The sequence below is a fragment of the Stegodyphus dumicola genome, chromosome 3 (assembly GCF_044657685.1).
Source record: "Stegodyphus dumicola isolate Sdum_Otavi_A_Nest chromosome 3, ASM4465768v1".
Lineage (NCBI taxonomy): Eukaryota > Metazoa > Arthropoda > Arachnida > Araneae > Eresidae > Stegodyphus > Stegodyphus dumicola.
In genome coordinates this window covers 116,148,460-116,278,025 of record NC_140770.1, presented here as the reverse complement: position 1 = coordinate 116,278,025, position 129,566 = coordinate 116,148,460, and the positions used below count along the sequence as shown (strand labels likewise).

The following is a 129,566-nucleotide window of genomic DNA, read 5'->3' as shown; positions in this document are numbered from 1 at the left end:
GAAATGTGAATTGTATTTGGTTTTAAATATAAATTTACTTAAAAATTAATTTTTTAAATGATTAGAAAAGTTTCCATGATCCCAGTTTTAATCAAAACTAGAACTGATCATAAGTATATTTTAAAATTCATCTTATAAAATGGTATGTAAGGGAAGCCAGGTAATTTAAATACAGGGTGTTTATAAAGTCCCGGACCCATTTTGCTGTTTAATAACTCATAAAATAATAAAGACAGATTAAAATTAATAACATAAATGGTTAGATAGACTTAAAAAGTTTCATGACCTTTGTCAATGAACTTCCATGTGTGCCCCCTTCGTCGCATGGAGAATATCAAGTCGATATTCAATTTCGCGCCATATACCGGCAAGCATGTCGCCATCCACAGAGTCTATTGCGGTTGTAATTCTGGCTTTTAGGTCATCAATGTTTGACACTCTCCTCCTGTAAATGTTGTCCTTTAAAAATCTCCAAAGGAAAAAGTCCAGCGGCGTTATATCAGGTGATCTGGGTGGCCAAGGAATTGGACCTCCTCGCCCAATCCATCTTCTTGTAAAATGGTCATTCAAAGAACTACGAACGATGGTACCCCAATGAGGTGGTGCACCATCTTGTTGCAAAAAGACATGTGGCTGAAGCTCTTCTAGTATGTCTAAGTAAACACCTAATGAGACCATCTTTTCTGTAAAAAAGAAAGGCCCAATGACTCCGTCGTGCATTAGTCCACACCACACATTAACCTTTGGGGAATCCCTTTGTGCCTCACGGTATTCATGGAGGTTTTCGGATCCCCATATGTACACATTATTTGAAAAATGCAATTAATAAGCAGGCGATATTAAAAAAAGTACAGATATTTAGACTGTAAAATGAAATTATCTGAGATTAACCACTCACGCAGATGATATTTACAAACGTAAAGATATTCAAACCTGAAAAGGAAAATATATAAGTTATTCCATCAATAAATGCCATAAGTTTGTTTATATCTTCATTATTTTATGAGTTATTAAACAAAATGGGTCCAGGACTTTATAAACACCCTGTACTTCATTGAAAGTATATTAGTTTGTATATAATATCACTACAGATAATGTGATTCTGATAGTGATAATAGATGCTATAAGAGTAAAATTTCTGTCTTTTGCTATGCACAAGAATTGGAAATTCATGTGAACAGAATTATGTTATCATGTTATAGAATTTTAAGATGGCTTTTGAAGATGAGGGAATATTAATTTTTATATATTTTTCTTTTATCTTGGAAGAATTTTTGCTCTTTATATAGGTAATTGTTGTTATCTGAATATTACTTAATATTGGTAAAATCATATTTTTGTAGAAACTGTATTTAATTTTTAACACAAAACATCCTTTAGTGATATTTTTTGGTACTTATTCCATCAGCTGTGGAACAATTGCTAAGCAGTACAATTTAGAACCTGTTATGTTAAGTGTGACCTAACAACATAATGTCTACTTTTGTTTGATGCAACTCCGATGAATTATTCTTCAAAAATTGTTTTATTTTTGTAAATAAGGCTATAAATAAACTGTTATTGCTGTATTTTTTCCTTAAATTTTGAATATATATACATATATAAATTTGGTATCTGCTTTTTACAAAAGATAAAGGAGTGAATTATTATCATCATTTTAAGTAAATATAAATAACTTTTGGGATTCTGCCATCAGCAAATGTGTGTTAATGGACATATTAAGATCAGTTACAAAGGCTCTACAAAACAACAATAAATTGCAACAGTTACTTGAAGTTTGTGCTAAGAACATTCTAAACAGAGCTTTCAATGAAATTAGAAAGTCTAACAAATTGGTAGAAATTAGTAAAAGCCTTTTTTACAAAGTATGTTGAATACTGATATTTATTAAACAAAGTTGAGTCACTTCCATCAGAATTTCACAGGAATGAATAGCGCAATTTTCTGGGGTTTCTGCGAACTTGCATTGTTAACAGGATAATACATAAGCAGCTGTTTTTTTATGCTTTGATTTTTATTTGGAATTACAGACTTTAGTAATTTATAATTATGTGATCTGGATATCAGTTTGAAGTTTCATAGATTACCATATGTATTATTTGAGAATCATTTAATACTTATGTATTATTGCAACCATCTTAATAGAAGTTGCCAGATTTTCAGATTGTGCCAAACTCTGGCAATCATATGTATAACCATTCTTCAGGTAATGTGCTCATAACAATCTTTAAGAAACGTCTCCATTTTTGTATGTGTTCTTTTTGTTGTATTCCAACAGTTTTTATATCATGAAATTTTTTTGCCTAAAAATCAACTTTAAAATATCACTTGTAGAATTTGCCGGCATTGGAAGAAACTGTGGTAAAATTTCTGTAGGAACACAGCATTTTACCACAAAATTGCTAAGCAGAGCATTCATGATATATGTTTGGTTAATAGCTGATGTGCACTGTCGAGTTTGTGCAATTCTCTGATGTTTTTTTAAGCAAAAACACATTGGTGTGCATACAGGAAGAAGAGCTGCACAAAAAATATTATAATGGGTTTGATCAAAAATATTTTATTTTAAAAGTCTATCATATAGTTTGTTTTTAATTATTAAAATTGTATTTAAAATTTGTGAAAATGTTTTCTTTGGATGTGTTGATAATGTTTTTATTGATAATTTGATGTGTTGATAATCTTACTATAAATATTATACTATAAATATTATTACTATAAATATTTCAAAATATGTTTGTTCTCTTTCTTATTTGATAAAATAAGCATTTTCATAATTTTTTTCTGAATAAATTTCATAAATATGAAATAATAATTTTTCTTTGTGTGTTTTCCCTTGAACAGAAGATTGTTTGAAGCTGCAATTTATTACATCCAAGAGCAGTTTCAAAACAACTGCAGGGCTCTTAAGTTTTATTGTTTTCTTGCTTTGTTTACATGTAAACAAATTGTGATAAATGTTTCTGTATGTGTGTGTATAAATATATATGTATATGCATAATGTATACATGATTTAAAGAAAAATGAATGCAGCAATTTTGTAAGCTTTCATGATTTGTGAAATTTTTTCATCTTATCCAAGTTTTAAAGCTTGGAAATAATATTTATTAAATATATTTTGTTTTAATTATGCTTATGATTGATAACAAAATTCTTATAAAGAAAAAAATATATATATTATTTTAAATATATTTTCTAAGCTGTAAAGATAGAAAATATGGTTTTATATTATCGAAATAAAAGTGAAATTTTGTAGAAGTCCATTACTAAAATTTCTTGTGATAATTTGAAATTTCTTTATGAAAATTTTATTATAATTCATTTTATATATGTTTAATGTAATAAGGATGACCTGGCCCATGTGTAAAATATCTCATGTATTGGTAGCTGTTTTGGCAGTATGAGTTTGTTTTTGGTTGTGCGATTTTTTCTATGATAAATCTTTATTACAGCTTTCCTTTAAAAAATAACATAATAAATTATTTATGTACTATATTTAATTTGTAAATCTAATGTAATAGTATGATTTATTATTAACAAATAGAATGCGATTATAAATGTTTTATATCTGCATAAGTTTATTAATTATGTCTGTTTATTCATTTTCATATAATTTGCATTCTAGATAACTGTTAGCTAATTCTCTATTATTCGGCTATTCTGTTTTGTATAAAATCATTCTATATCTGTTTGTGTTCATTACCATTATTGTAATAAAGGATACTAACAATTTTTGTTCTGTTTATTCTAGTCATGGTACAGTCAAAAGTCGTTAATCCGGACTCATCGGGACTTCGGCGATTCCGTATTATAGATCATCAGTTTAAATCTCGTAAGATGGCATGCAGAAATTCTAAAATTAAAAATATGAAACCGTAATTTATGAAATAAAGAACAATTATGATCTAAAGGGTATCAATATTTGCAAAAAGAAAAAGCTTAATATTTATTTGTTTACTTTATTAAACATTTCTTTCAATCTAAGTTGTTTAAGTTTTGCTTCATTTCATGTGATAATACTTTCTCTTTAATTCTATTAAACAGACATAATTTCTTGTTCAGTTACAAAGTTCCGCTGTTCAAGTCCTATAATTGTTGTGTCGAGAACACCGACTAATTTGTCAATCGAAATTTTTTCGTTTTCACTAACCTCTGTCACTTTCTTCGCTATCGGAAGCGAATTATAATGACGAGGAACTTGTTTTAAATCATATCAAAGACAGAGCACATCGAGATGAAATACTAATTTGGTAAGGAATTATAAGCCAAATAAAATAAAAACATCTGCCCTGAATATAAGGATAGTGCTGATAGATCAACTTCCAATTCATTACGCGCCCGCTGTGGCGTTCTCCCCGCCGAGCAGCGTGAAATTGATAAACAGATTTCGGATTTCAAAACATACTTTCGCTTTAGATCCTTTACATATTAACAAAAATATATCGGAAATTCTATTTGATATAATCGAAAGTTTAAGCTTTTATAAAATTGCTCTTACAGTCTGCAAAAAATAATAAGCCGGATCCAATTCGAAAATTAAGGAACAACGCAATCATCAACATTAACTGAAATAGATAATTAGATAATTTTAGCTTATACGTCCATTATACATAAAACGCGCACGCGAAAAGGTATTCTGCACTTGCGCACACTCATGCACAGTCGTAAAAGGTCTTACGCGCATGCGTAAACGCCTATGCGCATGTGTCAACGCGGTGCATGCGCAGAAAGTTTTTAGTTTTGAGGTCCGGATTATAGATCATTTCGAATTATGGGTGTCCAAATTAACGACTTTTGACTGTATTTAATAAATATAATTTTCTCTGGTTTGATACTAGAGAAATATTTCTTTGAAGATATATGTTGCCTTTTGATGTACATCTTAATAGCAACATAAAATTATATAAATATTATATAATAATGGTAAGTGAAGCATAATTAATTAATCCTTTTAGATACTAAAGACTTATTAAAGAATTAACTTATTAAACTTATGTTATTAATAACTTATTAAAGAAATGAGACAAATTTTGATAAATATATGTATATTTTCTTCAGAATTTATTTTGTTATTTATAATATTTCATTTTGTATTGTATTTGAAATGGAATAATTTAAAGGGAAATATATATTTATATAAACACATAAAGTAAGAAATTTAGAACTAATATTTCACAAAAATCAAAATTTGAAATTCATAATTAATATATTTCCAGAACCTTATGTGCGAAAATACTAGGCATGTTTATATTTTGTTTTCAAAAGTATTGTTTTGTAAATATATATTGTTTCACAAGAATAGTTTAGTTAAATTAAATTCAAATAATTCTCTTGCATCATTGCTGCAAGGAATGAAATTTGAATTTAATAAATATTCTTATAAAGTTAATATCAGTTTAAAACTTAATAAAGAAATTTTAATTGTAAAAATTAAAACTCAAATTAATTATTGTTGCGAACTAATTTGCAATATTATTTAAATTCTAAGAGCATATGTAAATTAAGTGCACTTATCTAAAAGCATGAAAAAATATATAATATTCCAAAAAATTAATTTAAAAAATTTGTTTAAGGAAGTTTTAAGACTAAATTAAATTGCATAAGTGAATAATTGTTGAGCAGGCAGGAGACAGACTAATTGAAGTGTTAGATTTGGGAGCAACTTCCCCTTGATAAGTGTTTCGTCCAATTCGTGTTTCATTATCCATATAGGCAAGGGTAAAAGTAATATTTTCTCTTAAATTTTAGTTCTTAAAACTTAACATCAGAAGTTGTATTATTATTATGATTGAGTTATAGATATTATTATCTATATCATTTTGTAGATATTTTCATTTCTTTTTTAATTTTTACTTCTAATCCTCTAGTATACAGAAAGTTTGTTGTAAGTGAACTAAGATTTTGTACCTTTCATAGCATTTAAATCTATGAAGCCTGTGTGACTATGTGTAGATACTTATCGTCCAATAAATATCACTGTCATCGTACCTAATTAGAAAATTTTTTAAATTCCTGGAAACATAGAATTTGGAATGGAAGTTTCTAAATCATAAATAATTTAAATTTTATATTAATAATTTTCTCATATTATACAATTATATTCAAAGCTTCTTAGGTGTTGAAGAATAAAAATTGCTTCTACTTATTTATTAATTAAACTTTCGCAATACTTTTAAGAAATGTCTTAAAATTATTATAAACTGAACTTACACGGATTAATTAAAGCAAGCATTATTTGAAGTATATTTAAAGTAGCCCAGGAGGAAACCCAAAAATCATATTGCCTGTCAAGACACAGGACAAATAGTTTGATATTTAACACCGTAAATGTTTTATAGAAATCTTCAGGTGTTTAAAAAGCAGCATTTTGGAAGAAAAGTCGGAAAATGTGGGAACTATTCAAAAAAAAAAAAAAAAAAAGTCATGGAGAGGGAAAAAGACATTTTTGTGTTACGCTCACTGGAGAAGACACTGGACAGAAATTTATGATATAAGTGGGCTCTTGCTTCATGAAAGACTGAAATGTGGAATGGTATCTATACCGCTGTTTCTGAAGCACTTATAATTGGTAAAAGAGCAGTAGAGTAAATTACTTTTGTTGAAAATCTTTTCGTTCGTTTTCCTTCAGCTTACTGCAGCACATTTCTCTCACATATGTGAAATGGATTTTCAGAATTATATGTTATGGAAAATAATAATGTCTAAACGTAAAATAAATGATTATTTCGAATGTGTCGAAAAGCCATAGTAAGAAGTATTATTCATGCGAATTTAGCTCTTGCAAATGAAGATTATGGTTCAAAGATAAGATCATGCAGGAGACGACAAATTATATTTCTTCCTTTTTAAAAAAAAATCGAAATTGAGGGCAGAAGAAAGCAGTTTTGCTAAAACTTTGTTAAGCTGCTGGTCCATTCAACAAGGTATAGAATTTTCACACACACACACACACACACAAAAAAAAAAAAAAAAAAAAAAAAAAAGACATTGATTTTTAAAAATAAAAAATTAGGTTGTCGATGGTGTTTATCAATGACACACTTGAGTGCTAGGAGACTGACAAGGTTTAAATTTTCCAGTTGACAACAGCTGGAACAGTGTTGACATTAAACCAAGTGGCTATTCGAAATTAAACAGCAGAAATCAGTAAGGAAAATAAAATTGTAAATGTAGACAATCCGTAACTCATAAATTAGCAGAAAAAGTAAAAAATACCAAAGAGATGAAATCGGCACGAGAACTACAGGACATCGATTCAACAAGGTGACCAAGTACAGTTATGGAATTCGATTCGGCGAAAAGGACGTTTTTTTAAACTTAAGTCATATTTAAGATAGGCTTTCCGTAATATACGTAAGTTAATGACATACATATAATTATAAAATATAAATTTAGCCATGACTAGTTATGGTTTACGTTCAAGGAAAAATCGCCAATCGTTTAAGAAAACAGGAGGACATTTGACCACAAGAAGAGTGCGTACAGCTGCCAAATTTACTTATTACAGTTTCAAAAGATGTGAAGAAAGAGAGTTTTTTTGTTCTGGGAAGCATTCGAGCTCAAACTGTTTTTCTGTTCCAAAGATGAATTTAGCTGAGAAGCAGAATATTTTAAGAGATAAACAGTGTTACTTCACGTGCCTGGGCGTCCAGTTCGTAAGTGACAAGTGTTTGAGAAATATGTAATATGGGGTAACGTGCCAGTTACGTGTGAAAATCTAGATGCTGGAAATACGGAATCGGATAACAGCGAAGGAAAATGTGCAAATTTTGAAATCAGCATGTCTAACATCACTTATAGCCGAAAGGCGTTCCTTCAGACCATGAAAATAAAAGTAGTATCAACTAGCACGGAAGTCCTTGTTACAGCAATTCTAGATTGAAGGCCCCAAAGAATATATATTTTAAAGCATCTGGCGGAAGAAATGAGACATGGTTTAGTGACAAAAGAAACTCTTTATTTGATAGCTTAATTCTAGTTAGGGTGTACACACAGGTTATAGAATCAGATTGAGCTTCCCACAAAATAATATAGCTTGTAACATGGAAGTTTTGGACCAGTTCTCTGTATGTGATAATATTACACCTTTTATTAATTTAAAAGTCAAGCAACAAAAATCAGCGTGATATTTGCATATTTTCATAGAATCCTGTGAAAATTTGCAAATACCGCACTGATTTTTGTTGTTTGACTTCTAAATTAATATTTTTTCGGCGTGTTATTCTTACCTATATTATACATTTTAATTCAGGTTCACGGATCAAAAAGCTTCAAAAAATGAAGATATCATTGACAAATGTGGGTAATGTGTCATAAGCTATTTAAGTACTCCTTGGAGCTGACGTAATAGGAAAATTTATAAAGGTCAGCGTAAAATATTGACCAGTGGACTATGGTTACCATGTAAACTTTACTTAATCCACATCAGGATTTCACTTTTACTTTGTTGTAAGTTTTCCTATTACATATCTGTTAAGAGAGATATCTTTAACCAATGCTATTCTGGTAACTTCCCTTCTAGTAAGAGAACTGAATATTTCTGAAATGGGGAAACTGGATTTCTTAGGGATAGAATATCCTTCAGAACAGAAAACTAAAGGCTTTTATGAGGCCTCAATGAAATTCTTTTTAAGGACTGTCAAAGTTGATGAAGATGAATGTTTTTCGTTTGTCTACCAAGCCTTGAGTTCATTTACCCTTCGCAAACAATTTTAATTTGGCACTAAAGGAATTACAAGTGAAAACTCGTAAGCTTAAAGTTGAGAAGTTATATGAAGAGTATGGAGAATTCTTTAAAAAATGAGAGCTAGAAAGTATCATAGAAGAGGTTCCTAAAGTAGAAAGGAAGTCATCCGGTCACTATTTGGCCTATCAAATATGTGGTGAAAGAGAACAGTACGACTAAAATCAAACCTCTGCTTTAATGCTTCTTGTAAACAAAAATCAACTCCCAGTCTCAAATGATTGTGTTGAAAAGGGATTGAATTTTATAGGATTAATTCCTTCTATAATAACAAGATTTCACTTGTATAAATTTGGTATAACAGCTGATATACGCAAAGCGTTTTTACAAATAAGTCTGAAAAAAGATAACAGATTTCCTACAATTTCTATGATACGATGAACATTTCTCAAACATAACCGTCATCTTAGAGTTGTCTTTGGAGTTTTTCTTGCTTGGGTCATCTGATACCATTTAGAGAGAAAACTAGATGAAGCCGTGTAAGAAAAAGAAAAATATTCTGAAGATATTATCCGAAACTGATATTCAGCTTGTGTATGAAGATTGTTTGACAAGAGTCAACTGAATCAAAGTTGAAGCAATTTGTTAAAGTTGCAAGTGAAATTATGGTTGAAAGAAAATATTATTTACGAGGTTGGAAGTACAAACCCGTCTGGATCTACAGAAGTCAACAAACATCCTAAGAATGATGTGGGGCAGACAATGTAACAATTTTTTTCATAAACGTCCCTGATGTGAAAGAAGCAAAGAACGTAATAATCACAAAAAGAAATGTTTTAACACGAAGGGGATAACTGGTCGAGTGCTACTTCGTCCGAAACTCTGGCTACAAATTTGTGGAAATCTAAAATTGATTGAGATGAAGTCAATATAGAAACACGTCAAGATTTCCTAAAATGGCTAAATGAGCTTGAATATTTGCAGCATATAAAGGTGCAAAGATGGTTCCAGTGTGATAAAGGACTTTCGCACATTTCGTTACGTTTTTCAGTGTTGCGAGCAAATTTGTTGATTCAATGGTAGTCTTTCTGAAGTTGGTAATGAAAGCGCTGCTTGCGTACAACTGATACGGAGTAAACGTAGAGTTGCTTCTTGTGGTAAAAAGGAAACAACGATTGCTAGGTTGCAACTTCTTGGTGTTACTGTTTCTGTTCGTCTCTCCTCTGAGGTTCTGAAAGAGTTTCCAACAGGCAACGCTTATTTCTGGACTGACTCTACCACAGAATTAGCTGGCCTAAAAATAGAAGATTCATGGGATGAATTTGTTTAAAACTGTGCTACAGAAATTATGAACCTGACCCCTGTCCAAGTATGGATAAACGTGCCTGGATCTTTGAATCCGGGTACGCTGTAGATCTACCTCCTCGTGGTGCACCTGTTATAAAGTGTTACCTGCTAGCTAAAAGATCTACAACTGGCATTATGTCTCCTCCTCCTCGGAATGATACTCTTCGAGTGTTACGATGTCCCAATCCAAGCGCGCGGAGCTTTTGCAGATTCTGTGTGAATAGGATATTGATGTCTTTACTATCATGGAAGCTAATTTGACTATCGAAAACTTAAAATAATATCTTTTTAGAGGATATTCTCTTCACGTACTTACAAAATTTAGAAAAGTTGCCAGTGGTATACTGATTGGTCTCAAGAAAGATTTAACAGCTGATTTTCGTATCATAAAAGAGATGGATGTTGATGGGGATAGTAGTGAAGTCGTACATTTGGATGTCTGGAAACGTGGAGCTCATTTTAAAATTCCAGCTATTACAGCCCTCCTTGTAACCCTCCTGACTTTTTCTATGTTAATCACTTAACATTCCATTTTTTAGGAGACTTTAATGCTCATTCTCCCATGTGGGGATATTCTGACACAAATGAAGCTAGAAGGAGTGTCCAGGACCTCTTGAGCTCGACTACATTCGAACTAATATACGATAAAATGGATCCCTATACTTATAGTGGTAAAAGTGCAATCCTAGATCTGTTGATGGTCACTGCTGACCTTTACAATCTCACAAAGCGTAGCGTCTTGAAGGATCCTGGATCAAGACACAGACAGGTGCTTACAGAAGTTAAAATATCCAAAGCGGATCGGAGACCCCTTTCGCCATCAAAGGTCTCTTGGAATTTTAAGAAAGCGAATTGGCCTCTTTACTGAATTGATGGAACATGGCCTTAATCATGATAAACTTTACTTTAAATCCTAATAGAGTTAGTAGAATTATGAAGGACACAATGATATCTTGTGCTAAAAAGTCGATCCCTAGAGGAAGGCAAAAGAAATATAAATACTTCTGGACAGATGAACTGACCTCTTTGAAAGCTAAGAGAGACAGGCTTAGAAGAAAGGCAAAGTTGGCCTCCCGACCCTGCGATGTTCAGGCTTGGAGAAAACAATCTGCTTACTTTAGAAAGGCTCTTATTGTCAGCAAACGATCATCATTTAATTAATTAATTTCAAAAATAGATTGCCAAACTGATAGTAAAAGAACGTTTAAATTTGTAGGCAACCTAATGAAGGATCGTGCTGGCTCGCCTAAACAAACCTTCATACTAATTCAGAAGTCAAACAACAAAAATCATAGTTAAAGATAAACAACTTTCTTCGGATTCTTCTGTAGCGAATGTTTTTGCACAGCCTTTCTGTAGAGCTAATAACAAAAACACTTACATAAAAATACATTCGTCCAGAATTAAGCAAAAAACTACATTCCTGCAATCGGAATTTGAATCTTCTACTAATTCAGTTTTTGAGGCCCCCGTTACTCGAGACGAACTGACCTATGCTTTCCATGTGGAAAATCATCTGGTGGAGATAGAATCCATTCTGAGTTTCTCCACCATCTTAGTCCTAAAGCATTTGAGACTGTTTGGATCTTTTCCAATCTAATTTGGAACACTGGTATTATACCAGCTGAATAGCGAACTACTATCATTATTCTCATACATAAAAAAGACAAAGGTCGGGATAGGCTCCGTAACTATAGACCAGTATCGCTTACCAGTATTATGGGGAAGACTACGGAGAAAATAATTATGAGAAGACTTAATTATTACTTAGAAACTTGCAGATTTCTTGCCGAGGAGCAGGCGGTGTTTAGAAGTTCCAGATCTACTAACATGTTGCCCTTCTGAGTCAATGTGTCAAGGACGCCCTGGATAATAGACGGGTCCTGAACGCAGTTTTTATTGACCTCAAGTCTGCTTACGACAAAGTATAGCGGGAGTGCCTCCTACTGAAACTGTCGGGGCTAGGCATTAGAGCAAATCATTTTAACTGGCACGAGAGATTTCTGGCATCAAGTGCCTCTTATTCGCTGATGTTTTGGTTTTCTGGAAAGTTTCTAAAAAAGAAAGTGCAGTGAGAAACATAGAGACTGAACTCTCTGCTGCCAAGAATGCTTTGGAAGTTTGATGTGATACTAATAATATGGAGGTGAACTTAAATAAATCATGCTGCCTGACTTTCTCACTTATGCACCAATCTTTGGATCTTCAGTTGACGTATAAGTGTACCCAAATCCCCTTCTGAGATAAATTTAAATATTTGGGTGTGACGTTTGACCGCAAATTAACATGGAAGCCACATGTAGAGGACTTGTCCAACCGTGCTACAGACTCAATGTCCTTAAACGCCTTGCTGGGGCAGAGTGGGGTTGCACTAGTCAAACCTTGCTCCAAACTTATCATTCGTTTATCCTCCCCTTCTGACTTACTGCTGTGAAACCCTTGTAGGGGCCGTGGAAAGTGTACTCTATAGTACATTTTCCACGGCCACAACAAGCGGCCCTAGAAAAAATCCAAAATCAGTGCTTACGTATTGTTTCTGTAGCCGTGAAGACCGCCCCGACTGATGCCATGTGCATGTGAACTGGTGATAAACCCTTAAGAAACGTAATTCAAGAGACGGCCTTAATTCTCTGGGAAAAGATCATAAGAGTTCCTGGATGTCTTTCACTCTGAAATGAAATCAATCAAGATCTGGCTAGAAATCTAAAGACCCAGATGGGCTTTCTACGGAGAGTTTTTCAATTAAAAAATTCACTTGGTTTAATGAATGAACTAGAATTACTTCTTCCACTACAAAATCCAATAAATTTGAAATCTTTCTGGATTAATCTTGACCTGGGTCAAAAAGTAAACGGATCCCTTTATTTTGAGAGCCCTTGCTTTCGAAGTATTAAACATTTTTTACCCTGAGCCAGAGTGGCTTTGGATCTTTACTGATGGATCCCTCCTGTCTGATGGCCCTAATGCAGGTGCCGGACTTTTCTCCAAAATTTTCTTTTTCTACATCCCTGTGGACAGAGGTTTTGCGTTTGACGGTGAAATTACTGTGTATCAGCTCTGTTGTCTATCGTTTCAGATAAAATTCCCACATCACAGTACATATTGGATTGTAGACACTATCTACTTGGCTTCACTTGAGAAAACTATAGTCCTCCAGTGGGCTCCTGCCCACTGTGGGATGTCAGGTAACGAGAAAGCCGACTTCTTGGCAAAAAGGGTGCTTTAATCATGCAGAATATTTCTCGTCCTTTGCCTTTCCATACTGTTAGGGATCTTATTAAAAGATCTTTCAAAGTACGTGCTCAGGAAGATTTCTATCATCGTGTTACTCCTAAGTCTTGGAAGAATGCTATCTCGAATTTGTGTAATGGCCCAAGGCATAGAGCGGTCGTTGAATTCCGCCTTGCCACCGAACATGACTGCCTACAATATCATCTTCATAGATTCAACATTGTTCCTTCTCCGATATGCACTCTGTGCAGCTCTGGAGAGGTGATGGATGCCGCACATTTACCCCACTGTCCTGCTCTGCGCAAGACTTTTCTCGCCTAACGTTACTGGGAAGCAAGAGATATGTTAGATTAATGGACTCTGTTACAGCTGTTTTTTTTTCATTGTGTTGCTGTATTCTATGTTCTTTGTTCTTGCTTTTTGCTGTAACTGTTCATAATCTGTCATTGGAAATAAAAAAAAGGATCTTTGAATTCTGCGGACCTTCCAAACAGAGGTCGTTTAGGGCAGCAGTTATGAAATTCGAAATGGTGGGAGGATTCCAGCTGGTTTCACTTCTTGAATGGCCAGTTAACGACGTAGAATTAAATGTCAGAAGAAGTTATTAAAGAGAAAAGAAGTCATTTGTGTCCTCCACGGTAAATATTCAAGTAACAGAAATTTGGAGATCATTCTCTCACATATAGTAGAATATACACATATAGTAGTGGCAAGGATTCAAAGTTTTCTCCATAACATTTCACATGGAAACAAGTTAGAAGGTAACTTAAGCAAGGTAACGTAAGAATTCAAACAAGTTCTGGTGCAGTTAAAGATTTTTCAAAATGAAAAGTTTCTAATTAAAATGCAAGCATTTATAGATGAAGAAGATCTTTTGAAAATAAGAATCAAATTTGTAAACTTTGTTTTTTATTTTTTAAGTTATGTAATTTTATAGGATTTAAGTTTTGCATTCAGAAATCTGAAAATTCTACTTGTTCTAAAATTAGAATTGCAAAGTTCAGTTTATAAATTTCACTTTGCAAGGTGGGAGTATGTTACAGATTGTAAAAACTGATATTAGTATTTGAACTTAACTAGTATTTTATCTATGATTTTTCAACTTCTGTTTTTGTTTTACTTTTTCTTGTTGTCTCTTGAGTAATTTTGTCATGTTTCCCTGAGGAGTTTTCTTTAGTTTGAATAACGAATTATTCTAATTTTTGTTATCTTTCCTGAACTCCTCAATTTCCCCTCGCATTTCCTCGACAGGATGCAAATTAAGATGAAGAAGAGTATTTAAATAGGCGAAAAGAGAAAGTTATTCAGAACGTGATTTCGCTAGCCTAGCGCACGTTGCTAGTCTGTCCTTTCTGCTGTTACTCTGAGTTGCTGATACGCCATCTGGACGCTTAGTTAAAATCCATCGCCGGTGTAGGTTGCTGAGTCAACCTGTTAATCTTAAGCAGTCTAACACTCTCTTTACCATTTAAATTTATTGTTAAATTATTCTTAAGTTACCACCGCAAGTAGTCGGTGTTATTGTGAGCACGAAGTACGTTAATTTTTTTTGTTTTTTTTTGTTAAAGAGTTTAATCAAATAAAAAGAGAAATTTAAACCCTTTCCCCTGTGAGCTCTTTCTTCACGCTGTGCGAGAAGTCGCATGGCTTAGTAATAGATCGTATCTTTGAATTGTTAGCAAAAAGAGTGTGACCCCTTTCCATGAAAGGATGAGCATCACCTTTGCTTTGATTGAGCACAAAAAATATTTTGGGGCGTATTTTTAATTTCTGTCTTACAATACCTAATTGACCACAAACTGAGTTCTATAAAACTTAATCTAATATTAATAATTTTAAAACGAATTAAAAATTATTTTCAGTTTTTTTACTTATGGGCATATCAATATTAAATATTTTCTTATGATTACAGTACGAAGCAGATTAAAGTGCGATTGATAAGTAAAATGTACAGATGTTCTCAGTAACGGAAGCTGATGTTTATCACAACCGTTGCAAGGTCGGTGAGAGTTAAAAGAGTCGCTTATTGACTTATGCAGACTTTTTTTTTTTTTTTGGTTAACATATCTTTTTACTGATTAAGCAGTGAAATATATTTTAAATGTTTGCTTTATATTCTGTTTTTTCTTATTCTGTTTTTCTTTCTTTTTTTCTTTCTTCCTTTTTTTCAATCCCCCCTTCCCGATAATGAATTCATGGCATTTACTTTCGAAATGTTTCCAATTCAGTGTCTTTTCCTCTGCACAGCCATTTTTACTCCTTTTTACTCCAGCGTTATGGCAAGGTAAGTTAAAAGTACTTTCTAAATATATTTTATTTTGCTTGCACACTAACAGAAAAAGAGTTAGTTATGTACATGAATGCTGTATTTACACCTCCCTTTGTTATTACAGTACAAGTCTAAAGAAATAATTATTTGACTTATTGTTAAGTATAACAAAAGGCTTCAAATCTTTATTGTAAATTTTTCTGTGGTCAGGTAAACGTAAATTACAAAATACAGTATTATTTATTTTATGTAGGTAAAACATTTGAAGTAAGACTTTTCAATTAACACACGAAAGCTGACATAAATGTGTATATCATCACTTTGCAAACAGGACCATAAAAATTATACACAAAACAAAAGGTTTAAAATGTTTTTGTAAATTATTCAGTTGTTAGGTTATAGATTCTCATTCTTTTGCGAAGCATACACTAAAGACGAGTTTACACTTCTCCAAGTGACTTTCGACGAAGCCCTCGTAACGGCGTGTCCCACCGAGTGAACGGACCTGTAATCCGATGGATTATTTACACCAATAATAACGGGGATGACAATTCGCCTCCGTTTGTTTGCAAAATGGATTGCACACTGCTCGGAGTTACTGCCGAGATAGATTTTTAACTTGTTCAAAGTAGAAACGGAATCACTGAGTCATCTTCCCTACGTTTCTATTCGGACGAAGTGAGCGTTTACATTGTCAAAGAAGTCGTAGCGAGAGGCTCGCTCGGAGAGGTGTAAGCTGGTCTTGAGTCTAGACTCTGAAAGACCTAAGTGAATTATCGCTATATCTAGGTACATTACAGAGGCGTAAAGAGAGTAGCGAAGACCCTTATAGTAAGAACTAAAATAATTGAACAGAAGGCAATTCTTGTGCTTACAAAACCAGCCAGCCTTTATGACGTAACTCAAAAATACGGAATTTCAAATTAAATTACGTCTTATTTTAGCCTAAGAATACATAGAATTACCCACAAGTTGATCTAATCTACTCTGGCGCGAGAAGCTCTATTGGCAACGCCTATTTATGAAGGAATAAAAAATTTGCATTAAGACTTTCAATTGACACATTCAGTCATCTCATTTACGGCCAGCCTAAATCTGTATTATTGGTATTGTAGCATCATAAGATAAAGATGAAATAGTTATGCTCCAAATAATCATATGACAAGCAAATATTTTTAAGATAAATTTCTTTACGAACATATGAAAAATTATGAGATCCGAAAGGCCAGAAAGCTGGTTAGCAGATGCTAATTATCTGATTTTTGCAAAAAAAAGATTTTGGTTTCAAATAGGTGATACTGTTGCATATAGCACAATATATATAAAGATTAATTCACAAGTCAAACAACAAAAATCAGCGTTATATTTACAAAATATAACGCTGATTTTTGTTGTTTGACTTGTGAATTAGTATTTATTCGGCGTGTTATTGTGTCTTAATTATATATAAAGATGCTTGGTGGGGTAGTTACAGGCGCCAGCTGCTAAGCCTATTTTCGAACTGGAGATGGCATGAATGTTTACAAATATACGTAGTGTCTTTGCGATATTGTGGCGCTTAAAAGTCAGTCGAACCAAAAGTCTCCTAAAGAGGTTAGTAGTAGGAAAGAGGATCACAAGATCGTTGGATTCTTTTCTTTAAGGTATCTCGATCAAAAGAGGTACGAGACTCGGCAAAGTCATACTGTTACCTCTATAAAGGTGAACATGGCTTTGGTTAACGACAAGCGTTCTCTTCTTAGCCATGATTGTTTTGGTAACCTGATTGCAGTAGATAGCTGGATATCGGAAAAACAAATAGCAAAAAATAACACACATAAAGATTTGTAATATATTTCTGTATTTATATATTATTTTGTTTTGTTTCCGTACACTAATTTTTATTACGCGTGCATTTCTTCCGTTAGACTACATAACAGAAAATATCGGGCTGTTCACAAGGCAGACTATTATAAAATCATTTTAATTTCCACTGTTGCTTGGTAACAATTACATGTTTTTTTTTCTTTTTTTTTTTCAAAATTCTTGTATCTTTATTTGTAAGTAATAAAATGCATTCCCCCATGAACTTTCGTGATTACACTGTTAGTACATAAATCTAGCGCTTGACATGAGAAAGAGTACTGTTAATTACAAATTAATGTCTCACAAACGTGCTCAGGCATGTTTAATTTATGTAAATAATGTCAAAAACTTTAAATATCTACAAATGAATCTACAGGACATAGTTGAAGTATATTGTTGCGTGCGTACGGGTTCGTTTGAATTGAATGCACAAGTCCGATGCAAAATGGACAAAATTTTATTATTATCACAATAAAAATGCTTAAATTCTCTCAGATATTCTTTCAGTATTACAATATCTCACATTAGTTATCTTTCAACTACTCAAAAGTTCAACAAAAGTTAATTCAAAACAGCTAAAAGAAAGCTAATCTGCGAATTCGCTACAATCAACAAGAGCAGTTTTCTAAACAAACTCTTAAAACAACAACAAGCTAACTAAAATCACTGACTAACTGAATTGAAATCGAAATCGAAATCGAGTCAATGGCTAGGCGGCAATTAGTAGCCAAGCACTACTTTAACCGTCTCTGTTGGTAAATTGCGCTAAGGCGTTGGTACTTAAGTTTTTAATTAAGGCGATTTACGCCGCGCCAACTAGGCGAAACTTGTCAAATTTTGTGAAATGTAGGTGGAGTGGAGGGAGATGATTGGCAGGAGCCTGTCACGTGGGTGGTCACCCACCCAAGATCAGACTCCGAGCAAAGCAGCTTACGCGTGCAATGAGAAATATTGGATATATTAATAATTATCAAGTTTTGAAACAGGATATCCAGATTGGAATAATTAAACTAATATCGCGATCTAAAATGAAGACAAATGGCACAACTAAGTGCAACAGATTCGCTAAGCAAAATATTCAAATTCATCCTTGCTGTACAACACAGATTGGACAGTGGTAGTCACGCGGGGGTCACTCTCCCGTGAACTGTCCACAGCCAGTGCATCTTGAAATAGTAGATATCACAATTTAGTGAAGTTTTGGTCTGAGAAATTAAACACTAAAGTTCTTGTACAGCACTGAGGCACATGAGTTACTGAAACTATACACTATGTACATATAGGAACGGCGGTATTTGAGCGAAGTAGCAAATGGTGAAAAACATTTTACACTAGCAATAAATAATCAGAGCTTTGAAGATCCAGGTACACGGATCATGTCCATAAGTCTATAAAGTTTCAAAGACACTGGTAAAATGACACAATGAAGATAAAATAAAGATAATAGTACTATGTACAGTATATACACATTTCACCATTTGCTGTTATGGAAGATGCCTCTTGGGCGCTTTGCTGCAATTTCTATAGTAGGATCATAATTTATCAGATCACGGATATGTTCATATTGAGAAAGTTCTATTTTAGCATAGAAATTGTGGCTCGTCGTGAGAATTTGATCAGCTATGGGTCTTTAGTTCTTTATGTATCTACAGGTTACGTACGAACCATGGGGAGTCAACAATTTGTCTGAGTATTTTGTTCTGAAAGACCTGTAGTTTAACTGAATTGAGAGGTTTTCGTCCGTTTTATAAGATTTTTAAATCGCGAGCGAGAACTTTCAAGAATTTTCTCGAAATCAAAAAGAGATATTTATTTATTTAAATGTTAAATGCACGCGCTCTTGTATTTTTAATTTTCCGGCTTAGCTTTCCTTTAATATTCATCACGCGCTACATTGCGTGAGGAATAAAACAATTTTATTTATAATTCTACTAACATTAACTAATTAAATACCAAATTCGTAACACTGCCCCCCTTCCCAAGGACTGCACGTCCCGGGCAGTACAATCCCTGGACTGGAAGCCAAACTTATAACTGATGCATAAATACAATAAACAACATGAACACTAAATGCAATAATTAACTTAATCAAAGGCTAACTACAAGTCAGATATTACACATTTAGAAACAAAAAGGACCATAGTCTTACACTATTTACAATTATTTACACTACATACTATGGCCATAGTAATGAGCTAACCTAACCTGTCGTAAAGAACGACTTTAGGTTCAGAGTTCGAAGACTTACGGATCCGAACTACGACGTCATTCAGTCTGTTTAGGACTGTGTGCGAACCATCCCAAGGTGACTGTAATTTAAGCCTGACTCCTTTTCGTCGAATCAGGTTCCACAACCACACCTCGTCTCCTTCGTTGAATATGTGTCCAGTAGACCTCGTGTCGTATCTCGTCTTCACTTTCTCCGTCGCCAAGTTGACTCGCTTTCGTGCAGAACGGTGCATCACTTCAAACCGGGACTGGACATCTTGGATGTGTTCCTCAGGCGATGAAGGCGCATCCGTAGAGTGACCAAACAAGTGGTCACAAGGCAGACGAAAGTCTCGACCGAAGAGCATCCGGGATGGAGAATAGCTAGTAGTCTTGCGTTTCTTTTCGTCCCTAGCAGGATTTCGGCAGCTTCTCGAACTGGTTCTTTCGGACAAAGCGTCGGCATTTCTAGGTGAGGATCCCTTTTGAGGATGGGATAGTCATGTCTTCAGATCCTGAAAGCAGTATATTGTTTTTGAAGTCTAAGGAAAAATTGTATTTCCTTAAAATGTCCAGTCAGAGTATGCGTGGATCTGTAATATCCACCACATATGCCGTGTGATTGTAGGCGGCACTTCAAACGCGATATTCAGGTTTAACTTCCCAGCTATGTCGATCTTGTCACCAGACGCAGTCTGAAGGGTAACACAGGATGGCTTCCAAATAAGTTTATCTTGAAACTGTTCGGCTAAATCTTTCCTAATGATGGTAACATTAGTTCCTGTGTCAATGATCATATTGCAAGGAACTCCATCGATATGCCCATTGATGGACAGTCCGTTACTGTCCACTCACCGTAGAAATCTTGAGTGCTTTAAAACAAGGTTATTCATTATTTGGCAACCTCCGTTCCTTCATATGGTCATTAATTTGTTTCCTGCGTCGTTGCTCAGAAATGGTCTCAATTTTCGTACCCTGGGGTGTTCTGCAATTCTTTTGTACGTGGCCTTCAGCTCCACAATTCCAGCACTTTACTTTCTTGTCAATCCTTTTCCGTCCCATAACATTTAATTGTCTGTTTAACCCGCCTCTCTTATTTTCCGTGCTCTGGGGTGTTCTGCAGTTCCTTCGTATGTGGCCTTCAACACCACATTTCCAACACCTTAGAGCCACTTTGTTCTCCTTACTATTCCGTATCAAAGCGTTGATTTCTCTGGCTAAATCATCTAAACGAGCCATCAATTGATCCACTGGCTCGTGGAGGCGCACAGCTCTGACTGGGTAGCGATCTCTAGGAGTTGCTTGCTGAGCTGCCTCGAATTTCATAGCGTACACTAGAGCACTTTTCAAATCTTTAACATCCGCTATTCGAAGAGCTTTATGTATTTCAGGATCCCGGATGCCGTCAGTGAAGTATCGCAGGGACAGGATTTCCCTTGTTTCTGTCGGGCACTCCGAAAAGGCGAGATGGGATAGCCTTTCAACATCTGTGGCGAGTTCCTGGAGTGTTTCGATGGGCTTCTGTTGACGGGATTTTAGTTGAAGCCTGCTGTAGTCTTTCAAACACTTTTCCCCAAAGCGCAGCTCCAAAGCGCCGGATAGAGCTTCAAAATCTAGTCTCTGATTTTCGGGAAGCGTCTGCAGGATATCCGCTGCGTCTGCTCTCAGAGAAGCGGCGAGATGACAGGCCTTAGCTTGGGAATCCCATCCATTCGCATCCGCAACTATAGAAAATTACGTCCTATACACTTGCCAGGAGGTCTTCCCATCATATGTAGATAGTTTCCGAGAGGGACGAGCAGGCAGTGGTAAAAATTTAAAACCATCCGAATTGCTCCCTGCCGTCGCTACGAATTTCTTTAAAGTATCCAGTTCTTTCGCAACGGCTGAAACCCTATCATCAATTTGTTGTTGCAGAAACTCTTTCTTCTACATGTTTTTTTACAGAGGAAACTCTTTCTTCTATTTCTTCTTTCACCGAAGAAACTCTTTCTTCAATTTGATCTTTTACCGAAGAAACATTTTCTTCAATTTGTCCAACTTTATTTTCAACTGCGTCAATTCTGCCTTCCATAACCTCGAATTTGTTTTCTATTACTAGTAATTTCTCTTTTTATTTCGTCATGATCTGCTTCAATCTTCTCTTGAACAGTCTTCATTTCTACTTTAACGGATTCCTGGCCCAATTTCATCTGTTCCTGTCCCACTTTCCTTCCTTCCTTAACGGAGTTGACGGCCGTTCCATCTTTTCTTGGAAAGCAGTAAATGCAGTCATCATTTGCCTGAATTGTTCTTCCATCGCTCTCGTAATTGGCATTTAAAACCCCGCTCCTGACACCAAAAATTGTTGCGTGCGTACGGGTTCGTTTGAATTGAATGCACAAGTCCGACGAAAAATGGACAAAATTTTATTATTATCACAATAAAAATGCTTAAACTGTCTCAGATATTCTTTCAGTATTACAATATCTCACAGTAGTTATCTTTCAACTACTCAAAAGTTCAACAAAAGTGAATTCAAAACAGCTAAAAGAAAGCTAATCCGCGAATTCGCTATAATCAACAAGAGCAGTTTTCTAAACAAACTCTTAAAAACAACAACAAGCTAACTAAAATCACTGACTAACTGGATTGAGAAGTTTTCCTCCTTTTTATAAGATTTTTAAATCGTGCGCGAGAACTTTCAGGAACTTTCTCGAAATAAAAAAGAGATATTTATTTATTTAAATGTTAAATGCACTCGCTCTTGTGTTTTTAATTTTCCGGCTTAGCTTTCTCTTAATATTCATCACGCGCTGCATTCCGTGAGCAATAAAAAAAATTTATTTATAATTTTATTAACATTAACTGATTAAATAACAAATCCGTAAATATATGTTTGCATTGTCTTCCTTTCATACTAAATAATACCTTTTTAGAATATAAAAACGAAAGGATCTTATGCATTTCTCTTTGTCAACAAACTGTTCTCGTATTTAGAATCTTTATTTTTAACAGACAGAACTTTACTGCAAACAATAACACCAATCCCATGGCTATTATTTTTAAAATTTAGTTATTTAATTTTGAATCTCTATTGTTTCATATTTCTTTTAAATTTTAGAAATTATGACACCGCTTAAGCCTAATTCTAAATTGCTCATCAATTCATCAATCTAAATTGTTCAATCGTTAAATACGCTTGCCATTACCCAACCATTCACATCGCAACTCTATAGTTGCACACTCTGAGTTGTAGTCAATTGGGATATGCCACGAGACTGCGGTAAATCTGAGAACAATTCTTTAAGGTATATATGTTACCTGTCTTTTTAGACGAGTTGTTGAATATAGTAGTTAGAAAAAATAAAGAGCTAAGGAGTTCATCCTAGCAAAGATCACAACCGTCTACCCTATTTCGTAAAATAGTCTGTCTGCATATTTTTTTTTTGTCATGATCACACTATTCCTATTCAGATCTGATTTCGCAAAGTACTTGGAGCGCGTATGTGTGTGGTCATGACCGCAATCAGGTAATACATTTGTTAGAACACTTTGCATTTCACTATCTTGTCAGTAGATGGCTGCACCAGTCCACCACACTGGATTTGAACTTAGCATTTCAGTGGCCTGGTCATAGCTCAGAAATTGGTAAAAAATCAATTTTAATTATGAAAGAAAAGTGTAATAATTATTTGTCATTGCTAATAACTGTAATAATGTGTATTCAATTTTTTAAAATTAAGTGTGTGAATTTTCAGAACATTTTTGCTGTGTTATTGTTTTTAAATTTTCATATGTAACTGTAACATTGACTAAAGAGTTTTGTTGACCATGTGGTTGTTCGTTCACCATGTGTTGGAGTTGGATGTGCTGAAGGTGGAAGTCTGTAGTTTTTTTTTCTGTATAAATTTTTAGTGCTGTTCATGATTATGAATAAGAGTTCCCAATCAGTTTAATTTTCAATGAGTTGAACTAATATCTGGTGACCCGTGTTTTATTAGGAATGCTAATGTTTAACTTAAAATTGCAAACATGCCATTGGACAGTGAATCTGCATCTACTTCAAAACTTGAAGCTAGTAAAGTGAGTGTTAAGATACCGCCATTTTGAGTAGAGAAACCTGCAATGTGGTTTTTCACCGTAGAGGCACAGTTTAAAATCAGTGGAATTACTTCCGAAGACACAAGATTTAATTACCTGGTTGCACAACTTGAACCCAAATTTATAGAAAACATTTGGGACAACATTCGAGACGACACGCCAAACAAATATTCAGCCGCTAAAGAAAGACTTCTGAGAACTTATAAAGAAAGTGAAAACAAATGCATCAAGCGATTGCTAACTGGACTAGAATTGGGAGACCTAAAGCCCAGCCAACTACTCCGAAAAATGCGTGCCCTTGGAGATGCTGATGATGTGTCTGATAAAGTTCTGAGGACTTTATGGATGGAGAAACTGCCAGACCAAGTAAAAAACATTTTAATTGTTAGGGATGAAGGTACTGATAAGTTGGCCACAATGGCCGACAAAATTCTTGAGATGAATCCCCGGATAGAGCTTGCGAGTGTGGTCCAAGAAGCTGGCGCATATGTTATGTTGCTAAAAAAATTTCTTCACTTGAGCAAAAGATTGCTACTCTGAGTGTTCAACACACGAGAGACAGACAACGAAGTCGAAGCCATCAAAGAAATAGGAGTCGCAGCAGATCCCGCAAGCGTTTTGACCCAGATGGAAATACTGTTTTTTTCCATTTCAAATTTGGGAAAAAATGCTACCCTGATAAATGCAAACCTCCCTGCAGTTGGAAGCAGCCGGAAAACTGCAACTAGCAGTAGAATCAGCGGCAAGCCCTGCTGCTATTGGAAACATTAATTGCCGCAAATTTCGCCTTTTTATCAAAGACAGAAAAACAGGAATCAAATTTCTGATTGACAGCGGAGCAGATATCAGCTTGATTCCAGCTGATACAAAATCTAAAAGTACTTGCACTTCATACAAGCTATACGCAGCTAACGGAACTGAAATTCCAACGTTTGGAAGTAAGGTGTTTACCGTGGACCTAGGACTACGTCGCCCATTCCAATGGCCATTCGTTGTAGCAAAAGTAAACAGAGGCATTTTAGGTGCCGATTTTCTGAATCAGTTTCACTTACTGCTTGACATTCGCCAGAGGAAATTAATTGATGGTGTGACAAATATGTTTGTACATAGCGATGTAATGTCAGTAACTGAAAATACTGCGATTAGCACAGTGTGCAATTCTGTAAAATTCTCTGAGCTGTTGCGAAAGTACCCTGGTATTACGAAGCCCAATTTATTGAACACCAAAGTGAAAAATAAGGCCCAGCACTATACTGCTACAAAAGGACAGCCAGTTTACTCTCGTGCTCGGCAGCTTGATGCTAAGAACTGAATTTGGCAAAGCAAGAGTTTCAGTTCATGTTAGACAATGGTATAATCAGGCCATCTAAATTACAGTGGGCTAGTCCTCTGCATCTGGTTACAAAGAAAGATGGAACTTTAAGACCTTGTGGTGATTGTAGACGTCTGAATGAGCAGACTATTCCGGACAGATACCCTATTCCTAGGATTGAGGATTTTCATTTAATCTTGAGTGGGAAAACAATTTTCTCAAAATTAGACCTATTCAAAGCATACTATCAAATACCCATAGCTGAGGAGGATAAACCAAAAACAGCCATTATTACACCATTTGGAATGTACGAGTTTAACGTTATGAGTTTTGGTCTCCGAAATGCCCCCTCAACCTTTCAAAGATTTGTACACGAGGTATTTCGAGGGCTTGATTTCTGTTTTCCTTATCTTGATGATGTTTTAATCGCCTCGTCATCTGAGGATGAGCATAAAACACATCTGAGATTAATTTTCGAAAGGCTTGATAAATATGGCCTATGCATAAATGTGTCAAAGTCTGTATTTGGAGTTAAAGAAATTGAATTTTTGGGGTATCTCATTACGCCTTCTGGTTCGCAACCTCTGCCAAACAAAGTTAAAGCTATTCTTGATTATGAACTGCCATCCACTCTTCATGGCTTAAGAACATTTTCAGGCATGGTAAATTTTTATAGGAGGTACTTGAAAAATGCAGCGCAGACCCAGGCCATGCTAGATGGAGGAGAAAGAAGCTTAAGGGAGCAAAGAAAAAAGATAAAAGTAAAGTACCTTGGACTGAAGAAAGCATAAAGCAATTTGAGAAGATGCAGCGCATTATAAGAGGTACTTGAAAGATGCACCGCAGACCCAGGCCATGCTACATGAAATGCTTAAGGGAGCAAAGAAAAAAGATAAAAGTAAAGTACCTTGGACTGAAGAAAGCATAAAGCATTTTGAGAAGTGCAAAACTGACTTGGTTAATACTGCCCTCTTAAGTTATCAAAAGTCTGAATGTCCATTATCTCTGTGCACTGATGCCTCAGATTGGGCAATTGGTTCAGTTTTGCAACAGTATGAAGATGGTAACTGGAAACCAGTTGCATTTTATTCAAAGAAGCTAAATGGGGCTCAAAGAAAATAGAGTACATATGATCGTGAATTGCTTGGAATATATCTCTCTGTGAAGCAATTTAAATACATGTTGGAAGGACGAGATTTTCAAATTTTCACTGATCATAAACCACTGATTTTTGCATTCAAGCAAAAGAATGATAAAGCTTCATCTAGGCAGCTGCGTCAGTTACAGTACATCTTCCAGTTTACTACAAATATACAGCACATTAGTGGAAAGGACAATATTCTAGCAGATACTCTCTCCAGAATTGAAGAGATATCTGTAATTGATTATGAAGAAATTGCAAAGGCACAACAGAATGACCCTGAGTTGAAAGAATTAAATGCAAGTAACACCTCATTAATTTTCAAGGAATATGTACTATAATCTAAAAATGTCCTATGGTGTGATACTTCAGCTAGCAATATTCATCCATATGTACCTCAAAGTTTTCGCAAGAAAATTTTTTATCATATCCATGGTTTTGCACATCCTGGTGTCAGATCCACTGTAAAACAGATACCTGCCAGATTTGTATGGCTCAGGATGAAGAAACAAGCAAGTGATTGGGCTAGAGCTTGTCTGCAGTGCCAGAAAGTTAAAGTAACAAGACACACAAAATCGACCTTTGGTACATATCAAGAACCTGATGCCAGATTTAACGTCATCCATATTGATTTGATTGGGCCTTTGCCACCATCTAATGGTAAAATTTACTGTCTAACATGCATTGATAGATTTTCCTGTTGGATGGAGGTAGTTCCATTAGAAGAGATCACTGCAGAACTGGTGAGTAAAGCTTTTTATGACCATTGGGTGAGCAGATTTGGAGTGTCACAGTTTGTTGTAACTGAACAAGGTCGCTAGTTTACCTCCCAAATGTTTAAAAATCTTGCTGCTATTTGTGGTGCTAAACTTCTGCATATAACGCCCTATCATCCCCAATGTGATGGGAAAATAGAGCGCTTTCACAGGACACTAAAGGCTGCAATAAAAGCTCACAATAATGTAAAATGGAGTGATATGCTACCCACTATTTTGCTGGGTTTAAGAGCTGCTATCAGAGATGGTACAAACTATTCTGTTGCTCAAATGGTATATGGTACCAATATCAGGCTTCCTGGTGAATTTTTTGAAAAACCCAGTGTCCACGTTGAACCTGACACATTTGTGTACAATCTTCAGCAGAAGATGGTCCTAGTAAAGCTAATGAAGTCTGCAGATACATGTCAATCTTATCAAAAAGTTTTTGTACATAGAGATTTAAGGACCTGTACTCATGTGTTCGTAAGAGTTGATCCGGTGAAAAAACGCATAGAGCCTGCATATGATGGCCCATTTCCTGTAGCAGAAAGACATGATAAGTATTATTCTGTGCATATTAAAGGAAAATATGTTAACACCTCTATTGATAGGCTGAAACCTGCTTAATTTTAGATTGCAGTATATTGAAAATTAAGAATTTGAGCTGTATGTAAATAAGTAGTATTCTAATCATGTTGGTATTAGGCATATTTTGGAGCAAATATAATTTCTATCCAGCTGCAGTTTAATGCAAATACCTGTTTTTCAGAAAACTAATAATTTTCAAAGAATATTAGTTGCTAAGGTGTATATTCAGGACAGTGTTGCATTCAGTCAGTCAGGAGTGAGTAAAATAAGAAAAGTGCATTTGGTGTTTTAAATACCTGCTATGAAATGTGAAAATTTTAGTAATACTGATCAGATTTTCACTGTTGTTAACTATTTTCATGTCACTGAAAGCATAACACATTGAATTGTTCAGTTAAGTCCAGATATGGAGTATGTATGTATATATTAACTTTGAGATATAATAATGAAATGTATAATGAATGTATAGAATATTGAATGTGGTATCTACAATTATGTGGATTTCCAGCATGGAACAAAAAGATTAGTGATATATCTTGAAGTTCCGGCTACCTTAATTATTATTTGTATTTTAATTTGCTATAACCTTACAATTCAGAACCAGATGCAAGCTTAGAAATTGATTCTTTTATACGTGAAGTGAGTTTTGATTATGAGATGTAGTGATCATGTTATTCGATTATTGACCTTACCAATGCAGGGGCGTAGCTAGAGGGGGGTAAGAGGGGGCATCTGTACCCGGGCGCAGAATCCAAAGGGCGCCAAACTGATGTTACGACATTTTAGAATTAAAAGTTTTCCATCCTTGGCAAGCAGTAGGGGCCGCGAAATCTTCAGTTGTCCCTTGGCGCTGAAAACCCTAGCTACGACTCTGTACCAATGCAATTTAAGTATCATAACTTAGTTAATGGTGAGGGAGTAATGTTAGAACACTTTGCATTTCACTATCTTGTCAGTAGATGGCTGCACCAGTCCAATACATTGGATTTGAACTTAGCATTTCAGTGGCCTGGTCATAGTTCAGAAATTGGTAAAAAATCAATTTAAATTATGAAAGAAAAGTGTAATAATTATTTGTCATTCCTAATAACTGTAATAATGTGTATTCAATTTTTTTAATTAAGTGTGTGAATTTTCAGAACATTTTTGCTGTGTTATTGTTTTTAAATTTTCATATGTAACTGTAACATTGACTAAAGAGTTTTGTTGACCACGACGGGCGGCTAAAACCCGCCGGGAACTGAAGAAATTCAACCAATCAGAATAAGCTACCGCCGGAGACTGTTTTTGGCGACCAATTTTTATGCCAGCAATTGAAGGGTTTGTTTTGGATTTATTTTCCGCTCATATTCCTCTTTTCGTATCTTTTGATTACGTCTTTTTCGCATCAATTTATAATAGTTTTCTAACTTTTATTGCTATAAAAGACAATGTAGTGAATACGGAAAATTCGGTGGATTATCACGTGAAATGTGTAATAAAATTTCTAGCCTATTCCCGCTAAAAAAGGTGTACGGTGTTGTATCGCAAAAGTTTTATGCTAAATTGTACATTTCACTTTATTTTGTGGCACTGAAAATTACAGAAAGAATTTATTTTTTGATCATCAAGAAAAAAATGCACATGAAAAAGGCTTATTAATTTGGCCTGTGCAGAAGATGTGTTGCTTTTTTCTTTCTTAATATATATATATATAAGTATTTATTAGGTACTCAAATTTAGCCAACAAAGCCACATGCAGAACATATATATATATATGTATTAGAAGATTCCTAAATAATAATAAATAATTTGATTGAACTTTTTCTAAAATGCATTACGTTTTTGTGTGATATTTGATTTTTAAGAAATGTAGCATGTTGAATAAATTGATAGTAAAAATCTCAAATGTACTGTATTTTTGAAAAGGTTAATATGAAATTTTATTAAATTGTTTTGTTTATCTAATAAAATCTGGAATTCTTTCCCAATTTCAAAAGAAGAATGTGTGAAGGATTAATGCATGTAACAAATAGATTTTAAGAAAAATTGTCATTAGCATAACATGAGGAGTGTAAAATGGGAAGATCTCTATAATGTAATATAATGCAGTTGATAATCATCTGAAAAAGATCCCATGAATGGTAAGACTGCTGAACACTGATAGTTAGGTTTATAACCTAACTATATATTTGGACACCTTTTGCTTAGCTTATCTGGTCTGACGATCTGTATAAAATGGTAAATGAAAAACAAAGTATTTGTACCCAATATTAAGTCTGATCTGCAAACAAGATTACTGTGGCTGCGGAAACCGACATGCCAGTGAAATATATGTGTCATGTAGATATTACACAAAATACATCAGCTAGAGTACTCTTATCAAGCAGTATGGGGACAGGTACCATATAACCAAATATGTACATATCAAACATTTGTAATTATGTATTTTAAAGTTATAGGCTTCCAATACAATTAGAATTTATATTTCTGTAATACTTATGAGTCTTCTCTGAAACATACTTATTTTGCTTAAATCTACTTCCAAAGTACTTTATATTGATACAACCCATGGTTTAGAAAAATTAATGTTTCTGACATTCAAGAGCAGATAAAAGTCATACTTAACTGACAAAAACATATAAAATTAAAGTAAGGCAAAAATAGCAGCTTAACATAAAATCTTGTGTCAGTTTTAAGAAATAACTGACGTAGGTCCCTCTTCTTCAATAAAAATGAAAAAAGGTTTTTATTCCTGGCCTTTTGAAGAACAGATATCAGATAACACTCAAAATTAATAAGAATTATACAAATTCTGCATCATTCAAGGCCTTCTTGATTTATTTTAATCTTGAAATTCATGACCTGACAAATTTTGTGACAACTATATATTTTTGAGAACCTCGGACCACAGGTGGATTTGTTCGAACAGCATTCCAAGTTCTTCGATTACATGCTCGAAATGACTCTGCATGAAAAATTTACAAATTAAATTCGTCAAAAGCTTTAGAAAGTGAAATCTAATGCACTCAGTAAATTTGTTTTTTCTGTGTGAGGAAATCAGCTTTTTCATTACCATCAGTTCTACAATGGAAATGAGCCTGCTTGGCAATTAGTCTGAGTTGAAAGTGTCTTGAAATTTCTAAAGATGTCTGCAAATATAGCTTTGATATATATACAAGTGAAATCTATTTAGCCTATTCTTATTATCAGTAATATTAGGTGTTTTCAACATTAAATGGGGTACAAAAAGTCCATTATGATATCTTTAGTGATGAGATGTACGAAGTTTGCACGCGTCCTTTGCTCAATTTGTCCTTTGTTTTTTTTTTTTTTTTGTTTGCTTATTACTTATTCCAGGGAAAAACGTCTTGCATGTTGTTACCGTACTTTAACATACGTTAAATTTTACATTAAAACATGAAATATAAATAAATTATTTTAGGATTTCCATCGAGATGGTTTTAACACGAAAACTGCATAATGGAATTCCTAATAGTGTAAAGGAAGGTATAGTTATTATAAAGACTATTAGTATTAATAGAGGTGAAGCTAAGCAGGCTTTAAGCTTAACGAAAAGTGTTTCCACAATAAGACCTTCTTTGACTCACATGAAGTTTTAGATTTAAAGACAATGCTAAATGGGGAAACCTTTAGCAAAATAGAAAATTTTTGAAAAATCTCTGCTGGTTCTTAAAACCTTACAAATGATCAACTGATGTGAGAAGAAAAGTGAGGGGCAACTTCTGGCACAAATTGTGCACATCATGAAATTTATTTGCTATTTTATGTAATTTCCATGATATTTCTTATTTAATTTTTTTTCATGCACAGTTACTATTTGTTTTCCGTTTTTGTAAAAATTAAAACATTTAAAAATTAAACATAATTTGGTATTTTGAATTTTAAAAAATAAAGTGTGTGCTCTTTGTTAATATTTTAATAGCTCACCACTAGATATTTTAATCAAAATTTTATCTAGGTTGATAAATTACAATTTAATATATATTGCTCAAAATATCAGATTATGTAGCATAATATGAATATTTTTAATAAATTTTTAAACTCTGTAAATTTTCTTTTTTAATACTATATTTTAAAATATTTTTTGCGCATGGATCATATGGATAATCACAAAATATAACTTGAAGTTCAAAATTTCAAGTGTTTGTTTTCTATGTATAAGTAAGTTGTTTTTATCAATTTAACACTTCATCAGTCATTTCTTAACATATTAAATATAGCATTGGTCCCTAGGAACCAACCTTAAACCAAGCAAAATAGAATTGTTATTTAACATGTTAGATATTAGGAAAACATAACATTAATGTAAACCATTGTAAAACAATAAATGGTTATTACTAATTATTGTAACTAAATGCACACTTATACTCAGATACCACCCATTTGTCTTAAAGCCGTTTTTGACTCTTATACAACACTGGTATAATAAACTGAATGATGTTAATTTATTAAATCTGCTTGGAGAATAACAATTATAAACAGAGTCCTTTGTGTGCAGTTATTCTGCTACTAAGAACAATTATTCCAGATGAAAAAAAAAGTTCCCCAATCAGTTTCAATATAAAGAATAAATTATGATATATCATGTAATGATAACTTCATCCGAAGATTCTGGAGCAGACTACAGTAAGAAACTTTCTATAAAATGGTCACAAAATTTTCACACTGAGAAAAATTATTACTATCTTCCATAATTAGTATTCATCAGCAGTCGAGTGGATAAGACTAAGAAGCACTAATAGTTTGAACACTGGTGGACAGGCTAGCTGCATGGGATATTTCTCTTGTGCCGCATGAACAGAAGTCATATTATTTTAAACATATACTTCATGAAAGTCTTCTACCCTTAAGAAGATACTGTTTTCCTGCTTTGCAATAATGAATTAAATAAATTACTACCATTGATACAGAACTTTTTTAAAAAAAAGAAAGAAAACACTTATACAATCTCTTACCAATTGAAATATTTTTATGCGTGCTCTAATATGCATAATACAGAATTGTGAAAATTCACCACAATTCCACAATCAGAAATGATAGCAAATTATAGGAACACAGGCAGCAGATGTGTAGACTACAATATACAATTTGTTGCTCTTTACAAAATAAAAATTAGAGGCATCCAATGGTGATAGCTGTTGTTGGAATATTTTTATTTGTACAGAAAAAGAAAATGCTTTGGATTTCAAGAAAACTTATACAGAATTTCTGCTAGGGATTAATACATGACATCTGAAATCATAAGCAATTGGAATTAAAATTGCAGCTTAAAGACTGTGTGATTTCCTAAAATATAATTACAAACCCTGGAGACTAATGAAGGTGATAAATTACTGCATATTATTCAGAAAAGTCTTGGCAATGAAAGAAAATAATGTACATAGTAACACATACGGTGTAATATAAAGTGTAAAATATCCCACAGTTTCATCATGAATAAAAATTACTTGATTGTGCTAATGTTCCAAGACTTTAAAAATTACATCTTTATTTTTACATAACACAATGAAATGAAACAGAATTATTTCGATGGAGAATAATGCATAACCAAGTTTCATGTTAATTTTTTCAATTATTTTTTTTCTTTTGGGAGTTACTGGGTTACCTGGGTTATTTTATGAGTTATCCCACATCAGCATTTTAATATACAGATTCTCTGAATAATCATTGTATTTTCTATATTTCAGTAGGAGCTTTTGTTAATGTGATTTTTGCCTACGGAAAAATATACAAAAGAGAAATTTCTAAAAGTTTTAAAAGTAGTTTAAATAAAAAAAAAAGACACATTCTTAAAATATTTTTCTTTATTGAATTTCACGATGTTTAGAGTACGTGAAATAATATGAACCTAGATATTAACAAGCATTTTCAAATACACAAAGAGCCCAGAAATTTCACAGTAAGTAATTTTTATCAATTATTATTTTCACCCTTTATTTAAAAGTAAAGAAAAGTTATTGGGTATCGAGTTAGCCAATTGAGTGGAATATAAAGATGTATTTGTTTTCGAAATTGCGATTTACATACTTCACTTATCGCTTCTACAGTAATTAAATATTAAATCATATCAGGGCAACACAAAATAACCCAAACAAATGAACTACTTCTACCCAAGAAATACGAACAAGTTACCATAACATTAACAACTGCTTTCTTGTATACCAGTTTTGCACAAAAATCGGAAAATGACGATCGATCGGAAAATGACGCCAAAAGTTCCTGGCGCAACGGTTGTCTCTGATTGGTTGAATTTCTCCAGTTCCCGGCGGGTTTTAGCCGCCCGTTTGACCATGTGGTTGTTCGTTCACCATGTGTTGGAGTTGGATGTGCTGAAGGTGGAAGTCTGTAGTTTTTTTTTTCTGTATAAGTTTTTAGTGCTGTTGTTCATGATTATGAATAAAAGTTTCCAATCAGTTTAATTTGCAATGAGTTGAACTAACACATTTATACGAGTATTTTATTAGATTCCTTTCTCGTAAAAACAAAAAGTGAATTGTATCTCCATCTCTATTTTTTTCCACCTCCTCGACGCTTATCACTTTAGTTAGTTGATCTATTCTTCACCTAAATTTTTTTTACTTCTTTTAACTCACTACAACTTGAATCGAAATTTTTTCATTTGTTTTATAAAAAAATGAAGATTTTTTTTTCATTTATTTGAAAGATCGTAGGAAAATTACTAAACTGGTTACTCTTATTTAGCTTTAAGTATTAGGAATCGTAAATCATGATAAACGAATGTATTTATTTTCAGCTATATTCCTGTACGATTAGCGTACAATGTTATTGAGCCTGTGGGTGGTATTACAGGGAAATCACCTATTATTTTCTTACACGGTGTTACAGAGTCAAAAGAATATTGGGCTGATGTTCCTCAAGTTGTTGCAAATGCTACTAGAAGAAAGGTATGTAACTTTTTCTACATTACTTTCTACAATTAAATAGATACAAATTTAGGAAAAACATGTTATTTATAACAATATTAAATGCTCTACAAATGAGTTGTCTAATTCCATATTTCGTAAGTGCACATCTCTATAGCCACCGAAGGAGCGGCTTCTAGACTCGGCCAATGTGCTTCCAGTTATATTTCTGTCATTTCACATGACTTTTGCCGCGTTTTAAGCAGGATGGTAGGAAATGGTTTTCCACGCAATTTCCTGTACGAAATAATAAAAACATTGTTGATTTCTTGTGAAACTTTTCAGTGCGAAGTTAGATCAAATATAAGCATAATTATATATCTAAATAATAGACGTCTTAGCAATTTTTATTGCCGTCTATATGAAAATGCGTTCTGTAATAATAGCCAATGCAGAATTTTATTAAAAGAGCATTTTCCTAATTTGCATTTCTACATGATAAGTGTGTTAAATTTTACATTAATAACTGTTCACTCTTAAATGGGTTGCTTGCACAAAAATACTCTTCAAACAGAATTAATTTATCATATTCACAGCGACTATTTTAAATTTATTCATGTGTAACTTTTAATCTTAACAATAGGTGTAATCAAATTATTTACAGTATATATTTTGAAACTTACACTTTCAAAGGAATGCAAGAGCACTGAGATAAGAAAATACTAGTTTATTGTAATACTTCTTGTTATTCTCAGCTCAATAATAATAATAAAAAAATGTACACTTGAATTCGCTTAATCCACAAGTGTAAACGCATAATATTCGATGCTAATTGTATCTTGAGTCATTTTCTCGATATAAAGATCGTCAATATGCCGTGAACATCAATCCGAATATCAGTGCGTGGTAAATTTAACGAAAACGAAATGTTGACGATTAAATAAACTTATAAAATAAAAGCACTACGAGATTTTCTGCTAAAATGTTAGCAGCGCTTATATGCCATACATATATAACTGCAAAACCAATGCAAAATGAAACGTAAACAACAACATGCACTTGTATCCGTAGTTTCAAATATTCAGCGTCACAAGAGCAATAGAAGCTCATTGGTCCATTTTTGAAACCCGTCCTTCAGTCGCAATATTGATGTGCACTTGTGAATTATGCTGTCCAATCACATTAGAAGCAAACATGTAGGGAAAGCGCCATCACAGTCAAATGACGTCACCGAAGGCGTAGACAAGTTAAAACGCATAACAATCGTAAACGATGCCATCGGATTTGTGACCATATTGGATGGGCGCGGAGGGAGGAACTTGCCAATGTAACTATTATCTTTTTTCGTCGTGACAATGACGATTTTTGCTTTTCCTTAATTTGCTGCAATGTATCTTGTGGTTTTTGGCAGAAGGACGTCATCATTCTCGGCCCACGAATTTTATTTTTCTTTTTTATTACTTTAATTTACACTATATTTTTGTTGAATAGGTAATTATATAATTATTTCACACATACCTGTAGTTTGAATTACAATGACCGAAATATAATAACTGAGAATTATGTGTAGGAATTTTTGAAAAAAATCTGCCAGCGAACATCAAGCTCTCAGATGAACAGTTTTAACAAAAAGAAAGCCGTGACTCTATAATATATAACATATATTATAATATATGTTATATATATTCTATAAATAAAACACTATAATTACATTAGTGCAATCTTTTAATACACTCCCCAGTAGAGCGGTGTTTGCAACACCAGGGTGCCTAGGCCAGAGGCCTTACCCCTTGTAGAACATATGGTTTCATTTAACAATGTATCTGCAAATAACCTTTCAAAAAGCATATAAGCTTAGGTCATCAAAAGTAATTAATTAATTTTTTTTATAATATGTGAATGTAAGTAAGAAAAATGTTGAGTTTTGCTGCGAAGGTGAAAGCCCAGAGAAGCTGTCGAGCCGTGACTAGGAGTAAGACATGGTAAGTGACAAGTTAATAGTCTGGATCCATATTAAATGCATGAGAAAGGTAACATTACACAAAAATTAATACATATGAAACAGTAACATATTATACATCACAATAGAGACAGGTACAAGATACATGTGGGAAATCACAACGTCCAATGCTGAATTAGAATTGCCCGTTATGACGTCATCAGTATAGCACCATCACAGCCCAGCGCAGTAAGAATCATCCCAGACAGCGTTGAGACCTGGTCGAGAGTGGAGGGCAGACGTGAGCAGACGGCTCACACATCTTCAAGAGTTTATGAACTTAGATTGTGCTTTTGATGTTATGCCTTTAGGTGTAAAAGGACTACATCATTATGTTAATCCTGTATACCGTTAACTTCATCTTTATTTACTTTTTCTTATTTACTTTTACTTCTTTCTATTAAATAAACCATTTAAATATTACTTCGTGCTCTCATGCTGTGAATTAAGTCAAATTCTACAAAAAAATATGGCGACCAACCGTGCGGCTCGAACTTGGAAAATGTGTGAGTGACATTATGAACTGTGTTCTGAACTGTGCATTGAACTACTGAGTGAACTACGGATTTATTGGATTACTCGTATAAAGTGTAGATTACCCAATTGACGACGATCATCTGTCGGGTGAGTACAAAACTTTCTTTCCAATATGAAGTTAGTAGAAATTCCAGAATTGGAAGCAGCTTTAAAGAACAGTAAAAGTTCTGAAATCAAAAGTTTGCATAAGCTTATTTTTAATACTGATGGAGATCGAAATAACCGGAAAAGATTACGTGAATTTTCTGGCTTTATATTTAAACCAGATTCTGAAGAATTTAATAAGAAAATAGATATAGTGCAGAATAGTTTTACTTTGAATGAGTTAATTAAAGTTTGCAATGTACTGTGCATAAATTCAGAAGGTTTAAAAACGGAAGTCGTAACCCGAATTGTCTCTTTCCTATGTGATTTATCTGTACTATTTGAAAATATTTTGCATGAAGAAAATAGTGATATTGAAGATGAAACTATTAACAAAATTTCTGAAGTAATGCTTGATGATAATCAAAGAGACAATCCTGGTTTTAACGAGTCTCAAGTAAATAACAGTATGCAGCTTCCAATTCAAGATCATTTTAAACCTCATCTTAGTTTTTCGGATATTGAAAGTATTGTTAATCCTTTTTCTGGTAATGCATATGAAAATGTTGATAAATGGATTGATGAATTTGAAGATGTTATAAATTCTTTGAAATTGAGTGACTTGCATAAATTAGTTTTTGCTAAAAGATCATTAAAAGGTAAAGCGAAACTATTTATTCAGAGTGAACCTAATGTTAATGACTGGTGTAAGTTAAAAAGGCTTTTGAAACCTGAATATGGTAAAGCTTTTAATTCTGCTGAGTTGCATGAAATTTTATGTAAACGTAAATTAATGCCTAATGAATCTTTAGATGAGTATTTTTTGAAAATGAAAGAAATGTGTTCGCGAGGTAACATTGAAGATGCTTCATTAATTAAATATGTTATTGATGGTATTCCCGATTCGGTGGTTAGGAAAACTATACTATATGGTTGCGAAACAATATCTGAATTTAAACAAAGGCTTAAAATTTATGATAAAATAAGATCGGACAATGACAAGTTTAAAAATCCGAAACCGAAAGTAGACACTCAAGTTAAAGATAGAAGTAAGCTTTCGTCATCTTACCGAAATCAATCTAACGTTAATAAGGTCAAATGTTTTCATTGCCAGGAATTTGGGCATTATTCAAAGCATTGTGTAAACAAATCAAAGGGTGTAAAATGTATAAAATGTGAGAAGTTCGGGCATTATTCAACGAACTGTCCAGAGCAGACCCCCGAGAAACAAGCAGCTTTAATTCAACGAATTTGTGACAAGGATAGAATTATGAAGACTGTAGAAATAAATAATCATTTAGTTGATAGTTTGGTTGACACTGATTCAGATGTAACGATATGCAGCGTAGAGTTACACAAGCAGATTGGTTCTCCTAATTTAAATTGTAGTGATATCACATTAAACGGAATTGAATCAAAGCAAACGTACCCCATCGGCTTTTTCATTTCTGATATTTCAATTGATAGTTTTTCACTTCGTACGAAAATTTATGTTGTTAAGTCATTATGTAATCAAATTGTATTAGGTTTAGATGTATTGAATCAGTTTAACTTCTCTTTTACCGAGAATGGCCTTCAAATAATTTCTCATCGGAATAAAAGTAATGTAAACTTGATAACTGCTGAGTCATCTCGAAATTCTAACGTTCGTTGCGTTATGGGAAATTTGAATATTGCTATGTCATTGAAGAATGTTTATGATCCTTCGCAATCGTCTGGCGTCTCTGTTAATGTAAACAAAAGTCCCGAAAGCGGAAGTAGCTCGACGTTTAATTACCTTTCACATCTGGTGAATGCTATTTCTGTCAACGAGATTGATTTATCGCATATTTCGAATGTAGAACATAAAGAAAGACTGTGTAATTTAATTAATTCGTACCAGCCTCGGAAAAATAGACAATCTGACTTCAAGATGCAAATAAATTTATGTGATGATATTCCTGTCTGTCAAAATAGAAGATACGTGTCTTTTGCGGAACAAAAAGTTGTTGACAATCAAATTAAGGAATGGTTAAAAGAGGGCATAATAAAGCCTAGCAATTCTAATTATTCTGCGCCTATTCTTTTGTAACAAGCGTGATAATTCGAAACGTTTATGTATAGATTATCGAAATTAAATAAGAAGATTATTAAAGACAAATTTCCACTGCCTTTAATTTCGGAAGTACTAGATCGTCTAGAACAGTCAAAGGTCTTCACGACACTAGATTTGAAAAATGGCTTTTTCCATGTAGACATAGACGAAAATTGCACCAAATATACCGCTTTTGTAACACATAATGGTATCTACGTATTTCTTAAAGCTCCTTTTGGTTTATGTATTAGTCCAAATGTTTTTCAAAGGTATATTTATTCAGTATTTCGTGACTTGTTAAATGAAGGTGTACTAATTATTTATATGGATGATATAGTCATACCGGCTAATGATGAAGTTGAATGTTTAGACAAATTAGAAAGAGTATTCAAAACTGCTTCGGAGTATGGATTACAAATAAATTTCAAAAAGTGCCAATTCTTAAAACGTAAAATTGAATTTTTGGGACATGTAATTGAAAACGGAACTATTCGACCATCGCCTTCCAAAACTGTTGCTGTTCGAAACTTTCCACAACCGCGTAACTGTAAACAACTACAAAGCTTTTTAGGACTAACGGGATATTTTCGTAAATTCATTCCTCAGTATGCTAAAATAGCTAAACCTCTTAGTGACTTACTTAGAAAAGGTATTGGTTTTAAGTTCGATTCCGAACAACAGGAAGCTTTTTGCAGATTGAAAGAAATTCTCTCTCAAGCACCTGTTCTACACATATTTAGGCAAGGATATCCATTAGAACTTCATACTGATGCTAGTAGTCAAGGCTTTGGTGCGGTATTACTCCAATTGTCTGATGATGGTAATTATCACCCAATCCAGTATATGAGTAAGAAGACTTCACCGCAGCAAGAGAAACTCTGTAGTTACGAATTAGAAGCCCTTGCAGTAATAGAAGCTCTGAAGAAATTTCGAAACTATTTGTTAGGGACTAAATTCAAAATTGTAACTGATTGTAGTGCTTTTCAGAAAACTTTAGATAAGAAAGATTTAACTCCTAAGATTGCAAGATGGGCAATGTTTATTGAAGAATTCGATTATGAAATTGTACATCGTTCAGGAAGCCAAATGAAACATGCTGATGCTTTAAGTAGAAATGCTCTAATTTTAACATCATACACATCCGATGTAACTGAGAAGATTCGGTTAGCACAACAACAGAATGAAGATGAACATGTGAAATTGATAAAGAATTTAGTTGAGAAGGGAGAAGAAAATGGATTCTTCGTGAGAAATGATATTTTGTACAAATTTGAAAATGGTAAAGATCTTCTAGTAGTGCCAGAATCCTTACAGAATGAAATCATACAGAAGGTACATACAAAATGTCACTTTGCTGTAGGTAAAACTGTGAATGCCGTAGAGCAAGAATTCTATATTCCCAGACTGAAATGCAAAGTTGAAAAAGTAATTGCTAACTGTATAGAATGTATACTGTACAAAAAGAAGCAAGGAAAAGCAGAAGGATTTCATCATCCTGTACCGAAAGAAAACGTTCCCTTGAGTACGTATCATATCGACTTTATTGGACCTCTTCCATCGACGAACAAGAGATACCAACACATTCTAACTGTTGTCGACGCTTTTACGAAATTTACTTGGTTCTATCCAGTGAAATCACCAACTACGAAGGAAGTTATTTCAAAATTGAAGCAACAACAGACTGTATTTGGAAATCCAGCCAGAATCATTTCAGATCGAGGTAGTGCCTTTACATCGAAAGAATTTTCAGCGTATTGTACTGAAGAAGGTATAGAACATGTCAAAATTACTACCGGCATTCCAAGAGGTAACGGACAAATTTAACGAATTCATAGAATTTTGATTCCTGTTTTGTCAAAATTATCACATGAAGATTCAACGAAATGGTTTAAGTATGTTCCAGATGTTCAGAGAATAATCAACAGTACAACTACGAGAAGTACGAAATATTCACCGTTTGAGCTTCTCATAGGCACGAAAATGAAGAACAAAGAAGATTTGAGAATTAGTGAGATATTGAATGAAGAGTATCTAAAACAATTGATGCAAGAACGTGATGAAATGAGAGAAGATGCGAAAAACAACATTTTGAAGATACAAGAAGAGAACCGTAAACAATTCAACAAGAAACGTAGAAAACCGAAACTATACAAGATTGGCGACTTGGTAGCCATTCAAAGAACTCAATATGGGATTGGTTTGAAACTACGACCTAAATTTCATGGACCGTATAAAATCATAGCTGTTCGACGAAATGACAGATATGAAGTCGAAAAAGTAGGATGCCATGAAGGACCAAATTTGACATCTACTGCGGCTGTCCATATGAAGCCATGGTCAAATTGATTTGATGTTTGTATCAGCTCAAAACCTAAGGACCTGATACTCTTTTTTCTTTTTTTAATTCTCTTTGCAGGTACATGATAGTGATGTCCATTCAACAGACATCGAGGACGATGCCTCTTCAGGCTGGCCGAAGCTGTGGGAAATCACAACGTCCAATGCTGAATTAGAATTGCCCGTTATGACGTCATCAGTATAGCACCATCACAGCCCAGCGCAGTAAGAATCATCCCAGACAGCGTTGAGACCTGGTCGAGAGTGGAGGGCAGACGTGAGCAGACGGCTCACACGTCTTCAAGAGTTTATGAACTTAGATTGTGCTTTTGATGTTATGCCTTTAGGTGTAAAAGGACTACATCATTATGTTAATCCTGCATACCGTTAACTTCATCTTTATTTACTTTTTCTTATTTACTTTTACTTCTTTCTATTAAATAAACCATTTAATTATTACTTCGTGCTCTCATGCTGTGAATAAAGTCAAATTCTACATACATTAGGTAAGTACAGGCATAAAAGTAATCGCTGGTTACATTATGTATACGTTAAGTTGGGCTAGTGGTCTGTCCATATTTACAAGATCATTATAATTATAGTCACATATTTTAATACAAGGATTATTAATATTCTGCTGCCGAGTATGAAATCTTTTAGCAAGCCTATAGTAAAAGGATCGTAGTTGCTCCATACCCAGCTCTTCGTGAATGCGATTGTTACGAATATACCATTCAGCATTGGTAATCTGTCTTAGCACAATAATTTGGCATGCCTGCAGCTTTCCTCTGTTTGTCTTACGTATGTGAGTCCAGATGGGACTGGTATAACAAAGCAATGGTCTGAGAATGGACTTGTAAATAAGTAACTTGTATATATATAACACACTGTTCCGAGCAATTAAGGGGTTAAGTTGTACTTTACGAACCCCGAACCTTTGGATAATAGAGGTGATGTGTGGGGACCATGTTAAGAGTATTGTTGAGGATCACCCCTAGATAAAGGACTTGCTTGGCCTAGGGAATGTTGGTACCAAAGAGCTGCAGGTTCTTCTTAATCTTGGTTTTCCTGGTGAACAGAATAGCCTTAGTTTTGTCCACGTTGACTGCGATCTTCCACTGGTTGAGCCAGATCTCTAGTGCGTGAATGTAGTTTTGAAATCGTTGAATTACTGGACCAATAAATGCACTTTGTGCCAGGATCGCAGTGTCATCTGTATACATAGCTAATGTTGTGTCGTGTGTGGTGGGAATGTCGTTCACATAGATATTAAAGTATGTAGGTCCAAGCAGGGACCCCAGCAAGGAATGGGTGGGAGGTTGAGTTTGTGCCTGCTACGTGAACGACAAAGTGTCTACCTGAGCGGTAGGAATTAGTGATGTTAATGATGTATTCTGGGAAACCCAGAACGTGCAACTTGTAAATGAGTGCATCCAACCAGACTCTATCAAAAGCCTTTGCTATATCAAGAAATAATCCTCCGGTAACCTTTTGATAGTCATTCCTTCAGCAATGGTCTCGACCACCCTGTAGAGTTGATTCGTCATGGAAAGCTGCTTTCTGAATCCAAATTGCTGTGGTATCAGGATGTTATTGACTTCTAAGTGGGAGTTGATCCGCTTGAATAGAACAGCTTCAAATACTTTGCTAATGGAGGACAGTAGGCTAATTGGTCTATATGACTCTGGCTTGTTAGGTGGTTTCCAAGGTTTTTGTATGAGTATAATCTTAGTCATTTTACAGTATGCAGGGAAATGCTGCTATTCCAAGATTGTGTTGCAGAGTTTTGTGAGGATGAAGATAACCTTGACTGGTAGCTTCTTTATCATGATGTTAGTGATATTATCCAAGCCAGAGCTCTTCCTGTTTTTGAGATTTTTGCTTCTGAAGGCAAGGTTGGAATGATGTTGTCCGTGCGTGGGCTTGTAGAGAAAGTGGAATGAAAATATTAAACAGTGCTTTCAGTGGTGGGGTCATGAATGTTGTTGGTGCAAAATTGAGATTCCAGATGCTGCGCTATGAGTTCTGCTTTCTCAATTTTGGTGTAATGGATCCCTTGAGGCCCTTTAAGGGGTGGAATGTTGTTGTGGCATTTCGTATACCTTTTGATGGCTCTCCACAGCGAGTTATCGTCTGGGAAGAGGTTTTGAAGGTACCTGGTCCAGCTGAGTTGTGCTTGTGCATTGAGTAGAGATCTGACCTCTCCGCAGAGTCTGTTAAATCTCTGTTTGTCCTCGCGGTTGCGGGACCTTTGAAACTGGCGTCTAGCAGCATTACGTTGTTTGATGAGAAGTTTGAGTTCATTACTTCTGTGAATGTGCCCCTTCGGCACAGGCTTTTGTGCTGCAGAGTAGGCATTAGTAATATCATCCGTGAATAACTTGATCAAACTATCAATGTCATCCCTCGAGTGTACTGTGGGGATTGTGTAGTGCATGTTGTTTAGAGTTTTGGCGAAGGCACGCCAGTCAGTACGAAAGACTCTGAGTGTCTGGTGGGGTATAGCTGCTGACGTTCAGAATCATCCTGACCGGATTATGGTCGGAAGAGTGTTCATCCAGCACAGAAATGTCCAGCGGAACGCTGGTATTTCTGAGCAGGAAGAAATCCAAGATTCCTGTAGAACGGGCAGTATACCGTGTTGGGGTTTTAGGAGCTGCTATGTGTAGGTTCGTCGATTTGGCCAAGTTGAATACTACACGTTCTATGTTATTTGAATTGTAGCAGTTCCATGCGCGATGTCTAGCGTTAAGGTCTCCACCGATAATAACATGTGTGCCAAGTGAGAGTAAGACCTGCAGGTCCATTCGGACAAGTTGAGGGTTACGTGTATGTGGAATGTACGTGGAGACAAAATTGTATGTTATGTTATTGTTTGTTATAAGTGAAATGGCTGAGGCCTCGTTAGCTGAAAGCCGTGGAATTGGAATAGGGTGGTGAGGAATGTAGCGTTTAATAATAAGTGCCATGCCCTCTCCTCGAGGGTTCTGATCTGTTGCTGGACGGTTGTATCTATGTACAGAATAATTCTGTACGAAGATAGGAGTGGAAGGGCCAAGGCGGTGTTCCTGTAGGAAGAAGATATCGGGGTCGTACTTATTTACGAAGTCCCGGAGCTCATGAATTTTCAGGGATAGTCCATTCGCATTCCATGTGAAGATTTGTACACAATTATTTGTCACATTATTCATTATTTACATGACTGGAACCAAATATGTCCTCACAAATATTAAATACAACAAATAGCTTATCAATTGCATTATTAGCTGCTTGTAACTCTGGCAGCTTAGGGGTAATTTTACTAATAATATTGCCTAGAGATAGGCCTTTAAACACACAAATTAACTCTTTAAATAACTTGAAAACATCCATGACAGCACTAAATCCTCCCTCAATAGAGGGGCTACAATTATTAACATTATCTATTTGAGGTTTAACAATAGTATTTTTAACAGTATTGGCAGAAATCTTATTCACAACAGTTTCGGATTTATCAATTGCAGCATTTTTAACAGCAGCAGCACAGGATCTACCGTTGGAGACATAGGAATTTTTCACTTTGGTCTCGCTCTGTTTAGGAGCGCTGATGGTGCTAGAACTCAATGTATTATTTGCATTTTTATTTTTCACGTTATTATTAACGGGGAACTTAGGGCACCCCTATAGTTAGCCGTATGGCCAAATTGTAAACAATTGCAGCATTTCACAACATCTAACCTTTTGGCAAAGCATTCTACTGATTTATGTGGCCCAGCACACTTCACGCATCTGGGTTTGAATTTTCAATTATCGGAAGAGTGATGGAAGTGCTGGCAGTTGTGACACTGCACAACACTTCCATTTAATTGGTATACAGTAATTTTAACATAGAAACCCCTTAGCTTGGCAATGTCATATACCTGCTCAACACCTTGTACATTATTAATTTGGGCTTGAAAGAGTGGCATTGGTACTCTGGTTCTGACCCGATGCATCTGAGCTACTCGTCGGACCTTGTAACCTAGTTCTTGCAGCTCCTCGCTGATCTCTTCCGTCGGGCAGTCTATCGGCAAACCTCGAATCACCACTTTGATGGGTCTGTCATGTTTTGTAAGAATCACATACTGGTCCACTTTTTTAGAGTCCGTATAGTTGGTTACAGTTCTCTGATCATCTTCGGTCGCCGGGAAGATTTTCAAAAACTCACCACTAACTTTTCCTACAAAGTCAGCTTTGCTGTCGTTTTTTAAGTCTTTTATAAAGTCAATGAATTTGATTTCTGGTTTAACCATGATGGGCCGAGTTTTAGGAGTTTGAGCAGGCAGTATGACACTGTCAGAGCCCTGTTGCGTATCCATATCAATAATTTCAATCTCATTTTCATCACAAACATTAGAATCATTACATACATTTTCATTACAATCATTATTTTTGCAAGACAATTTTTCAAATTTATTGGTTAATGGAAGTTCAATATTGTTTTTAACTACACTCATGGCCATAAATTAAGGATAATGCAAAATCAGGCAAAGGAAGAGTTAGAAGCAAAACAAATTTGACTTATTTGTAAAGCTCATTTATTAAACAAAAGGTAAAGAGCAAAAAAAGATGCTAAATGTTTGATATTTAAAAAAAAAAATTAGCGATTTTTTCTCCCTGGAGCAAATTACAAAAAAAAAATACCTATTTACAAAAAACCAATATTACATGGTAGGTATGATTGTTAATACATTGTATGTTCCCCAGAAGATGCAATACAGTCCGTACAACGCCTAGGCATGCTGAGTATCAAATTATCGATCTGATCTTGGGGGATATTACACCACTCAAAAAGCAATGCTCTCCGAAGTTCCGGTAGACATGTAGGAGGAGGTTGACGGGCTGCAACTCGTCGGCCAAGCATGTCCCACACGTGCTTTACTGGATTCAAGTCCGGTGAGAATGCTGGCCTGTCCATACGGGTGATATCCTCCGATTGAAGGCATTCGCTTACGATGTTTGCACGGTGATGACGGGCGTTGTCATCCATAAACACAAATTGTGCGCCCATGGCGCCTCGAAACAAACGTACATGTTGTTCCAGAATGACGTCCCGATAAGATTTGGCTTGTCATGGTTCCAAGTTGAACATGCAGGTCAGTTCTGGAACCCAGAATAATTCCACCCCAAACGAGCACTCCTGCACCGCCGTAACGGTGTCGTTCAATGATGTTTTCTTGGTGGTAACGGGTACCTGGAGCTCTCCATATGAAAGTCCGGCGAGAATCAGGCTGCAAGCTAAACCTGGTTTCGTCTGAAAACATCACACAAGCCTTGTTGCGGTGTCCACGATGCATGCTCTCTACTCCAGGCTAACCGCAGGCGACAGTGAGTTGCAGTAAGTGGAACGCATCTGACAGGTCTACCAGCATATAGACCATTCTGCCCTAAGCATCTGTACACGGTCTGCCTTGAAATTGCCGGCTGAAGAGAGCTGACGAGACAGGTCTGAGGCTGTGATCCGCCTGTTTGTTTTGGCAGTAACTTCCAAATACCGGTCCTCATTCGGCGTTGTAACTCTGGGGCGACCTGTGCTGTAACGTCTACTCCCATTACCAGCATCTTGGAATCATTGCCAAAGCCTGGAGATGACACTCTGGGCAATTTCAAGTTCATCTGATACTTCCAGTTGGGTACGCCCACATTCCATACGACCGATAATTCTACCACGTAAAAAATCATCCAAATGCGTCCTTTGTGTCATAACTATTCGGTTATTGCACTGAAATGCTTATAAAGCGCCTGCAAACAATTTTACTTCTTTGCCTGTATTCCTTATATATCACTCTCTTACATTCTCGTCATTGTGATGTACCATCGGTGTCATCTGGTTATTTCCTGAGATTCGCATATGATTCTTGAAGATGTGTGTAGTGATTTTACGGGTGATATATTTATTTTAGAGTTCGATTTCCGCGTGACTCCGAATTATCCTTAATTTATGTACATGAGTGTAATTTAGCCGGGCGGGAGGTATTCTTCGGGAGAATAAAACCCTCCTCGTCCCTTGCATCATTTATCGATCTTTTGATTCTTTTTACAGAATTTTTTCGAGCCTTGGGCTTAGGTTTATTAGCAGTTTCGCTATCATCAGTTTTATGAGCATTAATAACATTGCACAGTTTCAAAATATCAGAAATATCAGTTAAGTTAGCATTACCACTAGTAACATTTTCCTTAACAGAATTTGGATCCAGCTACTATAAAACTCGCACTTACCTGTGCATGCAGAGATAAGTCCTTCAGCGATGGCTCTTGTCCTTTTATAATTTTCCTCTACGAGCTGTTTCTGAACATCATCCGTTATAATCCGTAAGCTGTTAGCACAGTACCGTCCTTGAGAGTTAATATCCGCGTTAATTTTTTTCATGATATTGCACACAGGCGATGTAATCCCTAGGGCCGATGTCCTCTTTATGAAGAATATCACACCAGTTTCCACTTAGAGCCGCATTGCCGTAGTCGATGTACTCCTAAGAGAAATTCACTATATGCCGAGCAGCCGCTTCCATAATTTTTTCACAGAAATCCCCCTCACTCATGGTGAGAGAACATAAAAATCACAAATCACACTTAGTAGATTTGTTCAGAGCACTGAATAACACAAAATCACATAGTAATCGTAGTAATCCAGTAGCGAGAAAAACACGAGGAAAGCAAAAAATCCAATATGGCGCCGAAAATGGCTCACAGGAACAAGAGACACACGCGAAAGCAACACACGTCCTAAGCGCACCAAGTACACCAATCGACCGAGATCGAGATGACGAGAGATTCCACAATCTTTTAATACATGCTCAATCTTGCAAGATATATTCAAAAAGTTCTCGAACTGTTTTAATAGTGTGCCAATGGAATTTCACAGAAGTATCTGGTATGTCTTCTTGCATGTCAGTGGCTGGTCTTCCAAACTACCAGAATTATGGATTTTTCATTATTAAACATGCACTGCTTTCCCGTTGGTCAACTTCCTGTATCCTGATTAGCTCCTAACTTGAGCTGTTCAATCCACTCGAACATTCATCCTATTCCCCTCTTGCCATAACTTTGTACTTGCTTTCCAGCGACCACACGTTTTCGTCCGACCGGTACAGCAATAGAAGGCGGGTGACAGATTTTCGACTGGCGACATCATCTTATTTTTTACAGTTGTCTCAAACCACGGACAAGATTGTGCTGATGCCCACCTCTGATCTATATGTCTCACGGAAATACAACATCTTTTCTATCACCTGATCTTTCTTCAAACTTCGCTCCGAACACATCATGCTCTGTTTAAATTCCAAGTTTGAAAATCGCCAACAGTTGTTATTCTGGGATAGCGCAACCGCGAGGGTGCTCGTTTCGCGAACTGCTTTCGTCTTACTGGTGATTAACTTGTGAAGTTATGAATTTGGTAATTAAATAAAAGTCTAGTTTCCCAATTTCCTTAATCAGCTAAAAACGTTCCCAGTGCCGGAGGGGGGGAAAACAGAAAAAAGAAGAAAAGTGATAGATCAAATCGAACACTAAAATCATGTTGACTGTCTTTTATATACGGAAGAAATTATTCATTTCGAAGCTTTGCCATATAAGCAAATAGTGATATCATCTTGAGATGTTGAGACAACTAAGAGGAAACATTCCAGGGAAAAGTCTCGAATAACGTACAATCTTGCTTCCTTTTAGCTGTTTCAAAAACGCACTCGCTACTGTGATGTATGAACCAAAACAAAGGCAATCGTGCTTTCCCATTCTCCCTATTATGTTCACTTAGACTTCTTTTCGTTGTCGAAAACTGAAATAAGTATTGAAAGGGTGAAGGTTCACAACTGAACGAGAGAAAACAAGTTTCGTGAAGAATAAAGAACTATGTGCGATACCGAAAGAAGATTATCAAGATTGCTACACGAACTGTAAACTGCGGTACAAGTATGTAGGGCGTATATCAGTGTGTTAGAATGTTTCTAAAGATGATAAACCTAAATAAACGGTTTATCTGCTTAAACAATATTAAAAATGATGATAAGAAAATATTTAAGCAAATCTCGTTATCACTTTCAATGATACTGTCTTGACGTCATTATCATTTTGAGATTAAAATGATCCGGAAATCGAAGCGTTATGAACTGTATATTTCACTTCGATGTTAAGCCCGAAGAATGGTTTTGTGAAATCTTGCGGCAGATTGCACATATATAACTGTCTTCGCGGAAATACTATTTGGCAATGTTTCAACGTCTGATACAATTAAAACTTAGACAATATGAGTTTGCTGCTTACTTCTTATCTGGAACAGTATCATAACTCAAACTTTAGAAAATTGTTTATTAACAGTTTTCTAAAATATGAGTTATGGCTTTATAAAAAGTGCAGCTTTTTGCTAATACTACTATACCTGCGAAATCCCTTTTGGAAAATGAATTTCTATTTAAAGTTAAGAGTTTTGTGTTTCGGAAATTAAATCCCTTCCAGCGATTTAAGAACCACTAGCTTATTTTCTAAATGACAGCTGTACATGTAGTAACTACACAGGAGAAGGGTTAAAAGTACCTTTTATTAAACTCTTTAAAATTCAAAATGCGCCGACTTGACACTAGCACACTACGCCTCACTCGGGCGATAAGTCAAATAACAAGAACTAAACCAAAAATTCGAAGAAATTAACAAGTAGTAGAAATTACTCTACAGGGCTCAGAAATCTCCTGTTACTTAAAACCGCGATGGAACTAGTGGCAGCAAAGTAAAAATTGTTTTGCTACGTAAACCAGCAATAACTGCGGAAATACACTGAAGTGACAAAAGTCATGGGATAGCAATATGCAAATATACAGATGGCAGTAGTATCGCGTAGAAAATGTATAAATGCGAAATGCTTTGGCAGGGCTTTCATTTGTGTTCAAGTTATTCATGTGAAGAGGCTTTGACGTGATTATGGCCGCACGACGAGAATTAACAGACTTTGAACGCGGAATGGTAGTTGGAGCTAGACGCATGGGTCATTCCATTTCGGATATCGTTAGGGAATTCAACATTTCGAGATCCACAGTGTCAAGAGTGTGCCGAGAGTATCTAATTTCAGGCATAACATCCCACCATGGACAGCGCAGTGGCCGACCACCTCCACTTAACGACCGAGACCAGCGACGTCTGCGTAGAGTTGTCAATGTTCACAGACAAGCAACACTGCGGCAAATAACCGCAGAAATCAATGTGGGACGTAGGAGGGACGTGTCCGATAGGACAGTGCGGCGAAATTTGTCTTCCTTGGGCTATGCCAGCAGAAGACCGACTCGAGTGCCTTTACTGACAGCACGACATCGCCTGCAGCGACTCTCGTGGGCTCGTGAGCATATCGGTTGGTCCCTAAATGAATGGAAAACTGTGGCTTGGTCAAATGAGTCCCGATTTCAGTTGGTAAGAGCTGATGGTAGGGTTCGAGTGTGCCGCAGACCTCACGAAGCCATGGACACAAGTTGTCAACAAGGCACTGTTCAAGCTGGTGGTGGTTCCATAATGGTCTGGGCTGTTTTTACATGGCAAAGACTCGGTCCTCTGGTGCAACTGAACCGATCATTGACTGGAAATGGATACCTTCAGCTACTTGGAGATCACTTACAGCCATTCAGGGACTTCACGTACTCAAACAACGTGGGATTTTTATGGATGACAATGCGACATGTCACCGGGCCACAATTGTTCGCGATTGGTTAGAAGAACGTTCTGGACAATTCCAGCGAATGATCTGGCCACCTAGATCGCCCGACATGAATCCCATCGAACATTTATGGGACATCATCGAGAGGTCAGTTCGTGCCCAAAACCCTGCACCGTCAACACTTTCACAATTATGGACGTCTATAGAGGCAGCATGGCTCAATATTCCTGCAGGGGACTTCCAACGACTTAATGAGCCCATGCCACGTCGAGTTGCTGCACTTCGCTGGGCAAAAGGAGGACCGGCAAAATATTAGGAGGTATCCCATGACTTTTGTCACTTCAGTGTAGAAGCTACAGAGATGACAGGGAATGTCCAAAACTCTCTCTCTTTCCTTCTAGAACTCAGTATTTAAACTTTTTCTTCTCAACGTAGAATTTGCATTAGTTCACGCTCGCTGCCAAATTTAAATATTCTGGTGTTCACAATTAGGGGAATGAAGGCTTATAGGAAAGAACGCAAAATAACTAAATTGGTTATTTAAAATAAATATGAATCCTATAGATTAACTAATAAACTGCTTGCCTATTTTCTTAACATTATTAATGTAGTTGCACTAAATTATAAAGCAGATTCGCCTTTCTTGTAATATTCTAAATTCAGTTCGTCTCGAAAATCCATGTAGTTAGGGACTGTAATAAATTCATTTATATTTTCAATGTCAGGAAACTGAAGAAATCAGAAACTGCTTTCGACGGGATTTGAATCCGAAACTCCTGAATGCTCGCCAAGCGTGCTTCCAGTTACACCCCGAAGGCACAATTGCTATATAGAAATCGTAAGTCTTATTCATCAAAGAAAGTACTGAAACAGACATTAAAGCATTCTCGCCGAATAGCCTTCAGATAATTGCATTTTTCTAACTTTTTTAATAATTCGTTATTATGTACAGCTGTTTCGAATTAATTCCGAAAAGTCCTGCCATGCACTACGACCAGCATCAGAAAATTTTAATTTAATTTAATTTCGCTACAGATTTCTGGCGCGCATAAATTAAGATATTCTGAAAATTAAGAAATACCGAAGAAAAACATTCAAAATTGTCTTAGAAAGTTGGCCACTGTAAGTTCAACAAGTAACTACAAAATATTCGAATAAAATGTATATGAAAATTTAAATAATACGTTTAAAGTGCTAAATAAGAAATGTATAAATCTAAAAGTAAATTTAGCAATCCTTTTTAAAGTGACTACTCATAATTCCATATCTTTTTAATCTTGAGTGAATGTGGTGAACTTGCGTAATGATTAAAAACCAATGTTTATTATTCTCAAAAACACTGTTCGTGTTAGAGGGAGATAGTCACCAAGAAGGTTCACTGCAAGTATACATTATTTCTAAAAAAAAAAAAAAAAAAAAAAAAAAAAAGCTGCATGAAGATTTTCGTGATTTTCCTAAAGTATAATGTGCATATGAACCAGTTCCTGAGAATGTACTCCACAAAGGAATCCCACCCCTTAAGCAGATAGACGTAGTGCGCTTTTGCATAATTAATAAATCCAAATCCTACTGAAATATTATGCATAGCTGACTTTCTTCATAACTAACAAATCGTCATTCAAGTAACTGACTGCACGCTGTGCATGGAAATTTTAATGACATTTTAAGAATAAACTGAAACAAAACAAGAAATAGTTTTCGCTATAAGAGTATTAGACTAACAAAAGTGTTAAAAATAATCTCAAAATTAACTTAGCAATTTTTTTATAAATAAGGTCATGCAATTACTTACCTTCCTTTTTCTAAGCTTTTTTAGATAATACTTTTCATGAAAAATTACCAGTAAAAACTTTATAAAAATGATTTATTAATGATTTGTTAGTTAACTATGTCGGTTTAAAATTCTATTAAGTGCTATAAGTTGCATCAATTTTCTATGCTTAAGTCTCCTTCTACTTTTTCAGAAAAAATTTATTAGTTAATAAAAATATGAAATTAAAAATTATCCTTCTTTCCATCTTGCGCTCACAAATCATTACGGGAATATCAATTTACAGTTATTAAAGCCTGAAAAAAGCGTGTCTGCGATGTTATCGTCATGCGATGATTTGTAGATACTTTATTTTTTACCACGATATTTTCGATGACGATGTTTTCAAACTGCGAAGTTTTTGAACCGCTTTATTTTCGACGACGATATTTTGTACGACGATGTTTTAGAACGGCGATGTTTTCTCCCACGATGTTTTGTAGCACTACGTTTTCGCCTTGCGTTGTTTTCTCCGCGACGTTTTCGTCCGCCATGTTTTTGCCGCGATGTCTACGGCTGTAACCCAACGGTCTTGAGATGAAATGATGAGAGCTTGTGTATTTGGGTGCGGGGGAAAAAGGTTTTACTCACATCGCGTTTCGAATTAACAATATCTTTCGGGATATATCTAATCTTTCCTCAACGTAAGACGATTAATTTCAATTTCTGACCGAATGGAACTCTGGAGAAGAAGTCCTTTTGCCTCTCATTGTAGACCATTCCGCTCTACAATACTAGGCATGAATTTCCAAAGTTAATGCAAAAATTCACTCTATTCCTTGGGATCAAGATCCGCATACCCGCTCTGGGTTACATGTAACAGTAAGGATTGTCTGCGATCAAGGACTTTCTTGCATGGAATCCCATCACTCTAAGGTCTATGAGTTTGTACATTTTGTACCAGGTAATTCGTACTTATGTTTTCCTTTAAAATTATGTCGATATCGTAAAAATTTATTATTATTATTATTATTATTATTATTATTATTATTATTATTATTATTTTCTTTTTTTTGCTATTTAAGAGAGAAAATATATAGCGTCGTGTTAATCCATTTAAGTGTTGTATTTATTTCAAAGCTCCAAAGGGCTGTTCGGTTTTGTTTTAAGTTAAGCACACTCTTTATTCGGATTTATTTGTTTATACTAATCTCCATACGAAATTTTCATTATCATTATTTAATTAAATGAATTTAATATTTTTTTTAAATTTAGAAACGGCATAAACTAATTTTCTCCATTCAAAACGATGCCGTTGAATTTTCTCCATAATAATACTTCACCTTAATCGCCTTAATAGGGCTTACAGTTTCAGTTATTTAAGTTTTATTTACATGTAGACATTTCATTTATTTAATACGCTTCTTACACAAATTATTATTATATATCGAGATAAAATTATCTGAATTTAGGATTACTACTTTTAGTAGGTCGAACGTTAAGAAAAGAATATGTCTTTTGAATAACATACTTCGCAGAGGGGTTAAAACTGGTTTCGCGTATTAAATAGAATCTTCTGTTGCACATAAGAGGAAATATAAATTCATATGTCCAATGTGATGCTTTCAATTATGCGGTCTATCAGTTCCATAGGAAGCGAGAGCCATTGCTCTTGCAAAGTAGTTGCAAACGCGACAAGTTAATTTTTATTGTTATTACTCAGAAATAAGAAAACAATATATGTGAAGGCAATTGCATAAACATTAAAAACTTGTAAAACGCATTACTAGATTTAGTAGGAAAGTTCTAGTTAGCTTGCTCTGGAGTTCTCTCAAAATATCCAATAACTTTCGTCTAATAAACAGTGGTCTCGCTTCTTTACCCTCAACCTCCGTCATTGCCTCAGAAAGACCCTCAGGTCCAGATTTAATTACATCATGTATTTTCAATAATCTAATTTCCACTACGTTGGATTCCTCATGCTGTGCGCGATATTCGTGGGTAAATCGTCATGCATTAGAAATTTGAGTGAATCGATGTACGAGTAAAGAAGTGGCGGACATCCCCATCTGCCTTAGTAGTTGTGCGCGTTGCAATAGGATTTATGTGTAGACTAAAGGAAAGCGCTATCAGCATCTAATCTTTTAATGTCTGGCAATGCATTCTTCGGTGAAAACTGTTTGTTTTTGCGCATTCTATTGTTCTTCAAAGTTTGTTTCATTAGTTATGAAATACTTTGTAGATTATTCTGCAATTATATTACTTCTAAATTTGCTGGAAACAAATTCTCAAACTAGCAATCTGATTCTTAACTAATATTTATTCCATCTCGAAATCCAACAGATAATGAAATTATATTAATATTTATTTAGGTCTATGTTCTGGATGCTCGAAACCACTGGGACAGCGATTGGTCGAATGAATTCACTTTCGATCTCAATTCGGATGACTTGGTGGATTTTATGGATAAGATGAATATTCCCAAAGCTATTTTAATCGGCCATAGCATGGGTGGAATGAGTGCAATCAGAACATCACTTAAGAAGGTAGGACCTTTAAGTTAGAGTTGAACGTTCTTTGATAAAAGAAAAAACCAACATTTTTACAAAATTAATTTCTGAGGTGTGTATGACTGAACAATAAGTTCCATAAACGAAGTTTTTGTGTAGAAATATAGTTCTGTGTAGAAATGTTTATATAAACAAAAATATACGCGTTATGTAGAATTTTATGTTTTGTTTTCACGTTAATGCAATAGAAAAGACTTTCTGCTGCACTGCATTTTCCTTCTTGATAATACGGTTCATCTAAAATGTTTTAAAATTTGAGATTTATAAAGTAAAGCATCAAGTAACAGTTCCCCAAAAATGTATGGAAATTTATTAATTTTAGTGTTTTGAAAAATGAAAGATTGATTAAACAGAGCATTTTAACGACAATAAAAAACAAGAAGTATCTGCATTTACTTTTCAATATTTTTATTAAAATACAGAATTGCATAAAGAGTTTCATGAAAGTGCCATTGTATTTTAACGGCTGCCTGTTTGTTGTTCAAAAACTTAGAAGATGATTGAAGTCCTGCAATGCATTGCATACTGTAAAGATCGTGACTTGTAAAGATCATGACTTGTGAAGATCGTGACTTAAAGAGAACGTGAAATATAAATAATAGGACAAGAACTTGCATTTTACGGTGTGGCAACAAGAAGAGGATTCGAAAGATTTATATATATATATATATATTTTTTAGAGGTTTAGGATTTTGAATATTTTAATAGTTGTAAGAGTTTTAACTGCAGTAGTTAAGAGTTTAAAATTTTGATAGTTTAGAGCTGCAGTATTTATTTTTTTTTTTTTGGTTCTGTTTTAAAATTTAAATAAAAGTATTTTGTTTATTCTGAAAAATTAGCTTTATTCTTCCTACAAGATTCAATATTAATTATATTGAAATAAGGAAAGGATCTTTACTGGCGCAGTCGACAGGATCGGGATTTCCCCGCATATAATTACGAACCAAAGTAACTCAGGTGAGAGCTCAATTTACCTTGTAAACGTAAAATAATTAATTAAGATTATGAAAAGTTAATTATTGTTTCCGTCATGGAATCTTAGTTTATTTACTTGTCAAAGTAATGAATACGCCAGTGTTCAAATGTAATTTCGTTTGACTCGCCAGAGTAGGTGAACAACACATTAAGTATTGATTCTACTGATTGATTTTCGTGCCGAATAAAATTAAATTCATTGTGAATTATATTTAAATAGAAAAAGAAAAGAGAAAAAAAATTGCTTTTCATAAAACTAAGAGTCTATTGACTGAATAAAATCGAGACATGGCTTTTATGGGACGTGGGGAAAAAGAGGATTTGCTGGCTTTAGCTGCTGAATTAGAAATTCAAGTAGATCCAAGTATGAAAATCGTGGCGATAAAAAATGAAGTAATTCAAAGTGATACATATGATGAAGCATTTGCTAAAGAAGTATTTTTAACGATTATTGAAGAGAGGAAAAGAAAAGAAGAGGAACAGCGAAGAAAGGAGAAACAAGAGATTGAGGAACAGCGAAGGAAAGAAGAATTAGAAGCGCAGCAGAAAAGAGAGCAAATGGAGTTTGAATTGAGGAAACTCGAAATTGAATCTCGTGTTCGACTAACACAAACTCCACCAACAAATGAAAATGGACATCATAATTTTGATTTAATTAAGCTTATTCCCAAATTCAATTTAAGACACGATGATATTGTGATTTATTTATCCCTATTTGAAAGACAAGCTAAAAGGACAAAGATTGATCCTAAAGATTGGGTTTCATGTTTATTGACTTTAATGCCATATGGAATCATTCAACTAATTGGTAGGGAATCTGAAGAAAATTTGGATATTATGAGTACATTAAGGCCATTTTATTGAAGAGATTTAAATTAAATCCTGAAAGCTTTAGAAAAAAATTTGTGATGCACCAAAAGAGCGCTGAAAAATCATGGAGAGATTTTTGCTACGAAATTACAAGTTATTTTGAAGAATGGATCAATGGTCTTGAAATCACAAATTTTGCCGCGTTAAAAGACTTGATTATTACTGACCAAATTAAGAAAAGAGTACCCTATGAAGTAAGAGACCATCTTCTTGACGACTGGGCGAAGTTCGTTTCTCCAACCAAATTAGCTGATAAACTTGACGAATATGACAGTGTTCGTAATATCTCAAAACGGACTGGTGGTAATCCATCAGCAGACAGAACTAATAAAAAATGGCAACCTCATTCTCCACTTCCAGAAAGAGCTTTCAGAAATAAATCGCTGTACGCTGAAAACACGCCAAGAGTGTACCCATCCCGTAAGAGTGACGAACCACAAGACTAATTTCAAATTAACTTGCTATAATTGTGGAAAAGAAGGTCATACATCTAAGTTATGTACCAAAAATCGTATACCAAGAAGTGCTTCTGCAACAGCACAAAACAACTTAATACAAGCACAAGCACCCCTTACAGAAAAAGAAAAACCAGAAGTGCTAACTGCCAAGATCTCTATTCCTGTCTCAAAATCAGTGGACGTATCTAGAAACATAGATGAATTAAAACTGGTTAACGTTAAATGTGGAGATATTATTCTAAATGGAATCGTAGACACGGGAGCACAAATTTCAGTAGTCCGTGAGAAATTGGTTGACAACATACCTTGCGAAGGAGAAAGTAAAATAGAGATATCTTCTGCTTTTGGTGAAAACGAAATTACTCCACTAAAGATTTTCCAGATGAAAATTGACGATGATTTTCACGGTAGAGTGTCCATTACGTGTGCTGTTTCAAAAAATCTAGTTACCGATTTGTTATTGAGTTCTTCAGCTTATGAAACACTCTGTGGGAATATCGAACTGTTTAACTGTGATCGTTATTGGGATGCATCCCCCTTAGAGTACAAAGAGACAGATGATAAACCGTTACCAGTTGAAGAAAATACTACAAATTTGGCTGTTGTTAATCAGCTTTCCCAAGAAAACATAGAGTCTGGGAAAACAACGAATAGAGTAAGACTAGAATTCAAGACACATCAAGAACAAGACGAAACTCTGAAAAAATGCTTTGAATGGGCAAATAAAAATCAAAATTCATATACTTTCGATGATGGCATATTACTTCATTCCGAATATATCTGTGGTGAAAACATTAAGCAAGTTGTGTTCCCTTTAGAAAAAAGAAGGGAAGTCCTAAGAATGGCACACGAAATCCCTCTTGCCGGCCACCTCGGTGAGAAAAAGACAATTCAACGAATCAAGTACTCATTCTTTTGGCCTACTATTAAGCAAGATGTTAAAAAATTCTGTGGAAATTGTAAAGAACTGCCCTTTACAGAAATGGAGAAAACAGAAATGATAGAAGATAAAATTGTTGAACAGGAAGCACCGAAGGAAGAAATTATAACAGGAGAAACTAAGAGGGTAGAAACAGAAGATGAACTCAAAGAGGAAAAGTTAATTGACAGCAAAATAACAGATGTAGAAATTATTCCACCTGAAAGTAAAAACGAATTTATGGGTGAGACTGAAATCCGAGTTGAAAAAGAAACTGTCAATGAAAGTGAAACTCAAGTGAAGCCAGTAACCAAAACAGAAAATACAGATGATGCTGAAACTGCAGCTGAAAAAGAAATAATTGCAGATGACAATAAAACTCAAGTAAATCTTGATTATGAGAACATAGAAGAGAAAGAATATATTGCTGAAATTGGAAACGAGAAGGAAAAAGTAGATGATAAAAAGAATGACTTAATAATCCATAAGGAAAGTGTGAAAGCCGACTTAGTAACTGAAAATGAAAATGTAAATCACACAGAAGCTGCAGATCTTGAAACTGAAAATAAACTTGCAGATAACAGTGAATTATTACAATTTACTGAAAAAGAAATTCTGGATGATAACAGAAACAAAAAGTACAATAAGGACAGCATAGATACTGTTGAACTGGAAGATGAAAAAGAAAGTGTGGATTATACAACAAAAGTTGAAACTGAAAAGGAAAATGTCATCCACAATGAAACTGAAAACCACAGAAACCTTTCAAGTTCAAGGGTGAAAACATGGAAGATTGAACAGAAAGTTATTCGGATGAAAGCGAAGAACTGGAAGACGAGAAAGAAACGGAAGGAATTGCTGAATTAATAGAAGAGCCCGAGTCCGAGGTAGACGATCTACATCATGTTGATGAAGAATTATTAGAAAAAGCAGAAGAAAAAATTGCTGAGATTTTTTTAGTTTATAGGACTTTCACCAAGCACAGAAATCCCATATTTGAAGAAATTGATAAAGCTGAAACAATTGATAAATGGTATAAGCTACTTGACAAAGCCATTGGAAAGATAGAAGAGAGGAAAGATGATAAGGAACAACAGCTACTAGGATTGCCTACCATAGGTGAGAATGATAATGAACATAAGCCATTTACAAAAGAAATGCCCATAGCATTTTTCAGCAAGAAATTAACGACCTGTCAACAACGATGGTCAACCATCGAACGAGAAGCATTTGGTGTCATCGAAGCCTTGAAAAAATTTGACACATGGATTTTCGGTGCCAAAGTGCAGATTGTGTCTGATCACAATCCCCTCACCTACTTGACCCAAAGCGCCCCTCATGGTGCTAAACTGTCTCGTTGGGCCTTAGCGTTACAACGGTATAACATGACTGTGACATACCGCAAAGGAAGTTCACATGGGAATGCTGATGCTTTGTCAAGGTTAGCTGTTAACTCTTTCTCTCTCAATGAACTCTGAGCAACATTGTCTCTACGGTGACGAATGGGCTTCTTGTGGGGGGACTTGTAAAGATCGTGACTTGTAAAGATCATGACTTGTAAAGATCGTGACTTGTAAAGATCATGACTTGTGAAGATCGTGACTTAAAGAGAACGTAAAATATAAATAATAGGACAAGAACTTGCATTTTACGGTGTGGCAACAAGAAGAGGATTCGAAAGATTTATATATATATATATATATATATATTTTAGAGGTTTAGGATTTTGAATATTTTAATAGTTGTAAGAGTTTAAAATTTTGATAGTTTAGAGCTGCAGTATTTTTTTTTGGTTCTGTTTTAAAATTTAAATAAAAGTATTTTGTTTATTCTGAAAAATTAGCTTTATTCTTCCTACAAGATTCAATATTCATTATATTGAAATAAGGAAAGGATCTTTACTCATACTTACATCCACCTGTATTCAGATGGTCATATCAAAGAAACCGGATGACCATTGCCAGTGTATGATATGATGCACTAGGATGGCTCTGTATCGGTGTGCGTTTTCATTCATAGACGGAAATTATGGTCTCTTCGAATTTCTGAAATAAATCTGGATATAAAGCTGAAGGATGGTACTTCCATGTATTTAAGCTGGTGTTTTGTAGAACATACAAAGTAGCATATACACTGGTTATCATAAATTAAGGAAAAATCACAAAAACCACGATTACTGAAAAAGTTACATGTAGAATTTAATGAAACTTACCCACAATATACAACACATAGTAAGATATCAAATAACATAAAAAGAAATTACCAGACAAATATGGTAGTATAGAAATTAGCACATGTATAAAATGAACAAATCGAAGGTGTCAGTTTGCTATAGGAAAGGTACCCTCAATATGGAATATGATCGCCTCTAGAAGCAACACAGTACATACAGCGATGTGTGATGCTTTCAATTATGCGGTCTATCAGTTCCATAGGAAGCGAGAGCCATTGCTCTTGCAAAGCAGTTGCAAGCGCGACAAGGGTTTGAGGGGGCGGATTGAGAGCAGCTAGACGTCTCCCTAAAGCATTCCAAATGTGCTCGATAGGATTCAACTCCGGGGATCGAGCTGGCCACTCCATGCGCATAATTGTTTCCTGTTGAAGATAATCATCTACGATGCGAGCCCTGTGTGGTCTTACGTTGTCGTCCTGTAACAGGAAAGCATCACCTATTGCCCCAGCATATGGGCACACATAAACATCAATGATGTCATCTCTATACGTAAATCTGAGCATTTACGGTTCCCCTAGGAAAGACATGAAGGTCTGTGCATCCACCCAAAGAGATGCCACCCCAAACACAGACACTGCCTCTTCCGTATGCATCTCTTTCACGGATGTTTGACGGAAGATAACGGGTTCCAGGTTCTTTCCATATCAAATAACGCTGCTATCGCTTTTTAGACTAAACCTGGACTCATCCGTAAAGAGAACCGCCCTCCATTGATCAGACGTCCGGTGAACATGTTGTAGTGCCCACTGAAAACGGTCCCTCCTATGGCGTGACATGAGCGGCACACAAATGGCTCGTCGCCTCGCATACAGGCCACCTTCGTGAAGACTTCTACGCACAGTTGACGTTGACACGAACCTTCCGGTGGCTGCAGCAAGGGAGGATCTAAGAAGAGTCGGAGTAGCGGTTCTGTTTCTGCGTGCACATAATGTCAAATGTCGACTATCGGCGCTCGTCGTAGCAGTTGGTCGTCCTTGGCTGAACCTCCTAGATGCTGAATCTGTGGTTTCAAATTGCCTCCAAAGTCTATGAACCACAGGATGACTCACATTTAGCCATCTGGCCACTTATGTTTGACTTTGTCCTGCCTCTAGTCTCCCAATGGCTCTCCATCGTAGTTCTGCAGGCAAATGATCCCTGGAGGTCATTGTTACGAATTGGCTATCTCAGATTTCTGATGTCACTGTCACAGTGAAATATGTGGGCTTGCTCTCAAACATGGACTTTTATGCTCCTCGCAGATGACGTATTGCGAAAGTAGCGCCACTAATTTGCATATCGCAGTTTTACTCAGCTACTCTTACTTAACAACATATTTTTTTCTTAATGTATGATAACCGGCGTAGAAAGCCACAGAAAAACGCCATAATCGAAAACAATTCCTTCAGAGAGTTTATAAACTATATTTTCTCGCAAGATCAGTATAGACGTAAAAGTGCATATTAACCTATACACTGAATTTGGAGGTAGTCTGTAGAAAAACATATTTCCGCTGTCTTTATGTTGAGTAACGACGTTCTGTGTAATATGCATGATAGAATCTTCTGGATTCAATGATCGAAGAAGTAAATATCTCTGCTTGTTCAGTTGCCTGAAGATGCCATGCAGGAAACAATTTTTTTTTCTAAGATTCATGAAATGTAGCATCAGCTTTTGTTTCCTGCATTTAGAAAGACATTTCTGATCCGATTTTAATTTCGGTACACATAGAAAGCTATATATTTAACTTTTTCGTTGCATGTCTGTCTTGCTGAAACCACCAAAATTTGGAAATGATTCTTTGTGAGGAATAATGCAATTTCTGGGGTACCGTGATACTAGAGTGATTACTTTCATGTCTCCTTGTGATTCTACTTTGGCTGCAATCTCCAAGTTAGTTTTTTTCAACAGTATTCATCTAGTAACAAGAAATACCAAATGCCAAATAGAAAGAAAACGTGTCTGTAGGTCTTATTACTTTGGACTTGCCCCTTATTGCACAATATACCAAAACTCAATACCTTTTACTGTTATGGAATAATAACGCACTAAGCAAAAGGAAAATTTAGATTTTGTCATTCAGAAACATTATGTACAGTATTCCAGAATTAGCTAGGAGAATATTTTCTTTATATTAAAAAAATACATGTAATTTTTGCAACATTAAAGCGTTATATAAACACTGCAGTTGCTAATACATCTTGCAGAGTCATTAGAATTTTTTAGATGTCAGGAAACTAAAGAAATCCGCAATGATTTCGCTGAGATTCGAACTCTGAACCTCCGAATACTCTTTGAGTGCTTCCAGTTACACCAAGAAAGCACGCGGAGAGAAAGGAGGAAAGGCATCCTAAGAAGATGGGAGAAACATCTTATATATTTCACCATTTAAAAGGCGACTGGGAATTAGGGAACCCAGTCGCCAAATCCCAGAGGTGATGAATTATCTTCCACCATCCTTTAGTTAGGGCACCACTTGTAGAGTATTTAGAATTTTTCGGAGTCAGAAAAAAATAATTTGCAGTGCTCTCATCGGGACTCGAATTCTGGACCTATCGAATTCGTCTCGAATGTGCTTCCAGTTACAGCACGAAGACATGCGTAGAGGAGGGAGAAAATACCTTTTAATCTTTATTTTGATAGCGACTTGTGTATGTGCACTTTTTGTCAGAAAGGTTCTAAATGTTGCAAATGAGTTCGGAAAAATAATTTATTCTACTTAACTACCGATAGTCCCATAGGTCTTGTCAAAATAATCTGCTCGGCTATTTGTTACACAGTTGACACCGTTTCTGGAGGTCATGGAAATGAGAAAAAGTTTAATTGGTAAATATGAGACATTTTATATTTTCTCATGTGAAAATGTGACTGGAGGAGATGCGCCATGAAGATACTTCAGTAATCCAAATGGTTATGATAAATGAGTTGAGGTGTAACCCGTCTGAAGTTTTCTCCTTTTGCTTCCGTGACTTCCAGAAACAGTGGCAAAGGCATTGTGGGATTCCCTTTGACAAGATTAAAGACCATTTATTGATAGTTGAATTTTCTAGGTAAAATTCTGGAACTTTTGTTGTTCAGGTTGTTCTGAGAATCTTCTTTATGTGAAGTAAGTGTGTGTTTATATGGATCGTACAGAAATGATTGACACAGCGGCTGCTCGCAACGAAACTATTACACTATGCGAAGGGAAAATAAGTGAAATTAAACACAAGGGGGCGGGAGCTACTCAGAATGCATAGTTGGAGTATATAAAACCTCGCCCACTAATGCTCTAAACGTGATTTAAGGACTGCCGCCTCTGCATCTCTTAGCTCAGCGCGAGAGTGCAATAGTGCTCCAACTCAAAGAGACAATAAGTTTATGGGACAGGACTTATGTACATTCTGAATATGAGCAAATCATTTCCAAGCCACCTTGCCAGCCGGCCGAATTCAGCATCTCGATTAATTGCAGGTCACCAATGTGGTTCAAAGCCACTGCAATCTACACCGATGGTTTCAAAGGAGAATATGTCACCAATAGCGGATACTGTGTTCTACATGGGAACCAGATCTTAAAGACTTGGGAAATAAAGCTTAAGCACCACAACTCAGTTTTTCAGGCTGAACTGATTGCATTAGAAGCTGCACTTGTCTACGCACTGGAAATTAACTATTCCAGTATATATTCAGACTCAGCCTCTAGCCTCCAGGCAATCAAAGGCACATGTAGTAAAAATCCACTCGTCAGAGCCATACAAAAACTCTTACTAAGAACACCAAAATACTATAAGCCTGAGCTCCAGTGGGTACCTGCCCACACCGGAATACTGGGTAATGAAATTGCAGATGGAATAGCCAAAACAGCAGCAACTGCCAAAATAATCTGCTTGGCTATTTGTTACACAGTTGACACCGTTTCTGGAGGTCATGGAAATGAGAAAAAGTTTAATTGGTAAATATGAGACATTTTATATTTTCTCATGTGCAAATGTGACTGGAGGAGATGCGCCGTGAAGATACTTCAGTAATCCAAATGGTTATGATAAATGAGTTGAGGTGTAACCCGTCTGAAGTTTTCTCCTTTTGCTTCCGTGACTTCCAGAAACAGTGGCAAAGGCATTGTGGGATTCCCTTTGACTAGATTAAGGACCATTTATTGATATTTGAATTTTCTAGGTAAAATTCTGGAACTTTTGTTGTTCAGGTTGTTCTGAGAATCTTCTTTATGTGAAGTAAGTGTGTGTTTATATGGATCGTACAGAAATGATTGACACAGCGGCTGCTCGCAACGAAACTATTACACTATGCGAAGGGAAAATAAGTGAAATTAAACACAAGGGGGCGGGAGCTACTCAGAATGCATAGTTGGAGTATATAAAACCTCGCCCACTAATGCTCTAAACGTGATTTAAGGACTGCCGCCTCTGCATCTCTTAGCTCAGCGCGAGAGTGCAATAGTGCTCCAACTCAAAGAGACAATAAGTTTATGGGACAGGACTTATGTACATACTGAATATGAGCAAATCATTTCCAAGCCACCTTGCCAGCCGGCCGAATTCAGCATCTCGATTAATTGCAGGTCACCAATGTGGTTCAAAGCCACTGCAATCTACACCGATGGTTTCAAAGGAGAATATGTCACCAATAGCGGATACTGTGTTCTACATGGGAACCAGATCTTAAAGACTTGGGAAATAAAGCTTAAGCACCACAACTCAGTTTTTCAGGCTGAACTGATTGCATTAGAAGCTGCACTTGTCTACGCACTGGAAATTAACTATTCCAGTATATATTCAGACTCAGCCTCTAGCCTCCAGGCAATCAAAGGCACATGTAGTAAAAATCCACTCGTCAGAGCCATACAAAAACTCTTACTAAGAACACCAAAATGCTATAAGCCTGAGCTCCAGTGGGTACCTGCCCACACCGGAATACTGGGTAATGAAATTGCAGATGGAATAGCCAAAACAGCAGCAACTGCCCCCCACGTTCGCACACTTAACGTGCCTTTCCCGGGCTCGTTCTTAAAAGCTGAGCTCGAGAGAGAATTACTCAAATGTTGGCAACATCTGTGGGAGATGGAGACTACCGCCAGAAGAGTTCACAGATTTTTTCCAAAAGTCTGCCGGCTTCTAAAAAGTGGCTCGTCTCACTTCACTCAGTTTCTAACAGGACATGGTCCCTTCATGACTTACGTGCATCGCTTCAGACGACGCAAAAATGACCATTGCTCATGCGGGATGGTAGGAGATCCGGGCCACTATCTGTTCGCTTGCAGAGAGACCGCCAAATATCATCTTAGGCAACCAGCAGCAATCAGCGTCCATGCATGGGCCGAAGCTACTTTGAAAAATCGCAATGCATTGAAACGCATATTCGATTGCACATTGCACGCAAAATCTCATACAGGTTGGAGTAGTTCTCAGCTGCCATCCTCGTAACCAGCACAGCCCTGTATGATCTTTACCTGTAATGAACTAATTTTATCTTAAGTTAGCTTATTCGGCTTTTATTATTCGCTGTATATACTTATCTCCTTGAACTGTAAACCCTGAATTATGAACCTTGAATTATGCATTTTGCCTTATTTTATCTATTGTTTTCACTGTTTTGCCTTTTTTTTATTTTATGTATTATTTCGCTTTTTAGTATTTTACTTCTTATTATTTTTAGTATTGCTATTTAGTATTTAGCCCTATTTTAGATATTACTTTTACTGTTTTATCAGTCACTTTGTTAATTGCTCATATATTGCACTGTACTTATTTATTGTTCACGTTGTGGATATCTTTTGTAACCACCTATCCATAACTCTGTAAATATGTAACTGAAATTGTTCTTCTCACCCGCAATGCACCCTTCTTCCATCACTGCACTATCGTCTTCGTCCAGCATTTGTTTCCACTGCCCCCAGCACTCGTCTTGAGCACAATATGTATATATAAGTGTGTTATGCTGATCAAGTTATTTCCGTCAGCGGGGCTACCTGGCCGATATGCTAACTACTCAGTGGACCGGCTGCCTCGCTGTCGGTGGAAAGAAAGAAAGATGGAGCTGACCGCAAGCAAACGGTATAAGTCAACGGCCGTCCCTTTCGCGGTCATCATTGAGAGCGTGGACAGCAATGATGGAAGATGATTATCACGGTCAGCGTTATACAGCATGGTTCCTATGGAAGGAAGGGGATGCAGGTTAGTGAGATCCATCGTCGCATGGTGTGGGTGTGCGGGAACAAAGCACCCTCAAAGCGTATCCGTGTCCTGTTGGTTGGCCAAGTTCAGCAATAGAGTGCAGACCGCAACCAAAGGTGTCAGCGCGGAACGACCAGCAACATCGCATACAGCAACAAATGTGGCAGCCGTGTCGGATTTGATTATGGCGAACAGGCGCATAACGTTCAACAAGATGCAGGAAGAGACAGGGCTTGCGCAGGGAACATTTCAGGCCATTGTGCATGATGATTTGGAGATGACAAATATGTGTGCAAAGTGGGTGGACCTCGGACCTCAAACCAAGACCTCGGGCTAAGCCTTGCTTAACAACATCAAGGACGCAGTCAGGGGCAAACATGTTTAATTTTCTGCCGAATAACATGCAATTGTCCATAGGTGGACCAACACACCCACAGACTGGTTTACCAAAGCCCTTTGGGAAGCCAGATGGCAGAAGTGTACTGACATGGACGGAGATTATTTCTATTTGATATACTATGAGTTTTTTGTCAATAGACTGTATTCCGCTCTGTGGCAGCATTTGTGTCATTCATTTCTGTGCGACCTAAATATTGAATCTTTTTTTCTTAAGGTACCAAGCATATTTAGAGGTAATAGCAAAATGTTTAGTTAAAAAAATAGCCCACTAACAAGGTAAAATATTTTTAATTATTTATATTTCATGCATTAGTTTATGCAGATTTATATTAATGTTTGTAAACGTTAATTTTTATACTAATGACAATGTAATTTCAGCCAGAGAAGGTTGAGATGGCTATTGTGAAAGATATGTACGTAAGGAAACTGCCCAAGAATGTTCTAAATGAGCTTGTCGACTACACAATTTTATTACAGGAAGCTGTTGATCATATGCCATATAATCTTGACAAGGAAGCAGCGCAGAAATTCATCCAGAATTATTTAATTAGTCGACTACCGAAAGACTATGTAAATATACTTTTTATGTGTTTAATTATTGTTTTTAGTTTATAGAAATACTCTAAATTCAAAGATATAAAAGCATTTATAGCTTGAGACTAATCTAATCATTCAAATTTCTAGTAACTGTATTACAAATTTAACTGTGCACATTTTAATTTAAACACATTTATGGCTGTTCAGAAAAATTCGAAGCGTAAAATTTTCTGTTGCAGAAAGTTTAGTATTTAGCGGTATAAATATTTTTTTTATTGTATTTTTATCTTATTTATTCATTAATTATTTATTTTTTAACTAACAAGCGGTTTCATTTTATGCGTTACATAACCATTAAAATAATGTGCACCACTAAAATTAATGAGCACGTTGTTACATTATAACAGTGTAAATAATACAGTGCTATTACATAAAGTTATTAATCACTAATATCGCATAAAATGAGCAAATATCACATCGGTTCGATAGCTTTCTGGTTCTGTCAACAGCTCTATTACATCTCTTACTCTCAAAGTTCATTTTACTCATTATTTCAGATCACAAATTATTTTTGCTAATTTTCCACTTTGTTCTTAAAAAAATGTTATTACTTTGGATTTATTTTATGCTTTTAGTATTGATTAGGAGAGAACAACTTTATTCGATTAAGGGTAAGGTCTTGCATTTAGATACACTGGTCTGCACACCGTTCTCCTGAGGACCAAAAAACAAGCAAATGAATTATTTAATCTATTTTTACAATATTTTAGAAATAAACGAACTCTCGTGTCAAATTAATGAATATAAGAAACACTGAGAGATAGGTAAGCACAATTAGCATATAAACGTTAGGAAGGTTGGAAAGAAATATATGCAATAAAATCATGAATTCCTTTGTGGTGTTGCGTGGCCCCAACTTGCCCGCAACAGGAGTAGTGACTGCTATGAACTGGAAATTACACAAACTCTTAAGAAGGGTTTAACTACCTTTTTATTCTACTTTAGAAGTTACAGATGCGTTCACTTGACGCTCACAAACTACGCCGACCCGGCGGTTAAATAAAAATAGAAAAGTACAACTAAAAATAAATAACAGGATGAATAAATAACAAGTCACTACGTACGTGGCTCTATAATTGCAACTATCTTAACCGCGTTCTAAGATACAGCTGAGATTTCAGCAAACTTTCTGAATAAGAAGTTGAAAGATTCAACTAACTGCCGAAGTAGGCACACAGGCCGAAACGCGCTGTTCTAAAATTTCTACCTAGCAACCTTCACGCTCGTGAATCAAGAAAGCACACCTACAAACTCGTTTCCCTTCTATTTAACTCAAATTACTTCTGCTAAAAATTTGAATACTCTGCGCGTTCTACTAAAATTTACATACTCTGGCATTGGCAATTCCAGGGAAAAGTAAAGGCTTGACAGGAAAGATAGCTTAAAATAAATGTTAGTTAAAATAAATATAAACCCTACATTTGCCGCTGCCAGAATTCGGTAAACTTGGAAGGAAGTCCTAGAAACAACCTGTTGAAAAAGTTTCCACATTCTGAACTAAAATTCAAGAGCCCCGTTTACATAAAACAAACTGTTTTCTCAAAAATTAGAATAAATTTCTGTAGATACATAATTTTACTATCTCTTCTTACAGGAACCTTTCCTGGTCTTCAGCAATAAATTTTTTCTCTTCCTTCCAGAATCTGGAAGGAATAAGTATCAGTATTTTCTAAATACATCATGATTTACAGTTTCTTAACACTGGATAAAGTTTTCGTTTTTGATCGTTTTATTTTCCTTAATTACTGCTTAATTCACATTCATTCAAGTATTCAAACATGAATTTAACTTTACCCTGGTTCTCCACCATGTGTGGTGTCAAACGGGAATATTCGTGTTTTAGTATTACAATACTTCCTTTAACCACAAGGATTTGTTAGAATTCCAATAACCAAATAGACACACCTTAATCGACATACTGAAACTCGATGAGCTATGTTTAACATTCTTAAAATTCAAGTGTAGGCGGAGAACCCTACAAAACACATTCATTCCAATTCCCCCCCCCCATTCATCTGTAGACATGCAGGCTTTCGCTCTAAAGCATGATTTTATCTACAGTTTAATACTTAATTTGAATTCATTTCTTTCGAATATTTACTTTTAGCATCTAAAATTTTATGCTTCTAGACTAAATTCTACTTTTACATAACTTTCAAGTATTTACGTGTATTTACAAGATTCTAATACATATGATTTTTACACTTTAAAATTAATAAGTTAAAATAAAGTTTTACTTCACGCATTCTTCGCCAAACTGTTACTAAGCAAAACAAAGTTATTTTACTTTCGGCCAAATTTTGGCTTTAACATAACAGAATTAGTCTTTCGACCAACAGGAACTGCTTGCTCTTAGATTTTATACTTAAAGAAAATAATACTTTTGCCTTAGCTAAATAAAGTAAAACAAAACTAAGTCTCAACCGAGACAAATTGACTTCCGTCAAAACATAGAACTTCGTATTTACGCATAACATTACGGAACAAAAGAAAAATGTATAGAAGATTTTAACTTATCTTTGAGTTTTCGATGATTGGAACTCCGACATCCTCTTCTGACAGAACTGATCTCACGTTATGGAATTCATAGAGGTCAGTCGTCGCCTTTGGGTTCTTCGAGTTTCGTCCATGGTGATTTTTCTTTTTCGCCCTCTGTACGCCGGCCTCTTGGAGTAGTAGTCTTCGGGTTCCTGTCTTTTCTGTTTTGCCCCTGGACGGCTGGTCTTGGCGGCTTCCGGTCTGGAATGTTGCTTGAATTTCTTCTGTTGGTGGCAATCTTTTCGTTCCTCTTTCTGTCTTTTTGTTCTCGTGAACGGCGGCCTTGTTTGCTCCTGACTATCTGGCCTTGGAAGTGGTTTCCTCGACGCAGAATTTCTATTGCGGAAAGTTGTATCTGGTCTTTTGCTATTTACCAAAGATTCTTTACGCGGCGGCGTTGCTTTCTTGTATTTCTTAAATGCTGGAGTCTGAACATTTTCCTTTCTTCTTTTTGGGACCGTAGCATGACATGTAGAAGGGCTAGGTTCCTCTTCTGTTCTCTGCTAGTTGGGTGGTGGAGCGGGTGGCGTTACTTCTGGGCCTTCCACTTCTTTTACGCTTGAGTCCTGCAAGAAACTTTTAAGGATTTCAAAATCATTTTGATTATAATATTTTTTCACCTGGTAGGGACTTGCTTTACAGATTTCCCCTCTCTTGTTCTTAAGGTACAATACGACTCCCTTGATTTCCTGAATTACATAGGGGCCTTCAAATTTTGGAGCCAACTTTGCAGTAAAATTGTCTGGGGCACTTGATAAAGAAAATTTCCGCTTTAATACTTTATCCCCAACTTTAAAATCTGCTTAACAGCGTTTTTGATCATAGTACAGTTTTTGTCTATTTCTTGCCGTATCCGAGCTCTTAACCGCCTGAACAATGAGTTTTTCTACATCTTTTTGATTGAATTCTTGCTCTCTTTGTTGCACAAAGAATAATTTATGTAGTGGCGTAATTAACTTCCGTCCTAAAAATAATTCTGCTGGAGTTTTGCCAGTAGTATCATGATTTGCTGTTCTTAAAGCATAAGCTAACTCATTTATGTAACCATCCCAGCGCTTGTGATGAGTGCTAACATAACTTCGAATTATTTTTACAATATTTTTATTAACTCTTTCTGCGATGTTTGCCTGTGGTCTATACGGAACCATTTTGATATGGCGTATGCCAAGTCCAGTGCAAATGTTTTCAAATTTTTGGCTAACGAATTGTTTACCGTTATCGCTAATGACTTTTATCGGTGCACCGTATTTTAAAATGTATCTGTGTAAGAATGCATATGCGACTGTTTTGGCTGACGCGCGTTTAAGTGGAACAATTTCTGTCCATTTTGAAAAATGATCTACAATTACTAAAAGAAAACGGTTTTTATTTAACTCACTCTGAGGGAAAGGACCAAGAAGATCTATGCCTAAAATTTCATTCGGAAATGTAGCGCGAATGCTATTTAAGTACCCGGCCGGGCTGTAATTAATATCATTTATTAATTGACACTGATTGCAGGACCTGACATACGCAGTTACTATTTTGTATATTTGAGGGAAATATACCGCCTCGCGTACCCTTTTTAAAGTCTTACTGACCCCTAAATGACCCGCTGTTTTCGCGTCGTTTAATTCCTTCAAAATGCTTAATCGAAAGCGAGACTGGTATGACTGGTCTATATTCGAAATTTTCGTTTTGTTGCTTTCGTGTAAAACAATAAATTATCTATTATTTCATAGTTTTCTGCTCTACTTCTTATTGCATCGATACCTGAGTGTTCAAAGCTTTTGGGGTCTTTCAAATACGCATAGATACTTCCAAATTCAGGATCAGCTTTCAATTCAGTAATAATTGTTTCTTTAGAATCTAAAATTTTTCTAAAATCAAAACAGGGCATTTGAGTTCATTGCCTTCATCGTCCAGTTTTATTCGAGATAGTGCGTCAGCAACATTGTTTTCCTTACCCGGTTTATATTTAATTACTAGGTTATACTCTTGAAGTTTTAAAGGCCATCTTATTAACCTGGGCGTTAGGTTTTTCCTCGAGTAAAGTCTACCAACAGCCGCATGATCCGAAAAGACAGTTACTGGCGCTTTGCCGAAATTAACTCGAAATTTGTGTACAGCCATTAATACGGCTAATATTTCTCTCTCTGTAGCTGTATAATTCCTTTGTGTAGAGTTTAAAGTTTTACTAAATATGCCAAAGGATGGCCATTTTGCATGAGAACCGCACCTACGGCATAGTCCGACGCATCTGCTGCAATTTCCAGGTTTTCGTCCCCCTCGGGGAATTTCAAAACAGGGGCATTGATGAGCGCTTCTTTTAATCTTTCAAATGTGGTATTTTCTTCCGCTGTACACGTGAATTTACTTTTCTTTCTTTTAATTACTAACAACGGTTTAACAATGTTCGCAATCTTTTATGAACGATCGATAATAAAAACATAACCCAAGGAAAGAAGAAAGTTTCTTGGCGGTGTTGGGAGGTGGGAAATTCTTGATGGCTTTTTTTTTTTTGAATCCTGAGTTTCTATAACCTTTTGCGAAATTTTATACCCCAGATATTTAAGTTCTTTAGTGGCGAACTTGCATTTTGATGCGTTAATTGTAAGAACGGCTTCTTTTAATAATTTAAAAACCTCTTCCAAGTCTTTAGTGTGTTGTTCCAACGTACTACTCGTTATAATTATATCATCTAGATAGATTAAAGTCGATTTTCTTAGGACAGGCTTTAGGACAATGTCCATAGCTCTCTGGAATGTTGACGGGGCCCCACACAACCCAAAGAGCATGCGTAAAAATGCATAAGTGCCCGAGTTTGTGATAAACGCGATTTTAAGTATGTCTTCGGGTCTTATAGATATTTCATAGTAGCCAGACGTTAAGTCCAACGTAGTCATGTATCTCGTAGACTTAATCTTTCTAATAATTACCTCTATAACTGGCAAAGGGTAAACTGGGAATTTAGTAACACTATTAAGCTTTCTGTAATCGATAGCAAACCTCCAAGCCCTTTTATCCGAAGGAGGAAACTCGTTCTTTTTCCTACATAGTACGACTGGACTCGCGTACTCACTATTTATAGGCGTTATTATCTGGTTCTTCAACATTTCCTGAATGTGTTCTTCGATAATTTGAACACCCTCCGATCCATTTCCAGCATAATTGAACTTTCCTGAAAATTCAGTTTGGCCATCGTGGCCTTTAAAAACTCCATGCCTAAAATAAGTGGACTTTGCAAATTTTTTACCACAAAAATTAACACTTTAAGGCTTTCATTATTTGTAATGATAATTTCCCAATACATTGACAAGTTTGTCCTTGCGCTGCTATGATTTCTGTGTTTTTATTTTTAAATAATCGTAACCTATTAAAATTCTTCTTAAAAAATGTATCACTCATAAAATTAACTTCTGCCCTGTATCGATGAGGGCTTCTACTGGCACATCGCCAACCAGGACATGTATAATCGATAATTGTGAGTTCTTTACTACGACCGTATTTAGGTATCTTCTTGAGGGTTTTTTCGAAACTTCCGGGATCTGTACCCTCGCTTTTACAGGCCGCTCTACTCGTTTAAAGCTTTCCTTTGAACTTCTGCCTTCTGGGTACGCAGACGGTTGTTTCCAAATTTCCTTTTTGGGCCTTGACCTTCGAGCTTCGATGAGTTAGCTTGATAGCTCTTTCCCCCATAAGATCGATTTGTGTTTCTGGTCTGTTCATTTGAGGATTGCCTTGGGAGACCTTGAGAATACAATGCCCCTCTAGCTTTTTCCGCTATTCTGCGATTTTGGAACTTGACCGCCAACTCGAAGAGTTCCTGCAAGGTGCTTGGGTTTCGAATTTCGAAGTAATCTTGAACAGCAGGTAGCAATCTTGGTAAGATTATTTCAATAATCTCCGCGTCAGGTTTCTTCCCATACAGCATATCCGTCAGCTTAATTTTTCGCAGAAGTCCGTGAACTCTTCTATATTTCGTTGATAAAAACTATATAGCTTGGCTTCTAGCTTTGCTCGGTCTTTCACTATGAGGAAGGCCTTTAATAATGATTTTTTGAAATTTTCAAAGGTATATGTTTGGCCTCAAAATTCCCCTAAAAAAATTTGCCTATATTCTTCCACCATAGTGAGGCCCGTTCTCTTAGTGCAGACGTGGCAATGGCAACTTTTTATCGTTCAGACACAGGGTATAGCTGAAAATGATTTTCGAGACCTTCTAAGAATATCGCCACCGAATTTTTTCCGTCGAAATTGACGTTTGGCTTGATCGATGCTATCATCGTCTGGACCAGGTATCCAAATCCTTCTAATTGGTTCACCATTTCTTGTTGTTGGACTTGTACAGGAGCTTCCATCCAGTTTTCGGCCATTTCAGTTCGAAAAGTGTTCGGGCGCCAATGTGATGTTGCGTGGCCCCAACTTGCCCGCAACAGGAGTAGTGACTGCTATGAACTGGTAATTACGCAAACTCTTAAGAAGGGTTTAACTCCCTTTTTATTCCACTTTAGAAGTTACAGATGTGTTCACTTGACGCTCACAAACTACGCCGACCCGGCGGTTAAATAAAAATAGAAAAGTACAACTAAAAATAAATAACAGGATGAATAAATAACAAGTCACTACGTACGTGGCTCTATAATTGCAACTATCTTAACCGCGTTCTAAGATACAGCTGAGATTTCGGCAAACTTTCTGAATAAGAAGTTGAAAGATTCAACTAACTGCCGAAGTAGGCACACAGGCCGAAACGCGCTGTTCTTAAATTTCTACCTAGCAACCTTCACGCTCGTGAATCAAGAAAGCACACCTACAAACTCGTTTCCCTTCTATTTAACTCAAATTATTTCTGCTAAAAATCTGAATACTCTGCGCGTTCTACTAAAATTTACATACTCTGGCATTGGCAATTCCAGGGGAAAGTAAAGGCTTGACAGGAAAGATAGCTTAAAATAAATGTTAGTTAAAATAGGATGTTACGCTGGATAATGGGATGTCTGTTAGATCCGGACAGTGCACTTGAACGTTTTTCCGAAATTGACCATACTGACTGTATAAAATTAAGGTCTGGCTATTAAAGGAAAATTACAGTGGGAAATTTCAGCAATCTGTTTTGTAAACGGTATTGGACGAAATGCGATAGAAAACAATGTTTGTATCATGGAACGGGCGTAGTTGCTCGAAATGCTTATAAGTGACTTGGTCTTCCAAAAAAAAATGATGGATCCATATGTAAACTCGCCCATGTGTCGGAAACACTGTACAGATCAATTCATTAAACCGGATAGCAGTTTTCAATGACTGGGAATTCATGCTTCATAAATCTTAAATTACTCTCTCCTCCTGGCTGATTCACTTCGTTAATAGCCAGTGGTTTAGTAATAGCAGATCAAGCCCAAATATCTTGCTTCTGGTATTGTCCTCTCATTACTTTAGCAGTGAAAAGAATTAAAAGCACGTTCTTCATTTCAGCAATTATTTTTGAATCGTTTTTTATTATTTTGTCACAATCCTGCATGAAGTCATTTCTTTTCTTCCGTTCAATAAATTTATGACGTCGTTGATTTTGGAATGTTTAGAATGAAATTTTTCCATAAGCACTGTATGATGGCATAGCCTTGAAGAATATTTGGTGACTCTTGAATGAAGAGCATCTTGAAGAGTATGTAGATGAATTCGCTACTTCTGAAAGAAGCACCTTCAAATAACATCCAAAAATTTGCTGTCTTTGAATTACTTACACATTACTTTCAACAGCGATACTTAGCCGGTTGTATGCGCACCACTAGTGGTACGGAAGGGAAAAATAGGTGGTACGAAAAGAAACAAAGTACTTTTGCTACTATGAAATTCAAAAATTGAATAACCCAACATCCTGTTTAATGTTTCCTCTAACACTCGTAAATTTATGTGATCTAAGCTTTGTTTAAAGTCAATAGTTGCTCACTAATCGTCATAGACTTTATCAAAATAATACGTTTTGATTTTCACAAACATTCTTTTAGCCATAGACATAAAAAATTGTCATAAATGATGTTTATAAAATGAGTAATAGAAATAGATAATAGAAATGGATAGAAATAGATATTGTATTAATCGAAATAGATATTGTATTTAATGGAAAAAATAAATTCCTATAAAATTATAATGTATCTCACTAATTCTTTTAGAGATGATCGATTTATTAGCATGCCTACACTTTATGACGATCCACGCTTTCGAGCTCATATTGCTCTGTTTTAAATTAGAGTAAATGTTTTACGTCAATTTTCTGTTTCGAACAGTAGGTATTTTGCCTTCTTGCTGCTTTGCATTCTTTATTTTTCTACGCGATTTGAGAACATCTTCGTTTGTTTTTGAATTATATTGTGCATTTAAATATTTGTGAAAATATAATAAAACAAATCTAGATTTTGAAAACGGAAAAGTGGCTAGGATTGACTATGCAGAAAAGTGATGCTTCACAGGTGAATGATCCAGAACAATCTACTAGCAATAAGAATAGTGAAAAGAAAAGAGGAATTGTTTATAGAAAATGTAATGAAAGTTATTTATCATTTGGGTTTACATGGAATGGAGAGGAGATAGAAACTCAAACTCAATGTATGTGTTGTTTGCAGTGAACTATTGTCCATGCCAATTTAAAGGGCAAATCTGAAGAATATTTTAAGAGGAAATTATCGGAGTTCAAAAATATTAAACAAGTAATGAAAGTTTTTTTTGCTTCAAATAAAAAGCTTTCGAAACTAGTTACCTAGTAAGCCTAAGAATTGCCAAAACCGGGCAGTCTCACACTACTGGAGAAAAACCTTACATTACTAGCAGCTAGACATTGTTCTAACATTATTTAACGATAAAGCAGCTAATGGACTTAATAACATTCCGTTATCAAATGATACACTAAGTCGACGAATTCATAAAATGACCAATTCAATAAAGTAGCCACTTATTCAAAAAATAAAACACAATGAGTATTTCGCAATGCAGTTGGATGAAAGTACTGATATAACGAACTTTGTTTAGTTATTAGTTTACATACGTTTCGAAGAAGATAAACGAATTGCCGAAGAGTATTTATTTTATGAATCTCTTCATGATAGAGCAACTACAAACGAAAATTTCAAAGTAATTGGCAATTTTATGTCTCAGAATGATACTCTTTGGAATAAGTGCAAAGCCGTGCAGTCAGAGTTCGAGCTCTAACAGGAAAACATTTCGATGTTATTTCTCAAATTAAGGATGCCGCACCTGAAACTAAATTTACTCACTGCTTCATTAATCATGAAGCTTTAGCAGCCAAAATAATCTCCGAAAATATAAAAATCGTTTTGAATCAAGCTGAAAACTACTAATATTATTAAAAGCCGAGCTTTAAATTCAGGAATATTTACGATTTTATTCCAAGAGATGAGCAGTAAACATGAAGTGCTTTTGTTACATTCCGAATTAAGGTGGTTGGTTACCTGTAAGCAAAGTCCTAAAACATCTTTTTGTACTTCGACAGAAACTCAAATTTTCCTCTCTGATTCAAAATTTGAATTGCAAAATTATTTAGTTTTTAAGCACTTTTAGAAAATTTTATAACCGAAAATAATTTGAAAATAAAAAAGAATTAGCATCCCACATTAAAAAACATTGTTTTTAAATGATAAATAGTTTCAATACGTATTTTCCCGAGGACTATGAAAAAGAAAATTTGGATTAAAAATCCATTTTGTTCAAATGTACCTGAAATTTTATCTCGGGAAGAAAGCGAACAGTTGATTGAAATTTCCTGTGATCGCATCTTAATTGAATATTTCAAAAATAACACACTTGCTAACTTTTGGCTGAATCGAAAACAGAATTTAAGGACATTTTAAATAAAGCTATTAATTTTTTATTGCTTATTTGAACAACCTATTTGTGTGAACAGGAATTTTCTTTCATGTTATATTTTAAAAATAAATACAGAACGAAATTAAAAGTAGATCCTAATTTAAGGTTTAAACTAAGTGAAATAAAACCAAACATATAAAGAAATTGGACTCTTGTAAGCAGGCCCAAATTTCACACTAAATTTTAGAATTAAAGTATTGTAACTTAAATTTTGATAGTTCAAATAGAAATCAATTTTTAATCTAATCTCTTTATGTGTACATATTTAATACAAATAGCCGATAGGTTTTGCAAATAGCAAAATACATTCTTTTACTTATATTGAGAAATTGCTAACTAATAATTGTAAAATGTAGTGGTGGTACTAAAGTTTTTCAATTTTTGTTTAGATGGTACGCGTTAGTAAAAAAGATTGAGAAACGCTGCTTTAAACTTATTGAATTTGTTGTAGTTAATAAAAAATATTGTTTCGAAATAATTTTTCTGAAGTACACATCTAGGTCATATAACTTAATTTAATCAGTGCATTGTCAGTCACAGAGTTCGAGCTTTAACAGGAAAACATTGCGATGTTATTCCTCAAATTAAGAATGCCGCACCTGAAACTAAATTTACTCACTGCTTCATTCATCATGAAGCTTTAGTAGCCAAAATAATCCCCGAAAATATAAAAATCGTTTTGAATCAAGCTGTGAAACCTGCTAATATTATTAAAAGCCGAGCTTTAAATTCAGGAATATTTACGATATTATTCCAAGAGATGAGCAGTAAACATGAAACCCTCAATTTACGAAAATTGGGTTACGAATGTGAAGATTTAAACTTTCAACAGCCAGATCCCCAAATGATGATTTTCAAAATGTTTCGATCAACTAGAATAAATTCTGCTTTCAAATCTCTTAATTACTTTATAACTCTAAAAATATGACAATATCATTTGAAAACTCTGAGAACGATGCGCGCAGCTATAGAAGTTGAAAAAATTTTAAGTAATGTCTTTCTCATATTAAAATTTTTATTATTTATGCATGGGTACTTAGAACCACATTTCCTGCTTCAAGCCATTATTTAAATATGAAATGTTAATTAATAAATCAAGTTATGTAAATATTAATCAAATAACATTGTACAATGACATCACCTCCGAATTCATGACTTCTGTATAGCCAAATAGAGACATCAATTGGAAAATTATTATATCCGTAACGTTAATCCATGTCATCTCATACTTTCCAGTATCTCGAGAAGCTCGAACAATCCAAAGTTCCAATAATTGAATGCTCCGATAATCTTCCATTCAAAAGTGGATTGCTATTACTCTAATTCATCTTCGTACGGATCGCCATTACATTGAAGAGTTATTTAGTAATGCAATCCTATTGATATACCGTGTATTCAGAATTAACTCAAAATCAAAATTTTTCCAAATGAACTCACAGCATAAAATATAACAGAAAAGATAAAAATTCAGCAAAAAGACATTAATGTACCGCCGCAGCTACTGGAACGATCTCAAATATATTGGAGTAGTTTAGAGCGCGATTTGAAAACTGTGCAGAGCTATGAAAACAAAATGATAATGGCGTCATGATAATAAAAAGATAACGGAGTCATGGTAACATTGGATATTAAAATTTGTAAATTATTAAATTAGTATTGTTCCAAAGTGCGAGGTAGTTCGGAAAAAATTGTACAAAAAGGAAACATATCTATGATTGCTATAATGAATTTAGTTCATAAATACAGATATATTATATGACAATATAACTCTCCACTTTTCTACAGATATTGGCAGATGTTTAATGTGACAACCTTTTGAACACGACTGTCATTTATGTGATAGCCTAGTTTTTCTTACATCTGTGGCAGTGTTAAGCTGATCAATCTTTCGTCTAGTCTCTTTTTTAACTGCTGTGGAAATGGTAGAACGAAAAATGTATCTTTCACATAAAAACCTCCTTAAAAGGAAACAAAATTACAAAGAGTTAAGTGGGGGAGCTCGGAATCGGAAGATCAGTGGCACATCATCCGGTTCAGCATGGCCAGTTCAGTATTTTGTAAGATGCCGGATGAAGTAAGCTGCTGCTTTTACAAACTATTTGACCTAGAAATGTGTCTAAACAATTGTTGAAGTATTTGTGTAGTCTAGTGCACAATAAGTTTTTTTTTTCTTTCTCTGATACTATTGTCACTTAGAATATTAATGCCTCTACTAATTATTTTGGAAACTGAAAACTTTTCAGCGTTGCGAAATGAAGCTTGAAGCGTTAACTTTTCATATTATATCTGTATTTGTGAAATAAATTCGTTGCAATATTATATCATTGTTTTCAATAAATAGATAAATTTATTTCTGAAATATTAAGATATATTACTAATTTTATTGCATGTTTATGTTATTCTGAACTTTATACTTCAAGATTATAGAAAATACAACATATCTCACTGTTCTGAAATTTATTTGCTAGCCAGCATTAGAGAAGATAAAAGCTAATAGCCGGCTGGCTGGTGACCTGAAACTCAACCCAGATGGTCGCTATCGTGTCAAATCTAACCTAAAAATATTGGAGAAAGCAATGAGAAATGCTGATACGGTGATGGAAGATCCTAGTGGTCTTTATCATGGACCAGCCTGCTTTATTTATGGCGCATTATCACCTTTTTTAGTGTAAGTATTTCTAGTTTGATTCATCAAACGAAAAATAATATATTAATTTTCTTGGAAGTGTTTTGAAAGAATGCAGCAGAGCGATTAAAAGTGAATTGTTATTCGCAAAAAGTTATAATAATCTAATATTCAAATATATCATCATCTTTTTTTTGTATTGTGCGAATATAAAAATATATCTGAGAAAATAGAAGATTACAAGAACAACGAAGTAATATTGTTTAATGGTCCTTTCTTCTTTAAATAAAGGCTAAAGAATTTCTTGATATTAATAGACTTTCTTATTTTTAGAAATTTATGTGTTAGTTATTTTTCCGAATAGCAAGTTATAAATTTATGAACAAAAACCAGTTTGACAAATTTTTATTACTGTTTTTTTTTCGACGCAGTTAGAAGATTCGAATGGGCATGCCATTATAGAAAATACAACGACAGTTCAGGAATTAAATTTTGAAGTTTATATTGCAGAGACTCAAGTACTTATGCTGGAATAGTACACGATAGCAGAAAAATAATTCGAGTGAATCGCTTTATTAATATTTATTTTATCTTTAATACTCTCAACATCTTAGCACAATAGTGATCGAGTGCATAGGAAGCCTAAACAACTTGAGTGGACTCGAGTTTGAATCTCAGCGAAGAGGCTTGATGCTTGAGTGTTTTTGAGGTTTTTGTATGCATTACGCAAAGATAACGCACACTAATTTTCTCCATTACGCATACTTTCCTGATCAGAGTTTTTTTCAACTTCATCTTCCTCTCCGATATTCAGGAGTGCTGAAAAGTATGAAACGACGTATCGCAAATACCATCTTATTAATAAATTTTTCCAATAAGTTAGTATATTTGTTTAATAAAGCACATACTTCCAGCCCTTTCCTAAGAGACTATATAATTGAAGACACATAGATTTCCCACTCTTCATTGCACTCACGGGCATGTTAACCGATAGGTGACATTTTATTTTGTTAATTATCAATTAATTTTCTAAATTCATATGAAAAAGTACGGAATTCTCTTTTCTTCTTCTCAAATACGACACTGCTACTGTTTACATACCTTTCCTTCGCACCGAAGCCTGCGTGCTAGACAAGACATCTGTTTATTTTGTCTGTCTGTCATTAAATAGTGAAAAGTGTCCGTTTCTTTTTGCGTATGTCATTGATACGAATCTACAGTTTTATTCCGATCTTAATGAAATTTTGCACACTTCAAAGGAAAGAAAAGAAAAATAGGAAGATCACTGTCTGCATAAGATTTTAAAAACCCAAAGACACGCACACTCAGGGAGTTTAAATTATAACGTTGCACTCAGGACATCCATCTTACTTACACATCACTAATCGTAAGTTCGCTGTCCCGTTGTTGCGCTCCCGCAATCAATAAAAGTCATGCATGTTAAGCAAGGAATTCTTAACATGCTGCTTGTTTTACAAAATGTTTAATGTTTTTTTGTTTTACAAAATTACTGCATGAACTTTTTTTACAAAAAATAAGTATTAATATTTCTACATAGCCTCAATTTTGAAATCATGTCATTCATCTTAGGTTCACGGTGCCGTTTTTTGAGTGCCCGCTATTAGTTCCTACTAAAATCTTTAGATGGCGCAGCTTTCGTTTACTCTTTAGAATAGTGTAGAATTTAAATGTGCGATGTATCCATTTTCCGCTCATCCCTTGGGCACGAAATTTCACTCTCTCATAATTTCGCATCCATACCTTTCAAAATATTCCACGAATTCCACGAATAGTTTTCAGAAAATAACCATCAATCTTGATGGTTATTTTCTGAAAACTGACATCCGAAAAAAGACGTAAAGGATAACAAAGCAAAACGCAACTTTTGAAATTCATTCTTAAATGCGTAAGAAGATTATCCAGGAAAATATTTCCGGCAACATAGTAGTCTTTTCGTTCATTGATTCGGTAATGGATACAAAGCAAGCTGGGCATTGCCCGACAGAATTTCTGACAGCGTTTTGAGACTTAAGAAAAACAGCATACAAACTCACTTTAATTGAAGGATCTGCTATTATATCATTATGTAACATTAACCAGAAAAGGTTATGGAATGGAACAAGGCTTACAGTGAAGAACCTATTGCTGAATACCATCATCACGGGACATGCCGCAGCTGAAGATGTATTCATTCCTCGCATTTCTTTGATACCCAGAGACTAAAGCCTGCCCTTCGATTTCAAGCGTTTGCAATTTCACATTCAGCTTGCATTTGCAATGGTTATCAAGAAGAGTATTGTGTAGCGTATATTAACATGGAAGCGCTATGTAACTTAAAAATAGGATATTTTTCACATGATTAATTGCACGTGGCTTGCTTTTTTTTTTTTTGATTGGGCATTGTGCACCTTTAAGCTTTGCAAAAAATGTACCGTTTTATTTTCTATCGAAATATCATCTACAGTTTTCTTTTCAAGGTTGCTCAAATTCTGCACAATTCACCTTGAACAAAAAGGAAAATCGCTTTCTACCAGAGATTTCGAAAAGACTAAATGAAGCCTTTTCACGTTGCATAAAGCCCGGGCAACGTCGGGTAATTCAGGTAGTTGGTAATCATAACGACTATTTACATTGAAAAGAAACACCTTAAAATTGGTACAGTAACCTTCTGAACTCATGATAATCTTAATACAATAGAACAGACATGTAAGATTAATGTATATTTACCTAAAAAAAAAAAAAGGAATAAAAAATTGATATTTGAAGCTTCTGGTTACGAAATTTGATCATCAGTTTCGTACTAGTAACTTTTTCTATCTCCTTGTCCCCCACGCTCTCTGTACTCATTATATTATACGTATATTGGTATATTGTATATACATATAAACCAAAAATAGTAGCCGTTTATATCTCACTTTCAGTGTTCGTGAAATTCATTTATATTCCCGTCTTGATACTTTAGCAGAAGAACTTCATATTTTGAAAGATGTTCCTGTTTTGCATGGTTATTCTTCTACCATCACTGACGTTACCTATATGAAATTTAAGTAGTTAAATTTAAGGTAAATTAGTTTACTTCCATATTACTTCTCATTCACTCCTAAAGCCTACCTTCCCTTTCTAAATTCGAACATTACGGTTTTTTCGTTTCTTTTAATCCTAAAAATAAAGTCAATAGTAAGTGAAAGAACGAACACTGGAACTTCATTCAAGGGACTCAATTTTATAGAACGAAATATCGGAATTCTTTCTCAATGTAATTTTGCATATATAGCACAGACCTACGTACCTTTAGAATTGAGGATAAGTGATATATGCTATATTATACAGTAAAAAAGTCTTTAATAGTATCCTGCTGTTGAGAAAATATTCATATCATCCAATTTGTGGAGACGGTAAATATTGCTTGCATTACTTCGCCTTCAATTTAGATTTCGTAGAAGCTTAGAAATTTTTCTGTATAGTAATCTCGTGAGTAATATAATTTCTACTCCATTCTTGTCGGAACAATGGAGAAACCTGTCCCAAGCACCATGTATCTTCATTCGAAGAAGCACTTTAACTGCGTAAAATACTGCAATTTATACTGCGTTTAGCGAAGCAACAAAGCTTCGGCCCCGTTTCACCGAGTTTAAACGAAGCTGCAATCAGTAATGCTTTCTCGCTTAAATGAGTTAATTTTACATTTAACTGTTTCTTTTTTTTTTTACTGTTGACTGCGAAATGTCACTCATCTCGAGTATTTTCTTCTACTATTTTCTCTTGCCGATGAAACAGTACTCAGAAACTTTCATATACATTGAAATATGGAAGTACTTCACAAAAGACTGCTACCCCACGAAAAATATGTCTCAATATTATGCAAATTATTACGTGCATTTAGGTCAACACTTTATGCAGCGGTTTCAGCTTCCGATCTATTATGTGATTCAGAAGTGCGATAACGGCGAGCTACTAATTTTCTAACTAACTTTTGAGACTTTCTCAAAGGTAAAGAAAATGCCCATTTCTACTGTGTACCGTTTCGTATAAATAGGTAAAAAATCTTTTAATGTTTATATAGAGCCCACAATGTTTGCATAAAAAGATGTGTTTATTAGAGATCTAATTTTTTTCTCAGGTTCAAGAGGTTCTTCTGCATTTGGTACTCTCGCGAAAACTTCACAAGCTTTAACAGTGGTGGGTGAGAAAAGAAAATGTTAGGAAAAATCTGTCCCTTTGTATTAGGATTAAATCACCTTGAATATCACAACAAATAAATGACGCATCCAATGTCATGCAATAGTGATTCAACAATCGTACGTGGTATCGCTCTGCAGGGCATAGATATTTTAATATCAACACAAACAGTTTTCCCAGAATTTGTTTAGGAAGGTTTATAGACAAATTCTTTGAGAAGACTAACTTTGAAAAATTATTTGTGTGTAATTTATTAAAACATAAAGAATACTTTACTAACTGCCATTCGTTTTCTATGGGATAACAAAAAATTTACGCTTTACATTTACAAAATCCTCCCACGCTGAGTATTGAAACCTTTCATGCCTTATTTTAGAAAAGCCGTATATAAAAGTACAGGTATAAAATACGTAGTTAAGGAAATGAAGTTTGCAGTCAGTTATCTGAGGCAATATACCAATACTAATATACTTTTTTCTTTTCAGAGGAGCAGATAAGCATCACATAAAGCAGTTTTTTCTAAAAGTTGAATTTGTCGAAATAGAAGATGCTACCCATGATGTGCACATAGATCAACCTCTTCATTTTACAGATGCAGTCCTGAAATTTATTTTCCAGAACGAAATTTTATCTTAATATTGTACACAATTTAACACAGAAAAAAGCCTGAACATTTCTTGCTTTTTAAATATGGAGCAATAAAATTACTAAAATATTTCTTACTTGTTCATATACAATAAGTTTTGCTTTGTATTTATGATAATATGCTGCGCAATAATTTCTTTTTTTTTTTTTTTTTAATCTTTCCTCCATCAAGCATGGATTTAATTTACTTAGAGGAAGAATCAAGCTCACTCAAAAAAGTATTTAAGTTATCAAGTATATATATATATATATGTAATTAAATTTGCTTTGTTTAATATTATATACATATATTATTAAGCAAAGCATATTTAAATATTATATTAAGTCCGGCAAAGTAGAAACGAAGTAGTAGAAAAATTCTTCTGCAAAATTGCAAAAAGTAGCGGAAAAACACTATACCTTATAAGGTATTTCTCCCGCCTTCGTCGCATACCTTCGTGGTGTGGTGGTCTGCACGCTGGGCACGAATTCTAGAGGTCCGCGTTTCGATTACCGGCGAAGCCGTTGCATATTTTTCATCTCTTCTGCTTCCGAAATAAGCTTAACGGCTCTACAACCTAATTAACATTAGTGAAAACCATAACCATTTTTTAATTAAAATTTTATGGTAAATCAAAATTTTGTAAACATAGATTAGAATAAAAATTAAAGCAGACATAACTTACAGTTTTGGACATCTTTCTCAGAAGGTTGGTGTCTCGAGGAATGAAAAAATAGCCTGTTTAAGCAACAAATATACAACCAACAATTGAATGCACACAGAACCGATGATAATTTGATACATTTTTAAACACTTTTCAGTTCTGTAACTTTCACAGAAATATTCGTACAGCTCTTCCCAGTATCACAAAGTACATTCAGTAGTTACACTTCAAACTACTAAGAAAATTAAACAAGACGCGATGCAAAGAGTAAAGAGTATCTAAAGAGCAAAGCTCACACGGAGATATCCCGATACTCCGAAATCTACTCTCAACTAAAGAACTGAGAAACTGAATATTCTTCCCGGTCTTATATAGTTATCCCTCAGCCACCGAGTAATCTCTAATGCCTTCCATTTCTCAAAATTACTGAAAGGTACATGAGGGCAGGAGACAGTTACAGTTACATATAGGGATCAATTACACTTATTCAATTATAATACCAATTATAGTTTCACAGGAGACTGACCGAGATGCCACCAAATGGTCGCAACGCTTGCCGATTTCTGGAGAAATTTGGCAAAAAACTAGTCGGCAAAACCATCGCCAGCTTGGCACTATCTCAACAAATTAGTGAGATAGCGCCAAGTTAGTAATTTAGTGAGAGGAGCGTTTATGAATAGCTTCACCATTTTAGTGACATAGCCATTTACCCCAATGTTAAATATGTAACTTACCCTGTCATCTTATTTTTTAGCACAGCTTCGTCTCTTCACACTTTTCATGTTACAATGTACGAAGAACACTGTTACACAATTACAGAGGAAAATTAATCTAAAATTAAGCCAAATTGTTTATTAATTAACGTAACCCCTACAGGTCTAAATTAAAAAAGCGCTGCGCTTAAGTTGGAATGAACAGTAAATCATAAAATGATAGTAAGTTACAATTAGAGAAAGAACGTAGTACAAAGAACAATGAAAATAAGTTTACAATTTAAAACCTACAGAATGGAAGAAAAGTAGAACACAGTCACCAATAAACCAAAATTTCTTATTGATAACATAGCTAAAATTAATACCAAACTTGTTTACTTCCTTAAAAGCTTCTTAAATTTAATATCAGTTATTTGCGTTTAAATAAAACCCCGTACCGTAAGACGAGATAAGTTTAGATGATGATGATGATAATAATAATAAAAATAATAGTGAGTAAGAGAGAGAATGAATAAAAAACATTAAAATAAAATCAAAATAAATTAAAAATAAAAGAAACGAAAAGAAAATTCTATAGTTACAGGAAAGAATACGAATCAAGATTTGCAAAATTTAATAATTATTTTCTTTTCTGCGATTTTTATTTTAGGAACAGTGGGTTCTCCTAACTGTTTAGAATCTGGAGTTCTGCAATTATTGATGAATCTACGTATCCGAGTTGGTATACTTAACATTTTATCGTAAGATAAGTATGTTTGATAAAAAATTTCTACTTTTTGCGTATTTAATGTAGAAATAACTGATTTCCGTTTTTCTGAATTCACTATTTCCATGCCCGGTATTTCCCTTTATTTAGGACATTCACGCATCGGTATTTTTATATTGGAGGTCCCTCCCACCAGTAAGACATAGATAGAACATTTACAACGGCAAGAGAGGAGGTCTGTCGGATTCGAGAGTATGTGGACGTGATTCCATGCGTCTCTAACCACTCAGGGCTCTAATTTCATTTACTCAGGGCTCTAATTTAATTGTATCAATAGACATTTCTCACTGGAACCGCTTTGTAATCTGCAAAAAATATATAGAGAAACATCACAAAATACGTGATATGATAAATCAGTTTCTGATTCAAAATTCTCAGTTCAAAATTTGTTCTAGGAATTCTCACATCTTCAACAAATTTTAATTATCTTTCCAACTTCATGAATTTCTTTATGAATTCCCATGATAATTTTCTCCGCCAATACTCTTGCATTACAATTATTGGAATTAAAGTTATAGAACATGGGAATCCAGTTGGATCAAACAGTTGACTTGCTAAAGACAAAATGATTCTTTTAGTTAAATTTTCATTATTTTAGTCAATACATTTTGCATTACAAAGCAGGACATCTGAAGCATCGCAGTTTAAACCTAAAACAGAAACAACACCATCACGTAAAACTTCTGAAATATCAAATGTACCAATTTCCAATGCCCAATTTGAGAAGTCTATATTGTATATAGTTATAGATCCACCTTCGTAGATCAAAACAAGCTAAAAGCATAACTTCTTTTGACTGCTTGATAGAATTCATCAGTTCTTCTTTGGGCTTAAACTTGTGATACATTTATCTACATACATGGACTTCTAAAAATTTAGGTGCTGCTGCCTGCAGATGGCCTGGAACACTGAATAAGTGATAATTCAAAGTAATTTCTTAAAACAGTGGGCTCGAATTCAATCTAAAACTATTCGTCGATTACTAAAATCTTTCTTATTGTTAGGATCACCGTCCTCCCACCGTAAGAATCGAGAAAGTTGCGATTTTCAACTTTTATTTCTACCTGCAAAAACGCTGCAAAAATGTCGGCTACTACGCCGTCCTCATAAAAGCGAAATTTAGTCAAAATCCTAGGAATTAATTCTGTGTATTTAGATCCCTTGGCCAGATAGTCATTTAAAGAGACAATGTTCTTCTCTTTTAGAAGAAGTTTGTAAGACTGGACAGATACAGAACTATTTTGATAACTTTTCTGTGCGGGAAATAATGGCAATTTATTTCTTCTAATCACTGGGTTTTACTTCTTCGGTTATCTGTTCATCAATCTATTTTTAAGAAGCTTTTGTAAATTTCCACCAGTCCTTCGTTTTGTAAAGTCTTCATGAGAGACTTTAACCTCCTTTTAGCTACACTCGTAGCTTTTGGTAAAATATGGTGATCTTCCATCCAACACAAGGATAAAATCTTCACAAATGCTCTTTTAGGTGCTTCTTCTGGTTCTTACTTGCACTGTTCTACGGCTTCGTCTTTTAATGCAAACCTTTTACTTTTTTCCGTCAAAGCAGAGATGGAAGCGAGCCAAGAAGAGATGAATGCTGGTCAAAAAAGGATTGAAGCACGCCAAAAGGAAATGAAAAGAAAAACTACTGTCGTAATAGAAAGAAAATTTGAAGCTACGGAAGACAGAATAGGTACGGTCGAAAACAGAGTTGGAGAAATTTAAAAAAAAAGTTTCTGTCGTCCAAGAACAACTCGAACGTGAAATTGAAGACAGGCTTATTGCTGCTGTCTCCAAAGAAGTTGACACCTTAAAGAAATGCATAGCGACAGCAATTCTGATGCATAGGATGCAATTCTGATGGTTTCGAGTATTTACTCACATGCTTTCTTGACCCTCTCTGGAGCTATCCACATACGATGGAACAACTCTTAGCAAGTGTATAATACACAATTTTCTGTACTCACGGACGTGAATGTACTGGATTCCCAAGCTAAGACCTGCGATCAGCGATTTCGGAGCTTCTCTGATAGTAGACCCAGTGGATATCCTTCACACTCTCGCAGAAAACAGAAGTTAGCCTTCGAAGCTCAACTTGGCTCCCTGGAGCTCCGTTTTGGGAATCAGTGTTTAAAGGATTATAACAGGCTTCATTTAAAATCCCGTCAACAGAAGCCCATACTAGCATTTCAGGAATTTGCGACGGATGTTGAAAAGCTGTCTCATCCCGCATTTTCGGAATGCCCTGCTGAAACAAGGGAAATACTGTTTCTGCAGTACTTTATCGAGGACACCCAGGATCCTAAAATACAGACAGCTCAGCGACTGGCGGATGTCAAGGATTTAAAAAGTGCTGTACCGTCCGCCATGTAATTCGAAGCAGTCTAGCAAGCAACTCGTAGGCACTGCCACTTAATCAGAGCTAGTGAAGTCCGAGAGCCATTGGATCAAGTGACTGCTCGTTTACACAATTTATCCATACGAGCAAATGACTTGAGACAGAATAGGAGTGACAAGAAACTAGCACTAAAATGTTGGAACTGCAGTGCTGAAAAACGCATACGAAGGAACTCGAGAACACCTCAAAACACGGGCCTTAAGTCCGCTCCCAGCAAGAAGGACGGAAAGTAATTAGTGATTAGCTCGCGGGGAGGAGGTTGCCAGATAATGAAAAACTCCAGTTTAAAGAGCTTCAGGTTTCTGCAATGAGTGGCGGCAGTAATAGACTTTTCATCATAAAAAAGTTAAATGAATTTCCTTGCAATATTCCCATCGATACAGGAGCCAATGCTACCAACATTCAATAATATTCATAGCTCAACAAATGCAAGGTAAACTCATCTTGATGCCACCCTGCGTTTTTCTCCAGATTGTGTCCGGAGAGAAGATCGACATCGTCGGAAAATTAAAGGCTAACATCACGTTTGGAAGTGCCACCTACCATTACATGGCATATGTGGCAGATATTACATATCCTTGCATACTCGGATTTGACTTTCTAAAGAAATATAATTCTTCACTAGAATTTAAATATAACTAAATGCATTTTGTCTGCGAGGACATAGCCCTATTTGGAATTAACGATGAAGGAGTTATCAAATCATAGCTCAAGACGATATCACAGTGCCAGCAAGAACAGAACTTTTACATCCTGGATCCATAGTCGAAAATAGAAATTTACGGTACGGTGTATTGGAATATCCCAAGAACTCTGACACCCCGCGAGGAGTGTTTATTGTGCACCACATTGTCTTGTAAGTGTGGCTGGCATCCATGTTGTGTGGTGTTTGGTGAGTTCGCTAAAGCGCTTATATCTTGGTTAATTTGTGAGATTAGTTAACGAAGATGCTTTATTTCTGATCTATATGTGTTCCGGTTTGTGTTTTAGTGATTATTTTTGAATTTGAAGCTTTATTTTGCAAGATGTGAAGATTTTAAAGTTTGATGTTGGATTGCTACCTCATGTGCATACGATAAATACTTTTTGGTCTCTATCTTTATACATATACTGTGCAAGTTACTTTTGATGATTGATTTTGATTCTTTATAACTTGTTTTACCTGTATATTTAAAAGCATAGTGTTGGATGCATATTTTATTAGCTATTTGAACTTAAACTTTTTGAGTGTAGCTAGGCCTAACGAGGCGGATATATGTTGATAGTTGAACATCTTAGTGTTAAAATGACTTAAGTTATGTGGTGCACCGGTTTTATCAGTCTTTCTGCACGCCGAAAGGAGGATGTGTGAAAATTTTTTGGTGCATCAGAATTTTCATCTTTCGCCCATTGGACAAGTTGATCAATTTTCCAGATAAAATTGTGGGAAAAACTTTAAAAATTATTTTAAGCGTTTTTAAGACTATTTGGCTGGCTTGTTTTGTGATATTGTGTTTATTTGATTTTATAGAAATTTTTGAAAGTTTTTGGGGTGACTTTTAATTTTATTTTGCTGGTATTGTGCAGATCTTTTGTAAATATCTATTTTAACTGTTCTTATTGAATTTTAAGATATTTTATTGTAAATATTTTGTGTTCTTATTATGTGTAATTAAGTATTTGTATGAAAACAGACCGCATGTATTGATATTTTAATGTATTTTGGATAATTTTGTAGGTATTATAACTCTGGTATATTTGGTGAATTGTTTTGGAAGGAATTTTGTTTGTATGTTAAAGAATTGATACCGTTGTAGGATGCATGAATCAGAATCTGTTCCTAGTTCTGTTGGTGCTCATCCTCGAGAATAGGATGTATCAGAACTTGTTATAGATGGAGCCAATGATATTATGACTATTGTGCGAGAGTTACATGGAATAGTGGATAAAATTAGAAGTCAAAAGAAGATCGCGGTTACGTTGCCTGATAGACTTACTGCCGGGTTAGACAGGATTCTTTTGCTTGCATCTGCTCAGGCGGTTCATTTAGTCGAGGCTGATGCTCTTCGTAATAACAGACAAGAACTTAAGTACATTAGAGAGGAAACTGCTGATCTTAAAGATATGATTGTGAAAAGATCTTGCTGTAATAGAAATAATGTTGCCTCTGATCGTGTTACGGAACCGATTGCGAAAGTTGATGGTCTGGATGAAATTATTTTAAAACCAATTGATGAAAACATTGATGCCTTCGACGAAATTAGCAGTATGATTAGACCGGAAGATCTTAAAATCAAGATTAAAAAGTCTATCAGGAGAGAAAATGGTTATTTTTTACTTAAATTGGGTAGTCGTGAAGAGGTGCAGAGACTTGAGTGTGCTATTGAGAAAAAAGAGAGTCTTAGAAAATTTATTAAGCCGAGACGTAGACGTTTTATTAAACCACGTGTAATTGTTTATGGTGTTGGCTCTTCAGTAACGAATGAAAGTATAATAGATGCTTTTAAACGCGATTGTAATTGTAATAATGAATGTGTTAAGTCTTTATTTGATATTCCTGTTAAAGGATCTAAGGGATCTTCACATAGAGTTTTCTCCATCAATTCGTTGTGTCAGGGAGAATTTTTGGAGGAACAGAGACTTTCTTTGGGTTGGAAATCGTACTCAGTGAAATTAATTTTGCGACCTAGACAATGTTCTTTGTGTTTATCCTATGGTCATTCAAGAAAGTTTTGTAACTCGAAAGTATGCTGTGCAATATACACTAGAAATCATTTAGCAGCTTCTTGTGATAGAAAGAGTGAGGGATTCAAATGTATTACTGTTTTTCTTGTAATAAAAAATTTGGTTTAGATCTTAATGTCTCGCATAATGCAATGGATAAAAACTGTCCAACATATATCAGAGAAGTGAACTTTATTAAGAATCATTTGGATATTGATTATAGTAATTGCATTTGATTTTAAATTGTTTTTAACTTGGATATATGTGTTTTTGTAAATAGGCTTATTTTATCTTGTGATTTGCGGTTCTGTTTTTGTCTTTGTGTGTCTTATCTGTTGCTTTTAATATTTATAGTTTTTATACTGAAATTGTTTATTGAAGTATTTATCTTAAGCATGTGATTAGTATCAATTTGAATCATTGTGCCATCTCTGCTGCCCAGCTCTCTGTTATTCAGGAAGTTGTGGGAGTCTTGCCTGATGTCATCTTGCTGCAGGAGCCATATTTAATTAGGGGTAGAGTGGCCTATGTTAATAAAAATTGGAGAGTCGTTGCTTGTTATGGGGGAAGGACTGCCATTATTATCGTCAATCAAGATATAGATTTTGTTGTAGATTTCGAGACTGACGTTGTTACCAGTATTTCTGCTGTGCTGGGTGATCAAGAATATGGATTGGTGTCTATTTATTTCTCTCCAGCTGAAGATATTTCTTTTAATTTGTATAAATTGGAAAATGTTTTAGATACTTATGATAAATTTTTAGTTTTTGGTGATTTTAATTGTAAGCATTTTAGTTGGGGGGCTGGTTATACAGATGCACGTGGGATTTTATTATTTGATTTTATTACATCTAAGAATTTGGTGCTTTTTAATATTCAAGATTTTACCCCAACTTTTTCATCTTCAGTTGGACAGGGTTGGACCGACCTTGTGTTAGGTTCAAGATCATTGTATATTAATGATTATAAGTATGAGGTTTGTCAAGAAGAATCTCTCAGCGACCACAGATATATTCTCTTTGACATGGAAGGTGTTTGTCTCCAGCATGGGAGTGGAAACTTTATAAGTAGAAGTGTTCCTAAAGTTTACAAATTGTGTAAAAATGTAAATGTTGTCATTGAGGATTTTATTCAGAAAATAAGAAATGCTGGGTGTTACGAAGAAATTGATTGTATAGTCTCTTAAATTGAGACTTATTTGGTTAAAAAGATTGTTACTAAATTAAGGGTTAAAAGAAAAGTTGGTAATAAAATTATTTGGTGGAACGTTGGTCTTGAAAGACAAAAGAGAAGAGTACGGGCTTTTAGGAAGAGTTTTCAGGTAAAGAATATTGATGTGTGTGTATTTTTGTGTGTATTTAATTATGGCAAAGCACACTAGGGCTATCTGCCTAAGGGGAGGGATGCTTTCGTGGAGGACTTTCTAAGGGAAACTGGCTCGTATACACGTTACACATGGGGAAAACCACGAAAACACCCATGCAGCCAGCCCGTTCGCGGGATTCGAACCTCGGACCGAACTACCAGTGTTCAGCGACTTTACCGCTCGGCCGCTGGTGGGCAAAGGATATTGATGATGTTACTAGATTAAGAAGGAAAATTAGATATAAGAAAGAACTAGCTATTTATAAACGTTCTATTAGAGAAGCAAGAAAGAATAGTAAGATTAAATATTTTTTGGATTGTGTGAATCATTTTGATGGTTTTTATACGATTGCAGCTGGAAAGAGTAGACATAAAGTTATTGTCAAGAGACCGGAGGGCTTTGCTGGAAATTTTGAAGAAGTGAATAAAGCTCATGCTAAAGTTTATTTTGATTTAGATTATGATTTTTTGTTTGATATTTCGAATATTGATGATTCCAAGTTAAAAGATGATGATTCTTGTTGTACTCGTGATGAAATTGCTGGAGTGATTCGACGTCTTAGAGACAAAGCTGCACCTGGAATTGACGGCATTCATTCTGTGATTTTTAAGACTTTATTTGATTTATATCCTGATTTTTTTAATACTTTGTATAATGCATGTTTAAAATATGCCATATTTCCAGTACATGGAAGATAAGTAAAATCATATTGATTCCTAAGACCGAAGGAAAATCAAGGCCAATTGCTTTAATAAAATATTTGGAAAGGTTCTTGATAAATTGATAACTAATAGGATGATGCATTATATTTTTAAATATAATCCTTTCCATGATAGTCAATATGGTTTTGTTCCTGGTCGAAGTACCGATGATGCTCTTTTTCGAGTTATACATTAGAGAACATAGGGTTAACCAGCACGTTCTTCTTGTCTCTTTTGACATCGCTTCTGCATTTGATAACGTGGATTGGGTCTCTTTATTGGGGACTCTTCAAGATTTGTATATACCCAGAAATATTTTTTATTTGATTTTGGATTATTTTAAGACTAGAAGAGTGTATTTTAATTGCTTTTCGGAAAGTAAATATGGGTCCACTTTTAAAATTTGGGAAAGGCTGCCCGCAGGGTTCTTGCAGCGCTCCTCTGTTCTGGAACGTGATTATGAATAAATTGCTTCAATGTGAATTTTCTGGCAATGTGGAACTTGTTGCTTATGCTGATGACGTCGTTGAATTGTTTAGGGGGGACTCACTTGAAAAACTGGAAAAATTGTTTGATGAGACCTGTGCAATTTTTGATAATTGGAGTAATGGGGAAAAATTGAATTTTAATATGGATAAGACACAAGCTATGTTTTTCCCGAGGGGAGGACGTGAGGTGAGACCTCCTCGAATTCGGTATCATAATGGGAGAATTAGATTTACAGAAAATATGAAATATTTAGGTGTTGTGTTGGACTGTAAGCTCACCTTTGTTGAACACTTTAAGAACGTGCAGCGAAGAACAGATCAGCTTTTACTTGCCTACAGAAGGAACTTTGCGGGCGATATTTTTGCTAAAAGATCTGGTATACTATTGGTTCTATATAAAGCCGTTGTATTACCTATTGTGGTGCATGGAATTGGCGCCTGGGGTTCCAGAGCGGGGGAACTGGTGAGGTTCCGGATGAAGTTGGATTTTATACAGAGAGCTTGGGGTCTTGCAATTACTCGCTGCTTTAGGACAGTCCCCACGGAGGTGGTTTGTGTATTGGCCAGACTGCCTCCCCTCTCAGTTTATTACGAATTTTATTACAAGAAATATCTTTTACTTTCTGGAAATATTGATATGATTTGTTTTGATTCTAATATTATTACTAAATATGTTTTTGAAAAATTTAATGTACATTTATTACACCCTGTAAATAGAATCAGTTATGGGTTTGATAGAGAAATTCCAAAAATTGGAATATATGATATTTATACGGATGGTTCGGGGTTAGGAGGGTGTACTGGAGCTGCTTTTGTTGTATATTTCTATGATGTTGAAATTGATTATGGCTTATATAGATTGAATTCTTATAATTCAGTATTTCAAGCGGAATGTATTGCTGTTTTGAAGGCCTTGAAATGGATTAAAATGAATATTAAAACGTGTGTTACTATCAATTTGTATACTGATTGTCTTTCTTTGCTCCAGTCGCTCTCTTGCCCCGATAATGTTAACTGTATTATTATGGATATTAAATTTCTGTTGCAATCTATCAGTTCTACGATTTCTTTTCATTGGATTAAAGCCCATGTGGGGTTTTTTGGTAATGAGAGGGCTGACAGTCTGGCCAAGGAGGCATGTATTTCAACTAATGCACCCATTGTGGAAATTTCTGGTTCTAGACAAATTGCCATTACGAGTATGAAGAAATATTATATAAATATATGGAAAGATGTGTGGAAAAGTTCAACAAGGAAAAATAATTTGTTGATTAATATTGAAATTACAGATAAAGTTTCAATCTATGATGACATTGATATGAATCAGATTATCACCGAACATGGTAGGTTTCCTCATTATTTAAGAAGATTTCATGTAGAAGATAATGATCTATGTCCAAATTGTAATGTTTTGAGTGATGCCAAATACTTCGCGGTGGACTGCCAATTGACTGATTTTATTAGACGAAGTTTTTGTGATATACATTTTGATTTATTGAATTTTGATTTTAAACATTTAAAATTATATGCAAGAGAATTGATGGCCTTTATTAATGGCAATAGACATGCGATTGGGGTTTTTAACTAAGTTCATTTTATTTTCAATGTGTTTATTTTAGGATGTCTTTTTCGTCGTGTTTTGATGATTTGTGTGACTGTCTGTCATATTTTCGTTGTGTGTTTTCCTTCCTTATTTTATGCTATCATTTTTACTAATACGGTTTTCTTGATTTAGTTATTTCTGGTTTTCTTCTTTCCTGTTGTGTCGTTAATCCAGCCATTAAAAAAATTAATAAATAAAAAAAAAAATAAAATAAAATTATATAGTCGTATGGCAACCTTGCTGGATGTATAATTATTATTTTCTTTAGTTGATTATACTAACATTTTAGTTACTCGGAATGTGATGTGAATGCCCCCTTTTTGGACCATAAGATGACATTGTGATCAGGCGGGTTGGGGCGTTCTAGCAAAAACAAAACAAAACCCCGCGAGGAGTACTAATAACCTCAGTACCCGTCGATTTATCGAAGATAGTTATCCTGATGGGAGTTGCTAACGTCAGTGATAAAGCAGATAAAGCAGGAAAGGTTACCTCGGACACGCCATCTCTGCCAAAGGTGTGTGTACAGATTCAGAAAAAGTGTCAGTAGTTAAAGATGTCCCGAAAGTGAGCTTCAGTTGAGAAGTTTCCTGGGGTTTGCACCTGCTATAGGTGATTTGGTATGGACTTTTCTTCCATCGCAAGACTTCTCCATAAGCTGATAGATAGCAAGAAAAAGTTCTTGTGGACAAAAGAATGTGACGATCGTTTGACAACCTGAAGGAAGTTTTAACATCTATTCCAATCCTGACGTATCCTCAGCTCGACAAACAATTTATTCTTGACACGGATGCCAGCAATGACAGAGCCAGTGCAGTTTTGTCCCAGGAAATAAATGATCATGAACAAGTCGAGGCCTACTGGAGTGCGTGTGCATATAAAACCATAGAGGAATTACTGTGTCACCAGAAAAGCGTTGCTGGCCATAGTTGAAGCCGTAGAGCATTTGCATCATTGTCTCTACTCTGTGCAGAGATTTCATCGTTACCTGGCTATTAAATTTCAAAAATGCCGAAGGTCAAATAGCCATGCAGACGAAGAGACTCCAGGAATATGGCTTAACTGTCCATCATCGAAATGTATCACATGGAAGTGGCGACGCCCTGCCTAGAAGTTCCTGTCCAGATAGCTGCCGATATTATTCCAGAGTCGAAGCGAAATGCGAGCTGCTGAATCCGGTCGCACGACAAGTTACAGCTTCAACATCGGCTGATCAAAACCCATCGAGTTATGAATAGGTCAGAAAGGTTAATTGGAAGACGGTGACATTAAACTCATAACTGATTTATTGGAATTTTCAAACAGGAAACTTACTTGGCCGAATATTTCGATCTATTATCTTACGACAAAACAGTACTGGGCTCTCTGGGATTCACTCCTCATTCGAACCGGGTTTGTACTGGAAATTTGAATCGGATGATGGGAAGACTTTCCGATGGCAACTGATACCTTTAAGATCCCGGATGTCCTTAAAGAACTGCATAGCAGCCATACAGGAGGTAACTTAGGAATAATTAAGAGCTTGCAGAGAGTTCTTGAGCGCTTCTACTGGAATAATACAAAGGATGACGTGCTAAAATGGTGCCAATCTTGCGACGCGTGTGTGGAACGAACCGAAGAAACGCAGCCGAGGGAAGATGCAATTTTACAATATAGAAGCGACTTCTGAATATATAGCCTTTGACATCCTAGAACTTCTGCCACGAATTCCTGGTGGCAAGGCAACAAATAAATCCTCGTTGCCATTGTTTACTTCAACAAATGGCCTGAATTATATCCTATTCCTGATCAAGAGGCTGTCATGGTAGCAGAGGGAAAGCACTGGTTCATTTACAGTTCGATAAAGGATAAAATTTTATTTCGACTATAATTAAGGAACTCTACAAGCTTTACAAAAGCTTTTTGAAGTTGCTAAACTTAATACGTTTCTTATGAGCTCTCAGTTCTGGTTACTTTTGATATTAAATCACTGTTTACTAATGTTCCATTTTAGGGAGCGTTAAAGTGTTTTGGAATCAGACTTCGAGAATTCTATTTTCCCAGCAGTCAAATTCAGAAGTTAATTTATTTCACTGAAGTTTCTTTCAGTCAGATCCACTTCATGTAACAAAATTATTACTATAGCTAAATTGAAGCTCTAATTATGGCTAATCCCCTCAGTATTTGCTGATATTTAAATACATTATTTTGAAATCAAGTTATTTAAAAAATTATATTTTTAAGTTCTGAGTTTACTATCTTGATGAATTATTCGCGCTTTTAGACGGTATAAGAAGATTTAACAAAGTTATGAATTCGATTGATCCAGTCATTCACTTCGTTTCTGAAACTAAATTTAACAATTCCTTTCCTTTCTTTGGTATTCTAGCTATCCGCAATGTATATCTGCAGTGGTAATTATTGCAAACAATTTTCTGTCTGTTTACTTGCCTCCCCAATTATAAATTATATTATCCTACAAAACAAACAAGCAAAAGAAAAGGTTTCTTTTTACTTTTATATACGTATATGTCGGGCTTTTTCGAATTTCTGTTTTCTCAAGAACGCATGTACTTCAAATCGACTGCCATTGACCGAGGATTTTCTTCCAGAATAATTGATAAAACCTTAAATTTTTTTCGTCTTACTATTAATAATAATTAAGCTGTTAGAAATAATATAAAATTATCCTTATTCAAATCCTTCTTTCGAACAATTGCAAAATAGCTCGAATACTCTGGAAGTTCAACTTTGAAGTCATTTTCTTAACTATGAATAAAATTCGATGTTCGATTTCATCTCTGGTTTTAACTCTTAGGAATTTATAGCATATCTTAACAGCGTGATTTTTCATACATCAGCCAAACTAAAGGAGCATTAAAATTTCGATCAGGACAGACAAATCTTATATTTGAAAAGGAGAAAAGAACAAATCTTTGTTGTTTAATTCAAAATTTGAGTTTTAGTTAAAATTTATGCTAATCTAATTTCGCTTTATTTTTGCTTAGTTTTAGATACTTCATTGACATTCTTCTCTTCTGTTTAATTAAGAATAAATGTCTTTAGTAATCGGCGGCCAGTTTTGAAAATGGGTGAAATTACAATAGAACAGAGAGACAAAATAATGGAAATTTACCATTTTTTCTGAACACAAAAAGAAAGAAAGACAAGGACAGGAAATCGGATTAAAGGATTGTCATTAAAAAAAAAAAAAAAAAAAAAAAAAAAAAAAAAAAAAAAAGACGGCTGGAAGCTCTAGGCTTATCATACATTGGCCAAAATAAGACAGCCATGAAATTTCTCATTCTTTCAAAAGTAGTAATACATGTTAGGAAAAAAAAAAAAAAGGAAATAAATCCTCTATTGCTCCCCTTTGATTACTAAAAAATCATAGTTTTAATTTCTCTGTAACCAAAATTATTCAAAAATATCTTCGGCTTACATTCATGAAAGTTATTTTCACTTTTTGTCAATAGACGCCGCAAATATTCTTTGTTTATTTACTTAGCTTCTTTCGATTGAAGAAGAACTTTTTCGATTTTTTTCCCATCGTTACGAAGTTAAAGAAGAAAATTCTATTCAGTCTTCGAAAATAGTTCTGCAAATTTATGCATTTGAACGTTGATTCCAGTTAAAACAGTAACATCAGTATTTGTTTTTTATCGTGTTATTTTAGTTAATAGTACTGAGGGATATTAACTCCTATCCTTTGCTGTGCAAACAATGTTTTACAGGATGTTGTATCTTACAATGGATTGCTTGTTTGTGGGATTCATTTTTAAATGTAAATTTTCTTCTTGTTTTGTTTGCGTGTGTACTGGTACTGCTATGCATTTGGTGCGCTTTATTGTAATTGTTGTTATTTTCTATGTTTCAAAATTCTAATTTGACATTTTGGTGATGTCAATGCATTTTTACACACAAAATTTTTTTTGTTCTTAACCAAATGGCTTTGATTTGCTTTGTGCATCATGTACTAGATGTTAGAGGGACATGCCTTAGTTTTTTATTGTTAGTTAGTTATAATATGAATAAATAATAATTCCAACCCATTAATTAATATATTGTTGATTTAAAATTGAGTGAGAGATTAAAGGAATCAAAGAATTAATATAGATCACATTTATTGCATTAAGAACCTATTACATAATCCTCTACAAATCATTTTTATGTTCTGAATGAACTGCGAAGGCAACATGAGTTCGAATTTCCGTCGTGCAATAAAAATTCAGCATTCGATTTTTATACAATTTCATGTTCTAGAAAGGAATTTCAAAACTGCATCTGTGAATTCTTGAGGGCAGTCTGTATGTACACTATGGGTTGCTCCTTCGATTGCCTTAAATTCAGCGTTTGGGAAAAATTCTCTTATGTGTGGTTCATCGCCTTCCCTGAAAGAGACAAAGCAAATATTTGTAAAGATTTTCTCGTAAAGAAATGTTTTTTTTATAAGTATTACTTAAATTAATGTTTCACAATATGAAGATTCAATGTTTCGTTATCACGCTGCTGAGAATATTCTGAAGAATATAAATCTTAGCAAAAGTGAATAAATGAAATTACTTCTTTCAAAAAAGATTAAAAAAAGAGGCTTTATCTTTGTACCTAGGTTATTCATTTTACTTTTTCAAATTAAGATCTGTGAAATTTATCTGACAAAAAATCCTTTATTTTAAAGTCATTATTTGGTTCAGCATTTTTCAGTCAAATATTTAATTTAACATTTTCAAGAATACCTTAACGAAGTGAATAAATGCTATTCCTCCCAAAAATAGGGTTTTATCTTTGTAGTCATCCTGTTTAAGGTTTTAAAATTAAGCGAATTAAGGATACGGGAGGGCATTTTTTTGAGAACGAAAAAAAAAAAAAAATGATAATTACCCCTAATTTTACCAAAGTCATATGAATGCAGGAATACTAAACATCAAAATCTTACCAACTAAGGAACACAGTTATAATAATTATTCATTATAGCACTCTAAAGATTGTTTCGAGGCGAGGTCTATCGATTTTGACTGCAGAAACCTACTTAGTGGCAAAGTATATGAAAATGGTTTACCATTTGAAAATTATGCAATAAAAACAGAATATTTTGATGAATTCAAGAAATTATAAGGAACAGAAGATTATTCTTTATGCTGCTAGTTCTCCATTATTTCTAACATGCGGGATGAGAAAAGTGAAAGCAACAGGGCCAGGGGTCCTAAAGCAATCCAAACATCTATTTCTTAATTTTTACTTCAAGGACTATTTAGAAATTGAGATACCTTGTGGAAATTGATGTTGGACCAAGAGAAAAGCAGCAAGATTCTCTCGATGGTCTCCATAGTCCTCTAATTTACTTTAAATTTGGATAATTTTATTGAATCACTTCCTGCAGCAGACTTTTAACAAATGTTCTTTACCCATACTATTAAAAATAAAAATAACCGTTTTCTAGCATTCACTGGCTTGATCACTACAATACATGTTTATCCACTATTTAGTCAAAATAGGAATAAGCATTAACAAGATAGGCAAATATAGTCCCAAATATTTTAGAAAATTAAGAAATAGGCTCACTATAACTCAGCAGGTGACGAATGAGATTCTTTCTGCCTCAGAACACCGGATCTCTCGAAAATTTCTAGCCAGACGTTTGGGAGAAAGAGGAATGTACTTTCGCAGCTTTATTGTGTGGGACCTATTGTCTAGAGAGTACAATAACGTCCGTTCGAAATGGTGTTGTGAACTTTACAATTAGAATGATAAAGACTGGGCTTGATTACTATTCTCAGATAAGAGTAGGTACAGTCCGTTATCGTGATGAAGATGCCCACCGATCTAGCGTGAGCTGCCTACTGAGACTATGACCGGCGATCGATAAATTGAGTAAGTTCTGCTGCCTCATGTTCACCTTCTCTGTGGTACTTTCAATGACAATAACTCATGTCATCGAATACTTGATGTTGAAGACTGTCTACGTTCGCTTCTGCTTGAACATTCAACGCTTCATGCGGCCAGTACGTTCTGCAGATTTAAACTCTGTTAAAAATACTTGGAATGCTTTGGGTATGAGGCTAACTGGTCGAAAATATCCTCCAGCTAATAAGAATATCCTCAATCGTGCGCTGAAAGAGGAGTTGAATAAATTGCCTCAACAGCTGCTGGATTATGTTGCGCAAAGCATAACATGACCTGCGAAAAGCTGCATTTCACTCGGTGAACATATCGCGTACTGACACCTTTTTCAAAGGTACCTTGGTAAAGTTGGTAAAGGTAAAGTCGTTTAAATGCATTTTCCATTTCTCTTTACAGAGGATAAAGAAACAATGTGGCAACAATATTTCATCCTACCCCCGCTGAATGTTATACATTGCAAATTCAAATCCGTCCTTAGCAACTGTGCAATATATTCGGCTCTTTAGGATTGAACAATATCAACACAAAAACAGGAAGTATTATAAGTAACAAAGAATTTCTAAAATTAATAAGGTTTTCAAAAATATTACTATATTCCTCTTTTTGGGAAAATGAAAACATTTTATTCTTTTAGTCAATGACAACCCATTATTTCATTGTAAAAGAAACGCAGAAAACTGACGTTTCAAACTGATAAACGATGGAAATTATGATATGGGAAATGAAACTTTAACCAACCGTGGAAATCCGAAAAATGGAAAGAATGCCACAAATAAGGAGCTTTTTTGGAATATATGGCTGGCTATTAAAATTAAGGAAATTATAGATGCTAGACATGAAAGAATTGGAAATATTAAAGATCTAACTGAACCAAAACAAAAAATTTTGTCAACAAGAGGTATTTGGAGGAAAAAAAAATAAAAATGAGCACTGAAGAGAATGATAATGTTTTACAACAGAATGAAAAAGTTTTTTGTGTTCCTCTTGCTATAAAATTAACATTTGATGAAAATTATGACATGGAAAATAAAATTTTAATCAACTGCAAAGATCCTGCAAATGACAATGATGTCTCATCGAAACATATCGCTTATATAACGGGATTTCCATTCTATACAACTAGCTCTCTTGAGATTATCATTGTTAAACCTCAATAAAATATTCATTTCTAGAGATTTACGAAATTTTCGAAGTATAAAATTTTAAGCAATGATTCAAGATTTCTTAAGAAGACGTTAAAATTTCATTGTTTATAGAGTATGCTGAATCAGTTGCTGAAGTTATTTTAATAATGATTAGTAATACTTAATTTCGTATGCATATGGAACTTCCAAAGGATGGATTTTGGATTATTCAATTATGGCAAAGCACACGAGGGCTATCTGCCTAAAGGGAGGGATGCCTTCGGGAAGGACTTTTCTAAGGGAAACTGGCTCGTATACACGTTACACATCGGGAAAACCACGAAAACGCCCATCTGGCCAGCCTGTTCGCGGGATTCGAACCTCGGACCAAAATACCTGTGTTCAGCGTCTTTACCGCTCGGCCGCTGGTGGGCCTGGAATTTCCAACGCAAACTTTTATTTCAGCAAAAGTTAAAATTGGTGATCGATCACTTTGGATATGAGACTGAAAACAGATAATTAAGTAGCTATTCAACCCTACTTAAAAATTCAATATTTAAAATAAGAGAATATTTTCCCTTAATCTTCCATAAAATAAACGATTGCGGTATTATATTGAACACGGACTTGCCTAAAGAAGTTGCAAATATAATAATAATAATAATAATAATAAAAAGATCTTAAAGTACTTAGCAAAAATTTATTCAGAAATCTAAAATCATTGTTTATGGAACATTTTTTAAAGGATTTTATTACTCCTTTATACATACATGTTTGTCTTTGATCATTTTACCAGTTTTATAAATTTTTATTAGAAAATTTGATTTATTATAATTTGTCCTTATTCGATCCTTTAAGTTCTTTTATTAGAAGATTTGTCTTTATCATTTTTTTATGTTTCTTACTAGGACATTGGAATTTTGTCATTTGTCTTGTAAAGACCTTTTATTCTAACCAATTATTTTATGTTGAAAATCTTTCCTTTCACTTTTTATTTCAGTTTCCTCCCAGGTTGTAAATTTTAATGACGTAGTATGCAAATCTAAGTGATTTCAGAAGCAATATTCAAGCAGCGGTTTTAAGAGTTCGTGAGGAGTAGCAGGGGAGTTAGTTTAAGTAGACTTGTACGTGAAAGAGTTTTTGGTGCTTAGTCACTCTAATTATGTTATTGATATTCTTTCTCATGTTTCCTTATGTTTAGCTTTGTTGCGTGCAGCCGATTTAGCGGTTTAGATAATAAGTCGCGTAGCCCATCTTACTTATTGTGATTTTACATTTTTTTTTTAAAAATTTTCTGTTCGAGTTACTTATTCACAAATGGTGGAACAAAGAGACTCTACATTCTCCGTTCAGTTCTTAATGTTGTTTTATTAATTTATCCTCCTCATTTTAAAATTTTGGTTGAATTGTTTTAATAAAAAATTAGATTTTTATGTCATTTGTCCTCATCGTGTTTATTAAAAAGTTTCCTTGATAGTTAAGACGTCAAATGATTAGAAAAATCTTAGTATCTTTAAAAATTGTGAATTTATACATATCTTTTAATTTCCTTTATGTCATGTGTGCTGATTAGAAAAATTAGATTTTTTAAAAATTTCTTTAATGTGTGTTGTTCGTTCATTGATTAACTAATAAAGTGTCTCTTCAAACAGAAACAGTTCAATAAAAATATTTTACTTTAATAAATTACGCATTTGCTAGTACAAATATATTAATATGTCCATAGGCCCATTAGTTCAAATTATTCAGCCATCTCAATTTTTGTTTCGCAGTTTGAAATGAAAACTGTGGAGAAAACGGTTCATTTAAGTTAAAGGAACTAAAATAAGGAAGCAAACTAAATATATGAACTAAAATAAGCAACTAAAAGGAAATAAAATAAGCAACTAAATTACTTTTTAGGATATCGGAAGACAATTTTTTTCTTTTTATATTTTTACGTCCTTGTATGAAGTAAAGGAAGTATTGTAATCATGGAAAATTCCGTATCATATTTCAACGAAAATTTCTATTTTGACTGCTATTAAATACAATTTAAAGATGTTTTTGCATGACATACGTTGACATTTTGTATATAGGACTGCTATAACATGTAACTGTTCATCTCCCTTTTTAGTTGCAATCGGCAGCACTATCAACTTACTTTGCAGCTATTGCGCAAGTAGTAGAATAACTCGATTTCGCAGTAAGTGAATTCAAGATCATACAGCATTTGATATGCTAAATAGGAGCTATTAGCGCTATTTATCTCTTACTTAATGAACTCACTATATATATTATCTCCACCTTTTATTATTATTATTTTAATTTTTAAGTTTAAACGTTTTTCTACAAAAACGTTACTGTGTTGACGGTTAGCAGCCTCCTTACTTTTAAATCTTGCTCGTATCTCTCAAATTGAAATCGCCTACTACAGGCAACACCAAAAAACAGTTTCTATGAAAAACATTTAACTGCATTTACACGATTACCTGCGGCACCTGACATATTAAATATATAGGACAGACTAAAAACAATCTTAACTTTCGAATCAATAACCATAGAGCTCACATTAAGAAATTCAACGCACAAAAAAAATAGCACTAAAATAAGTACACCCTCAAAAATCAATACAACAGAATTAGAGCACTTTAAACACCGTGACTTCAACTCTATTAAACTTCAGATCTTAGATATAATACCCAATCACAAAGCACGAATTTTTCAAGAATCACTCTATATACTAAAACAACGTTCACTTTATCCCTATAAACTTAACACTTATATACATAGTCACAGAGATATTTCTAATAAATCCATTTTCAGCCAATTTAAGCTTTACAGCAACAAAACGCAAAGAGGCAAAAGAGGAAGCAAATTAAAAAAAAAATAATAATACGAGATTTTTACCCACTTTGGATACACTTGCATTGAAAAAACAATTGAAATGTTTTTTTTGACTCGGGAAAACTTCTCCAAGAAACTTCTCAACTGGTTACACTCTTGTACTAATAAATTCTCTTATCAAACTAAAAAAATTCATTCATGAAAGCTACGACGAAATACAAATCATTAAAGACATGGTTCTCGACTTTTGTATATTCAGACTTTCTAATTGTCTGGCTCAACGAAAAATTTATTTTAAAGTCAATTTTCTGCATCCGCAGTTTGACAATATTCGATTCTCTAGAGCAGTGTTTCTTAACCTTTCTAGCGAGTCGCATCCCATTGAATCTGAAAATATGTCTCCCGCACCCCATTGAAAAATGTGTTTTTATTTATTTAGTCTAGAAAAGTGCATTTTTTGCGAAACTTATTGTTTATTGAAAAACATTGTACATTCTATATAAATACAAAACAATATTATTTTTATTAATGACTAGTCTGTTGTTGTTTGTTCATTATTATACTGGCGAAGCGAGGTTCCTTTTTTGAAAGACATACGCGTAAGTCATCACTTGCATTTAAGCGATTTCTCGCTTTAGATTTTATATGCAAAAGCGATGAAAATCCCATTTCGCACAAGTAGGTGGTAGCAAAGGGTAAGACTAACTGCAGTGCTCCGTTCGCCAACTCTGGATAACGTTGTAACTGTGAACACCAGAATTGTTGCAATTCTAATTGTTCGAATTCAATTTGAACATGTCCACTTGCTTGCATTTCAATAAGTTGATCTTTTTTCAGATCACTATCATCCATCAAGTTTAAGTCAAACAGAAATGGATCCAGTATCCATCTCTGAGTTTTGGTAATATTTCCGGTAGAAAACTATCCATTGAATGATTCGCTCAATCGTCTCAAATGTATTACAATGCCAGGTATAATTGTATTCTTTTCATTTTTCGCAATAACAGAATCAAGCAAGGCAAAGTTTGCAAAATTCCCCTTTTCTACTCGACGTATCCAAATTTCTAATTTTGCAATAAATGAAGATAATTTTTCACTAGATATTATTATATTTATACCAAATCCTTGCATTGATAGATTCAATTCATTTAAATGGGTAAATATGTCTGCTAAGTAGGCCAGCCTCAGCATTGCATCATTACTCTCAAAATCTTTTACTAAATAACAGTTTTGACTAGTCAGTAATTGAATAATTTCCTCACGCAATTCAAAAACTCTGTTAAGCATACGACCCTTAGATAACCATCGTATTTCGGTGTGATATAGGAGCACGGTATGATCAGCACCGATTTCTTCGCAAAATGCACGAAAAATGCGATGATTAAGCGCTCGCCCTCGGATGTATTTTACTACATTTACTGCTGTAGTTAGATGTTGTTTTAAACTTTCTGGCAATGCTTTCGACGCAAGTGCATGACGATGCAACATGCAATGCGTTATTATAACTTCTGGTAATTCTCATTTCATGTGTGAAAAAAATCCTGAATTTTTGCCTAACATTGCTGGGGCATCAGTGCATATTGAGCCAATCACATTCATTGGTAATTGATATTTAGTAAAAAATTCTTTGATGTGATTGAAAATATCAATTCCTCTCGTATTCACCTCCAGTGGCTCACAAAATAGAAATTCTTCTATCACCTCTTTTTCCTTCACATACCTGACAAATACCAAAAGTTGGCTACAATTATCAACATCAGTTGACTCATCCAGTTGCATGCTTATTTTTAGTGGACTGATTTTTATGTCTTCAATTACTTGCATTAAAATATCTTCACTGAGATCTTGTATTCTCGATCGTATAATATCATTCGATAATGGAATCTGTTAGATTTTTTTATGTGCTTCCGAATCTAAAACTGTTTTAGCAATAATTAAAGCAGAAGGTTTAATCAACTCTTCAGTGACCGTGTGAGGTTTCTTTCTTTCTTTTTTTTTTTTTTTTCACATAAATATGCCACTTGACATGATGCTTCTAATAAAGGTTTTTGAATTGCTGGTCCGCACAATTTTAGGATAGTTCCAGTGGTATCAAACTGCGCCTTCTTTGATTAAGCTGTTCATGGCTATGCGCTTTTTCGCCACCATGCACATTGTTGAAATGCTCTAATAACTTTGATGGTTTGAGATTGCTGTTTGAAAATATCTTGGAACACAAGGCCATCTTTTTCGGTTGTGCAGGTAAATCCATAACCGGCATACTTATCGTTCCATTGTCGTTTTTTTTTTTTGACATAGTGGGGTTCACTATAATCGACTTAATTATTTAGAAATAATGTAATATAATATATATAATGTCCTTACGTTTGTAATATCACTGAATTCTGTTCGGCTTGAACGGGCAATTAAGAATGTATTAGTCTCGAGAGGTTTCTGGACAAGTCAGAATACACAATACACATGTCGCAGACACCATAGTTGACTCAACCTAACACAGGCGCAGTAGATGCAGATACAAATCTGTGAATCCGTAGATTTAATTGCAGTAGCACATGTTGAACTCAGCGCATGCGCAAGCTGGGATAACGTTCTCCGCTTGTATCGTGGCTTCGTGGCTATCGAGGTTTCTCGAAGGTCACGCTTGTATTCAAACAAAGTTTTTTTTTCTTTTCTTCGTCACCCAGCTGCCTGTTCGCGTTCGTTTGTAGCGTTTCATGCCTTTTCGTAGCGTAGTGTATACGCCCTTCGGCACCGGCTCTTTCCTGTGTCTTTTGCCGATAAGTGAGCTAGGTGCTACCAATTTTTATGAGTACTGGGGACTCTATTGCAGATTTCAAATATTTTATTATAAGAAATTTAATAAAGTATATTTAATATTTTTTATGGTTAGTTAGGGGCTTCTCCCGCACCCCCAAAAATACGCTCTAGAGTCATCAACGATTGTAAAGTTTACTTCCCAGCTGTAGACACTATACCAAGAGTTGCATTTAAATATCAAAGGACCTTAAGCAACTTGCTAACTAACCACCATGAAATAAATGAGTCAGCAAACATTGCAAGTCACCAGTTTACAGTACTTACGTAGATTCTCCTCACCAGCACATAATTACTGGCAACCTGAATATCATACAAAACCATCAACTAAAAACACTAATGAGTTATGGTGCAAAATTTAGACCAGTCAGATACATAACTAAAAATTACTGTTGCAAGAATTTCGAAAACAACATCAACGAATTTATAGTTTAAAGTATCAACTGAATTTACCTATAGATACTTTTTTAAAATGGAAAGATGAAATTCTTCAACGCATATCCACCGAAATCAATCACCTCTAGTTTAAAAGTGCATTTAATTGGTCGCAACTTACATCAGATATTAAAAATTAAAAAAAACTTTTTACTATTACAAAAATAGATAAAGCAAATAATAACTTTAGCATTATATGAAAACAATTCTACGCAGAAATTATTCATAAAGAACTTTTCAACGCAACTACTTATAAATTAGCAAACCTTACAGAAACATTTATAATAAACAGAATTAAAACTTTTCATAAAAAACTAAATATTACTTTAAATCCAAGCTACGACATATTTACTAACCTCTATGCACTTCCCAAATTCCATAAAACACCATTAAAATTCAGATTTATAGCAAATGGAACTAATAATTACAAGTAGAATGTAGACTATTATTTTTCAATTCAACTTAAAAAAATCTGTAAATTTATTTTCAACGATTGTAACACTAATCATAACTATTGCTGGATCATCCATAATAACACTCCTGTCATTCATGCCATACAAACAATTAACATACAGAACATTAACTGCTATGACTTTGAAAATTTATATACCTCACTTCCTCTAGAAGAAATTAATACTAGTCTACTAGATCTGCCTAAACTCTTCCCTCATATGCTCACGATTATGAATCTTAACATATGGAAAACCTACCTAAAATGCACACTTTTTCATAACTACATGAAATTTCAAAATCAACTTTTTAAACAAGTCAGAGGTCTTCCAATGGGTTCCCATTCCTGTACCTCGCTCTGTAATATCTTTTTATTTATCAAAGAATTTAACTTAAAAAAAAAAAATCTACAACGACAAGAATTAAATTACTACAAGCACACTTACAGATATATTGATGATCTTATTACAATTAATAATTTTAATAAAATTGAATACTCCGAGATTTATCCAAATTGCCTTACACTTAATAAAACTAATAATTCACAAAATGGCATAGATTATCTCGATCTTCAAATCATTAACTACAAAAAAATTTTCCTTTTTGACAAAACAAGAAACTTCAGTTTCAATACTAACAAATTAATAAATTGGAATTCCAACATATCCAAAAAAGTAATTAACAGTACAATGATAAATCAAATACAGCGAATTAAAAATATCTGCACAGATAAGATAGATCTACAACGCGAAATTTTGCTCCTTATTAAAATTCTCAAAAATAATCTAATACCTAATCAATTTATTAACCATTGCCTTAAAAGAACAGGCGTTAAACACTCACTCTAAATCATTTAACTGATAGGGATATGATAATTTGTTCCTAAACCTGAGAAGGCGGTATAAGTTGGATGACTATCAGTTGAAGGATTTGTACATAGTGTAATTACAAAGCTGTATATAATGTAAAAAGCTGTCTTCAGACTTATGCTGTTACTAAAAAAATGGGCCTATTTCATAATCTTTAGTCTGTCAAATAGCTCTTTGACAGTGAAAATTCCTTTTTTCTTTTCTTAATTTCTTCCTCGTTACGACACAACAACTAGCCAGAAATTAATTAATTTCCATTCACTAGTACATTAAAAAATTTTAACAGACGGTTTCACTCAAATAAGAACTCCACAACATACGTCCCTCAAGCATTCCTAGTCACTCGCTCTACCATAAATTACTTCACACAAGTTTCGCCGACTGAAATAATTCAAAGCCCCCGCTGCCGATAAAGAATTTCGGAAACACAAACCTTCTGAGTAAGACGCGAAAAAAACACTTTGCCCACTTCCCACTAGAAAGAACGTAAGTTAATTAATGCTTTTTCTGGCCTTTTATACCTTCATGTACATTCCCTTTTCTTCTTATTTATATTTTTAATTAAAATTTTTATTTTTTGATTTGTTTTTTCAAAAATTGCATTATATTTCTTATATCTCGTAATTTTCTAATGTTTATTTCAATTACGTTGAGTTCTATTTCATAATACCAATTTCCAATGTTTAATTTTTTTACAAATAGTTTTGAATTAAAATGCATAAACACGAGGACAATGACTCAAGTAATTTATCAATTTTACTGCATAAATTGCTTTTCACTCAAATGTGAATTACCGAAAATGCTTAATCAGAATGAGTTCTTTAGTGCTCTGCATTGGATCTTGATCCCTTGAATTCACGGAAATATTTGGCCTAACTTAAATTGACAGTTTGCCTTCGCCTTTTTACTTGAGTAAAGGACGAAACACCTTCGTATTTATTTCTTAATTATTGTTCATTGAACGGGAGTTGGTTTGTTCCCCTTGAAAAGTCAACTAATTTCCGATCAATGGCAATGATTACTTGCTTTTAATTTAATTTCTTTTTACGATTGAAATTTTGTTTTTCATGATTTAATTCAAGTCTCCGTTAAACATTTTTATCAATTTACATTCAAGTTACTTTAAAACAATTTTCGGAATTAAAATTACTAAGCATGGATTCACTCTTTTTAGATAATTCTACTAAAATTAATCTTAGGAGATAATATAATCAATATTTCTTTAGTAAATAAATTATTAGCAACTTACTTTGTAGCTATTGCGCAAATAGTAGAATAACTCGATTTCGCACTAAGTGAATTTAAGATCATACAACATATGTTATATATATACATATACCCACTCTGTTACTCCTGTTTTTATCCTTATATATTGATAAATTGCGCATTGTTTGCCTTAAAAATGATTGAATTATGTTCTTCTTATCTTCTGATTAAGCGTTTTTGTGCCATCAATTAGAAGAATAGTGGATTTGTGGCCAATCTAGAAAAACTAAGCTTCGCAACAAGAAAGTAATACCTTATTTTATTATTGAGAATTAAATTATGCTTAATCCATTCTGGAATTATCATTTAAGTTACTAAATTATCCCATATCTTGACTCGGCATAGCGTCCACAACAGGTTAAGTCAATTTCTGCGCCTTCATTGTCTTTTTGCTGTTGTGTAGCGAATTTAATTTAATTAAGTGATTCATAAAAATCAAAATTTTAATTTGTAATTATTCAAAATTTGAGCTACACAAGTTTGGTTATATTCTTTTTTGGCTTATTGATTCCAGTGTAATCTATTTCGGCTATTCGAGTTTACGCGAACTGCGTCTTCATTCTTGCACACGCAGACAATGGATTTAGGTGAACTTTTTGTGTAATAAACTCCGTTATTCATGTCAAAAATTAATTCGATTTCTTAGTATTTAATATCATTAGTTGCAAAAAAATTAGCTCTTTAATTTGACATAACTTTCGTTTTTCTAACTTTAATTGCATTTCAGTTATGAGCTTTAATTAGTAGATTTTTTTCCGTTTGCTTGTGATTTCGCTTGTGGGGGATGAAATGCCCTTTTCCGGTAGAATTGTCGCTTTTTTCGAGTTTTAGCGTTCTTTCGTTGGGATTGCTTGCAGGGTTGTTGAAATTCCAAGTTTCCTCTTCCACGAGGCGTGGTTATTTTGGCGGCGGCTTGGCGACTTCGAATTTCCGTTGGGGTTTCAAAGTGGTGGATTTGGCGAGTTTGCTAACATGAGGGAATGCTGTAGTTGCGACTATTTTAACTTTTGGCGAAGAGTGAGTTGTGCCAACTTGGCACTCCAGCGTCTTGTTTTGGGGCTTGTTTTGGCAAACGGCTTGTTTTGGGGGACGAGCATACATTTTTTGACACGTCTTCTGCTTTTGAATTGCTTTCTGATGCTGTACGCGACGGCAGCTGATTCTGCCGAGGAAATGAAATCTCTTCACGACAGAGATACGGGCTTCGTGCCTCTGCGCCTTTAGCGCAGGCCCTGGTTTGCTTGCATCAATGTCTTCACCTAATTCTTCGTTTCACCTAATTTTTCGTTCATTATAACCTTATTTAAATTATTGTAACTTAGTTTAATTGTAAAATAATAATAATAATAATAATAATAATAATAATAATAATAATAATAATAATAATAATAATAATAATAATAATAATAATAATAATAAGTTCTTCATGAAATTATGTAATTCAACTTTTGGAGTTCCTGCTTGGTGAGGATTTATTTGTAGTAGTATCATTATTTGAGCCTCTTTGCTCCTCTCAGGGATTAACTTTGTTTGTAGGATTGTAATAGCGTAACTACTTAACATCTATCCGGTTAAACTATACTGTAAAAAAATAGAAAGTTATTATGTACAATAATCAAAGCTACCCATTTTTAATTGATGGTATTGAGTGCAATAGTATGCAATATATTTTTTTTATTGATTATTCTGTGTGAAGTGTCCCTTTTTTTTGGGGGAAGTGTAACTTGTTAAATTTATTTTTTTTTCTCCCCGGGGAGGGTATTGTTCATTTATTCATAGTTTATATCTGATATGCTTACTAGATTTTAAAGGTAAATTTTAATAGAGATTCTAAGGCTAAAGTAATATTACTCAGTAAGAGTATGGATTGAAAACTCAATAGTACTGAACTGTTTTAATTTGTTTTGATTTTCTAAGAAATGGATATACTAAATGCATAAGAATTAAATAAATAAGTTTTTCTAGATCATTCAATGGTTAAAATTATTTTTGTTTGCTCATGATATTTACCAGTCTTTACTCAAATGGATTTTAAGGGTTAATCCGGAATAAACACAATGCAAAATTTCAATTTTATTGGTACTAGAATCTTATGGTTGAATTGAGTTGTTATTTTTAGATGTTATGGTCAATTATAGGGTACTTTGTGGAAAAATTTGGTAAGTTCAAAAATACCATAACATTGCCAAGTGAGACCAAAAGTAAACTTTCAGTTTTGTGCACCGAAAAATCTGCCTTCTTGTCACTGGCCGAATTGATTGTTTTTGCATAGAAACTGTAATTTTAATTGTAAAAGAAATTTTTAATTGTTTGAACTGCATTTGGTGCTTTATGTTTTTCTATATCTTTCAATTTTTAATATAGATAGTTTGAGTTTTTATGTATTTTGCCTAGTCGCGAAGTGAGAACTGAATTAATTGAACGAGAAATTTATCTCCAATGAAATTCTAGGAAATAAGTTTAAATGAAAGACAGGAAAAAATACGTATAATTTAATATTCCGAAAAGGAAATCATGTGGTGTACACACCAGAGTTTTTTATATTTATGTAAATGCAAAACATTTATGAAACATGTCTCATTTTTCTATATAGATGTTAACTATCTCATTTTAAACTTGAATTGCTTGTAATAAAACATTCAAATTTATACTATTATAAGACTCAAAGAACGTCTTAAGCAAATTTTTTAAAGCTGCTTAAATAATTGGCAGCGATTAAGATATCAGATTTCCCTTTACTGACTGAGTAAAAGAAATACTACTTACCCAACGAAAGGAGAAAACGTTCCATAAATGAAATAGGCTGGACCGTCATAAACACCTTTTGGTTCAGATATTGAAGTCTCTGTATTCTTTATTGCATCTAGCATTACTTTGATGTTAGCTTTAAGGCTGTAACGACCATCTGGGTTACGTTTCAGTGAAGTAAGTATATGGTCGTCATCGCCACGTCTTTTAAGCAACTCTTTCTGAAACACAAAAATAGATACTTAGTTAATTCATCATTACCTAATTATAAATTATGCAGCTTAAAATTTGATTCTAATTGCAGAAATAGAATGACCATTTTAAGTAGCTATTTCCAAAATAAACGAATTACTTACACCTTCGGCAGGTAACTGATTGTAAAGGTAGTCAAAGATAAATTTTTTAGCACCTTTTTCATCTACATCTGTTGGTATTTGTTCAGTAGCTTGTTGTATTAACGTTAGAGACTTGGGCATCATCTCCATTACAGCTTTCGGAAATTTTCTTACTGTCATATCTTCTACTATAATCATCTCAACTCTCTCTTTCTGAAATTAACGTTAAATAATAAAAGTTCATAGTTAAATATAAGGCTAATAAAATAGGATTTTCTTCATCTGCTTATTTTAATGTGATTTTCTTCTTCTATGTATTCTATTTTTAAGAGCTTTACACATTAATACCATGTAAATGCTTCTAAAATTTCATTATATTGAACTACTAAATAGAACAACTATATGTTAATAAAATCAATATAACTGGGACAAATTTCGATGAAGCACTTAAATTGGGCTGCCAAGAAACAAACACTAAATACATAGGGAAAACTCAATTAATTTTAGACAGGATTTTGTATAGTTAATAGCTTAAATTATAGATGAATGTTTTATGTTTGTTGACTCATTTTTTTATCATTCTGCCTATATTCTCATTTTTATTTTCATCATCTTCCAATAGACTGAAAGTCAGTAGTATATGTATAAGAATAGAGTCCTTGAAGTTAAAAGAGATGTTCTGAAATTGGCACAGAACTGCTGCCTGTTCAACTACTATTTTCGTTCTGGTTCTGAATTACTTGAATCGTTTTTAGCCGTTTGTTAACCGTATTTGTTCACTTCAGTCGAGATCCTCTTTAACTCTTATGTTCGGTCACTTGAGTTAGTACAAATTAGCTGTGTAAATTTATTAGACTGAAGAGCTTGTAAGGTTTATTTTAATTTTGTAACAGTTACTTTTAATTTGCAAACCCTTTCCTTTAAATTCTTGTTTCCCACTCACAACTCCCTATCAAACTGAGCTTTTAGCATCGTTTTGCGTGTAAATAAGATAGAAGGAGTATTTAAGGAGGGTTTAGCATATTTGAAAAGAAGAGCTTAGGAGTCCTTAGTGGTTCGTGTTTGCCATCAGGTTACTTCATTGTTACGCTTGGCCACATTGTACCTGCGTATTGATATTATCCGGTTACTTTAATTGAGGGACAACTACGTTAGGTATTTGTGCATAACTTCGTCAGTTTAGTTTAGCATTAGATTAGTTTCTTATTTTTTATTCTAAGTTGAAGCTCTAGTAGAGGCTTTGTATGCCCGAGAAGGATAAAACTGTTATTATTTCTTAGAGTGAATAAAAGGGTAATTTAACCATTCTCTGGACTTTGTCGTTTACACACTTATATTCAGCTATAAGTAGCTAAACAGTTCAATAAATTCCAATACTTTCAACATACATAAAGTAGTTAGGAATATAATATAATAAAAAAGTTTGTTTAAACACTTTTCCGAGTTGATATTAATTTATTGAAGGATTAGAACAAGACTATTAGAGGCCTAGCTGCATTTATGGAGCCAGAATTTATTATCTTAAATACACGACTGGCCTTTAAAACTGATACACAGGGAGGATAGCAGAATTTATTTATTGTAGCTATACAGTATAATGGAAGGAATACATGATTAAATTTACAGGTGATTTGAGGTACGCAACATGCAGAATTCAATACACGGAGTTGTGCCTGTCTGGCATCAAAGATGGCTTCAGTCTGGCTGGGTATTGAGTCGAAATGACTTAGATGACAGATAGGAGTACTTAATTCCATGCGGAATTAACTCTATGCCAAACTTCATCAATCGTAGTAGCTGGTGAATAGTAACGTGCTAGCCTCTAAGCAATCCATTACCAGATGTTTTCAATGGATGAAAGATCTGGAGAAATTCCTGGCATCGAACACTCTTTGTATCGAAGAAGATCAAGACAGCAAATGCGGTTGTCCATTATTTTGTTGAAGAATAGAGACACGAAGGCCTAAAAGATAGGGCATGGCCATGGGCTTTACCACGTCACAAATATAACGGCAATTGTCCACATTACATGCTAGGCAAAGAAGAGATGATCTGATGTGAACCTATTGGCATTCCATTCCAGAACATCAGACGATGGTCTGTGAAATGATAAAGAATGCAAGCAGGCAGCATGCGGTCGCACATTGTCTTGGTGAAAGATGACGTCACGCAACCCTCGAAGATAGAGCACAGCCACAGACACATCAGAAATGCTATGTGGCTGTCCAAATTAGCGACTGTGCAAACAAGATATGACCGATATGTGTACCCAATGGGGCTCACACCAGCAAGCCTGGTGATGGGATCTTATGGTGATGACGAATTCAAACTGGCAATTTTCTTTCTTCTCTGTGCCTCCATCCAGCATGAAGATGTACACAGAATCGGGATTAATTGGAAAAGACGACGTGGTGCTACTTCTATGTCTAGTATAGTTGTTCGTCGTACCATTGTGGTGCCTCTTTCTTCTGCAGCATCAAGAAACGCCCTAATAATGCTCGCCGTGCTGACAGTCCGTAGTGTTCCAGACGTCATTGCACTTTTCATGTGCACACTTGTCGTGCTGCACACGAGCCAAGTTCCTATCTCGGCTCAGGGTGAGTGTCGTGGCTAGTCCATGAAATCTATATTTTTTTCCTTGTCATATTTGGTGCTCCATCGGTCGAAAAATTGCATATATTTGTATTTGTGATAGGCACTTTCAAACTTAAAACCTTTTCCTGAAATTCACGAAACATATCACATCCCGTTGTAGTTCCCTTTAAAGAACGCATGCACGGCAGTTTCTCGGTAATTTCGAAGTTCTCATGAATATTTTTTTTATAAATGATACTAATTGAGCAGTATTATTTATATCAGTGCTCTTTCATTGATAGCTATGGAGCAAAATTTAAACTGGCCAATCTTTGACTTTGTGATGTCAAATTTTTATCGACGTCTTCGATTCTAGAAGTCACCGTTTTTCGAGATAAGCTTACAGTCTCAAAATTATATTTCTTCTCCGGACATAAAACATCACAAAATTTGGAGCATGAATTTTTTAACGAACTCCCCATCACTGAGAGCTTTATTATTTTTAGCAATATTGTATGCTACAATGTAACTTGCATGTGTAGCTGTTTCTTGGATATTGTTTACGTTCTTGAAAAAATTTTCTCAGCTTGATATTTTTTTACAAAGACTTTCTGTATTTTGTTTTCTTTCATATTCTGACATTGCTTCGTAATTGAAATTCTTATGCTTAGATGTGAAAAAGCGAGAAATGTTATATTCTTTGAAAACTGCTACAGCTTCACTGAAGATGAGACACACTGGTTTATCTTTTACAACTGTAAAAAAAAATTCCAGGTATATTCATTATTAAAAGCACGGCACTCTGAATGAACTATACGTTTTTTAGTAGCCCTATTGGGGTTGAAATATTTTACGAATAACCCAAATAAGCACTAGTTACGCTATACGTTTAGTAATTTCACCACTGTTCACAATGATGCTATATATTTGCAATCTTTCCACACGCAATCAATAATATTAGAATTCGCGACAAAAGAAAAAAGCCGCTGGCTGCAGCTTAAAATTCGCAGTCTGCCACATGTGAGGTCTAATTCACCTATATTAGATTCCCATATGTCTGCTCCCCGAGAAAAGAAATGACACTTCTTGGCGCTAGTCTACAACTATAGCTAACAAAGAACTTCAGCTTTTAACACTTTACCGATTGAAAGCTGTCTGTGTTTGCTATTTCCGTCGATTTATGCTTTGTGGATCAAAAATAGAGAAAGTAAAAAGATCATCAGTCCTTTGAAAAAAAGGAAGAAAAAAATATATTTAAACAAAGTAGAAAATGAGATGGATATATAATATATAAATATATATTTCTTTTAATTTGCTTCAGACCATCAAATTAAAAAATTTTCCGCGGGCCGGAGTTGGCCCGCGTGCCGGAGTTTCCCAGCTCTAGTTTAGACTAATCTTCAGCCTTAGATCCCTTTCCTTTTGATAGTTTAAACTACATGAAAATAAAGACAGGTCATTGGCACGCAAAGATTCGCTCGACGGACGAATTACATTACATCATCTTCATTATAAATGCCCGAACTATGCAGGAAACTATTATGGTAATAAGAAAATTGCTCATATGCTCATATTAAACTTTCCATTTTGCAAAGTTGTGCGTTGTCCTGTTTTCATCGTTGAAACCTCTCATATATTTAAAACATTTTGGGTGTTATATTTTCTTTGTCTGACTGAGGAAGAAATTTTTTTGGATGGCATTTCTTCATAGATTAAAAACATATTTTGGAGCAAGACATTTAACTCTTTGAAAACCAAAACCTTCCCTAACCTGTATGTTAAAATATCGAACTGCCCGAAATGGTTTTCGAGCGTCACAGCAATTTCTTTCCCACCCCATCCATTAGCGCACAAAGAAGAGTGAAGACTTCAAATGACATCCTTTCTACTTCTAACAAATAAAGATAAGAAACAAGAAATAAATCATTTTAGAGCAAGCTGTCTGCAGTAAACTGATACAATGCAGTTGAGGAAACTTCACTTGCTATTGCATACCTTTAGGGAGGGAAGGAAACAACACCATAATTTCGGTCATTTGGGGCGGCTGTGGTGGTTTGAATGAAAGGCCATTTGGGCCGTTATGGTCTTCAAAATGTTAATGGACAATCGAACAAAGAAATTTAAAAACATTTCTATCTGACCATAGAGTGTCAATTGCTTCGTTTTAGGTTACCTTTATTACAGCCGTAACGTGATATAATCATGCATAATGTAAATTTAAACACTGGCATCTAATGAGCCCTCATTTTTTCATAGTACTGTTTCATTTTTACTATGCTTTCTGCCCACGTATTACACTATCCACTTGTTCTTCTGTGTGGTATGGCCCACTCTATCAACTAGATAGATATCAATATGTAATTGTTTAATAATTTCTATACATCTTTAATTGTTTGGATTAGGGGCTCACAAACTAAGACTGATTGCAGATTTCTGAAACTGTATTCGAATAAAACGATTCAAAAGTCTGCCTCCTTCCGTTCTATCAAACACCATATTACGGAATAAGAATTACACTCAGAAATTTGGCTTTTTGAACAACCTAAGCATATTGCTGTTATTTCTTCTGCCCTATCGTGAAAGGCATTGGTGTGTCTACGTCAAGTATTACAAGAAGTACTCTAAATTCCACGAAATGTAAACAGAACAACCCGAAAGACCAATGCATCCACTTTTCCATACCCTTTCTCCATCAAGATTGCGTTACATGGAAATACCAAATGCGGAAATGCGAACTCCAAATTTCCAAATTCTTATGAATAACTGTAACAAGGAATATTGTGTAAAGATGAGTAAAATATAATATTTAATATAAGGCACAAAACACATAACAAAATGTATTTTGTTATTCGGATGATATTTCTGTTGACATATTTGAATAACTGCTGTATATTAGTGCTTATCGAATGAAACTCTTAAATAATACATTAGTTCTTAGTATAAAAACTCTTAATACCTACACCCTGGAAGAACGTTTATTTATCTTAAAATGAGTTTTACTAAGCCGAAATAATATCATAAGTAAAACATTTCGGATAGAGAAATATTTCGCTGAAGTCATAACGGCAGATACAAAATATATAAGATCTATTAGTAAACTTGTTGTTACGAAGGAAAGGAAATGTAGAGACACTTCTGAAAATCTTTTCGAAGAAAAGCCATTTATTTTAAATCTAAAGGTCTTCAGAATTATTAAGAAGTACGAAGATCACGTGAAAATAAAACTTTGACATTAAAGTAGTCCTCATAAATATGAAACAAAATTTTGCACTTACTAATTATTGTGCATTGATGGACTGTAACTGATAAAAATTAACAATAATATCTAGCATGGAGATAAAAATTTCATTAACAAAATTGTCTCAAATAGTCAATGATAAATTACTGACGGATGCATATGATTAAATGCATAAAGGGGGGATAGCTCTACAACAATTTAGTTGTATTATAAATACCTTCAAAGAACACAATTTTAGAACTTGTTAGATACAACGCTATTATTAATATAGATTTTTTTATATGCTTCGCTTCCAAGCCAGATATAGATTTAGGTATATTTTAACTTTAGCTGCTACTGACTGGACAATAAAATAGTATTGTTAATCACCAATTAATCTGATATTTATTATTTTAACTACCAGTTTGGATGAATAGAATTTAATGATGTTGCTGAAGAGTTTTTCTAAGTTTAAAATTAATGCGCACGAAGATAAATGAAATGATAAAAAAGGATAACATCAAATTAATTATCCATAAAAAGTTCTTTTCGCAAAGTTGGTCAGTTTGGTTGTCTCCTATGTTTTATTTTTCTCATACAACTGCTAACGCTTATAATGTGGCTACCTTTGCTTAGGAACTAAACAATCACAGTATTTTCTAATTCTATGTATATTTATTAAATTCCAGGTCTTTTTAAAAAAATTTACCTCCACAAGAGCTGTTCTTATTGCTGTTATTCCTCCCATGCTATGTCCGAGTAAAACAGCTTTGGGAATGTTCAATGTGTCCATGAAGTGCACTAAATCAATGGAATTAATATCTAAGTTGAACTCATCCGACCATTCGCTGTCACCATGATTTCTGGCATCCAGTAGGTATATCTGAAATCAAATGTAAGTGTTGTCAATACTTTTGGTAAAAACCTTAACTTATCATAATAATCAGCATATCCTTAATTGTTTACATGCATGAGTTTAACGCAAAGGACAGTATAACATTCCGCAAAGCCACCAATATATAAATTTAAATATTATTTCGCAGTATATTCTTACCCATGAAATGCGAAAATATGGAAATATTTTTGTCAGTCAGTATGTGTTGATAATGCACATGAAACAAAAATAATAATTACAGAGTGAAAATATCAAATTTTGCTAAAAATGTAGCACAGTTTCAAGATTTGTAGATGTTCCCAAAAATTATTAATTTCAAAAATCTTCGCAAATTTCGTATATTTAAAGATATTAATTTATCGTAAGCTTTTTATTAATGTATATTTGACTTTAAAGGGATCCTATAAAAAGTTGTATTTACAAAATTTTCCATCACAACAACTGAAATTGTTTTTATGAAACTTTCTTGGGAAATTGCGTAATTGTAACTGCCTATCTAGAATAAATACTAAAGGAAATAAAGCTATAGCAGCCTTTCTCAAATACCTTTTCCAGTAACTGTACGAGAATGTACTTTAAAAACATGACTGTGGCAGTTTAGAACTTGTCCTTACTGTACATATAATTTTTGGTACGGAATTTGTCTTAGCAAGCGACGGGAACCATCGAAATTTTGAATAATACCAACTTCCTGAAAACAGGGATAACAAACTTATTAATACGAGTAATATAAATAGTGCTATTATTTAAATAAAATAAAATGTAATATGAAACGGAGTCTATAATTTACATAAATAGAGAAGAGAATAAATTTCTTACCTTTCGTTTCGTTGCATTGGCAATTGTTTGAGGGATATCCAACCAGCAATCGCTGGAAGCTGTTAAAGCATGCAAAAAAATAATCGGTGGTTTGTCACCGGCACCACTTACAGGCTCAACAGTCTTATATGCCAATCTTACTGGAACGTAACTGAAAATAAATTACACGTTTTGAATATAACACAACTGTAAAATATCAAATTGTAAACGATACTTTTAAAAGTTTGTATACCTCATTAGATTAACTTAAAATAACAAGGTTCCATACATATTTATACATGGAATACATAGAATGTTCAAATGAAATACATTTACATGTTAATTTATTATTAATAAACACTTTTTAACTAAATATAATTGGAAAGCTTGTTGTGGAGTTCGTAATAATACTAAAAATCATAAAGACGGAAAAACTGAACTGTATAACCCCATTTGAAGACTTCATCATACTATAGGATTTAATCTTCAAATTAACCAGTTATTCATAATTTCAGCTTTTACTATAACTTCTCTTTTCCGTTTCCTCACCAGAATGAAAGTTGAGTTAGAGAGGGTTTAAGCTGAGATTTCTGGATTGAAAAAATGAGCATGTTTCTGCCTCTCGGAGCCGCTTTACGTAGTTCCTGACAGTTCTGATAAGTTCGTAATTATTCCGCTTTGCGTTTTGCTGCAGGCATTTCAATCTGATTTACCGGATAAAATTTTTAAGCCAGCTTATATTTAAATTTATTTGAGTAGCCTTTAAATCTATTCTACGTTTTAAATTTGAACTTGACTGTTAATTTAATTATTCGTACATTGCCATAAGTGGTGGTTGATTCTATTAGCAAAGGAAGTGCATTTATGTTCAAAGTTCTGTTTCAATAAAAAAAGGTTTTTTAAACCTTTTCAAGTCTCTGTAGTTAGTTCAACACAACGGTGATTTGCTTTACGCCTAATTTAGGAGTTTGGAATTATTTATGCCTCCAAAGTCAGTCAAACTCTACAATATCATAAGCTAAACATCGTTTGTAAGAAAAGAGAAGCATGCTAAGAATCCAATTTTATCTTAGATACAAAATAAATTTGGTACTTAAGATAAATTTCGATCGGGTATGTTAATAATTTTCTATAATACATTTTAAAGAAAACAGAGCATAATGGCAGCATATTTTAACTATTTTTTCTTAGTTTGCTTTATTTTCACAAAAGCGAAAAAAGGAGTTAGATATTCAATGTATGAATAATATGAGACTGATGTACCTGAATTTCCAGTATTAGCCTAAACACACGAATTAAATTTTTATTTTATGGTTTTTGTTATGCCATCTAATCTTAATTTGTTTTTATTTCACATAGAACTGTTTCTTTTCGCGCAACATATGGCATATTAATTGCTTTAATCTTTCTAGAGTTTCATGAAATTTTCTGATTAATTTATATTATTAAGCTAAACAAAAAAAAGAACCATATTTCTTATTGTACTAACAAAATGAATGAAAATTTAAGTGAATTATAATTAATGAAGTTTAATACTGTATTTGTTAGCTGAGATTAATTAAACGAACTAAACTTAAAAATTGACTGACATACATATAGCACATATATTTTTTAATTTAGGAAAATATTACTATTAACTAAAGGCACAAAACTGTTAAGTGAAATACACATTTTGAAAGTACATTTGTATTTGTAAAAATATGAAGACCTCATGGTTGATAATACTGTTTTGCATTTATTTATTTTATATTTTGCATCAACTTTCAAAACGTCATTTTACGGTGATGTTAAATAACCATTAAGTAACTTACTTCGACATATTTTCTTGACAAAAAATGAGCCTAAGATACACGGAAGCACTAGAAAATGGAGAACGTCTTCAAAAAGGGGGATGTTAAAGCGAGTGGGCTGTCTCTTTCTGAGATACTGCTATCTACAATGAGTATACATCAGAAGAAGAGAAAAATAAATTAAAAAGCATATCTACTACTTTTCGCCTCAGTTGAGTATCCACCGACGATAAGATTTAGCATCTATCACAGTACTGACCTTCCATGAATTCCCTTCCCCCCCACACGCGTTGGCTATTTCATCTGCCGAGCGAAAGACAGTGTTGAATTAATCGTATGACGCACAGCTACTCGAGTAATTGTAAGAGCAATTCGCATTATTGTATTTTCAGAAGCCCATTATTTTATGAATATCCATTATTTTGTAATGAACTGTCACATCCAAATAACTATATTCTGAAGGAGAAATTTTACATTAAAAATATCAAAAGTTCAGTTTTTGCATTTTTTTTTGTTTCTTACTCAGTTCGTTACCTTGTGTCAATCTAACATAACATCAATCAATCAGGAAACATAATTAATTGCTATTTCTCATAGTTATTAACAGTCAAGAGACAAAATACCTTTAATTTATCTTTTCTGACACACTGGTAATTCTACGACTGTTGCCATTCTCGAAGCAGATGATTTAAATTAATCTTTCAAATCCTAAAAGTACACTGCATATAGGTAAAAGATATATTATGTAAACTCACACGTTTCCCCCTGTCACCATTTACTACTAAATTATTCCATTGTTGTGGCTGAATTATTGAAATTTTAAGTGTTAAATTGAAATTTAGTGTTAACTGAGATTTGAGTTGTCGAATATTTTTGTCAAATTTCGCTGAAAAAATGAAACTGGAAAATCAATAGTTTAAATTTTGTATTTTATTTACTAAATTATATTTGCATTTAATAATAAACACAGGTATAGGTTCAACAAATGTATGCTATAGTTGGTTTCTCACTCGATGTAGACAGTAAATTTTCCTTCATTTAAAAATTTTGAAAATTAAGTAAATTTTCTTTTCCTATTCTTATTGTTCTTATTTGAAGGATGTGAAGGAACTTAGAGCGTAAAGAAAGTTTAAGAATCGAATTCGAGAAAATAAGTTAAGATATCCCACATCTAATTTAGACGGCAAACGTTTTCATTAGGACAATATATTTCTGACATGCCGGAATTCAGCGGACAATGAGTAACAATGAAAAAAATATGAAATAAAGAGTATTTAATAAAAAGAAATTTTGAAAGGTTTAAGATTTTAAATTACGTCCAAAGGGGCGTTTTTTTAGCATTTTGCGTTACCTTTATTAGTTAAATATCATATTCTTGGCACTTAAACCATAAAATTCAGTTCCAGACCAATAACGCAAAATAATTCTAAAATGAGCATATCTTTAGAATTTCCGATGCACAGTCTCGCGTGCTGGAGATAAAAAGGTGTTTTTTCTGTACAACGTTGCCATTGCTCGCTTTGAAATCAGTGAGTTTGTTAATCAAAAATTCGTTAAAGTTTTACAAAATATGAAACCGATATTAAAACAAATTCCAGATTTCAAATTTGGGCTTCCAGATGACCATATTCGCAGGAGGATTACGTCATTCAAAATTGGATGGCCGTAGGTACCGTTGTTTCATCACAATGCGAGGACCATATATACATTTATGCATTCTTCATTATTTAATTTCTTCAAATATGATACAAGGCGATAACATTTGGTGGTAACAGTCTGAAAAGTGAAACGAACATTCAGAGTGGTTCGACGCAAAATCGCAAAATGAAAACAATAATCCCTCAGGAAAAGCCCATTTGGAATAATAAAAACAAACAAAGAAAGAAAATCTGAAAGGATTCAGGTTTTAATGTCGAAACAATGGGAAGCACCACTTATGGTCTTCTAAAGTCTCTCTGAGCTCGCAGTTTACCAGGCTCCTCTGGAATCAACCCTGCTAACACAACTTTTTTTTGTACTTCATCAACTTTTTTTTGTACTTCAATTTAAAAATCTATTATTATTTATAACAAATAAACATTTAAATACAGTATATGTAGCCACAAATTCAATTAAACACTAAATAAACCATAAAATCGCTGTTATCAAAAGAGTAAATAAGTAAAATAAATGAGGAAAACAATACAAAATATTAAACAATGCAGAAAATCAAAAATAGAATAAAAAGAAATAAAATATTTAGAAATATTTGCAAGAATATCAATGTTTAGTTTTCTTACTAAGATGACTCACACAAATATTTTTATCCTTTTTTTTTAGTCCAATGGGGCAGTTTGCCCAGAAGGACTATTAATTTCGTTTTGGCATTTTGCGTTGATTCATTACCAAGCGTTGTTTCACTTTTCAAATTGTTGCCATCAGATATTATCGTAGTGTATTATATTTAAAGAAATTAAATAATAAAGAATCTGCATAAACGTCTGTATGTTTGTCGCACTATGATAAAACAAAGGTAACCTAAAACCATCAAATTTTGAATAACGTAATCCTCCTGCGAATATGGGCATCTGGAAGCCCAAAATTTGAAATTTGGAATTTGTTTTATTATCGATTTCATATTTTGTAAAACTGTAACGAATTTTTCATTAAGAAATTCAAAGATTTCAAAGCGAGCAATGGCAACGCTGTACAAAAAAAATATTTTTACCTTTAGCGCGCGAGACTGTGTATCGGAAATTCTAAAGATATGCTCATTTAAAAATTCTTTGCGATGTTGCTCTTGAAGTGAATTTTATGGTTTAAGGGCGAAGAACATGATATTTAATAAATAAATGTAACACGCAAAAATTAAAAAAAAAAAAAAAAAAAAAGTTCCTTTTTACGAATTTAAAATCTGAAACCTTTCAGTTTTCAATTTTTCATTTTTTTTTCTTTTTTAAGTTGTAATTATAAGATATTTTCACCCTCCTTCGCTTGCTTTCGTGGTGTAACTGGATAGTACATCCAGCTGATAGTAGGGAGTCCAGTGTTTGATTCTCGGCTGGCCTTTGAAACCTAATGAACTTTCATATTTATTAGACACCACTGTCACTACGCTAACGCCTCATAAAATTCAACAGCAGAATCATAAAATGCTTAAAAACAGCGCATCTTTAGAATTCCTCTTACAGTGTTAAGTGTTAAGTGTTGTAAAATTTTTATATTCATTATATTATTTATTTAAAAATAATACATGGGGATACCATAATATTTATAATGTTCTTACAATTTGTTTTTTTATTGCGAAAATATTCATTAAAAATTTATTTTATAGCACGTTGTTCATAAATATTGTTAGCCAAGCAAGAAAACTGCAAATTATTGTTGTCTTGCAACTGAAATAAGTTGTTTACATATTACAAGCAGCTGAAATGAAATTATTTTCTTAGCAAGCTTCCTACCATTGAAAAAGCAAAGCTCTCTTATCTTTTTGTTATCTTGCATATTCTGCTTACATCTCCAAACGCATATTCATTGACAAGTGCATGTATGAACAGAACTTATGAATGTAAAGCTTAGCACACCGTAGTTGTACAAAATGTAGTAGGATAAGGGAGGACAGGAAATAGATTACTGTATGCGGAATGAAGTGCTTCTAGCAGTTGAAAATTCTTTCATTTAGTCATGTAGTGTTATCCAGATGTGGCTAAGAATCAGATTTTGTCATAAGTTTAATGTAACATTACATAGAATAGTTGAAATCGTTAAGATATAATAAGAAATTTTATTAAAATTATTCCTTTCAGTTACAATTTTTTTTTTCAGTGGATAACGGTATTGGCCTTTCTTAAGGCAGGATGTAGTGGCCGTTTTATTGTGGAAGCACCTAATAGGCGTCCACCGTGCCCTCCTAAGAACGGACAAACAATTTTACATCCATGCCTTCTCCGGGATTCAAATCCGGGCCCTTCGGTATCGCAGACAGGTTTCCCTAACCACTATACCGTCTGTTATAGGCCCTTTACAAATGTTTAGAATTTAGATGTCTAAAAGTCGAGAACGTCTAAATAAATAACTTCACTCTAAAATATCTTCGCGGTAACCTCTTCTTAGTCTAAAGTATAATTTTACTGAAATATTTCGTAAAAACGTATTGTTGCGTATAGGTTTGTAATAAATTGAATGTACGCAGAACATACGATAGTTTGATAAAATTCATTCTTATCATAAGGAATACTCTGCAGTTGTGGATATTTCCACAAAAATACTCGTACACCTCTAATCAGTGTCACAGAGGACAATTAATATTTACACTTCAAGCTAATAAGAACATTAAATACAGCGCATTGCAAAGCGCGTCTAAAAAGGCAAAAGCTCCAACGGAGGTATCTCACTACT

The 129,566-nt window shown here is 34.4% G+C and overlaps 2 protein-coding genes across 3 annotated transcripts; one reads left to right on the top strand and one right to left on the bottom strand.

Annotated features, from left to right (window-relative positions):
- Positions 1-15,393: 15,393 nt before the first annotated feature.
- On the top strand, positions 15,394-85,859 carry LOC118180416 (sn-1-specific diacylglycerol lipase ABHD11-like). Its single transcript, XM_035349543.2, has 6 exons — positions 15,394-15,545; positions 34,223-34,373; positions 55,140-55,313; positions 67,721-67,912; positions 80,806-81,005; positions 85,628-85,859. Exons 1-6 carry the CDS (start codon positions 15,457-15,459, stop codon positions 85,776-85,778), a joined length of 957 nt encoding a protein of 318 aa, XP_035205434.1. The 5' UTR covers positions 15,394-15,456; the 3' UTR covers positions 85,779-85,859.
- A 15,395-nt stretch (positions 85,860-101,254) lies between these two features.
- LOC118185781 (sn-1-specific diacylglycerol lipase ABHD11-like) lies at positions 101,255-125,369 on the bottom strand. 2 transcript variants are annotated; one of them, XM_085813217.1, is made up of 6 exons: positions 125,211-125,369; positions 123,421-123,571; positions 122,416-122,589; positions 115,937-116,128; positions 115,599-115,801; positions 101,255-101,538 (listed from the first exon to the last, which is right to left on the bottom strand). In XM_085813217.1, the coding sequence occupies exons 1-6, from the start codon at positions 125,216-125,218 to the stop codon at positions 101,400-101,402; spliced, it is 867 nt and encodes a 288-aa protein (XP_085669343.1). In that variant the 5' UTR covers positions 125,219-125,369; the 3' UTR covers positions 101,255-101,399. The 2 variants fall into 2 exon arrangements, with proteins under 2 accessions (XP_085669343.1, XP_085669344.1); XM_085813218.1 differs by lacking the exon at positions 125,211-125,369 and adding an exon at positions 123,148-123,292 and having other exon boundaries at positions 123,421-123,536.
- Positions 125,370-129,566: the final 4,197 nt, after the last annotated feature.

Bases quoted from the DNA above. Each gene is read 5' to 3' on its own strand.
- LOC118180416 (XM_035349543.2), top strand. From the start codon at position 15,457: ATGGCATTTACTTTCGAAATGTTTCCAATTCAGTGTCTTTTCCTCTGC. The intron at 15,546-34,222 runs GTAAGTTAAAAG...ATTTATTTTCAG, and splicing joins TACTCCAGCGTTATGGCAAG to CTATATTCCTGTACGATTAG. The intron at 81,006-85,627 runs GTAAGTATTTCT...TTTTCTTTTCAG, and splicing joins GCATTATCACCTTTTTTAGT to AGGAGCAGATAAGCATCACA.
- LOC118185781 (XM_085813217.1), bottom strand. The intron at 122,590-123,420 runs GTAAGAAATTTA...ATTTGATTTCAG, and splicing joins CCAATGCAACGAAACGAAAG to ATATACCTACTGGATGCCAG. The intron at 116,129-122,415 runs GTAAATTTTTTT...CGTTAATTTCAG, and splicing joins TAAGAACAGCTCTTGTGGAG to AAAGAGAGAGTTGAGATGAT.